This window comes from Paramisgurnus dabryanus, chromosome 6 (assembly GCF_030506205.2).
Source record: "Paramisgurnus dabryanus chromosome 6, PD_genome_1.1, whole genome shotgun sequence".
NCBI classification, from domain to species: Eukaryota; Metazoa; Chordata; class Actinopteri; order Cypriniformes; family Cobitidae; genus Paramisgurnus; species Paramisgurnus dabryanus.
The window spans coordinates 16,758,948-16,871,885 of NC_133342.1; the positions used below are offsets into that span (position 1 = coordinate 16,758,948).

General features: G+C 37.2%; 10 protein-coding genes across 18 annotated transcripts in view; 4 read left to right on the top strand and 6 right to left on the bottom strand.

Moving 5' to 3' along the window:
* Positions 1-1,282: 1,282 nt before the first annotated feature.
* kdsr (3-ketodihydrosphingosine reductase) lies at positions 1,283-17,146 on the bottom strand. Its single transcript, XM_065268312.1, has 10 exons — positions 16,695-17,146; positions 15,944-16,033; positions 9,967-10,023; positions 9,616-9,681; positions 9,378-9,473; positions 9,025-9,216; positions 8,859-8,942; positions 8,544-8,627; positions 8,358-8,459; positions 1,283-3,434 (listed from the first exon to the last, which is right to left on the bottom strand). The coding sequence occupies exons 1-10, from the start codon at positions 16,881-16,883 to the stop codon at positions 3,315-3,317; spliced, it is 1,080 nt and encodes a 359-aa protein (XP_065124384.1). The 5' UTR covers positions 16,884-17,146; the 3' UTR covers positions 1,283-3,314.
* A 1,028-nt stretch (positions 17,147-18,174) lies between these two features.
* Positions 18,175-38,564, bottom strand: vps4b (vacuolar protein sorting 4 homolog B). Of its 2 annotated transcripts, XM_065268349.1 has the most exons (13): positions 38,454-38,564; positions 29,955-30,066; positions 29,747-29,847; positions 25,114-25,225; positions 24,777-24,924; positions 24,111-24,169; positions 23,092-23,211; positions 22,778-22,934; positions 22,224-22,372; positions 21,422-21,503; positions 20,896-21,115; positions 20,668-20,808; positions 18,175-19,504 (listed from the first exon to the last, which is right to left on the bottom strand). In XM_065268349.1, exons 1-13 carry the CDS (start codon positions 38,472-38,474, stop codon positions 19,403-19,405), a joined length of 1,524 nt encoding a protein of 507 aa, XP_065124421.1. In that variant the 5' UTR covers positions 38,475-38,564; the 3' UTR covers positions 18,175-19,402. The 2 variants fall into 2 exon arrangements, with proteins under 2 accessions (XP_065124421.1, XP_065124428.1); XM_065268356.1 differs by lacking the exons at positions 29,747-29,847; positions 29,955-30,066; positions 38,454-38,564 and adding an exon at positions 26,227-26,469.
* Positions 38,565-43,180: 4,616 nt separating this feature from the next.
* On the top strand, positions 43,181-50,436 carry nmur1b (neuromedin U receptor 1b). 2 transcript variants are annotated; one of them, XM_065268372.1, is made up of 3 exons: positions 43,181-43,545; positions 44,870-45,745; positions 48,908-50,436. In XM_065268372.1, exons 2-3 carry the CDS (start codon positions 44,890-44,892, stop codon positions 49,255-49,257), a joined length of 1,206 nt encoding a protein of 401 aa, XP_065124444.1. In that variant the 5' UTR covers positions 43,181-43,545; positions 44,870-44,889; the 3' UTR covers positions 49,258-50,436. The 2 variants fall into 2 exon arrangements, with proteins under 2 accessions (XP_065124444.1, XP_065124438.1); XM_065268366.2 differs by lacking the exon at positions 43,181-43,545 and having other exon boundaries at positions 44,327-45,745.
* A 1,356-nt stretch (positions 50,437-51,792) lies between these two features.
* On the bottom strand, positions 51,793-59,775 carry cpdp (CPD photolyase). Of its 2 annotated transcripts, none has more exons than XM_065268325.2 (10): positions 59,517-59,775; positions 58,535-58,872; positions 58,208-58,353; positions 55,586-55,768; positions 54,097-54,255; positions 53,747-53,945; positions 53,516-53,665; positions 53,290-53,411; positions 52,603-52,762; positions 51,793-52,083 (listed from the first exon to the last, which is right to left on the bottom strand). In XM_065268325.2, the coding sequence occupies exons 1-10, from the start codon at positions 59,609-59,611 to the stop codon at positions 51,911-51,913; spliced, it is 1,725 nt and encodes a 574-aa protein (XP_065124397.1). In that variant the 5' UTR covers positions 59,612-59,775; the 3' UTR covers positions 51,793-51,910. The 2 variants fall into 2 exon arrangements, with proteins under 2 accessions (XP_065124397.1, XP_065124406.1); XM_065268334.2 differs by lacking the exon at positions 59,517-59,775 and adding an exon at positions 59,004-59,437.
* Positions 59,776-60,002: 227 nt separating this feature from the next.
* LOC135749728 (UAP56-interacting factor-like) lies at positions 60,003-70,721 on the top strand. Of its 2 annotated transcripts, none has more exons than XM_065268386.2 (9): positions 60,003-60,206; positions 60,615-60,746; positions 60,852-61,066; positions 61,161-61,297; positions 67,106-67,178; positions 67,946-68,001; positions 68,102-68,176; positions 68,651-68,780; positions 70,127-70,721. In XM_065268386.2, the coding sequence occupies exons 1-9, from the start codon at positions 60,140-60,142 to the stop codon at positions 70,226-70,228; spliced, it is 987 nt and encodes a 328-aa protein (XP_065124458.1). In that variant the 5' UTR covers positions 60,003-60,139; the 3' UTR covers positions 70,229-70,721. The 2 variants fall into 2 exon arrangements, with proteins under 2 accessions (XP_065124458.1, XP_065124452.1); XM_065268380.2 differs by having other exon boundaries at positions 60,005-60,206; positions 60,834-61,066.
* A 2,019-nt stretch (positions 70,722-72,740) lies between these two features.
* LOC135749744 (TSC22 domain family protein 2-like) lies at positions 72,741-89,553 on the bottom strand. Of its 3 annotated transcripts, XM_065268394.2 has the most exons (4): positions 87,374-89,552; positions 78,053-78,127; positions 75,625-75,676; positions 72,741-74,324 (listed from the first exon to the last, which is right to left on the bottom strand). In XM_065268394.2, exons 1-4 carry the CDS (start codon positions 88,987-88,989, stop codon positions 74,004-74,006), a joined length of 2,064 nt encoding a protein of 687 aa, XP_065124466.1. In that variant the 5' UTR covers positions 88,990-89,552; the 3' UTR covers positions 72,741-74,003. The 3 variants fall into 3 exon arrangements, with proteins under 3 accessions (XP_065124466.1, XP_065124472.1, XP_065124478.1); XM_065268400.2 differs by lacking the exon at positions 78,053-78,127; XM_065268406.2 differs by lacking the exons at positions 72,741-74,324; positions 75,625-75,676 and adding an exon at positions 75,684-76,746 and having other exon boundaries at positions 78,000-78,127; positions 87,374-89,553.
* Positions 89,554-91,516: 1,963 nt separating this feature from the next.
* pfn2a (profilin 2a) lies at positions 91,517-96,501 on the top strand. 3 transcript variants are annotated; one of them, XM_065268428.2, is made up of 4 exons: positions 91,517-91,861; positions 92,973-93,165; positions 94,321-94,419; positions 94,645-96,501. In XM_065268428.2, the coding sequence occupies exons 1-3, from the start codon at positions 91,733-91,735 to the stop codon at positions 94,416-94,418; spliced, it is 420 nt and encodes a 139-aa protein (XP_065124500.1). In that variant the 5' UTR covers positions 91,517-91,732; the 3' UTR covers position 94,419; positions 94,645-96,501. The 3 variants fall into 3 exon arrangements, with proteins under 3 accessions (XP_065124500.1, XP_065124494.1, XP_065124488.1); XM_065268422.2 differs by having other exon boundaries at positions 94,321-96,501; XM_065268416.2 differs by lacking the exon at positions 94,321-94,419 and having other exon boundaries at positions 91,520-91,861.
* A 3,900-nt stretch (positions 96,502-100,401) lies between these two features.
* Positions 100,402-105,615, top strand: LOC135747956 (uncharacterized). The gene is made up of 7 exons (XM_073814936.1): positions 100,402-100,767; positions 101,076-101,252; positions 101,331-101,449; positions 101,522-101,681; positions 101,767-101,882; positions 101,958-104,082; positions 104,951-105,615. Exons 1-7 carry the CDS (start codon positions 100,500-100,502, stop codon positions 105,010-105,012), a joined length of 3,027 nt encoding a protein of 1,008 aa, XP_073671037.1. The 5' UTR covers positions 100,402-100,499; the 3' UTR covers positions 105,013-105,615.
* Positions 105,616-105,757: 142 nt separating this feature from the next.
* Positions 105,758-108,083, bottom strand: ahsg2 (alpha-2-HS-glycoprotein 2). Its single transcript, XM_065268434.2, has 7 exons — positions 107,815-108,083; positions 107,539-107,649; positions 107,378-107,462; positions 107,135-107,292; positions 106,951-107,055; positions 106,669-106,737; positions 105,758-106,438 (listed from the first exon to the last, which is right to left on the bottom strand). The coding sequence occupies exons 1-7, from the start codon at positions 108,022-108,024 to the stop codon at positions 106,025-106,027; spliced, it is 1,152 nt and encodes a 383-aa protein (XP_065124506.1). The 5' UTR covers positions 108,025-108,083; the 3' UTR covers positions 105,758-106,024.
* Positions 108,084-109,979: 1,896 nt separating this feature from the next.
* The window catches only part of LOC135747966 (protein crumbs homolog 1-like), a 15,292-nt gene continuing 12,333 nt past the window's right edge, over positions 109,980-112,938 (bottom strand). The window contains exon 8 of the mRNA XM_065266032.1: positions 109,980-110,432. Within this exon, the coding sequence (XP_065122104.1) occupies positions 110,180-110,432 (253 nt within the window). The 3' untranslated portion in view covers positions 109,980-110,179. The remainder of the gene's footprint in view (positions 110,433-112,938) is intronic.

Consider the following 112,938-nt stretch of genomic DNA (forward strand, 5'->3'; position numbering starts at 1 on the left):
AATTAAACCTATTCTGAATTTCACATGGAAGCGTTGGAAAGTATTTTTGGTTAACAAATTTTAAGTATTAATCATTTTACAAAATGTGTTAAATGATTTAATCTTTACCTGCTGTGAAGATGTAAAAATGTTTGATACATGCATGTCCTTTCAAGCACAACAGAATGTGGTCCTCATTCTTTCTTTCGCATTTGAACATTTTTGAAAAGCGCAAGCCCTTTGATCTTTTAGTACCCCTGGCAGTCAACCCCGCTTAAAAAAAGGGACACCAGCTCAAGTCATCATCTATGAATTACTGTATAAAAAATACTACTTCATGTATATGACCCCTGCTGGCAGTCCAGAGCTTTGTGACAGAAAATTGTGTTTGAACACAACTGTGGGCTTTAAAAAAAAATTTATGCATAACGTAGCTTCTACCCCACCAGCTCTGACTACAATATTCAAGGCTAAATTAGGCTTTTGGAGGTGACTATTTGATATCAGAATTTCATATTTCATTCCATGTCTCATCTTATTAAAATATTTTAAAGTATAAACAGGGCTGGAAATGAAGGAACTGAGTCCAGAGAGGAAATTTTAGAAGGGAAAAGTTCACCTGGCACAATCTGAGAGTGATCCTGAACCCTATTACTACCTCCAATACTCTGGAAATGCACATGCATCTAAAAAATGTTTGCCTTTAAAGGAAAACACCACCGTTTTTTAATATTTTACTATGTTTTTACCTCAAGGTAAATTAATACATACCTATCTTTTTTCAATGCATGCACTTTTAATCTTTATGCAGCGCATCTTGAATGTGTTAGCATTAAGTCTAGCCACATTCATTCCTTAGGATCCAAACAAGTTTTATTTTGTGCCACCACTTACTCGTGTAACTACTCATGTAACAGTCTTTAAATAAGGAAAACATGGAAGTGTTTGGTGGCTTCTAAATTTATCCCTGTTTGGAGCCATAGGAATGAATGGGGCTAGGCTAATTGATAACACAGGTACATAGTAATCTCAGAACATAGTAAACTATTGGAAAACTGTGGCGTTTTCCTTTAAATATTACATTAAAGTCTTTATTAACCTCTTCCTTCCAACAATCTTGCTGCTGGAATGGAACAAGTTTTAACAATTTTATCAAATTATTTGTTATTCAGTTCTAGCAATTATGAACCATCCTTAATTTTTTAAGATTATAAAATAAAAATAGTAAAAAAGCCTGCATTCAACATTAGATGTTTGACTCTGTTTGACTGAATTATTTAAAGTTTAAAAAACATCACAAAAAAACTTTCAAAAGTTATTTATTTAATTACGTAAGAAAATAAGACAAAGCAACAACATCCTCTTTCTTTTCCATGGCACACAAGGTGAAATTTATGCTAGTTTGGCAACAAATAGGAAAATAAACTTATAAAACATAGAAGCACAATGTATCCCACACTAACTCATAAACTATTTATATATCATATCTTGGGAATTTTATCTCCACATCAATCAACAAAACAGTAAACTGGAGCGGTAAACAACAACAAAAATATGCAAGTGTCATATGTATCTGAATGAAGTGTGAGCACGGGTTGATTTGCATAGCTTTAAGGAGTTTAAAACAATTGCTCTAGTGTTAGCTTTTTAACAACTAAACAACTGACTACATCCATATTTTGAAAGAGGGCACCGCTCTTAAGTCCAACAAATATCAGCACCTAACTTGCAGCTACTACGTGTTGCCTTAAGCCAATATCAAATGAGAACATCGCCGATTTGACTCATGCATTCTCACTTTCACATATTGGGTCTTCTTGGAAAAAAAAACTAAAATAGCAAACAAAGAACAATCAAATGAGCAAAAACAGCGACTTTTTCATAAGCCAGTTCGGTCAAACGAAAAATATGTAAACCTTACACAATTTATGCCGTAGCTGGATGTGGACATATCCACCCTAATAGCTTTTTAGTGGTCTGCGTTTATATCTTTTAAGGCTTGGAATGGGACTGTAGTGCCTGACTGCATTGGTCAATTATTAGGGTAGACAGAGCAGCATGAAACAAAAACGTTTTTAAATAAAGAGTCCAAGTAAAGTATTAGTTTGCCAAAAATTCTGTCTCTGAGAAAGGCAACTACCACATCGGTGTAAGTTTATCACTAGCTAGTGTGTTGTTAGTAAAGTATGACATTGCACAGGTGGAGCAAGAACAAGGTGTACGTTTGGAAGTTTCTTAACCAGAAACAGTTTATATGCAATCCATTTAAAGTTACTTTACAACATCTACACTGTTTCTGTGTGAACACTTAAATGTACTCTCTGTGCATCTATTCACCTTCAATACTACATATATTGTTATATTCAACACATTTTTGGGGTTGTGGGCATCAAAACACATCCATTGCGCTGTGAATACGATTATTTAGACTGATTCTAGATCAGGTATTTGAATGCAAGCTGCTTGATATTTAGGGTATGGATCTCCTGCTCCACCTGCTGGCTAAACGGTGTTGTGACTCGACCAGCGAGCCACCACCTTAATGGCTTATCCTTATCCATCTTACAGTTCAGTGAACTCTTAAAAGCCCCTGAGGTCACTTAAATGCATGCGTACGACATGTATATATACACACACATACACGCACAATTATAAGGTAAACATTTCCATCAGTATCCCCCACACGGAGCAAATAGGATAAGGCAGAGTGGCAGACTCAGGCTGTTTCTTCCGAAAACACAAAACTACTGTCTTTACCTTAAAAACGATGAAATCTAAAAGCAGGAAGACATACGGTGCTTCACTACGAACATAGAAGAACCTCACAGAACATTTGAAATTAGGGTTTGATGCCCTTGACTGAACAAAATAATGTAAGCATCACATTTATAAAAATAGAATTAAATAGAATAGTACTGAAATATAGTATTGTTACACTTTGATGGTTAGCCTTTTGTGCGTGCAAGAACTGAATGGTATAACCTTTCTAAACATAGGAACTTACTTAAGGAAGTGAGAGTTCAGGCTTTTCAGGCCAATGACTAGATAATTGGAAATGCAAATCCTTTTCAAACAGAAGAGCTTGGTTGAATTTATGCAGCATGCTTTGAACTTTCACTAAAACAGGAATGGTTAAGTCCTGCAAGCCACATATACATGAGCTGGACTTATCATGAAAGATGGACAGTTATTATGCCTCAGTTACAACATGAAAAAACTAGCACAAAAGACAAAAACTTCTGTGTTTTCTCAATGTAGACTGTGTCTGCCAGGCTGAGTGAAGGTGTATGTGGTGAATGTGGTGGTGGATGTGGACAGCTGTGATGATGTTGGTGCTACTCCCTCTTGTCAGATGCTTTAGACTGTTCCCTCTGGATCATGCAGCGGCGGACGATGCTGTCGAAGCTGCCCAGGTAGAAGAGAGCAATGGTGCGAAACAGCCCCATGGTCACGATCTGAACAGGATGAAAGAATATTACCAGTTTAATATTATATAACATGATTACATGTTGTTCCAGTTAAAACTCATTCAGTCCTTTACAAAACAGGCTATCGGGCAATATTTTATGTATTTTAATGATTATTTGTTAAAGGGATAGTTCAGCCAAAAACGATATTAAACCCATGATTTACTCACCCCCAAGCTGTCCAAGTTGCATATGTCCATCGTTTTTCAGACAAACACATTTTCGGATATTTTAGAATTTTTTTTTAGATCTTTCAGTTGATTAAATGCAGGGTTCTAAATTAACTTTTTTGACCACCAGCCAAAGTGGCTGGTAACTTTCTAAAGTTACCAGCCAATCAGCATTTCCACTAGCCAAATTTTTTCCGGTGAAAATAAGAGAAATTATGAGTGCCACTGAATGCAACAATGATTTGTTTTTTTTCTTTCGCGTGCATGAGACAATCCTGACAAAACATGACAACATTTTTGTGATGAAACATAAGATTTCTTCATTTCTCTGTCGATAGACATAAAGCTTTACTGGGGCACATGCCCCCCATTTTTTGCTGACTTTTTTTGAAAGCCTGCTGTGTGCAAGTATACAATGTCCTTTGCTTAACCCACTATTCTACAGTGCAACAGTTACTGTGAAAGATTTATATGTATTTAATAATATTTAAGTATAATCTTCATCATACCTAACATTATTAACATGTTTGGAGGCATACATGGCAGAAAATGTTTGGTAATAATGACAGCAGAGAAATATTTTCTACATTATACAATGATAGCAATGATTAATAACTTATTTTTACAAGAATATTTTAAGAAACCAGTCATTTTATGACTGCTATACTAAATAATCTAAATCACAGTTACTGCTAACTGTTATGCAAGTTAGTGTCCTAGAGTTAAATATTAGTAAACTAAATATTAATTTCATATCTGCAAATACAGAACAGTATAACACATACATCTGTGGATTTTCTCAGCAACAATGCAATCCTATAGACTTGACAAAAGGTTTTCCTGAGATTTTTCCTCTAATGTTTGAGACCTGACAGAGTGAGGATGTAGTTTGTCTTACCTCCCTTAATCTCATCATCTTTCCTTTCTGCTTCCCTTTCCCTGCTTTGCAAAAAAACATTTCTGATGTCCATCTACAGAAGCCAATAATGATCGAGTAAAAATAAGATTAGCATTATGATTTAGAAACTTACTTCTCGTCATGTTTTCATAATTACTCATTCGCGTGGCGTCCCCTTTTGGATGCAGTTGCGCGCGCGGAGGAACGCAAAGACGCGCGTGGACATGGATACATGCATGCACACGTCCGTGCGACTGCTTCGTCGCTTTACAAGCGTAAATTGGTTAACTACATTGCATATAGATCTGTTTTTACCGCTATTTTCTTTGTTAAGGAATACACTAGTTAACTGCTAAAATTTAAACTTGAGATTTACACATGGGCACAAAAGATTTACACTGGATCACCTGCCCCAGTAAAGGGGTGTGGCGACACCGCTGTCTTTTAGTCTATCCTCCCTGCTCTGCCCGTTCGTTCTCCATGGTTTCTCGCGCTGGTTTCGCTGCAAACTGCGCAGCCAATTGGCGTATAAACATCATCACGTATTACGGCACAGTGTTCATGGGAAATGTCCTGCCAGAGGGATAAATGACCGAGAACGAAGCTTTATGTATCTTGCATGCAATGCCTCATGCATCACCGGCCAAACTGGCTAGTAAGTTTTTATTAACACCCGCCAAAATGAATTTTAACCCGCATTTGGCGGGTTGGCGGGTGTTAATTTAGAACCCTGATTAAATGTAATGTTACGGGGTCCAGCCATAGTCCACGACCTTCAAGTCCAAAAAAAGTGTGTCCATCCTTCACAAATTAAATCCAAACGGCTCCAGGATGATAAACAAAGGTCTTCTGAGGGTAATCCGCCCGGTGTTGTTGTAGAAATATCCATATTTAAAATTTTATTAACGTAATTAACTACCTTCCGGTAGCGCCGCCATCTTAGTCTCATCCGCATTCAGGATGGGAGCTTACGCAGCGTACAGAGGTTTCTCTGCTGCTGCTCTGTGCCCCCGCCCTCCGAATTTGTCATACGTCACTAAGAAAAGTGCGTACACTACGCTAATACTCTCTCCTGAGTCTAAGATGGCGGCGCTACCGGAAGGTAGTTAATTACGTTAATAAAATTTTAAATATGGATATTTCTACAACAACACCGCACGGATTACCCTCAGAAGACCTTTGTTTATCATCCTGGAGCCATTTGGATTTAATTTGTGAAGGATGGACGCACTTTTTTTGGACTTGAAGGTCGTGGACTATGGCTGGACCCCGTAACATTACATTGAATCAACTGAAAGATCTAAAACATTTTCTAAAATATCCGAAAATGTGTTTGTCTGAAAAACGATGGACATATGCAACTCGGACAGCTTGGGGGTGAGTAAATCATGGGTTTAATATCGTTTTTGGCCGAACTATCCCTTTAATGTAAACTTATTGTGATTAGCCCCCAATTGTCACAAAGTTTCCACGTGCGTGCATGCAAGCTGCAAGTAAATGTAATTTCAGCAAATGCAGGAGAGGATTTAAGTTGTACTTCATTATGAAACCAAAAACAACTAGAGATTTCTGTTTAAAGAACTGTGGGCTACCAGTCACAAGTATGTGATTGTTACAAGTGCACAACTACGATGTAGGCCTATACAGGAATTCATTGATGCTCCAAGAAACCACACACAATATTTGAACAGGGTTCCCCCAGGTCCTTGAAATCTTTCAAAGTTTGTGAATCTGGGGGAAAAAATTCAAGGGCCTGGGAAGTTTTTGAAAATAAACATTCATAGATACAGGTCAATGAAAGTGCTTGAATCTATTTTATGCAAGAAGTTTTCTGGAAAAAATCCATATTATTCTCGATGTAGTGTAGGATAATATCATAAAAATTCTAGACTTTTTAAGCACACATGCTAAACTGTTTGCTTTAAATGCATATATCTTCTGTATGCGAATGTTGATTCTTACCAAAATGACTTTTTGCATAGTTGTGTTTAACACATGAAAACATCTCTGGTTACGTATGTAACTGTCCCTGAGAAGGGAACGAGACGCTGCGTCTACCCTGCCATACTGCGTCTCTGTAACGCCGTCTTTGGCAATATTTCAGATAGCGATATACTTCCTGGCTCCTGCATCACCCTGTCTTTGTTGTAATGTTAAGCCTCGCCATTGGTTGAATTTGATAGACACATTCAGACGCACTTACCCCTGGAGGCGTCCCCAAAGTGTCACGGCAGTGATGCAGCGCGAGTTCCCTCGAAAGGGAACTGTAACAATGTATCTTAAAGCTGCCGTCGGCAACTCTAGAGGATTGAGCTGATTTCAAAACTACAATTTCATGTCCCTCCCCAACTACCACAGAGCAACCTCCCTTCGAGCTCGTCCTCATCAGTGCGTGTGCACCAGTATTATTGTGAACACATACTTAGATTCCTTACATAAAAATCAGAAATACAATCAATGGTTGATAAAGCACAATTACCAGCTTGAACCCTTTAAAATCTCGTAGATTCCTCCACATTTCAAATTCCGGTCTGATTTTGAACCCAGTTTTAATACGGGCACGGTGGCTTTCTATCTTTGTTTCCTTTTTTTTATTGGTTGTTTTCCAAGCTCTGGTTGTTAACCGAGGAATCGGAAGTTTGTTAGTAAAAGCTCTCTCCGCACTCACGCTACGTTCAATCCAACACAATGTGGAGCGTGCAGGAACTGTGATTAACAGGCAGATTTTACACAGCCCTGCGCTGATTGGACCAAATGAACCGGCAGCGGTGGATTTTTTCAAAACAAATAACAGACTCTAGATGGAGCTTGAACCACAGTTTTTTTTCTTAAACAGTCTAATTTATGTTGTTCTATAGGAGCATAGTGTTCAGTGAATATGATAAAAAAATATGATCAAAAAAGTTCCCGACCGCAGCTTTAAAAGGTAACACGATGTAACCCTGCTCTTACTTGAAATGTGTCCCCACATTTAGTCTTTGAATTTGAGGGTAATGGACCTGGAAAGTCCTTGAAAGGTCCTTGAATTTGAAGTTAACTAAGGGAACCCTGTTTGAAGGTTTATATTCATTTCTAAGCTTGATAATTTGTATAAATTAATATTTTATCTTGCAGAATACTGTATTTAGGCTCATAAATGACTCAGTTTGATACTTCTGATAACATTTAATTGCTTTACTTAATAAACATATGTGAGCTGTGACTACATCTTATGTACTTTAAAGAATTTTGAATAATTTAACTTGTACAATTTCAAGGAGAGTTTAAATTTCAAGTAAAACGGAGAAAAGGCAGTAGGATTAGTCTCACGGGGTCGTTTCACAGATCCTTTCAGTGTTGAGAAAAGGAAAAACTGGGCAAAAAGTCAAGAGGCTCATTAAAATCTTCAAAGGAAAGATCTAAGACCAAGACCACAGACTCAAATAGCCCTGCAAAGGTTGAATGCAAAACATGGCGATGTGTCTAAAATATGAAGTTCAGGCAGGATGATGAAAGGGACATGATGCAATAATCATTTATCAAAAGAGGAGGAGTCATTACATCTTCCAGCATATGAGCATGCATACACAGAATCCACACCATCATTCCCAACCGTACTCTGCATTTTTATTTCTAAAACTATTTAGCTAATATGATCCATACATTTTAGAATGTAATGAATATAAACATCTGCATTTTGCAGATGCTTTTATCCAGATTGACTCACAATCCATTCATGGGACTTAAATCTATAACCTGCTGATAATGCAATGGTCTACAATTGAGCAATTGGAAGTATGTAAAACCACAGAAATATACAGTAGGAGCAAATAAAATTAGGGTGTTTGTGATGGTGGGCTGTACCTGCTGCAGTCCCTCAGTTATGGAGGTGACAGGTGACATTCCACAGGTAAGAGCTGAGAGCATGTAGCCATCAGGACCAATCGAGCTGGTGAAGTTTCCTTGCTGTGATTGGAGAGGAAGCATAGAAACCACATTAGACAGGCAATTGGAAAACTACTCAACTAATCCCAAGTCATTTCCACTTACCACAGCATCCCTAACCACAATTTTCGCCACTTGCTCTGGCTGACAGACTCCTGACGTTTCTGAAATTAACCTGGTCTCCAGAGGCTGCCAATCAGAAAAACAAAAACAGACTAAACACATGCAGTCAATAACTTTAGTGTTTTACTCAGCATTCCTTTGGGCGGGGAAAAACAGCTCTTGTTGCAGCTCTTCATATTTCCTCATTTGATAAGTAGGAAAAAAGCCTCCGTTTTAAAAAAGTGATCTTTTATTCAGTATTCCAAGTAAAATATTTAGCGACTGATTCTATTAAATGCAAAACATGTATTTTCTTACCTTAGTCTTATTCTCCTCTGCCAAACCTGGTGTGTCTGTGTCTGGAGGAAACGCCAGAGTAACATAGATGTTATAGGGCTTCATCTGACAAAGAACAAATAGAAAAAAAAGTTAGATTTTTGTGTGAATTTATTTAAAGTAGTAACTATAGAGAGCTTGCACATACCTCCATCTGCAAGGCCTCAGCCAGTCCACGTAGAGCGAATTTGGACGGCGAGTAGGCTGTGTAGCCAAAGAGGCCGATCTGCCCCGCTTGTGATGACACAAACATGATACGGCCCATCCGCCTTTCCTTCATGGTGGTGATCACTGCGCGCGTGGGGTAAACGCTGCCTAGATAGTTTACCTCCATTAATCTCTGTTAAGCAAAATATATGAAAGGGTCTTATACAAGGCAAAGAAAATTCCCTTTATAAATATATAAACCTTTTAAATTTTTTAGGAAAATATTCCTTACTTAGGAAAATAATGTAATGTATGTTATAATGTATTTACAAATACAGAGTATACTGTTTATACCTTAAAACGGTCCACTTCAACTTCCTCAAACTTTCCAGATATAGCTGTCCCGGCACAGTTCACTAGCATATCCACAGGGCCCAGCTTCTCCTGGGCCTGCAAAATAAATGCAAACACACATCAGCGTAAATCACAAACCATTATACCACACATAATACACTAGTTCATATTTGTAAACAATAAGCAGAATAACTATTAATGTGGAATATGAGTAAAATGATGAATAGGCTAAACATACTTGCTTTATGACACTCTCCACTTCGCTGTAGCCCTTTGACACATCAACAGAAATGCACAGCACCACCTACAAAAGACCGTATCAGTAATATAATAAATAATGGTCTTAAATCTTTAATAGGTTGTTGTGTCATTTACATTAAAGTTATGGATTTTGCAGAAAAAGCAACTTGAGAGTCAAGGTATACATTGTTTTTGGTTGTGTGTACTCATGTTCTTAGTGTTCCTAGCACTTACAACCAATTGAGCTACAGGAAAGCATACCTAAAAAAATCATTACCTTATGTAAAAACACTTAAAACCTACAGACCAAATTATGGTATGCAATCTGAATGTATGTAAAAGTACATACTTGCTTATCGTTGATGGCACATTTCTCCACTTCTTTTTTCGCCTGAACCAGTTTTTGCTGTAAGAGAATATGTACATTTGTGTTTACTGCATGTATAAGGCTTATGGTTTTTAGAGTATGGGCTGCAACAGCTAAACGAAAAGTCGATATTCAATAATGAAAAAATACATTCAACAGACATCATTGTCGATTTTGGTCTGCGAGTTTGGTCTGTGATGTCACTTGCCCACTGTCCCATTGCAACAGCATGTGCTGTGGAGAGGTGTGTCTGTACCACACAGTGCACAGCACACTCCTTGTTTATACCATAGATATGTATACATAGATGTGTCATTTGATCGCTCCATATATGTAGACCATAGACTGTAAAAAAAGATGGACGACGCCTGTTCGCTCTCTTCCATTGGTTTATGCTGGAACTAAACTATCCCACTCTATTGCTGCGAGCCCCCAGCTTTCAACCAGAAAACGGCAAGCCCCACAACCACCAAAGCCAGTGGGCCCAGTTCCCCCTCCTCGCCCTATGAGAGCTCTTCGGTCTCAGACACAACGCCAAGACACACACCCTCCTCCATCTACTGTAGGTGAACCAAAAACAACTGATAATGGCTCTCAGTGATGTGTGTCGAGTTCCTGCTATGAAAATACTAATACTTTTATCAAATGTTTACAAAAGCAGGAACTCAGTGTGCCTATATCTTTCTCTATTTCTGTTTTAGTACATGATAGAAAGTGTAAGGCTAGATCAAATCGTGTGGCAAATCAATCTAATCTGCTGCCTGTGACTTGTCAAACTAAGATCTCTGTTAGGGAAAAAAATTGTACTGTTAAGGTAGCACTTTTAAATATATGTTCACTTAAAAACAAATCACTTCTAGTCAGCGACTAAATAGCCACAAACAACCTGGATTTTATGTTTCTAAATGAAACATGGCTAGAAGAAAGCTACAGTGCAACAGTCCTTAATGAAACAGCCCCTCCTAACTTTACTTTTTTGAGTTTCTGCAGAACTGCTAGGAGAGGTGGAGGTCTAGCTGCTCTTTTTAAAGATGTCTATCAATGTAAGCAAGTGTCATTTGGAAATTACCCGTCTTTTGAACATCTAGGTATTGTGTTGAAAGGTACCCCACGCATTCTACTGATCATTATTTACAGGCCCCCAAAATACTCTCCAGCATTTGTTGAGGACTTTACAGAACTGTTATCAATGATTTCCTCAGAGTTTGACTGTTTTGCTATTGCTGGAGATTTTAACATTCACATAGATAAGCCAGACAGTATTATGGCAAAAGATGTCACAGCTGTTTTAAATACTTTTGATCTGACTCAACATGTACATGGACCCACACACAATCGTGGACACACTCTAGATTTAATTATCAGTAAGGGTGTAAACATTTCATCAATTATTATTAAGGATGTGGCACTGTCTGATCATTTCTGTATTTTCTTTGATATATTAATCTCTCCTACTATTGAAACTAGATCTGTGTCTGTCAAAAAGAGATCCTTAAATGAGAACACCAGTGTGCTATTTATGAAGGCTATATCTTTAACACCAAGCATATCTGCAGACTCTGTTGATTTTCTCCTTGATTCCTTTAATTCGAAAGTTAAGAGTGCAATCGATGATATTGCTCCTGTAAAAGTCATGAAGATGAATGGCAGGCAAAAATCACCTTGGAGAAACTCAACAGCGGTGTGGAATATGAAGAGACAATGCAGAAAAGCTGAGCGCATATGGCGGAAGACAAAACTTGTAGTCCATTATAATATCTATAAAGACAGCCTTCGTGCTTTCAGTGTGGAACTAGGCAAAGCTAGACAGACTTTCTTTTCAAATATTATAAACAAAAACATAAATAACACACGCACTCTTTTTGCTACTATAGAGAGACTAACAACCCCCCCAAGTCACATTCCAAGTGAAATGCTCTCAGACAGCAAATGTAGTGAGTTTGCTAACTTCTTCTCTGAGAAAATCAATAATATCAGAAAGGTGATCAGCACATCCTTGAGCTGCGCCGGGGTCAGACAAATCAGACCACAACATCAGAAAGTAGTTACGATGTCTGACTTCGAAGCAGTTGATGGTAAAATTTTGGAAGAAACAGTACAGCATCTTAAAACATCAACCTGCGCCCTTGACACACTCCCAACATCTTTTTTCAAAAGTGTCTTTAACTGTTTAGAAGCAGATCTCCTAAAAGTGGTAAATTCATCACTTATCTCTGGGACTTTTCCAAAGTCCCTGAAAACTGCAGTTATTAAGCCCCTCCTGAAAAAGAGCAACCTAGATAACACTGTATTGAGCAACTACAGACCAATCTCAAATCTTCCTTTCATAGGCAAGATCATTGAAAAAGTTGTTTTCAATCAGCTGAACAAATTCTTAATTTCTAATGATTACTTTGACATTTTTCAATCTGGTTTTCGACCGCACCACAGTACAGAGACAGCGCTCATAAAGATAATAAATGATATTCGCCTCAATACAGACACAGGCAAACTATCAGTGCTGGTGCTACTCGACCTCAGTGCTGCTTTTGACACTGTCGATCACAACATACTTCTTGACCGGCTGGAAAACTGGGTCGGGCTTTCTGGGATGGTCCTAAAATGGTTCAGGTCATACTTAGAAGGGAGAGGTTATTATGTAAGTATAGGTGGCCATAAATCTGAGTGGACATCCATGACATGCGGAGTCCCGCAAGGCTCAATTCTAGCGCCACTCCTGTTCAACCTGTATATGCTCCCACTAAGCCAAATAATGAGAGAGAATCAAATTGCCTACCACAGTTATGCAGACGACACTCAGATCTACTTAGCTCTATCCCCTAATGACTACAGCCCCATTGACTCCCTGTGCAAATGCATTGATGAAGTTAACAGTTGGATGTGCCAAAACTTTCTTCAGTTAAACAAAGAGAAAACTGAAGTCATTGCGTTTGGAAACAAAGATGAAGTGCTCAAGGTGAATGCATACCTTGACACTAGGGGTCAAACAACTAAAAATCAAGTCAGGAATCTTGGTGTGATTCTGGAGTCTGACCTTAGTTTCAGTAGTCATGTCAAAGCAATAACTAAATCAGCATACTATCATCTCAAAAATATCGCAAGAATTAGATGCTTTGTCTCCAGACAAGACTTGGAGAAACTTGTGCATGCTTTCATCACCAGCAGGGTGGATTATTGTAATGGCCTCCTCACTGGCCTCCCCAAAAAGACCATTAGACAGCTCCATCTCATTCATAACGCTGCTGCCAGGATTCTGAGCAGAACCAGAAAATATGAACATATCACACCAGTCCTCAGGTCTCTACACTGGCTACCAGTTACATTTAGGATTGATTTTAAAGTATTATTAATGGTATATAAATCACTCAGTGGACTAGGACCTCAATACATTGCTGATATGCTCATTGAATATAAACCCATCAGATCACTCAGATCATTAGGATCACATCAGCTAGAAATACCAAGGGTTCACTCAAAGCAAGGAGAGTCAGCTTTTAGCTATTATGCCAGTCGCAGCTGGAACCAGCTTCCAGAAGAGATCAGATGTGCTCCAATAGTAGTCACATTCAAATCCAGACTCAAAACACATCTGTTTAGCTATGCATTTACTGAATGAGCACTATGCTGCGTCCGAACTGATTGCACTATATTATATATGCACTATTTTAATTTTTTTTTCTCTTGATTTTATTCTTAATTTTTAACTGTTTTATACTTTTATTCCTGTTTTATTCTTTTTCACACATTTAAACAGTTTTTATTAAAATCACATTTATTTTCTTTTAATTGATATTTTAAATTCATGTATCTTTGATTTTTGTTTTCTCATTTCTATGTAAAGCACTTTGAATGACCTTTGTGTATGAAATGTGCTATACAAATAAACTTGCCTTGCCTTGCCTTGCCTTGCCTTCCATTGGTGAAAAGTGAAGCCGCCAGTGTCCCCATATGGCGCTGACATCTTGGGTCTTGAGTCTGCGCAGTAGCGATTTCGGGACCAGTCATGCGCAGTAGTGAGCAGGAAGTGAAGCCGCGAAATCAAAACCCCGCCCTCGCTCTCGTAGAATGCGCATATCACACGATATCACAGCTGTCAATCATGACGTGACACCACCGTTTTTATATCATTAAATAACTAACTAAACACAAACTTATTTTAAAAACAAACATTTGAATTTACATCGGTGTGATAAAAACTACAATAAATGACAGAAATCAGGTTCGGAAAAAAGATAATTGAAGTGTAATTAATTTTTTTTGTTGGTCTCAAGTCCCATTGAATAACATGGGGAGGCGGGGTTTATGACCTATACTGGGACCAGTCATTGGGGGGCGATTGAGACGTTTTGGCTTCACTTTTCAGGGCTTGTGCGGCATGCTTGATGTAGACCAGCATTTTACGCGTGTCCAGCATATTAGAGCTGTCCTGATGCAGATGTCAATCACAGCTTTTCAGGATACATTGAGCAGCCTTTGGTTGTAAATCTTAAAACGATTTATATTCCCGAGAAATAGGATTACTTTTCACAGATGAGCATGTGTTGTTTTTGTATATAGACCCTTTAACTTTTGGGCCACAATGATGATGTGGTATGCGTGCGCAGTTTGGCAACGGAAGTATGGCAAGAATCAGAAGTGAAACAAAACAGACAGAGAAAGTTATTTTAAAAAGTTGACTTATCAACTTTTTCAACACAGCTGCCAGATCCGTGTACTATAGTGGAGTGGATAGAAGACGTTAGCAGATGGCCAAATATAAAGTGGCCAGATACCGTTTTAATAAACTTTCTGAGTTGCTAACACGTAAGAACCAACGGTTCTTACATGGGCTGTTAAAAGGTCTATGTATTAACTCAGTATTATGCATTTTTAACAGATTTTTTATTAGCGTCTTTGTGTAGTAAATGCCGCTCCATATAAAAGCAGGTAATGGCAATTTAATACTAATCAGGGAACCGGCTTTACTGACAAGATGCGCATGACAATCACATGCAATTTATCGCGCAGCCTACATTTAACCCGCAGGAAAAACAATCCGTGATTGTCCGGGAAACTGGTTTACATAATGCCTTGGACGTTCCAATATGGCGGATGACTTGCATATAACGGCCCAAATAAAGATGCCAGCCAGTGCATTTCTCATGATTTTCACAAAAGTTTAATGCCTTCCAGAAAATGTTCTTCTTTAAAAGTAAAAACATTCAATATATCAAATGAAAGAACAGACCCTCTGCTTTCAAACAAAAAAAGTGTAATCCTACCTTGATTAGTTCTCTTCTTATCACCTCTCAAATATGGGTAGGTTTCTTGAAAAACACCAAATTTTGAGCAAAAAGCTCAGATAATCCCATTTTTGTGAAGGACTTTTGATAGAGATCAGCTTCAGAATGATCCACAAAACATACACGGAGATCTTACTCTTTCATGTGAGGTGTTTCTCTGGCGAAAAATAGCGGTATTGCGAATTGCCAGAAAAACTCGTCATTGGCAAGGAAGCGTTTTCTCAAAGTTGACGAGTTAACTCGTAGGGGAAAGAGTTAAAGACGCAACTACGTCCATGAAAGAGCACAATGATTGACAGGATGATAGCGGAGACAAAAGGGCAATGTTTGTTAATAAAGGTTTTCTTCTTTAAATGTAAGTGACGGTGTCTTTGTTTGGAGCAGATGCGCCTAATTATATAAACACAGCTCATACTGTTGCAATGGGACGGTGGGCAAGTGATGTCATAATTAGTAATGACGTTTGTTTAACGCTATATTCATTATCAAATATTATCAACTATTCGTTAAGTTGTTCCAGCCCTATTTCAAATGCATCAACAAGAATCTAACATTATCAGAATGTAACAGAATAATATATTATAATTAGTATAATTATAATTGGCATCCAATTACAAATACATTTTTAATATAAAGATTTACTGATACTGAGAAACAGTAACAAAATTGAGACAGACCTCATCTCGTGCCACCAGTGTAATGAAGGCACCTTGTTTGTAGCATTCCATAGCAATACACTTCCCAATCCCACTGCTGCCTCCAGTCACCTAATAATTGACAGAGCATTCACATCTTAATACAATCCATAAATCACACTTCATATTTTACGGATGTAAATAGATGTGCAAACACGTCTGAGAGATAACAACACATTAACAGAACATCTGTCCTGAAATGTCTTTTTTCTGCTCTATTATATACACTTGAAGAGGTGAGTTTAGTAGTAGACCTACAATATGAAAGACTGCAGAAAAAAATCAAGGTGAAAAATCCACACAAGCCAACCAACATACAAAAATTGGGTTCACAGATGTTTACACTGCAAGATGCCAATGAACTTCCACTTGTGCTTCAGTCCTCATACACTGTGTACACTGGAGTGCAATGGTTGGATTATATAAAGGTTGTAATAAATATACTTTAATCATATGTAAAATGTCTTACACTTGTAAACCCACCACTTGTACATAACTGAATATTTTTCAATAAACAATATTGCACCTTAAAATAGAGTAGGTCAGTACCATCAGAAGACAGGCACTGTCTATGTCTATTTTAAATTCTCTTTTACTTCAAATTAAAGGATGTAATGACAATTATACTGAAACTCACGTTAGTCAGCATAGCAGGGCAGGTATCAGCTGCCTCTAATACTATAAGTATGTTGTTTTATACATATATATTTCAAGCAAAGTTATTTGAACTTACCACTACATGGGCCCCGTTGAGTTTGAGTGGTTTTGGACTTATTAACGGAGATATCATGTACAGGAGAAGTACGAATGCCACTATGAAAGCAGCCACTATCAGAAACATAATGAAGGGCAGAAGTAGCCACCAGGAGTTAAATGAAAGCCAGTCTGAGAGCGTGGAGTTGATTAAATCCTCAGAGGACATGGGTCAACCTGATGCTGCTGACGTTAGCTCACAAGCTAAATGTCCAAATACAGTCACTCCCCCTTCTCGCTGACAGGCGAAAACGGGCCTTTAGACGAGCTGTTTGTGGTTTTAAAATATCTGGCAATGTGTTAAAAGCCTGTGCAGGGAAGATAAGAAATAAGGTAAAGTCACACGACTGTCAAAGCTAACTCTTTTCGTCACAACATAAACCAAAACACAGAATCGTGCATCCCTGTGGGACGTTGCGCTTGTAAGGTAAAGTTATGGGAAGTGTAGTCTTTTAAACTTCCGCTTCCGCTACAGAACGTCACTCGTGCGATGAAATAAGACTACAAGTTCCAAAGTTCAATACCGTTTTCGTCATCGTTTGACAGTTATTGAAAACCCATAATAACTGTCATATTGTTAATAAAGATAACAGTTTTAAAGCAGTGAAATTGTACTTTAATGGTGCTTTGATCGATTTTTAAACTTTAACCAAAATTAGCCGCGTTATTGGACCCACCAAGTTTTTTCCCTCCTAGACCGCGCCTTCCATTCATTTCGCAGTAAACCTGATCAAAACAGAACGCAAAAATGATTGACAGGCAAAGAACGTCTCTGGTTGGCTACAAAAGTTAGCTCCTCCCTCGACTCGCTCTTACCTTGTTCTAGAGCTGACACAAGAGACTATTTTTCCAGTGTTCTGGCGATCCTACCACATAGAAAAATGTGGTCCAACTTTGTCCAAGATTATTAGGCAATGATCGTAGGATGATGTGACAGTTGTTATCCATGAGAGTAGTTTTTAGGTAGGAGGGACATAATATTAAAGGGGACAGAGAATGAAAAAACATTTTTACCTCGTCTTCGTTGAATAATGGTAGTCTACCTGCATTCACAAACATACAAAAAGTGCTAGACATGTAAACATCTCAGTCTCATAGAAATTCCTCTTTTAGAAACGCCAGGGCCCAATCTGAAAAACTGATGCTTATTACATCACAGGCATCTAACTGCCCCTCCACTTTAAAATAATTGGCTAAATTTTTTGAGTGGCAGCAAAGTCAGCCAATCAGTAATGAGATTGCAAGTTAAGCCAGTATGGGGGAGCCAAATAGGTTCAAAACAACTTGTTTAAAATCCCCCACCATAATGGAGCTATCTGAGAGAGGTTTTTAGGAAGCTTCTAAGGCATTATAGACCCAAACAAAAAATGTTGTCTACATGTCACCTCACAGAACTCCGTTCAATCATTCTATGTCACCTTTAAATGTAACATTAAATGTAGAAATGAATTTGAGACAGGTTCTTTTTAATTTCAACTTTTATTTACATGTAAAGAATAAAACAAACAAGCTAAACCAAATTTTTCTCAACTGGAAACTGTGTTTAAACAAAACAAACACCTACATTTTTATTATTCTAATAGTACAATGTCTTATAGGTTTTTAAATGGCAAACCAAACACCCTAAGTGCATAGGAGCATACAGTTTGATATAGATAGATGTAAAGTTTTAAATGAAATGTGCAAATATGATCCAATCATTCCCAAACAATCTGCTTATAAAAAATGTAGCAAATCAAAGCGTAGGTATGCAAGCATCTCTGTGTATGAAACTACAGGAAGAGGACCAGACAGACAAAAATTAGGAAAATGCAAAGAAGGCACATTGTGTGCTGAGCTTCAGCAAGTGAATTGACAACAAAGAAGTAAATGCCAAACATTGGCTCCTGAACACGTAATGTAACTCACACTTCTGAGTGAAGGAATGTTACAGCAATCAACAAAGTAATGCTGTAGAAACAAAAACATATATGTAGTATTCCTAGAGTCGTTGTTTTTATAGGGACCCTGGCTATATCTCCACATTCTAGGGATCTCTAAAGTATTTAGGGAAGTGTTGTATCAAACGCCATTACATATGTTCAAAGCATGATGTTCTCAAATGAGAAGCAGCCTGTATATACAGTTATGTAAAATGACAGTTTATATTACACATGTGAACACAGTGGGTACATCCACCTATAAAAAAGGGTCTTCTCTGGAGTCATTCATATATTTTTCCCTACCAAAATAAGCCCATAGATAATCATCAAACATATTTTTTGTATGTAACTACTGTGTCCATTCAAATATTTGTAACTCAGTAAACAAGTAATTTCTTCAATGCTTCGACACTGCAAAAGGAAACTCTTTAAAATGACCAAATGATTTACATAACATCGAGCACAGATTATGACTGATCTCGCCAGACTGATTAATTTAAGATGTATGATGGTCACAAGCCTCAGCAGGTACTGATGTAGCCTCAGAGGCAGAGCAGCTATTAACAAATGACGATAGAATGAAATAATTCAGTTTAGAAGATGGTTTAAAGAGATTTTAAGTGATACACATTTCAGGTTACATCTATCCTTGAGCCCGAGCAGTGGGACTCATTGGTCAGAGGAAGAGTATTTGTTTGAAAGGAAGAAAGGGCCATGAGAAGGTGATGTTACAAGTTTCTTTGGCTTCAGAAGAGACCAGCTAGGTTCAACCCTCCTGTCCAAAGTCCTCGGTGAACTTTTTCAGCTTTTCCAGATCCTGTTCGTTAACGGTGGGCTTTGTGTTGGCAAGGGACCTCAGCATGTCCGACTGCGTGTATGAGCAGGGCAAAATGACAGATTAGTGCTTTTACTATAGTACTATAATAACATAACAAACACTGATATAATGTTATTAGTAATTTTATCAGTGGTGGCTCATGACCGCTCATCCAAGGGGCGCAAAATAAGTGTTTGGAGTGTCGTGAGTTGCTTGGGTTTTCAAAATATGTGTTTGTTGCGTCATGTGAACCATGTGCATCACGTGTTTTGTCAAAATAAGTGCCTGCTGCACACGCATCAAAAAAGTTTATGATAAAAGAGACGCTCTCGTTCACAAAATACACGCAAGACACTCACTTAACAGTAAACTCTGATTACGCATGAGATTATGCGAGTATCTGACAAACGCATGCGTCTCTTTTATCATAAACCCTTTAGACGCGTCTGCAACAGGCACTTATTTTGACAAGACACGTGATGCACATAGGTTCACTCGATGCGCAGAACACATATTTTGAAATAAGGAACCACACACATGACGGGTTACATACATGTTGTGACGAACTTTGCATCGAGCGCCCACAAATAAAGAAGTCACCGGCCGCCACTGAATTTTATGTCAAAGTTCTTACATAACAGTAATTACATAACATTTTAACTAACCATGCTGATAATGCTTTTTTTGGACATTTATGTGACCTCAAATCACATAAATTTTGTGATTTTTTGAGACGCTCACAGTCTATTCGCAAGACACTAAGTAAACACTGAACTCTGATTACACGAGATTAAGCGAGTATCTGGCAAACGCGAGCGTCACTTTTATCATAAACCCTTTAGACGCATGTGCAGCAGGCACTTATTTTGACAATACTCAAGATGCCACACACATATGAAAGGCTAAATACATGTTGTGGCGACCTCGCATCATGCACCCATGAAATAGAAGTGACTGGCCGCCACTGTTTGTCAAATAATTTAAATGCACACGTCATTTGAATGTTATTTTTTGTTAATGCATGCAAGTTGTTCTATCTGCCAAGCAAAATATCTATCACCAAATCATTACAGGTGGAGAAAGTCATACTGTTATATTTTAAAAATCAGATATATTCTGACACATAATAATTTTTTTATAAATGACAAAAAGCATGTACTTAAATGCTCATTGTGTAGAAATATGGTTTACAAGAGAACTGAAAACATATTCACCATAGAAACAATTGGCTCCAAAAGCTTCTCTCCTGGAACCTCCATCCATGTCATCTCTATGGCCTGTGGGTCGCCCGGAGAACAAGGGGTAAGGAGATCATCAATTATAACGTTTGGGTCATGCCTTGACGGTCCTCGTACCTGATGGAAAAATAAAATAGCAGTGATAATTCATTCTGGTGTGTTGTATTTGCTTTATCCACGCATCAAGATAACACAAGGTCTTACCCGTTTAAAGTGAGTGGCGGACTGGACCTTCCTGACAGGCTGCATGAGAGCATCTCTGACTATAACGCTGATGTCAGCACCAGAGTAACCATCTGTCTTTTTGCCCAATGTCATGAAGTCTGATTCTGTAAGACTGTTAGGTGTGGTGCCCAGGTTCAGCTTAAACATAAATCCACGAGCGTGGTCTTCTGGCAGGGGGATGTAGATACGTTTTTCAAACCTAAACACCACAGATATGGATGTGTTACTTAAATGTTTGTAACTTGTACATCTTCCCGGAAACATCCCCAAATGATTCATAATAATTCATGATGTTTTTAGCTTACACGTAAGACACAGAAGTTGAAAAACCTGTTCTTTCTATCTGATTCATGTGTTATTTAACCTAATGCCCAACAGTGCGCACGGTTTGTTGCAAAACACATTGAGCTGTCAATAGAGCGAGCATTTAAGGCATTATATGCAATGGCAATTTAGTCATTAGTCCACAAACTAAGAGACATCTGTGATAGAAACAAATTATTACCTTCTTCTGATAGCAGAGTCCAACGTCCAGGGGATGTTAGTTGCGCCCAACACCAGGATCCCTTCATTGTCATTACCAACACCTAAAAAAGACAATGAGACAATATTAATGGCTCATACAATAAAATTGATTTGAATTAGAACATCATCTTAAAGGACACATTTCACAATGCTTTTAAAAAAAGCCAAATAAATCTTTGGTGTCCCCAGAGTACGTATGAGAAGTTTTAGAACAAAATCTCATATGCATAATTTATTATCGCATGTTAAAATTGCCACTTTGTAGGTGTGAGCAAAACTGTGCCGTTTTTGGGTGTGTACTTTTAAATGCTAATGAGTTGATGTCGCACTAAATGGCAGTGTTGTGGTTGGATAGTGCAGATTAAGGGGCGGTATTATCCCCTTCTGACATCACACGGGGAGCCAAATTTTAATGACCTGTTTTTTCACATGCTTGCAGAGAATGGTTTACCAATATTAAGTTACTGGGTTCTCTTTTTCACATTTTCTAGGTTGATGGAAGCACTGGGGACCCAATAATAGCATTTAAACATGGAAAAGTCCGATTTTTATGATATGTCCCCTTTAAACCAGGTTGCAAAATTTCATCCCAAATTTGAAAGAAAATTATATTTTGCCTCGAGAAAACCACTTTTTAATTGAATTTTAAATATTATCATTAGTAATTCTTAATAAAATATACAAAAAAATATAATCTCCCAAAAAAAACACACACTATCATAATACATACATCTCTCACAATATAAATACTATAATATAATATATATTTAGTTTCACATCACCTTGCATCTGAACTAGAAACTCTGTTTTAATTCTTCGAGCTGCTTCACTTTCATTCTCGCTCCTGGAGCCACAGAGCGAATCGATCTCATCAATGAAGATAATCGAGGGCTTGTGCTCTCGAGCCAAACTAAACAAATTCTTCACCAGCCTGAGGAGATGAATGAACCAGGTTAGAGATTGAAAATGAACTAAATTCCAAAATAAAAAATAGCTCAATAACCCACGGTTAACAATTTAACGCTTTTGAAGTAAACACATTCAAGAGAACAAAAACAAAGTAATTTCCATTTTGAGGTTAGCAATGAAACATTTATGTCTTCTTAAACTGTACCAAAGGCACAGAAACTGCAAAAACTGGTGTTTAGTACCGTAAATAGCATTTTCTTAAAAGAGTGGATCCTTCCAAACCTTCAATACTTCATGTTTTCATTTCCAGATGAACTTTAAATCATATCAATGTGTCTTTTCAGTCCAGAGTCCATATGCTGCACGTGCTTAAATGTATGATCACATGACTGTAAACATACCTACTCCCTAACACCAAGCCACTTACTTTTCACTCTCTCCAAGCCACTTAGAAACCAGGTCTGAGGATGAAATAGAGAAGAATGTGGAATTGTTGGCTTCAGTCGCTACAGCTTTGGCCAGGTAAGATTTGCCTGTGCCTGGAGGTCCGAAGAGAAGAATGCCCCTCCAGGGAGTTCTTTTACCTAAAACAGACAAAAATAGGATCATTATTTAGTAGTGATAAGACAGAGACACTCCAGAACTGAATAAACCAACAGCTCAGAATAAGCTGTGTTATATTTAAGCTCTTACTGTATTTGTTGATAGCATTTTTAAGCATTCCTGAATAAAGCTACTTGCCAGTGAAGAGATGTGGGAATTTGATTGGCAGAATGACGGCTTCTTTTAAAGCCTCTTTGGCTCCCTCTAACCCAGCAACATCATTCCATTTAATATTGGGTTTCTCCATGACAATGGCTCCTGTGAAAAAAGATCCTCTATTAGTTTATTATTACCTGTAATCTGAAAGCAACAAGGATGGGAATCAAGATATGGGGAAATTGTCATTTTGGTTCTGTTAATAATTTGTAAGCATCTAAACTCGTCTGCCGATAATGACAACAGCCTGGACTTAAGTACTCTGATGATTAGTCTGATAATAAAGGTTAAATAAATAAGTTGTATCTTCACTTTACCCATGTCTTCTGTGGTTGCACACAACAACAAACATAGTTGGACAAACAGACTTAAAGGGGCCATTTCACAAGACTTTTTTAAGATGTCAAATAAATCTTTGGTGTCCCCAAAAGACATATGTGAAGTTTTAGCTCAAAATACCATATAAATAGTTTGTTATAACATGTTAAAATTGCCACTTTGTAGGTATGTGCAAAAATGTGCCATTTTGGGTGTGTCCTAAAATGCAAATGAGCAGATGCAGTGCAAACACTGATCACAATGATGGTGGTTTGTTGAAATTGAAACTCGATTTTGCTGTGAATCATTTTCTCTTGTCTCTCCTTTCTGCACTAAATGGCAGTGCTGTGGTTGGATAGTGCAGATTAAGGGGTGGTATTATTATAATAAGAGCTCCTTATGACATCATAAGGAGAGCCAAATTTCAACAACCAATTTTTTCACATGCTTGCAGAGAATGGTTTACCAAAACTAAGTTACTATGTTGTTCTTTTTCCACATTTTCTAGGTTGATAGAAGCACTGGGGACCCAATCTTAGCACTTACACATGGAAAAAGTCAGATTTTCATGCCATGACCCCTTTAAAAATCACATTACTGACTGAAGCAATGTGCCACTGCCAAGCTGGTCAAAATGCTCATACAAAAGAGCCATGTTTAATGGTGGATGGGGGTAAACTAACCTGAGAGTTGGTTCTGAAATTTCTTTTTCTCTGGGTCTCCTTCTTCATCACTCTCATTTCTATGATTAAACAAAATAAAATGTAAACTGTATAACCGTAATTGTTAAAATCTCAAAAGCATAAAGGAAAGTTTTGTTTGCATTGTTAATAACATAGTGTAAGTGGTGAATAAACAGAGCCTTTCTAACACAACAAATAATACGACAATACTGTCAACCGATAGGCTAATATTTGTCATTGTATATTTTATAGATCACCAGAAGTTTTAAATGCATTTTGAATAATTACGATGTTGGAGGCAAACAGTTAACTCAGAAATGTTGTGGACATTTTGGGGTAGTTTCCTAAACAGGGTTTAGATTAAGCCAAGACTAGTCCTTAGTTATATTATAACATTAAGAAGAACTGGTTTCACAGACAAGGCTTAGCTAAAGCCAGGACTAGGCCTTAGGTAAATTAAGGCGTTTAAGCATCTTTTACACATATGCCTTACTGGATGTTACTGGTGTGTATCTTAAGACAAATAAATGGCACGTGTGTATTTTAAGATCTGTCAGTGCAAGGTATTTTTAATGTGTTTTTAATGTATTTTAGTTTTGGACTAGGCTTAGGCCCTGTCTGGGAGGGAAACGACCCCTTTGTGTTTATTTAATCCAGATCACCCACGCTTTATCACTGGACTGGGATTCCTTTACTGGCTTCGATGGGGCCTTTTCTTTTTTCTTCAAATACTCTTTTAATTTCTCTGCCCGGTCCAAATACTCCGCGCATTTGGCCCTGATGCTTTGTTTGGCCTTTTCACCCTGTGCTTCATCTTCATAGGAAAGAAATATAGGGTGAGTGAAGCCATATGTTAGATGCAATTCAAATGCTTGTTTTTTAACACTGTGATGACAACATTGACTACAACATTTAGATAAGATAACTTAAGTCTGCTTTCTGTTTCTAAACATTTTCATCCTGTTGGACAGGCATAAAGAGAAATCTTTTACTGCATACTTACATTTCACAACATGCAAAAAGTACTGAACGGCATGCTGGTATAGACGCAAGGCCTCTTCAAAGTTTTCGGCCTTATCCTCCTGAGCTGCCTTACTGGCGAGGTCTATAGCTTTCTGTGTGGTAGATATAGGCAAACACAACATAGTTATAAACTTAATTTATATACATTTTCATGACATAGTTACTTAGCGGAATTGTAAGGATAGGTGTATGAGAAGATATAACTTTGATACATTAACAAACATACAACAGAAAGGCTTATAAGGAAAAATCCGTCATAGAATAATATGAGTTTAACACCATACCTCTAAAACAAACAATAATGAATATGAATCGTGAATGTTTTGTGTGTGTTGTCATTTGTCTCTATAGTGAATGGTAGCAAACATGACACTAGTTTTGAAATATCTGCCTATTATTGTACTTTTGTCAATAGTGTTTTGATATTTATAAATGTAGCAATATATAACCTATTTCTGTCAAACTCTTTATATGTGGTTTCGTTGTTTGTTTTGACTATCACTGTAACTAATATATTGATCAAATTTATTTATTTGCCATCTATAGCAGAAATGTTTCCTACTGTAAATCATAATGTAATTTCCTATAGCCCACAATGCTAACAGCCACTCCTCTGATGTACAAACTATATTTCGGTCTTTTGATGATATTGTCTTTGTTAACCACAACAACTACTATATTTGATTGTAGAATTTAAAAGCAAGGCAAAGATTTATAAGACAAAAATAAGAATTCATCTTTATACTAGACAATGACCAAAACAAACACCTAGTAAGCTCATCTGATACTAATGTGCTAACGTCAACGTCTTGATTAAACTCGACAAATTTAAGATCGCATTTGAAATCTCATTTACGTCCCGTTAACAACCGACTGCACATCACCAAGGGTTGTTAGTATCTTTACATTATTAGTTGAAGAAAACATTGGAGAGCTAGTGAGGGATGGTCATGTCATCATATCTACTAAAAAAGGGACACTTTTAAATACAATAATATATAAATATTTTGCATATTTGCTGTAATGAAACACATGAACGAATGTTCATTATGTCGGTTTAGCTAATTACGAGATTATATGTTTTACAACTTACCGTCAAGTTGTTGTTGGCAGCCATAGGGGCTGAAAAAAAGAAGGCAGCACGACGTGTTGGAAAAATACGAAGACGGTATTATATTAACAAACTGTCACTAACACGTTCTTCAGAAATGAAAACTGCCAAAAACTAGTGAAATTTCTGTATCTATTTTTAGAGATCGTTGAAAAACAACGGAAAAATAACTTCCGCATTAAAATGTCGAATGTCACTTCCGCCTCAACGCTCACGTGTTACAAAAATGTCATTGCGTCACAGGCGAAAGACACACCTATTTGACGTGCCCTTTACTGCTGCAAGGCTTGAGGGACGATACTGTAACCTACGTAATGAAAGTTAAGGTCATGTGAATTGCAATACTGTAAACACGAACCAATTTTAACACTAGCAAATTTAAGTAGTTTTTGCAAGCAAACCTTATAAAAAACAATACTGGTGTGCTTCTTGAGAAAAAAAACAATAGCACTGATAAATTCAAGATATGTCATTACATGGTATTTTTAAGGTAGCTCAAACATGTTTTTTAGTCTGGGACCAGGATAAACCCAGTCCAGGAAGCCACCATAAGTACCATTAAAACACATTTCATCAAAATTAAGTTAACATAAAAGTGAATTTTAAATAATATTGGCATGTTCCTTGGTGTAGAATTATGAAAAATTCTTCATTTTCTTCATACATTCTCTAAGAAAAATTAATTAAGCAAAACACTATTGTTGAAATAACTTCAAAAAAATATACATTAATTATTAAAATGAAATAGACCTAAATATAATACAATCTTGAACATCTTGTGTACTCAAGTGTCCGGGTTCTCTTTTCAACTCCTCCCATTACAGCAAATTGGTGAAGTCAAGTCAAGGAGCGGCTTATGTCAAACAGACATAAATATTATTGAAATGTTATGGCTTTAGTTTGTTGGTCGATTTTGTCCAATTACATTATTACCTCCAGGAGCATTATAGTGACCAATGAGAATAAAATCACTAAAGCATTCAATCCGGAATATAACATTACAGAAATCAGTAGGATTAAAAAACAATGACCAACTGTTGAACATTAAGGCATGGAGACTTCTTCAGATTACAGATTAATATTGGATTACGCAATAAGCATTAATATAACAGAAATCTATTCATTTACACAGTTAGGCCAATGTGTTTAATATAGCTACTTAAAGTGTCAAATTTTCAGTAAATACTCTAAACTGTACACAATAATATTGTTACTATTCATCATCTTGAAAGATCACCTACACTGTAGACTAGAGTGTTTAGACATGAGTCACAGCCAGTGACATAAACTCTATCCACATTATCCAATTGAATTCAGGTATCATCCAAACCAAATTAACTCCCTATGGATATGGGATTTTTGGAAAGTTTGATTGCCTGTTTTAGGAAAAGTCCAGGCAACATAATATTTAGGTAGGTTTTGTAAACAGTTCACATGCATTTTTTTATTGGGTGGAAGCATTGTGTTTCCATCAAAGATTAGATGTCATCATATGCATGATGCATATGCCACACTTTTGACGGATTGACAGTGGCACACAGATGCGCTAAAAATGCATGAACATGCCAACAACTCGGTACTGGTTGCATTAGATTGTGGGTTCTACTTTGATAACGATTTCAAAGCACAGTAGGTCTAACCATGCTCTCTGTTAAACTAGTTTTTAATGGTCAAGTATAATGCACCTTTTCTTAGTAAAACATTATATGAAGGATTGTGTTTCTCAGTTTAAAGGAAGAAGACATTTGTGTTTGTGGCATGATAATGCCATGTTCCTTTATTGTAACTGAGAACTTCAAGCAGCTCCCTTTTCCACCCCATAATTCTTTATATCAGTTGGCAGTTAAAAACCTAATTTAGGGTGTTTTCACATATAGTTCATTTTAAAAGAACCAAACCCAGTTCACTTAAAGTGAACCAGAAAAGGAACTAGCCGAATATGACCTCAGTCCTTTTGGTGTTCACAATATAGTGGACTCAAAAGAGGACCCAGTTCTTTTTTTTGGTCCTCTTCAGAACTGAAGTGATCCCAGACCCTTTCTTGTTCAAATCACAACTTCATAAGAACTCAGACCCCCCTTTCTGTGCAACAGTTTATTTTGATACAATGTCGAAACGACACTCGAAGTGGACCGGGACCTCATTGATTTCACATCTCAAAAATAAATCGAACCACAAAAGAACCCAAAAGCGAACCGTACTCAGACCACCTCCAGACGTGGTCTGAGTTCGGTTCACTTTTGGATCCGTTTAGGGGGGTCTGAGATCACTTGGTATGTTCACATATACACCCTGAACTGCTTCGAGAGCGTTTGGAGGGCTCAAATAAACTAGGTGTGAAAACACCCATAAACTTTGTTACTTAAACTTTGAATTATTTAACACCAAGACATACGTGTGACCCTGGCTGTGAAATCCAGACTATACTCTCATAATCATGTTTTAAAAAAGTTTGATTTTACTTATTGATTTTACTCAGTCAATATTAAAAATATCATAGTTATATTTTTATAGAATGTTCTTTACATTTTCTAGCATGACTTTATGTACAAAACAGTAAATCACAAAACATGACTTTAGCTGGGTTTTCACAGGCAGGGTCACATATTAATCAACACCTACAAAAAAGATGTTTATCATTCCAAAGTTTACTGTCAAAGAAGCATATGCTATCAGCACAGACAACATCGCCAAGAGGTGATAGACATGTCAGGTTTAGTTGTTACATGAGGTGAAAGGTTTTAGTTTGGAAAAAAGCATCTGCCAAACACACAAATGTTTCTTTTGTTTGCCCTGAATCAAGAAATATCCTCAAAAACCTCAATACAATGTTGTACCACTAAAATCACATTAGTTTGCATTCATAGGTATAAGCAGAATGTCCCATCAATACATCCTGCATCTGATGTTTTGTACTGTGTAAGTCAGAAGATCTGAATATTTTAGATTTTACTGTAATGGGGATGTATGACATCAAGCAAAACATGTGGTACCCATAGAAAAAAGCTGACAAAATTCGCATACAGTTTATGACGTTATCCTACACTTAAGCTTCTCATCAAAAAGTTCCTGTCCAATTAAATGCTCTCTAGATGCTAAAGCATCCTGCCCCAGAACCTCCACCTGAAATTACAAGCACCTGAATAGAGACACTTGTTTAATACACTAAAAAATGGTGATAAATAGCACTAAAAATAGTTCACTGGCTCGTAATCATAGGGGAACCATTTTTTGTGCTAAACATCACCTAGAATCTGTGTAGAACCATATTGTGCTATGTGGAACCATAAGTGGTGCTCTAGTCATGCTTTAGAACGCAATGCCAGTTCTTAAACGGCTGTCCAATCACAGTGGAGGAGGAGCAAAAAGAGAAAAAAGCACTTAATAAAACATTACACATTTGCGAGCATTTATCTTAACCCTCATGTTGTTTGGACATTTCACACAAAATACTTTATATATTAAATAAGAGATTAGTAAAAAATATACTATTAATAATAACCTCTTTCTTATCAAGATAGTCTTGGAGCTCTTCCACTCTGTCAAGATACTGCTTACATTTGTCTCTGATCTTCTGATTGCCTTCTTTACCCTGTGGCTCACCTAAATGGATTTAAACAAATGGTAAAAATGACAAGCAGACAGTGGACAGACAATTGTAAATTACTATAACCTTTCATCCCCATACTTATGCCATAAAATCCACTTACGTTTTACTACATGTAGAAAATACTTCACAGCATGTTTGTAAGACTCAATAGCCTCTTCATAATTTCCAGCTTGGTCCTCCTGTGACGCTTTGCTAGCTACAGCTATAGCTTTCTGTAAAATAAAGCAGTTGCATTTGGGCTTATAATTGTAGACTCAGTTAGATATATTAAAAAGTTAATTATCTAGCAATAGTCTGGGAGAATGTGTGAACTTGTACATAATGATTTAGATTATCACGAGTCTGGGAAGAATTCAGAATATGAGTCTAAAACAGATTTATATTATCAAAAGTCTGGGAAGAATTCAGATTATGACTATTAAACAGATTTAGATTATCACGAGTCTGGGAAGAATTCAGAATATGAGTCTAAAACAAATTAAGATTATCACAAGTCTGGGAAGAATTAAGATTATGACTATAAAACAGATTTAGATTATCACGAGTCTGGGAAGAATTCAGAATATGAGTCTAAAACAGATTTAGATTATCACGAGTCTGGAAAATAATTCTGAATATGAGTCTAAAACAGATTTAGATTATCAAGAGTCTGGGAAGAATTCAGATTATGACTATAAAACAGATTTAGATTATCACGAGTCTGGGAAGAATTCAGAATATGAGTCTAAAACAGATTTAGATTATCAAGAGTCTGGGAAGAATTCAGATTATGACTATAAAACAGATTTAGATAATCAAGAGTCTGGGAAGAATTCAGAATATGAGTCTAAAACAGATTTAGATTATCAAGAGTCTGGGAAGAATTCAGATTATGAGTCTAAAACAGATTTAGATTATCACGAGTCTGGGAAGAATTCAGATTATGACTATAAAACAGATTTAGATTATCAAGAGTCTGGGAAGAATTCAGATTATGACTATAAAACAGATTTAGATTATCAAGAGTCTGGGAAGAATTCAGAAAATGAGTCCAAAACAGATTTAGATTATCAAGAGTCGAAGAATTCAGAATATGAGTCTAAAACAGATTTAGATTATCACGAGTCGAAGAATTCAGAATATGAGTCTAAAACAGATTTAGATCATCACGAGTCTGGAAAATTTTTCTGAATATGAGTCTAAAAAAGATTTAGATTACCAAGAGTCTGTGAAGAAGTCAGATTATGAGTATAAAACAGATTTAGATTATCACACGTCTGGGAAGAATTCAGATTATGACTATAAAACAGATTTAGATTATCAAGAGTCTGGGAAGAATTCAGATTATGAGTCTAAAACAGATTTATATTATCAAAAGTCTGGGAAGAATTCAGATTATGACTATTAAACAGATTTAGATTATCACGAGTCTGGGAAGAATTCAGAATATGAGTCTAAAACAAATTAAGATTATCACAAGTCTGGGAAGAATTAAGATTATGACTATAAAACAGATTTAGATTATCACGAGTCTGGGAAGAATTCAGAATATGAGTCTAAAACAGATTTAGATTATCACGAGTCTGGAAAATAATTCTGAATATGAGTCTAAAACAGATTTAGATTATCAAGAGTCTGGGAAGAATTCAGATTATGACTATAAAACAGATTTAGATTATCACGAGTCTGGGAAGAATTCAGAATATGAGTCTAAAACAGATTTAGATTATCAAGAGTCTGGGAAGAATTCAGATTATGACTATAAAACAGATTTAGATAATCAAGAGTCTGGGAAGAATTCAGAATATGAGTCTAAAACAGATTTAGATTATCAAGAGTCTGGGAAGAATTCAGATTATGAGTCTAAAACAGATTTAGATTATCACGAGTCTGGGAAGAATTCAGATTATGACTATAAAACAGATTTAGATTATCAAGAGTCTGGGAAGAATTTAGAAAATGAGTCCAAAACAGATTTAGATTATCAAGAGTCGAAGAATTCAGAATATGAGTCTAAAACAGATTTAGATTATCACGAGTCGAAGAATTCAGAATATGAGTCTAAAACAGATTTAGATCATCACGAGTCTGGAAAATTTTTCTGAATATGAGTCTAAAAAAGATTTAGATTACCAAGAGTCTGTGAAGAAGTCAGATTATGAGTATAAAACAGATTTAGATTATCACACGTCTGGGAAGAATTCAGATTATGACTATAAAACAGATTTAGATTATCAAGAGTCTGGGAAGAATTCAGATTATGACTATTAAACAGATTTAGATTATCACGAGTCTGGGAAGAATTCAGAATATGACTATAAAACAGATTTAGATTATCAAGAGTCTGGGAAGAATTCAGATTATGACTATAAAACAGATTTAGATTATCAAGAGTCTGGGAAGAATTCAGATTATGACTATTAAACAGATTTAGATTTTCACGAGTCTGGGAAGAATTCAGATTATGACTATTAAACAGATTAAGATTATCACGAGTCTGGGAAGAATTCAGATTATGACTATAAAACAGATTTAGATTATCAAGAGTCTGGGAAGAATTCAGATTATGACTATTAAACAGCTTTAGATCATCACGAGTCTGGGAAGAATTCAGAATATGACTATAAAACAGATTTAGATTATCAAGAGTCTGGGAAGAATTCAGATTATGACTATTAAACAGATTTAGATTATCACGAGTCTGGGAAGAATTCAGAATATGAGTCTTAAACAGATTTAGATTTTCACGAGTCTGGGAAGAATTCAGAATATGACTATAAAACAGATTTAGATTATCACGGGTCTGGGAAGAATTCAGATTATGACTATAAAACAAATTTAGATTATCAAGAGTCTGGGAAGAATTCAGATTATGACTATAAACAGATTTAGATTATCACACTGGAAAATAATTCTGAATATGAGTCTAAAACAGATTTAGATTATCAAGAGTCTGGGAAGAATTCAGATTATGACTATAAAACAGATTTAGATTATCAAGAGTCTGGGAAGAATTCAGATTATGACTATTAAACAGATTTAGATTATCACGAGTCTGGGAAGAATTCAGAATATGAGTCTTAAACAGATTTAGATTTTCACGAGTCTGGGAAGAATTCAGAATATGACTATAAAACAGATTTAGATTATCACGGGTCTGGGAAGAATTCAGATTATGACTATAAAACAAATTTAGATTATCAAGAGTCTGGGAAGAATTCAGATTATGACTATAAACAGATTTAGATTATCACACTGGAAAATAATTCTGAATATGAGTCTAAAACAGATTTAGATTATCAAGAGTCTGGGAAGAATTCAGATTATGACTATAAAACAGATTTAGATTACCACACGTCTGGGAAGAATTCAGAATATGAGTCTAAAACAGATTTAGATTATCAAGAGTATGGGAAGAATTCAGATTATGACTATAAAACAGATTTAGATTACCACACGTCTGGGAAGAATTCAGAATATGAGTCTAAAACAGATTTAGATTATCAAGAGTCTGGGAAGAATTCAGATTATGACTATAAAACAGATTTAGATTATCACGAGTCTGGGAAGAATTCAGAATATGAGTCTAAAACAGATTTAGATTATCACGAGTCTGGGAAGAATTCAGATTATGACTATAAAACAGATTTAGATTATCACGAGTCTGGGAAGAATTCAGATTATGACTATAAAACAGATTTAGATTATCACGAGTCTGGGAAGAATTCAGAATATGAGTCTAAAACAGATTTAGATTATCACGAGTCTGGGAAGAATTCAGATTATGACTATAAAACAGATTTAGATTATCAAGAGTCTGGGAAGAATTCAGAAAATGAGTCCAAAACAGATTTAGATTATCAAGAGTCTGGGAAGAATTCAGATTATGAGTCTAAAACAGATTTAGATTATCACGAGTCGAAGAATTCAGAATATGAGTCTAAAACAGATTTAGATCATCACGAGTCTGGAAAATTTTTCTGAATATGAGTCTAAAAAAGATTTAGATTACCAAGAGTCTGGGAAGAATTCAGATTATGACTATAAAACAGATTTAGATTATCAAGAGTCTGGGAAGAATTCAGATTATGACTATAAAACAGATTTAGATTATCACGGGTCTGGGAAGAATTCAGATTATGACTATAAAACAAATTTAGATTATCAAGAGTCTGGGAAGAATTCAGATTATGACTATAAACAGATTTAGATTATCACACTGGAAAATAATTCTGAATATGAGTCTAAAACAGATTTAGATTATCAAGAGTCTGGGAAGAATTCAGATTATGACTATAAAACAGATTTAGATTATCAAGAGTCTGGGAAGAATTCAGATTATGACTATTAAACAGATTTAGATTATCACGAGTCTGGGAAGAATTCAGAATATGAGTCTAAAACAGATTTAGATTATCACGAGTCTGGGAAGAATTCAGATTATGACTATAAAATAAATTTAGATTATCAAGAGTCTGGGAAGAATTCAGATTATGACTATAAACAGATTTAGATTATCACACTGGAAAATAATTCTGAATATGACTCTAAAACAGATTTAGATTATCAAGAGTCTGGGAAGAATTCAGATTATGACTATAAAACAGATTTAGATTATCACGAGTCTGGGAAGAATTCAGATTATGACTATTAAACAGATTTAGATTATCACGAGTCTGGAAAGAATTCAGAATATGAGTCTAAAACAGATTTAGATTATCAAGAGTCTGGGAAGAATTCAGATTATGACTATTAAACAGATTTAGATTATCACGAGTCTGGGAAGAATTCAGAATATGAGTCTAAAACAGATTTAGATTATCACGAGTCTGGGAAGAATTCAGATTATGACTATAAAATAAATTTAGATTATCAAGAGTCTGGGAAGAATTCAGATTATGACTATAAACAGATTTAGATTATCACACTGGAAAATAATTCTGAATATGACTCTAAAACAGATTTAGATTATCAAGAGTCTGGGAAGAATTCAGATTATGACTATAAAACAGATTTAGATTATCAAGAGTCTGGGAAGAATTCAGATTATGACTATTAAACAGATTTAGATTATCACGAGTCTGGGAAGAATTCAGAATATGAGTCTAAAACAGATTTAGATTTTCACGAGTCTGGGAAGAATTCAGATTATGACTATAAAATAAATTTAGATTATCAAGAGTCTGGGAAGAATTCAGATTATGACTATAAACAGATTTAGATTATCACACTGGAAAATAATTCTGAATATGAGTCTAAAACAGATTTAGATTATCAAGAGTCTGGGAAGAATTCAGATTATGACTATAAAACAGATTTAGATTATCACACTGGAAAATAATTCTGAATATGAGTCTAAAACAGATTTAGATTATCAAGAGTCTGGGAAGAATTCAGATTATGACTATAAAACAGATTTAGATTATCAAGAGTCTGGGAAGAATTCAGATTATGACTATAAAACAGATTTAGATTATCACGGGTCTGGGAAGAATTCAGATTATGACTATAAAACAAATTTAGATTATCAAGAGTCTGGGAAGAATTCAGATTATGACTATAAACAGATTTAGATTATCACACTGGAAAATAATTCTGAATATGAGTCTAAAACAGATTTAGATTATCAAGAGTCTGGGAAGAATTCAGATTATGACTATAAAACAGATTTAGATTATCAAGAGTCTGGGAAGAATTCAGATTATGACTATTAAACAGATTTAGATTATCACGAGTCTGGGAAGAATTCAGAATATGAGTCTAAAACAGATTTAGATTATCACGAGTCTGGGAAGAATTCAGATTATGACTATAAAATAAATTTAGATTATCAAGAGTCTGGGAAGAATTCAGATTATGACTATAAACAGATTTAGATTATCACACTGGAAAATAATTCTGAATATGACTCTAAAACAGATTTAGATTATCAAGAGTCTGGGAAGAATTCAGATTATGACTATAAAACAGATTTAGATTATCACGAGTCTGGGAAGAATTCAGATTATGACTATTAAACAGATTTAGATTATCACGAGTCTGGGAAGAATTCAGAATATGAGTCTAAAACAGATTTAGATTATCAAGAGTCTGGGAAGAATTCAGATTATGACTATTAAACAGATTTAGATTATCACGAGTCTGGGAAGAATTCAGAATATGAGTCTAAAACAGATTTAGATTATCACGAGTCTGGGAAGAATTCAGATTATGACTATAAAATAAATTTAGATTATCAAGAGTCTGGGAAGAATTCAGATTATGACTATAAACAGATTTAGATTATCACACTGGAAAATAATTCTGAATATGACTCTAAAACAGATTTAGATTATCAAGAGTCTGGGAAGAATTCAGATTATGACTATAAAACAGATTTAGATTATCAAGAGTCTGGGAAGAATTCAGATTATGACTATTAAACAGATTTAGATTATCACGAGTCTGGGAAGAATTCAGAATATGAGTCTAAAACAGATTTAGATTTTCACGAGTCTGGGAAGAATTCAGATTATGACTATAAAATAAATTTAGATTATCAAGAGTCTGGGAAGAATTCAGATTATGACTATAAACAGATTTAGATTATCACACTGGAAAATAATTCTGAATATGAGTCTAAAACAGATTTAGATTATCAAGAGTCTGGGAAGAATTCAGATTATGACTATAAAACAGATTAAGATTACCACACGTCTGGGAAGAATTCAGAATATGAGTCTAAAACAGATTTAGATTATCAAGAGTCTGGGAAGAATTCAGATTATGACTATAAAACAGATTTAGATTATCACGAGTCTGGGAAGAATTCAGAATATGAGTCTAAAACAGATTTAGATTATCACGAGTCTGGGAAGAATTCAGATTATGACTATAAAACAGATTTAGATTATCACGAGTCTGGGAAGAATTCAGAATATGAGTCTAAAACAGATTTAGATTATCACGAGTCTGGGAAGAATTCAGATTATGACTATAAAATAAATTTAGATTATCAAGAGTCTGGGAAGAATTCAGATTATGACTATAAACAGATTTAGATTATCACACTGGAAAATAATTCTGAATATGAGTCTAAAACAGATTTAGATTATCAAGAGTCTGGGAAGAATTCAGATTATGACTATAAAACAGATTAAGATTATCACGAGTCTGGGAAGAATTCAGATTATGACTATAAACAGATTTAGATTTTCACACTGGAAAATAATTCTGAATATGAGTCTAAAACAGATTTAGATTATCAAGAGTCTGGGAAGAATTCAGATTATGACTATAAAACAGATTAAGATTACCACACGTCTGGGAAGAATTCAGAATATGAGTCTAAAACAGATTTAGATTATCAATAGTCTGGGAAGAATTCAGATTATGACTATAAACAGATTTAGATTATCACACTGGAAAATAATTCTGAATATGAGTCTAAAACAGATTTAGATTATCACGAGTCTGGGAAGAATTCAGATTATGACTATAAACAGATTTAGATTATCACACTGGAAAATAATTCTGAATATGAGTCTAAAACAGATTTAGATTATCAAGAGTCTGGGAAGAATTCAGATTATGACTATAAAACAGATTAAGATTACCACACGTCTGGGAAGAATTCAGAATATGAGTCTAAAACAGATTTAGATTATCAATAGTCTGGGAAGAATTCAGATTATGACTATAAAACAGATTTAGATTATCACGAGTCTGGGAAGAATTCAGATTATGACTATAAACAGATTTAGATTATCACACTGGAAAATAATTCTGAATATGAGTCTAAAACAGATTTAGATTATCAAGAGTCTGGGAAGAATTCAGATTATGACTATAAAACAGATTAAGATTACCACACGTCTGGGAAGAATTCAGAATATGAGTCTAAAACAGATTTAGATTATCAAGAGTCTGGGAAGAATTCAGATTATGACTATAAAACAGATTTAGATTATCACGAGTCTGGGAAGAATTCAGAATATGAGTCTAAAACAGATTTAGATTATCACGAGTCTGGGAAGAATTCAGATTATGACTATAAAACAGATTTAGATTATCACGAGTCTGGGAAGAATTCAGAATATGAGTCTAAAACAGATTTAGATTATCACGAGTCTGGAAAGATTTCAGAATATGAGTCTTAAACAGAGGCTGGGGGGAATTCTGATTATAATAAGTCTTACATAGATTTAGAGTCTAATATAGATTCATATTTGCATGAGTCTAATCAAAATCTACAAAACAATTTTATATATTTAAAAACATTCGTCCCACTGAAACCATTATTATGTACTCTTGGGAATAATATGGCTGTCTCAAAACACAGATAGCTGTCTACTTTTAAAATATTCACATATCATAGGAAATATAACGTTACTTGTAACTTAGTTAAGCAGATGCTGCCAAGAAGCCCACATGGTTTAGAGAAAATCAAACGTGTCTTACTTTCTGAATTGTTTTTACTTTAAATTTGTTAAAACACAACTCTGCTGACGAATATTGAATCCGGTGATTTTGCGCTGCGCAGTGAATGAATGTGAAACAGACTTTTACAAAAACCCGAACACAGTTCTGTAACTGTAATTCAACCATAGACACTATGACATTACTCAGTTCTTGTGTTTACCTGTAAATTCGTAGGCTCCATATAGCGCTGAATTGGTGTGTTTGAAGTTAATCACTTTTCATTGAGTTTCGTTTACTCTTGACGTTGTCTGTTTTGAGTAACGCCCTCTTGGACTCGTGGATAAGCTTGCTTGACAGTAGGTGTGTGACGTCATGCAGCGTAGCGCAGACCATAATGGAATGACATCAAAGTACCGCGAGAGCACAGCTTTTTCATTTTGTATCGCGGTACTTTGATGTCATATGTTGATAAGTCTGCGCAGCGCCTTAAAAATTCGCGCCCATCTAATGATTATGTTAAGAAACAGCGCCACTTTGTTTTCAGACAGTCTGGGAAAATATTACAATGAATAGTCCAACTACTTTATTTAGATGCTATACTGAATTGTGCTGATGTACACTCCCAATTTATAGATCAATTGATGGTTGTTTACATCTTGCAAATAATAAAAATAATTCTTCTTATTTTGATACAAATGTTTTACTTGTTACAATTCCTACATCAAAAGTAATTGTCATTACTGTAAAATACTATAACGCATCATAAAATAAAGCATCTTAAAGATTAATTCATAAATGTATGAATGTTCTTATTTGCCAGAATTACGTTTTACAAAATAGGCCTATGCCAGTTCTGCTTTATATCTCTATCCACCAAAGTGACCTTAAAAACAAACTCGTAATCTCTGCTTATTTCCAAACTGGTTCAACAGAACATGACATGGCTATGTTACATTTTATCTGGCATTGTATAAGTTGTAGTTTCAGTGTTGCACAAGTGAGGTCATCAGGAATTTGTAGAGCCAAAGAATCTGGGATTGCCAGTCATGTCAATGGGCGTGTGAGCAGATCCTCCTAAAGTCCACAATGAGTCCTTTTGTTATGGTGCCTAATATGCTGGTTCTGTTTTGCTGCATAGCTGTTGTCAAAATCAACTTATTGTGTATATTTTAACAAAAGAAGCCAAGCCACATGCTAATGGAACCCAAAATATAGATAATAGACAAAACGGAAACAATCAGCCCTCTTGTGGTAAACATAAGACACTACAGAAAGGTGGCATTACAGTCTCTTGAAAAAATGTAACACAAATGATTTAAAAGAGGTCAGTTCAATTTTAATTTTCACTTTATGGTGTCAGACTATATTTATATATACATATACATATATACATATAAAGTGAGCCAAATCCTTTTGTACACACAAACACAAAATTATTTTGGCAGTCAACACAATAACATTGTGCTTACGACATTCATTCTCTACTGTCTAAACCGAACTTACTGGAGCATCTGCAATATGAAAGCTCACCATCCACGCCTTTGATTCTGTTGTGTATGGTTCAGATGCATGAGCTCATCTGCATGATTTGGCACCAGAGCCGCAGGGTCTGTCACAAGGTTTATCCTTTATCCATTGCCTGTCCAGCTGTTTGATGTCAGAGGAATCTACAGCTCTCCACAGAATCACGGGCAGAAGGATGAAAAAGTACTTTGATGTTTAAAGCACTTACATATACATTACCAACTTTCTTTGCTTTTACTCAAACATTATGTTTGTTATACACATACTATATCTTGTAAAAGATTTATATACACTTCCATATGATACCTCTTTGCTGCAACTAAAGACAAATGTCTGTTTCTCTTGGGACTCCAGCACTATTAACCCCTTGTATGGGCCTTGTGTTCAAAAATCATCAAGTTCTTGTATTCAATTTGCATTTTGCAAATTACAAATTCATCCACACACACTGACGAATTGGCAAAACATTTTGCTTCGTTTCATGCAGTGTTTTTTTACAGACATTAATTAAGATACACTTAACAATAAACAAATACTGCATTGTTTGATCTATTTAACCCTCAATAATAAAAAGTCCCAAATAGTCATGTCCATCATAGACGCCCATCTTTTCTGTTATTGCACACTTAACATTGTGATGAAAGATTTTACAGTAACATAATTTAATGTTAGAGTCTGGAGCTCAAATAGATTGACTGTGAAGGACAATCTTCCGCTTTACTGCCCATAGAGTACGGACTTGCCGCTAGCAGCTGAAAATCTGCCACATTGTTACTTCAGTTATATCCAGAAACAGCCTTTAATATCATGTAGTTTAGTAGCAGTCTTGGATGCATCTTTTAAGCTAGAAATATCTATTTACAGATGAATTTACGGTCATCTGCGTTTGACAGCTTCATATAAAATGACTCCTTTGAAAAAAATTTATGGGAGTGTATGGTGTTTGTCAAAGTGACCCCATAAATGATTCTGGCTGCAGTAATAAGGAAACAAGCTCCTGTTGGTCGTTCTCTATGTTAATAACATCCCTGTCACATTGGAATTGGGAAGCTGGTCAGGAGTGAGCACACAATGAACAAAGCCAAATGCAGAGATATGATAGACATCCGAAATCAAGCCGTACCACCCAGCTATGTTAATGAAACTTTGCCTTTAGGATGAGTCTTTGAATGTCTTATCAAAATTTTTACTGAAACCCCTTTGGTTTCTTCAACTTGGTAGTTTGCAGATACTTCCTTTTCAACTGGATAGAACTTATATATCAATAATACAATACCAACTGGTCTTTACTCTTTGTAATTGATGGTTTACTGCATAAAGTATTTTAACAAGCAATCAAAGCACAATTTACGACTTGATGTCACTGGCCATGCAGGGCAGGAATATAGTTAAGTCACACTGCTATATTTTTAGATTTTCTGGCAGTTGCGCTCTGAAGATATAAGGTTTTCTTTGATGTACAGTATATTTGTCATTCAACATGCAGTAAAAGTCTCTCTCCTATATGACCTCTCAAAGCATAGTTTCACAATGTTTGTACCGAAGTGGTGGAGGGTTTCCAAAACACATACTCCAAACTTCCTTTTAGGGATATTGAAGACCACAGACCACAAAGAGGCCTCCATTTTGTATTTTGTTAATACTAATATGACATTATTTATTACAGAAAAATATGACTTTCTTTTTCCAGCATCAACAGTTACTGGCAGTGAGAAACACGAAGGAAAAGTGCAATGCAATAAACACTGATAAAAATGTTTTGCTTGGTTTACCTAAAAAACATGATGCATTTATTTGCATGATTTTATTAAGTAGATCGAACAAGACTAGTCTTTGTACAAACTACTTAACCATCATAATATATTGTCAAGACCCTTGTGATGGTACATCGACTTAAAATAGGTTGAATGACATGTCCACCATAGCCTGATGTGGTCTGTATCGCTTTTATTCTTACTTTTAAACTTGGGGTTTCGGGTAGTAACCCAAGCACAAAACAAAAAACTACAAAAATCTGCTTTACGGCATACGTCACTTCCTCCACTTCCTCAAATTCGGACTGAAAGTGCAACTATTTATTTTCCTGATGTTTTTGTCATGGCCGAAGCAGCAACTAAGAAAAAGAAACCCAAGGTTTTGTTGGAGGAGACCTGAAAGAGAAAAACGGGAGAGTGACAGAATAAAAAGAAGGATGAGGATCAATTATATTGGGCCAGCGTTCACGCTGGCGTGAACTAAAGAAGGAGGAAGGGTTTCGACCGATTCTGACTTGGCCCTCATGCTTTTGTCCAAGTAATGTTATATCGCATGCATATATAAGTCCTGTCTGGCGCCCGAACACTATTTTTTTACGTGAATTTTACTGGAGGCTACTTTGAGAGTTTAAAAAGAGACCACCGTTACAATTGGCTTGTAAACGTGAGCTATGTTAAAAAAAAATGAAAATATATTATATGACATGCTTGAAGGCACACTTTGTGACCTAAAGAGTTGTCTTCTTTTCCTTTGCGACAGTGCTGAGGCACTTGTGGCCTCTAGGGGCGCTAGACGTGAAAAATACATGTCTTGCACCCCCTAGTGGCCAAAGAGTTCCATGGTGTGCCTTTAAAGTGCAGAATATACTCTTCAAATGTAGTTCCATACAAAGCATGCTGGGAAATACAGATCCACTGCCCATTTAGTAATATCAACAAAAATCATTCATGTAGTCCGAAAACAAAATAATTGAGTTAAGGTCATTTTTACAAATTTAAGTGGGTCAAGTTGTACTTACTTGTTTCAATTAAGTTATTTGGACAAGGCACAAAATTGAGCATAATTATTTTAAGTGAATTAAACAAGGTTATTGTTTGTTGTGTGGTTGCACCTAGAAAGATTGGCTGGAATTACTTAGATAAATTCCCATTGTCTTGTGTTTTGAACAAATGTTGATTAGATTAAAACTAGATATATTAATGTAAAGATACGAATTTAACTTTTTATTGTTAATATTATTACTGATTGAAACTACATAACATTTACATCCACTCAGATTTATTTTTTTCAGGTTTGGTTTAAATTCTGGGCTTTTCATGATTATGTCTTTTTACATCTAGCAAATTTGTAACATGTGAACGTTTTTGTACAAAGGTCACATTTTCATGCTTCCATTAAAGCACACATGCCTGCTTTGAAGCTGTCTCAAACCATGCTGATATAAGATGGATCATCAGGTTTTGCAAAAACGAGGTCCATGTCAGTTCATGTGCATGTTATGAAAGCAAAATGGAGCTACCAAATAAAGGAAAAGAAAATCTACAGTGACGTTTCAATCCAACTTTTCCTTCAAATTGTTATGCTTATACTATAATAACAACATTTATTTTCATTAGTGCTTTAACAATTTAGACCCCCATTGCATATTTACATGTATGTTCTCATGACTAGGGTGAGTATTCATTAAGATGGCAGGTAAAAGACTGGTAAAAGTTATTACAGTATGCTTGTTTAGTTGAACTATTTCATTCTGACAGTTACAAGTACTTGGAAAACAGAGAGGGGTTGTTTAAAGAGCCTACATCATTTGGAAGGAGGGGGCGAAAGGAGAATAAATGGAGAGAGTCTAGTTAAAAGAAAAACAGCCTGCATGTGTTTCACATTTATCGTGTCTCCTCATTGCATGATAGTGAATGTCAGATTACTCCACAGCACTGCATCTCAACTGATACTGGTGTTTAATCTGATGGGAATGAGGGATATGTGAAGCACAAGCAGAGGACTACAGGACACTTTAACAAGAGTTTTCACAGGTAAGTTAGCATCTTTATTTAATCTCCCCCCTTCCCCTCTCTCTCTGATAATGAAGTGGTCTATAAGGCAATGTATGAGCATGAAAAGAACATTTGCATCCTTAAATTAACCATTATTTTATTATAGCACCCATGCACAGTAAAAATACTTTTAAAATACTTAAGTATTACAGTAGTATAAACTGTGGTTTATTATTGTAATATTAAGTATAGTGGACTAATAAACTCTTATGTATAGATTTTTTACTGGCTATATGATTCAAAAAAGAGATTATTGTGGGTCTATCAAATATAAGGGTTAGTACTACACTGTATCAGTCAAAGCTGTGGAGACATTGGTATTGTTACATTTTGTAACTTTTTATTGTATCTGATGGATGCTGTGGGTTGTTTATATTGTCCTATTGTCTTGTTTTATTTTTTTAATTTTAATCTGGACCTTGAGTCTGTAATAAAAGACTGAATGTATCAACACCTTTAATTTCTACTATGGTAAGTTGCAAGATAAAACACTACAGTATCTAGAAATTGTACTACCGTTGATTGTAATAAATTTTAATATATTTTTATGTGGGTTTACATTTTACTTTTATCTTGGCAAGAAGCTTTTCGAAAAAGTATTGAATAAAATTGTGCTATTAATTGTGCCCAAAGTACACTGAAAATAAAAAACATTTATTTAAAGATTTTCAACTCAATTCAAAATGAAAAGTTTTATGAATTTTTTACTAAAAGTTCTAATTGATAACCAATACAAATGTTTATTTTTACAGGCTTCTTTGCTCATATTTACCAAGGGTGCCAATAATTCTGACCATGAATGTAAATCATGTTTCACATTTTCATATTTTTTAAATAAAAAAAGAGCATTTTTCCACCTACTTTCCATCCAAATCAATAAAAAATTTAAAACACAAGCAGTATATTAATACATTCTAAAAAAATGGGTCAAAAAGGAACAAACCCAGGCCGTTGGGTTAAATCAACTCAGAAAATATTTATATTTGACCCAAAAATGGGTTAAAACAACCAAGCATAGGTTAAATTACAACCCAAACACTTTTTTACTCTGATTTTATGTCATTTATAATATTAAAAAAATCCTAATTATTTTAAAACAGGTTAGTCTTTATATAACATAAGCCACTTGGCTGGGGTATTTTTGGCTGGGGTATTTTAACCCATGCTGGGTACATATTGGACAGAGCACACCCCTGGGTTAAAACTGACCTGATGCTGGGCTATTTTAACCCAAATGCTGGGTCATTGTTGCACAACAACCCCACATTTAATGGTCTGTTTGTCTTTGTCCTGACCTCTGCAGAAATTTCCTCTCGGTCATCAATGATCCAGTTCAACTGCTCATCACCAGATCCCCTGTACATAACAGTGAACACATCATGGTGCCCCGAAGGGACCGAGTGTCTCAGCGCAGAGGACATGGCGGATCTTTGCCTGAGTCGCAGTGCTTATTTGGAGAAGATCCTGGGGTCTTGCCGTTCTCCTTTCTTCCTGCCCATGTGTGTGATCTACCTGCTTATCTTTGTAGTGGGTGTTCTGGGCAACAGCCTGACTTGTACTGTCATCGCCCGGCACCGCATCATGCGCACGACAACAAACTACTACCTGTTCAGTTTGGCGATTTCTGACCTCTTGGTGCTATTGCTGGGTCTTCCATTAGAGCTTTATGAACTCTGGAGCAATTATCCGTTTCTGTTAGGAGCTGCCGGCTGCTACTTCAAGACCTGCCTGTTTGAAACGGTCTGCTTTGCTTCAGTGCTCAACGTGACCGCTCTCAGCGCAGAACGTTACAGAGCAGTAGTGCATCCCCTCCGTGCCAAATACTCAGCGACGAATGCCCATGCCAAGCGTGTCATCATTGCATTATGGGTAGTCTCTCTATTGTGTGCTTTGCCCAATACCAGTCTACATGGCATTGCAATGGTAAAACCCCGTTTTGGACTCACGTTCCCAGAGTCGGCCGTCTGTGCTCTAGTGCGTGACACCTGGATCTACAATTTATTGGTGCAGGTGACGGCACTGCTGTTCTTCGTAGTGCCCATGCTGATGATCAGTGTGCTGTATGTGTTGATCGGCCTGCAGTTGCATCGAGAAAGAGTGTGTTTCGAGTCAACAGCTGGTCTCAGTGAAGACGGATTGCATCAAAGGGCAAGTCATCGCCAAGTCATTAAAATGCTTTGTGAGTTCCAAATGGCTGCTATCCCAGTTGTCAAACATGATGTTGGTACCTGTAGGCCACCATATGAGCATTTTACAGATGCCCTTAATAAAGCAACTTAAAGTTTTTACAATATGTACACTTAAAAAAAATGCTGAGTTGTTTTAACTCGTGGTTGGACAAAGTATGGACAACTCAGCCGTTGGTTTAGTGTTCTCAATCTATGCATTTGGGGTTAAAACAACCCCAAATGTATAGGTTAATTTAAACCCAATGGGTTGACTGTAAACAAAAAAAAAATTTGTTCAACTTAAAAAAAGTAAGTTACCTGGTTACCAGAGTTGATTTGACTTAAAACTATTAGTTGACTGGAAAATGTTGTGTAAAATATATTGTGTCAACTTAGTTGAATAACTCAGGTAACAAGGTAACTTACTTTTTTAAGTTGAACCAATTAATAATTTCTTACAATGTTGAAACAACAGCTTTTTTAACAGGACATCCCACTTTTTTTGAAAATATCCTCATTTTCCAGCTCCCCTAGAGTTAAACATTTGATTCTAACCGTTTTGGAATCCATTCAGCTGATCTCCGCGTCTGGTGCTAGCACTTTTAGCATAGCTTAGCACAATCCATTGAATCCGATTAGACCATTAGCATCGCACTAAAAAATAACAAAAGGGTTTTGATATTTTTGCGAAGGCATAGTGATATTATGCAGTGTCCGAAAATACTCCCCTGCTATTGAATGTAACCAAGGGGACTATTTTCGGGCAGTGCGTAATATCACTACGCCTGCTGCAGCCATGTTACATCAGCAAAGTCCTTGATTATTACGCCAGTTTGAGAGTATAGTTCCTAACCATATCTGCCTAGACAATCGCGGCTTTTAATTTTCCGTCGGTCTTAGTACACGATGTAACTACAGAAGAGTCAAGTTTTAAATATCGAAACTCTTTGGTTATTTTTAGCGCAATGCTAATGGTCTAATCAGATTCAATGGATTATGCTAAGCTATGCTTAAAGTGCTAGTGCCAGACCCGGAGATCAGCTGAATGGATTCCAAAACGGTAAAAATCAAATGTTTAACTCTAGGGGAGCTGGAAAATGAGCATATTTTCAAAAAAAGTGGAATGTCCCTTTAAGTGTATATGTATATCAGATTCCGCAGTAACCCATTTAAAGGGAATCATTTACTGTCATGTCATACCAACCAATTATGCTGTTTGTTTTACACAAAGACATCATTATACTCTTCAGATGCTAAGATTTATCCAAGATTTTATTAAGATGTTTTTGGTTCTCTAAATATATAAATAAAAAAAGAGGCACGCAAGGAATGAGTGTTGAGAATTTCCCCACCTCTCCAAATACGGCACATTCTTCGCCTGTGATTTGCGTAAGCCTATACTTGAACTTCAAGGAGCCTCATGGAACATGTTTCCAATACTCAATCCTGATAAACAGAAAATATCCATCTGTGCTCTATCAGACGCTTGTCATGTTATTGTAAACAAAAGGATATCTGATTTAGTTATAGTATCATTTCATGGCTTCTTGTAATCCATGGTCAGGACTATACTGTGTGGCCAACCTTAGAATCTCAACATATGCTTAAAGAAACACTTTAAATCTAGGTATGTATTCTTCACTTCATAAACACTGTCAGTGGTACAGATGTGTGCCAAGAGTAACAGTTTATGTTTTACTTTAAAACACATTTGCCCCAAAACTATTTGGACGCTTTTGTCACACTAAAGATGTGTGAATCATTGCTTTAGATAACAAAACATCAAACCAGGTGGCATCTCAAAATAAATGGCTTTTAGAACAACTTGGTGTTTTGAGCCATTTTGACAAATAGATTTATCAAATTGGTCCTAGGCGTTCTGTGGAAATTCATTTGTGTATCCTAGCAGAGTAAACACTAGTGTAATTTTATCACATTACAATACAGTATATATTTAGTTTGTTAGCAGTATTTACTACTTCAGTTAGTAGTAAGTTATAGCAATTGCTTAATTGAATTTGATAAATTAAATTGTATCAAACATAAAAAAGTAACTTGTAAGGTCAATTTGATTTAACTTAAAAATTTAAGGCAGCTAAATTTTTTTACAGTATTTACTGTAAAAAGTAAAAGTTGTATCAACTTAAACAAATTACGTTTTTTTTCAACTTTAAGAAAAAATTAAGTTCGAAATGTTTTAATATTTTAGGTGTGACCATTGAAGTAATTGACACTTTTTTAAAAAAATATGCTAATATCCCAGCTCCAGTAAACATTTGATTCTTACCGTTTTGTAATCCATTCAGCTGATCTCCGGGTCTGGCGCCAACACTTTTAGCATAGCTTAGCACAATCCATTGAATCTGATTAGAGCATTAGCATCGCGCTAAAAAATAACCAAAGAGTTTTGATATTTTTCCTATTTAAAAGTTGACCTTTTTGTAGTTACATTGGGTCCTAAGACCGACAGAAAATTAAAAGTTTTCTAGGCAAATATGGCTAAGAACTATACTCTCATTTTGGCGTAATAATCAATGACTTTGCTGATGTACCATGGCTGCAGCAGGCGCAATAATATTACACAGTGCCCGAAAATAGTCCCCTTAGAAACTTTCAATATCAGGGGACTATTTTCGAGCAGTGCGTAAAATATCACTACGCCTGCTGCAACCATGTTACATCAGCAAAGTTCTTGATTATTACGCCAGTTTGAGAGTATAGTTCTTAACCATATCTGCCTAGAAAATCGCAACTGTTAATTTTCCCGTCGTTCTTAGTAGATGATATAACTACAAAAAGGTCAAATTTTAAATAGGAAAAATATCAAAACTCTTTGGTTATTTTTTAGCGCGATGCTAATGGTCTAATTAGATTCAATATATTGTGCTAAGCTATGCTAAAAGTGGTAGTGCCAGACCCGAAGATCAGTTAAATGGATAAGAATCAAATGTTTAACTCTAGGGGAGCTGAAAAATGATTTTCAAAAAAGTGGATTGTCCCTTTAATGTTTCGCTTAAAATGACAAAAATGTTAGTTTCTTAACCTTTTTTTTTTTTTTAGGTATTACCAAACGAAGTAAGTTTTTTAAGTAAAGCAGCTGTCAATTTTTACAGTGTACATCATTTGATATTTTGTTGATCAATGCAAATACATTTTGTTTGCCTGTTTCACAGGCGCATTGGTGATCGTGTTTGGAATCTGCTGGGCACCGTTTCACATTGATCGAGTCATGTGGAGCTACATAGACACCTGGACTGCAGAGCAGCACAGCGTCTATGAGTATGTGCATCTTCTGTCTGGTGTCTTCTTCTACCTGGGCTCAGTGGTCAATCCCATTCTGTATAACCTCATGTCTTCACGCTTCAGAGATATGTTTCGTGAGGTGGTGTGTCAAAAACGCAAACGTCAGCTATCCATAAGTAAGGTCACATTACGTAGTGTTGTTTCTGGCACGCTCTCTGCCTCTCGTTCTTCCTCGCTCTCTGTGAAGTTTCACCCGCGTGGACTGCCACAACCTCACTAAACACTACTGAGAGATTACTTGTAATCGATGCCAAATCACTTGTAGCTGCTTGGTAGTCAGAGCACTTGATATAAATTAATTTAAGTTAACATAAGTTGTAGTGATTAAAACACTTTAATAGTAACATGGGGAGTGTACACTTTATTATAATAAAAAAAAAAGTTTCATATGATAATAAAAGACTTTATGACTCTGAAGGCGTATGCTTGAGCGATCTAAGTTCTTGTATCTGTGCAAACATTGATTATTTTGGTTTTTTTTTAAAAACACTTTGGAAAAGGGAGTCGGGCAGAGTACCAAAACGCACTTGTAGCCAATCAGCAGTAAGGGGCGTGTCTGCTAACATTGTTGCTTGGGTTGTGTGTGGGGCGGGTCTATCAAAAAAAGGTCCAGATTCTACTGGGCTGTGTTTATTTAGGTGATTTCAAATATCAACATTGGCTTTCAGAGATCATGCACCCCGCCTTTAAAATGAATGACTTGGACTAAATAAGAGCCATTAACAGGGTTTCAATACTGTTTTAAAGCAGGATGCAACATGGTTGATAAATTGGTTGAATTTTTTTACAAATTCTAGGCCATTCTTGACTAGACTTAAGATACTTAAATAAAGCAGTTATCATTTATTTTGGATATTCATTACAATTCCTATTTGTATTATCCCACTGTTTAGATAAATTTACTAATTCTAAAATGTGGGAAACAGTATGAGCAAGTGACTTAACTAAACTTCTAAACAGTAAATAAATATGCCTTTGTGAAACATCACATTTTAATGGCTATATGATACTATATTTTTTGTACTTGATTTTTGATGCTGTACTTTGGGGCATAATGATCTAAATAATGTCTATTTTAAGGCGAAGTTCAAAAGTGTTCCTGTAGCTATAGTTAGGTCATGGGTTCAATACCCAGGAAACACACGTTTGTATTAAACATAATGTACTGTAAGTTGCTTTGGATGAAAGCAACTTAATAGTCAAATCTGAACTTTGAAGCACTTAATAGTATCCAATTCCATAAACATTATTTATGTTTTACATGTTTGTTAATTTTTTTATTTAAAAATTTATTTATTTTGTTTTTAAGAAATCTAAGTTTAAAAAAAATCTGTATCTATATTTCTACTATCCCTTATGTTCCAATACAAAGAACAGAAAAGGAAAAACGGTTGCAATTCCAGTTAAAGTATGTACTAAACACGCTTTCTCATTCCTTGTAATGATTTAAATAAATATTTACCTTGTATTCTCTGAGTTTCTTATTGTCATCTTATTGCTTAATAACTGGTCTGGAAAAATGACTTGTCTTAAAATAGTTTGTTTAAACCATTTCATTACATTTAATTTTATGGTTTGTTATTATAAAATAAAACAAAACGGTGTCTGATATAACTGCCTGAATATCATAAGAATAATAAGAATAAATAAACCAAGCATGTAATTGCAATTCCTTCTCAAATCATAGGGGCTGGTAGCCAAAAGTGAATGCAATGCCAAAGCAATATATCTCGTCTCAATACTAAACATTTGTCCGACTAATGTAAATTAGAATGATGCAAGACAAAACATGGCATTTTAGATTCTGTGTTCTGGTTGTTGAAAGTAAAAAGGTTTTGTGTAAATTTGCTATCGTCATTAATCATCTGTCTTGTTTTAATAGAAAAAATATTAAATCTTGTTAATAACATTTTATTCCAAGAAGTAAAAACTATAATATAACGAAGGCGTGTTTATAATATAATGATCTATGCTATTTTGGCTGAACTGGTTGCAAAGTGCTAGTCTCTGTGCTATCTCTGCATTGTAATATATATATGAATTTTTGTGCTTTGCATTTTTTCAGTAACCTTTAACTGTCTCTAAAAAATGAATGAGCTGATTTAGCATCACAGAATCTAAATTGTTTATTTTTAAGTTTCCATTGTTCCTCCTAAAAACTGAAGGTATTCAGATGTGTGTGGCAATATTAGCATTATGAGAAATGAGCCTTACTAAAAAAAGATCCTGGAGGAACTCAGCAACTTTATAATGTACACATCAGCCCTGCTGGAGTTTGAAGAACCAAGAATATATTCTGATATATTTAACATTTCATTGAGTTTTGGCTTGTCTTGTTTGATAAACAGAATACAATTAGATTAAACTGTCTAGTCGCAAAAAATGAAGTCTGTTTACATTTATTACTATTTTTGGTGCTCAAATCCAACTAAAGCACTTTTATAAATGGTTGCTACTTTTTAGAAGCTGATATCTCTTTATAACTTGATTTGAGTAGGGAACCAAGCCAGTTGGGTTAAACAAGACAAAATATCCCTAAAATGTGGTTTATTTTGGTCTCTCATAATTCTTTGTAGTACATTGCATTTATATTAAAGTACAAAATGTCTAGATCTTGCAGTCCCGCAAGTCCTATGTAACAATACACAACGATCAAATGATCTGAGTATATTTAGCACTAAAATAAGTAAACATGTATAAACAAGACGTTAAAACCGGCCTTTTCCTGTGTAGACCATAGTCTGTCAAATAATAAGCGTAATCTCACCAGTGAAAGAAGTCTACCAGAACATTCCCCCTTAAATGTAGTCTTTTTAAACCAGTACAGTAGGAGTTTTTATGCACATTAGATTCAGAAATACATTAGAAATAAACTATGGGGATTTCTTGTGTTTTCTGGAAGTTTCAGTGGCAGCATACTTCTTCTCAAACTGTGCTACATCAAACTTCCTCTTGCAACCAGCATAATTCATGTAACGGATTTTCCCAAAAATGGGTCTCTCTGCCCAACCCTGGTCATGAATGCCACAGATAGACCACATACAACCTGTGAGGAATAATAAAGAAAAATCAACATAATAATCCACAGCAAAAGTCACTACGCATTTACGTTAGGTCGGGCTGGCGCTTTTCAGGACCGGACCTACACGAGAAGTTGTGGTTTAAAAGTGCATATTTTTTATTTTTCTTGTCAAAAATGACAATCGTTTCACTAGATAAGACACTTATTCTTCATTTGGGATCGTTTAGAGTCCTTTGAAACTCTTGTTGAAAAAACTGTTAAGTTTTGAGTTAAGTATTAAGCGTTGGGCTCTATTAAAGTACATTAAAATGAGAAAAATCCTGCAATGTTTTCCTCAAAAAACATAATTTCTTCTCGACTGAACAAAGAAAGACATCAACATTTTGGATGACATGGTGGTGAGTAAATTATCTGGATTTTTGTTTTAAGAAAATTGACTTTTCCTTTAATAAAGCCAATAATCAATAATGAATTATTTGATAAATAGTGTATCATAATAATGTATTTGATCTAATAGAGCAATCAAAACATCACGTTTCTCACCCACAAATCCGTTGGGATCACATCCGTCTAAAGAATAGTGATCATTCAGGTATAAAGCAATAGAGAGGGCTTCTTCGGGGGACGCAGTCCATTCCAGGATCTTCTTTGCCCAGTACATGCGAAGGAACCCATGCATCTTTCCTTCTTGCACCAGCTGTCGCTATACATCAAACAAGCAAACACAATTTCAAGACATTCATTGATTGTTATATTGCACTGAGCAATATTTTCATTACAAAGTACTGTGGAAGTCAAAAAGGTACTTAAGTTAGTGCACTTACATTAAAAATAAATCAAGCCAGAGTTTCACATGGTTTAAAAGGTCAATTGTAAGGCTTATATTTTCTTAAAGAATAACTATTTGGTTTATGACAAAACTGCAAAACTGTCTGTGCTTAATTACCTTATGTGGTCATGACATTTAAATTTAATATAGATATTACTTTATATTACTTTACACAAACAATGCAGACAAATATTGACAGTTTTCTTAAGGTTAAGGTTTTACACTGTGTATTTCATTTTGTAAATGCATTACTGTAAAAGCAATGTTTGCTTTACACATGCAAGTTTAAACTATTGTATGTTGCTACTGACATTATCCAACTAATGCTGACCGTACATTACATCAAATTCAAAATATTCGTTTAGGTTTTTAGACTAATACTGTAGTAATTTTATATCTACCTGTGCTGCATTCCACAGTTGATCATACGTTTTGGCGTTCTCCAGCTGCTCTTTGTTGTAAACGTACTCTCTACGATCTTTGGCATGCTGCTGCAAAGTCTTCTTCGCCCAATCATACGCACCTGTGCAAAAATATAAACAAACATTCAAACAAAATGTATTTTTGAACTAGAGTGTTTTCTTATTTGAAAAAATTACAAAAACGTAAGCTGACAACACCACACACCTGATATGTTGTCGTAGTTGGGATTGTAAAAACAGAAGTTGTCAGCGAGCTCCCGTCGCACGACCAGCTCTTCTGTAAATGAGGCTACTGACTCACTAAAGCCTTTCTCTCGTTTGACCTGCCTCACGACACGCTGAGCGGAGAGCTGACCTTTAGTAAAAAATAAAACAGAAATATCTGTACAACTGTCATTTCACATCATATGTAGTTTGGTTTAGACTGCAGACTGACCTGCGTGGATCCAGGGTGAGAGATTACTGACAGCATCACTGTTGGGATCGTTCCTCTTGGTGGCAAACAGACGCAGTCGCTGATCAATGAAGGACTCAAGCATGGCCATACCACCAGAGGTGCCGGGCTGGGCCCAGTCTACCTCGCCAACACTCCGATCCACTTCAAGAGACGACAGCACCTTCTCCCAGTCTATCGGCTGAAGCACAAAGAAACAACAACATCCAGTAAGAAGATAACAGTGGAAAACATCATTTTTAGGGATTAACAAGTCATGATGCATTTATAAATACTGCTTGGTAACATAAACATCAAATTTGCTGCAATTGTGGGAAAATCCCTAATCGAACCTCTGCTGTATGAGAAGCGGCGTACGGGTGCGTGTCCACAGGTGGGATCTCTGTGAGGAATTCTGAAAGAAGATTGGTGATTTTCCCCCTTATAGTCCTGGCTCCATATTCCAGCTTTCCAGATGCCTCCCAGCATGGTACCACGTTATGTGCATCAACCTTGATGTAAATTTACAATGGTTTAAAATACGTACATACTACACCAATGGTCATTTGTAGGGATGCACCAAAAGAAAAATTCTTGGCTGAAGGCAAATAAAATAAAACAGTCCTTCCAGAAAAACACAGTTTATTTGTGATTGTTGCGGGCAAAAATGCTTGATCTTGCGGCAGGTTTTCTTAAAAAATGCAAAAATATGTGGAATATTTATGCAATTTTATGTGACGAGATTGCGGGAACTTGCAAAAACTGCGGGAACTTGCAAAAACTGCGGGAACTTGCAAAAACTGCGGGAACTTGCAAAAACTGCGGGAACGTGCAAAAACTGCGGGAACGTGCAAAAACTGCGGGAACGTGCAAAAACTGATTTCAGCTTTTGCAGCTTTTAAATGATGTTCACGTCACATAATCACGACACTTCATAACGTTCCCATGGCAACAGGGGACATGGCTGCACTTGTGTGAGGTAAAAGCAACATTGTTCAACTTTCTGCTAAGAAATTTTTGCTACGAACATGTGGGGATTATGAAATTTTTTTGCACATTTTGTGCACGGAAATCTGCAATTTATGCTGCGAAAGTGCGGCGTATTTGAAAAAATGGGTCCCCCATAAATATGCAGACTTTGATTATGCCTTAAATCATGCGATGGCATAATCACGTTTTTCTGGAGGGACTGATAAAAGACTGAATACTGAAAAACCAAACATGTTTTTTTCATTTTCCTAATTATTTTGCCAATTTTCTTACCACTGCATAAGTAAAATAACATTTTTAGAATGTAATTTTTACTACATTTTTTTAACAATAAACTTTTTTCACATTCCAGCAAACATTATCGGGCCTTTTTACTTCTCTAATTGAAAAGCTATCTGATTTGTTCAAACTGTTCAATTTACATTCGACCACATAAAAAGAGTCTTACATAGGTTGCTATTTGATCATGTCATCAAAGACCTTATTGTTCGGTAAAATGTATTCATTTTTTCACTTGATCGGGCCAGAATGAGTTTTGCTATTTTCGGCCGAATAATTTCAATTGCCGAACATTCGGTGCATCCCTAGTCATGTGACATAAAAGCCCTGAGATGTTATTCCTTGATTTTCTCCATAACTTTAAAAATATTAAAGAGATTAGCTTTTTCTTGAATTTTAAAAATAGCCTACTAAGTAGTTTTAAAATAATTAATATTTTCTTTTATGCTTAATTATTAATCTGATAATGGACAGCAGAGAAATGTTAGGGTAGGATGAGTGAGGGTGAAGTTGAATGAGGTGTAAATCAAAGAAAATGCAAAAGCACAAAGCAAAAAATAATTAATGGCACACCTGAATGAAAGGTATATCGGAGGGAAGGTCCTTTTTAACTGCCTCATTCCACTGAAGAGAGATTCTGATTGGGTTAAAGTCAGTCACAACTGCCCCAAAGTTAAATTTTTTCACAAAAGTTGGCAGTGTGTGTCCAGGCTCTCCTGACAGTAGGTGGAACTGAATATCCAGGCCTTTGCATTCCTGTAACAAGGCAGAAAGGTCAGAAGGCCAAGATTTACGCTCTTTAAAATTTTTGGTTGTATGTGTTTGAGACTATACAAAGGTGACAAAAATTAGTTCTTTAAAGAATTTTTGACAGAATGGTTCTTTGGGGAACCAAAAATGTACAATTGTGAAAAACCTTGTGTAACTGTATATAACTTCGAATGGTGTGACGAAAAATATTTTTCTCTTTTCGATTTACAGCAGTGGTCTCCAACATGGTGTCCACACAGTCTGTGAGTTGCCTGCCAATGCACATTCTATTAATAGCCTAATTTTTAAAGCAACACTAAAGACTTATTGCTCTTCGCTCCCCCTGCAGGTTAGAAGCGTAATTGTTCATTACCACTGTCGTAAATACTACAGCATAGCTGGCTCTGATTGGATTGTAGGTCTGCCGTAAAGCAAGTTTTTGTAATTTTTACTCGAACTACAGGACCACTACCCGACGGTTGGAAACTTCTTTAGTGCGGTTTTGGCCGATAGAGGGCTGCAAAGCGAATGTGAAAGTGCCATTCACCCTGTTTTGTGTGGATGAACCACTGAAACTTTTTTGGAAACGTTATTTTAAGGTAAAAAAAACTCTTTGGTGTTGCTTTAAAGAAGACATATCACAAAAATCTGACTTTTCCATGTGTAAATGCTATAATTGGGTCCCCAGTGCTTCTATCAACCTAGAAAATGTGAAAAAGAACAAAAAGAACCGAATAACTTTGTTTTGGTAAACAATTATCCACAAGCATGTGAAAAAATAGGTGTGTTCGACATCGGCTGGATGTAACCGATCGGCGGGATTAGCTGCATGCAGGCAGGGAGGAGCTGAAAACGGAGACGTGAAGTCGGACACGCTGTGGTTCCCATAGTTTGCTGCATTTACGTCAGGCATGGCTAATCACGTGGCGTTTGCTTGCTTTATCAAAGTAAACATGATTTGTAAGATGTAAACAACATAAAAAGTGAATTATACTGTTTTGAATGTCCGTGTATGAGAATGAGTGGAACTGAAGAGGCTTACAGCATCTGTTTTTACAAGAATAAAGTTCAACATAAGCATAAATTATTAAAATACCAAAGTAGTGGGGTGTACGTTTTTTATCCATTTTATTTTGATGAACATGACACAATATAACATTGCGACTATGTGAAAGTGCTTTAACTGTTATAAAAATACAGATTTGTGAGCATTCGTGGAACTGAGGGCATGAAAATAAACAAGAAACACACGTGATTTATTGTCATGCGGTGAATCCGACCAATCGTGAAGCAGCCGTGTCGTCATTACAGCCAGTGCAGCTTTCCTTGGCGAACTGCGGCTGATCTCGAATCGCTCTCGCGGTACGTCAAAGCCATATGACACATGTCACGTGCCTTCAGCGCCAGCTCAATAGGGTTGTGACAATTAATCCGGCAAATGCGCGTTTTCTCAATGAATGAATTTGAATGAATTACGGTGAAATGCCGCCACATTCAAAAGCCAGGGGGTGCTTTCGTGCAGAAACTCCATTTGTGCCACAGAAGAAGTAGCATTACAAACACTATTCCAGGAAATGTCTACAGGAATATTTATATCGCTGTTCTTCAGATTGTTTCAGGTATTTTCATGATAATAAAGAATATTTTGAATGATTGTGTTTGACGAGTGTTGCTTTTTTAAATACTCGTTATAAACGAGTCAAACTCATAGTGATTTTAGAATGATAAGGACTTCCTACTGATCACGGAGCCGTAGTACACGCACAAGCTGTGCATGAAACACTGAATCGGAGCCTTAAGATTCAGAATCGATTTTTAGACAAGTCTTTTCAATGGGAACGCGATGCATCGATGCACATCCCTACAGCTCAAGTAGGACAAAATTACTAACCGTTATGCACTGCTTCAAGTCAGCCGCCGATCGGTCTGCACAGCACCGCATTAAGTCAAACACACCTAACAGGACATTGAAATTTGGCTCCCCTTGTGATGTCATAAGGGGATAATACCGCCCCTTAACCACAGCACTGCCATTTAGTGCAGAGATCAGCTCATTTGCATTTTAAAGGACGGCACATTATTGCACACACCTATAAAGTGCCAATTTTAACATGCTTTAATAAATTATCTATATGATATTTTGAGCTAAAACTAAAAATATACTCTAGAGATGCCAAATATTTATTTGAGATCTTAAAAAAGTCTTGTGAAATGTCCCCTTTAATATTTATTTATTGCATATTTTTATATTAGCTTGGGTTCTTTTATGTATGGTAACATTTTATATAATGATAAAACATCAAGAAGTAAAATAACTTTAAAATCAACAAGTAGAAAAAGTTTTAAGTAGCCTATATCAAAAAATTAGCCCTACAGATTGTTTTATCCATTGTGGTAGCACTTGCTCACAAAAAGGTTGGAGACCCCTGATTTACAGACTTATACCTTTGCCACTTCTCGAAGTCCTTTCAACATAAAGGCGTACTGTCGGTAAGCTGCATCCATATATCGAGAAACCAGACAGAAGCAGATGTGCAGAGGAAGATTTTCATCGAGGGCCAGCTGCTGAGCATATATCAGAGCCCAGTTATCTGAAACACAACAAAATAAATAGTTACATTGATTCATGCATCTGGCATGAATGATCTTACCCAAAGAGACTCGTAATGCATTAAATGTATAAGTTTCATCATCTTTGGATTTTGTGCAATCAGGTAGATATTATTGGAAATGATTATACGCTAAACTGCTTCTTCTTTTGCCTATGATCACCTTGTACTCTTTGATCTCTTGACATCCAGTACAGTACCCCATCAGATTTCTGCTTGATTTTCTGACAGTCAGATAAATATCGGAGTCGCTTCTTATTAAATTCGCATCCCTGAGCTTCTCTGCGGAGCTGAGCCACTTCCCTCTCTAACCAGCCGGACTCTCTCGGCCTCTTCTCCGCTGTGAGTTTCGGTTTCTTTACGTCCTTGCTGGTGGGTGACTCTCTCTTACGCTTGGGTTTGTTAACAGACATGGTGATATTATTTTGAAGTAGTGTGTTTGGGCCTCTGATGGTACCTAGCAACACTCTTCTGCTGTACCTGAAGCAACTGGAAAACAATCTGAAAATATACAGAACGTTTAGAATATATTGAGGAAGCATAATAGCAGCATATCAGATTACATATAAAAACATGGTACTTTACATGTATGAAGGTTAACGTGCATTAGAAAAGTTAGGTAGATGCATTACCTAATATGTAGCATACACCGATTTTCCAAATACTTTCTGCAAAATGCCGTATCCCGGAGATGTTTGTATTGTAATGTTGTGTGGTGCACCACGCACGTGTTGTTGAATTTCAGTGTTTTGTAACCTACTTGCTTATTGGCCAATGACTTACATGGGCGGGACTTGCGAGCCTGCTGTTCCCGGTTCTGGCTAGAGTGAAGACAGCTACGGCCAAATCTCGCGAGATGTTGGGTTTAGGTGTGATTAAAATGAAAAACAGCGATTCTGGTTATAGGATACAGGTACGGCCTAAATCCCGTAAAATGTTGGGTTTGGTATAGGGTTAGGTTTGGGGGTAGGATTAGGAAAAAAACAACGCTCATCCGACGAGATTTTGGCGGTTGCTGTATCTCTTCTAGCCACAACCGCTGCTACCCGATGAATTTTCGTTTCAAAACCTGTCATATAATTTGCTTGTATATTACGTAAAACACAAAAATAGTACAAAATGTACATGTTTAACAGCTAACGCACAGTAAGCGATTTAATCCTTTTGCTAACTTCCGGTAGACTTGACCACTTTGATAGCCGTTTCTAAATCTGAGGGCTGCAGCGTCCGGAGGTCGCATATGCGGGTTAAATACGCCATCAAGCCTGGTTTATTTCAGTTAACTGAGCATTAGGTTCGCAAGTCATAAGCAACAATTAACTATGAACTAAGTATAATAGTGAACTTTGTCTTATTGATATTCTGAAATAAGATTACTGCATGTAGCCTACAAATATGACTTCCGGAGGCTGCAGCCTTCGGATTGAGAAACGAACGATGTAAGGCCACAACACGCTCTCCATCCAAATCTCCACCACTAAAACATTTCTGCAAATCTGTTTAATTTAACTAAAATTTATTGCAAATACAGTTGTGATTTATCTGAATATTTTGTCAGTGATATTTATTAAACAGAAGGGAAGTTTTATGTCTCGTATTTATGAAAAACATCTCCCATAAATCCCAGCGCGACGTGCGTAGTTTCGCGCATGCGCCAATGGTCCAATGAAGGTGGGCGAGATTGCAACGCTCAGTTTGTGCAGCTAAGTTAGATTGTGTAGACAGTCTGTATTTGGGTTTATATATCAAACATAAAACTAACTAAATAATGAGCAAATCTAGTTTTCAGTCGGTCGGCAGTACAGAGGAGCTGGATAAAGTGGACATGTCTTTAGGTAAGGCCAGAAACAAAAGTAGACGAATGTGTTTAACACAGCTGGTTAGCTTTCCGTTATCTTGCACACATTGTTTACGATAACCTGATAAACGATTTAAGCATATCCATACTCGTTAAATATTCTACTGTTATACATTTACCACCATTATTTGTTTAAGCGCGATTTTTATCGCGTTATTATAAGACACTGTGCTAGTTTTATTGTAATTCGCTTAACTTCATGAGTATAGGATGTAATACAGTGATAATAAGTTTCCATTTATATTTGATGGCAATTTTATTGGATGCTTATTTAAATATATTTGTGTAATAATTGTAAAGTTGGTTTGTTGCTTGCTGTTTAGTAAAACAGTGAAATAGTTTGTAATTTAAAGTTGCTTGCCCAAATATATTTTTTACTTTACAGATGACATTATTCGTCTGAATAAGAAGCAGAAACAAATTCAGAACCAGAAGACAAACCCCAGGACCCCAGTTGGGGGTCACTTTAACCAAGGGAAGACAAGTGGGGCAAGAGCTGGAGTGCCATCCAAAAGAGGTCAATATGTGATATTTTCTACTGTTGATTGTTACAGGATTCATTACGCCTTCCACATGCGTTTACATTTTCCCCCATTTTGAAAAGTTGGTGGTGTTGCTGCAGGAGGTGTTACGAATAAACGCTTCGGTTGGAGCCGCAAGTTTCCACCCACAGTGGCAAGGCGTCGTGGGCAGGGAGTCATCACTGGCTTGGCTGCAAGAAAGAACGCTGTTCTGCTAAAAGGTATCAGTCCACTCAATCGACCCGCCCAGATCAGACCTGCTCAGAACCGACCAATGCTGAACCGACAGGTGGCCAACAATTCGTCTTTAAACCAGGTATCAGATCCCATGATGTGTTGGAAACAGTCGGGTCTTCAAAGAAGATTTTGTGGTGGTCATCATTAGGTGTAATTTTTTACACATTTAACAGAGATCTCAGCCGTTTGTCCAGCGGCGTGACTCCCAGCGCCGACAGATGCAGATTCAGAGGAGACCACACAGACAGATGGATTCCCAGAAACACCAGGGCTCCGTTTCACACAGACCCTTTCGGCTTCGCAGGAAATGGTATGGGCTTTATAAAAATGAATAATTAAGTCTAGTTTATTACCAGATCTCTTAGTGTGTCATTGTTTGATTTTAAGTTGGGTAAAAATCATGAAGGCAGATTCAGAGTTGCATCTTGGGGGAGAAAGGGGGAAAGTTTTAACAAAAAGTAATCAGAGTTTATTGAATATATCCTAGTTGCATCTTTCTCAGTGGTCAGTCTAGCTTCAGAACAATTCCAAGCTTATTCCATGCAAATATTGTGGAAAGTTACTGATTCCTGTAACGTCCTTGAAAACCTTGAGATAAAGACATTCCCTTAGACATTCTTTCACTTGTTCAAATTCAAATGTTAGCACACAGCCTAACATTTTTAGAGAAGAAAAATGGCAAAAAAGAAAAAAGTGATTAGTATAGTAAAAGTAAGTAAAATAAATATAAAAAACTAAATAAACAACTTAAAGGGATAGTTCACCCAAAAATGAAAATTCTGTCATAATTTACTTGCTCTCATGTTGTTACAAACCTGTATCTATTTCTTTGTTCTGATGAACACAAAAGGAAGATATTTTGAGAAATGTTTGTAACCAACAATGTTTGTGGACCCCATTGACTTCCATAGTATTCTTTTTTCCTACTATGGAGGTGAATGGGGTCCACAAATGGTTTGCTTACAAACATTTCTCAAAATATCTTCCTTTGTGTTCATCAGAACAAAGAAATTTATACAGGTTTGTAACAACATGAGAGCAAGTAAATTATGACAGAATTTTCATTTTTGGGTGAACTATCCCTTTAAATCAGTCTCAAATAAAATTTGGAGTTTGCCAAAAGGCAATTGTAAAATGACATGGTAGTTATATAAGAACAATACTTTAAACAGTTCTGTAGATTTGTGACATGATTTAAAGGGGAAATTTCACAAGACTTTTTTAAAAACGTAAAATAAATCTTTGTTGTTTCCAGAGTGCGTATGTGAAGTTTTAGCTCACAATAACATATAGATCATTTATTATAACATGTTAAAAGTGGCACTTTGTAGGTGTGAGCAAAAATGTGCTGTTTTTGGGTGTGTTTTTTTACAATGCAAATGAGCTGCTCTCTGCACTAAATGGCAGTGTCATGGTTGTATATTATCCCCTTCTGACATCACAAGGGGAGCCAGATATCAATGACCTCTTTTTTCACATGCTTGTTCTCGGTTTTTCTAGGTTTATAGAAGCACTGGGGACCCATTTATAGCACTTATGGTGCATTCCCACCAGCCCCGGTAGAGGCGGCAAAAATGCGTTATTCGCGCGTAGTTGGAAGCTTGAAAATTTCAGTTCATTCGCGCGTGAAATTCTAGTTATTAGAGACATTCACGCGGAAATTCGCGTCATGGGAGGGGCTTCTGCGACTACGCTGAGATTCCGCCACTCCGCTTGCTTCCTGTAATCACGTCACTACTTCAGCAAGGTCCTGATTGGTAAACGCGACGTGGAATTCGGACGAGGTTCAGATTTTTTTAAGTCAAACTTTTCCCGCGGCAAAGCTCAATTCGCGCTGAAGGTGCAATCCGTACCGTGCCATTCGCGGCGCGCTTACAGCATGTACTGCGCCGCAGGATGCCTAATCGCGTCTTTGCATTGACTTAACATGTAAATCACTCGCGGTTGCCATGTCTGGTGTGAACCCTGCATGAAAGATGAAAAAAGTCAGACTTACTTGATATGTCCCAATTAAAATGATTGTGATTTAATTATTTTTTATTATCTCTGAAATATTGATTTCCCCCATCCCTACTATAAAACTTATTTAGAAATACAAAATTATTAGGGGTCAAGCCCAGAATGGGCGAAGACCCCTATTGTATCCGTTAGTTTTCTTTTTCTTTTTCTTTTTAGGGGTCAAGCCACGAAGTGGCGTAGACACCTATTGTTATTGTTAGTTTTCTTATTATTATTATTATTCTTCCTCTTCCGCCATTGAAGTCAATGGCAGCCCATAGAACCGTACGTAGGAAAGTTGTGAATTTTGGCACACATGTAGAGGACAGTCTAAGAAGTTACTATAGCAACATTGGTGTGTCTGACTCAAACCCTCTAGCGCCACCAACAGTCCAAAAATCCACTTATGTTCATGCTCATAACTTCTGACCCGTGAGTCATAGACACTAAATTCTTGTTTCCTCTGAATCCTTTACTCATGATGATTCAATTGCACACATTGATGTCAATTCTGTCATGCACATCTTTCCGCCATTTTGAATTTCCCGTAAAACCTACTTTTTCGAACTCCTCTTAGAGCGTCCGTCCGATTTGCATGTCCTTTGGTATATAGCATCTAGAGACACCCATGACAAAAAGTTATCAAAAGCTTTTTGATAGACCAATGCGTTCTCGTATACCGTGACAACATGTACGGCGGCGAGCACGCCAAAACAGATGTGAGGCCGTATCTTCGCAAAACTTATGTGTATCGACACGAAACTTGGTATATGTCATTACAGTCATGACCTGAGGGTGCCTGCAACGTTTCGTCACAGCGCCACCTAGTGGTCACGAGATTCGAAAAATGCCTATTTTCGCTTATAACTACTTCAAACTTGTGTCTAAAATCATGAAGGTGGTCTTGTTAGATTCCTTGAGGCATGCCGAGTCAAACGATACCAAACGGTTTTCGGTCGGCCATTTTGGGTGTCGGCCATTTTGAATTTTCTCAGTAAGTTCAGTATTTCACAAACAGAATGGCGTATCGCTACAAAATTTGGCATGGTTCATCAGTGACATGTTCTGAGCGCACCTATAAATCTTAAAGACGGCGCCACCTAGTGGTCAGGATATGTAAAAAATTTTTTTAAAATCTTTATGTCATTTGATTAAATTGCCACTATGACATAAGACTTCACTCTATTGATTCCTTGGCTCATGCTGAGTCCGACTGTACCAAATATGTCTGAGTCAAACCTACTTCCTGTCGGCCATTTTGAATTATATTGAACACCTACTTTTTCGAACTCCTCCTAGAGCGCTTGTGTGATTGGCTTGATTTTTGGTACGCATCATCTAGAGACACTCTAGACAAAAAGTTATCAAAAGGTTTTCGTTAGACTTATCCGTTCTCGTATAACGCATCAAAGAATGCGAGGGCGAGCACGCCAAAATGTGTTTGAGCCTGTATCTTCGCAAAACTTTTGCGTATTAATATGAGACTTGGTATATGTCATAACAGTGATGACCTGAGGGTGCATGCACCATTTCGTCACACTGCCTCCTGCTGGTCACGAGATATAAAAAATGTCTATTTTTGCTTATAACTACTGCAAATTTGAATGTAAAATTATGAGACTGGTCTTGTTAGATTTCGTGAGGCATGGCGAGTCAAACGATACCAAATGTTTTTTGGTCGGCCATTTTGTGTGTCGGCCATTTTGAATTTTTCTTTAAGTTCAAGTATTTCAGAAACGCAATTGCGTATTGTTATGAAACTTGGTATGGTTCATCAGCAACATGTTCTGGGAGGACTTGTAAACTTCCCGGCGCCCCCTAGTGGTCAAGAGATTTGAAGCTATATCTCTGCATCTCTTTATCGTATTAACACCAAATTTGGTGGGTGTCATCACAATCAAGACCTGAGTCACAATTTATTTTTTGGTCAGTGCCCCCTAGTGGTCAAGTCATTTAAGGCTATATCTCTGCATCTCTTTATTGTATTCACACCAAATTTGGTGGGTGTCATCACAATCAAGACCTGAGTCACAATACATTTTTTGGTCAGTGCCCCCTAGTGGTCAAGTCATTTAAGGCTATATCTCCTTATCGCTTTATTGTATTTACACTAAATTTGGTATGTGTCATCACAGTCATGACCTGAGTCACCATCTATTCTTTCAGCACAGTGCCAACTAGTGGTCTCAAGATACAAAAAAATTGCTTTTTTTCATAAAACTAATGCAAACTTAGATGTTAAATCATGACAGTCATCACGTATGAATCATTTTTTGCCATGTTTGGCTTGACCCCGGTATCGCTGCTTGCAGCTATATTTAAATATTATTCTTCTTCCTGTTCCATTGCGGTCTATGGCAGCCCATAGAACCGTACATAGGAAAGTTATGAAATTTGGCACACTGACAGAGGACAGTCCAAATAATATCCCTAGCAATTTTGGAGTCTCTATCTCAAACCCGCTAGCGCCACCAACAGTCCAAAGTTGCACTTACGTTTTTGCTTATAACTTCTGATCCGTAAGTCCTAGAAACGAAATTCTTGTTTCCTCTGATTCCTTGGTTCAAGACGATTCGATTAGACCCTATGACGTTATTTTCCGTCATGAAAATTTTTCCGCCATTTTGAAATATTCGTAAAACCTACTTTTGCGAACTCCTCCTAGAGTTTTTACCCGATTGCCACGAAAATCGGTATGCAGCATCTAGAGACACTCAAGGCAAAAAGTTATTTAAAGAATTTCGATAAACCAATCCGTTCTCGTATAGCGCGTCAACGAATTTTACATAGAGCGCAAAAAAACTGATTTTAGGCTGTATCTTCGCCAAACTTAGGCCTATTGACACGACACTTGGTACTCGAGATGCCAGTCAGGAACTGAGGGTGCATGCACAGTTTCGTTGCAGCGCCACCTAGTGGTCAGACGAATGTTCTATACGCCTATAACTTTGGCTGCGATAAAAGTATTTTCACGGGACTTGATTTTTTGGAGTCCTGAGTAGTCGCCGAGTCCAACGATACCAAACATGCCAGGATTCGCCTTACGGTTAGCCCTGTGCATCAAAATAGCACTTAAAAAACACGCGCGAATAACTCCGCGAGCGTTATTCCGATCGACACGAAAACACCATAGGAAGAATATTGCATTACCTTCTGAACAAAAAGTTCTATTGGCGTTATATTAAAATTTTCATCAGAAATGGCCGAAAAATGCAAAAAACGAAAAATTACATTTAAATTTTGCATTTTTTACACATAAATGGTTATAACTTCGCAACGAAAAGAGATTTTTTCACCAGATTTGATACGCTGTTGTACGACCACAGTCTGAGGCTAAACAAATTTTTTTTTATGTTTGCACCACTAGTTGGCCTTATAATTGAACAAAACCTTTGAAATCAATCCACCCTATGGTCATACAACTGTTTCTTCACTAAATTAAAGTGTATAGTCATAAAACTAGCTAGATGTAACACAGTTATGACCTGAGGTTGCATGCACAATTTTGTCATTGCGCCACCTACTGGTTTTGAGATAGAAATATGGCATTTTTTGCCTAAAACGACTGCAACAACACATCTAAAACCATGAGTCATCATGGATTATTCCTTTCATGGCTTTGACTATAATCACTGGTGGTTGCCAATTCACTCCCTAGCAACCAATGAGAATACCTTATCAACCGTTTTTTGCAAGAGATATATCTCTGCGTCAGAACATCGTAGAGACACGGGGGTGGGCTCTTTTGACTCATTAACACCACTGTAACATTTTGTGAGCTGAGTATTGCCACTGCAAGCACCACTCATTTTTACTTCAGTGTTCTAGATCTCAATGCTCGTCGAAAGAAAGGGAGAGATTTCACTAAATGAGAATACAGCTTTTTTGCTGATAACTGTTATATTGTTTTGTCTGAAATCAAGAGATTTTCCTAGGTTCTTTAAACTGCTCATCCGAAGTCAACTTTACTTTCTGCTGTGCCCTTTTTGGCTTGACCCCGGTGATTGCTGCTTGCAGCTATATTTTTATTTTTTATTGTTTTCATATAAGAATGTTTTTTGGAAAGCTAGGTTTTATTGTTCCTTTTCTGTTGGTTCATCTTATCTCTCTCTTTTTGTAGGAATGTTCCATCTGCTCCACAAACACAGAGGGAAACTCGACAGGCCACCTTCCTTTTCAGAAGAGGGCTTAAGGTAGAATGCCAATGTTCCTAATTTATCAACTTATTGCTTTAAAATCAACATTAAACTGTTTTTAGACCATTATCAATAATGTATAGCAAATTGTATTTTTGTATTCTCAATATAGTGCCGCAGGGATGCCGTATATTTGTAGGCTTACCTGGATGTTAGCAAAATGCTGGTTCCCTCCAAAAAAAGCCCATTCGTTTTTCTATAGACTTTAAGATTATTGCAAAAAATAAGATCTGTGTTTAACAAAATTTATAGACACTTGCACGTTTTGTCCAACAATATAATCTGCACAGATGAATACAATTTTTATGAATTTTTTGTGTGTGAATGCATTTACTTGAAATATAAATCAATAAAAAAAATTGTGTTTATCTGTGAAGATTATCTTGTTGGATAAAACTTGTAAGTGTCAAACTTTTGTTAAACACAGATCTATTTTTTTTATTATTTTTTGCAATAAAATCTATGTAAAATGAATGGGCCTGTTTGGGAGGGAACCAATGTCCCGCTAACTTTTGAGATGGCCTGGGAAAATGCGTCATCCTGGTATTTGCTAAGGTTGTTAAGTGCACATTTACCAAAAATGTCATCCCAAGACATGTGAAATGTCAGGATTTAGTAACCGTACTATGCTCCAAGAAGGTGTTCATTTTACACTTGCATTGACTTGTGATGTATTTTAGCAGTGACCTGCAGTTATTTAGACCGAAGGTTTATTTGTTAATTTTTGTTTATTATACTAATAACACAGTGTTTTGCTTTTAAAGGTTAATGCACAAGTTCAGAAAACCAGGTCGACTTCACCCACACAGAGAACTCACTCGTAAGTAAACACTTTAGCAAAGACCACTTTGACCATTTATTAAAACAAGTTTTTATACTGTTTAATACTTACTTTGTACTCCCTCACCCCTTTCCACCAGGTGGCGCACTTCTACAAACAACAGCGGCATCCTCACAGTGTCCATAGACAACCCTACAGCTAGAACACAACCGGAGTATGTGTTCATTTGCTAAATATGATTTTACGGATGGCACCTACAGACTTAAGATCATGTCCATTTTAGTGTTGTCCTGTTATGGTTATTTAAAATAGTTTCCGCAAATCTAAATATGTATCTTTTACGAAAATCTATATTGTCACATTTTCCTGGAAACAGCTGATGCGTCTCTCTGATCAGCATTTAAGAGGGGAAAAATCTCTCTCTGCTTTTTTCTACTACTGCTTTAGCTTCTGTGATACTCTAGCTTTTGATGTTCCTCATTTGTAAGTTGCTTTGAATGAATAAATGTAAATAAGATAAGCTTGTTACAGAAGATACACACACATTTCGAAACCGCACCCATTTGTTTTCATTTTGTCATTTTAGTTTGACAGGACAGGTTTTACCTTTAGGACTTCTTCCAACATGTTTTTCATGCTGGGGGGTGTTTTGCACGCAGAACTCATCTTATTTTTGTCTCATTTGCAGGCAAGCTCAGTCTTGGTCTCTGCACCCCTCAACCTCAACACGCTTGTCACCTCAATCCAAAGAAGACGCTGAGAGGAGGCCGCCTAAAGGTGTCGCCCTGCAGTTCGACATTAACAGCGTTGGAAAACAGGTAGACCAACTCTCTACCCTCTGGTTAGGGGAGACATTTCTTTGAACTTTATGTTCTTATTGATTACTTGCCAGAAGTCTTAAATCAACTAAACGTCAGTTTACGGTTGTGTTCATCAGGTATTCACACATGGAATATGAAAATTCTCTCATTTTTACACTCATTTCGCCTCAGATGTGCATGACTTCCTTTTTCAGTTGAAAACAAAATAATTTTATATTAATAACCCTTTATTTTATCTTAACATGGCAAAGCTCAAATGAATAGTTTAAAGGCGGGGTACACGATTTTTGAAAAAACGCTTTGGAAAAGGGGAGTCGGGCCGAGTACCAAAACACACTTTTAGCCAATCCGCAGTTAGGGGCGTGTCTACTATCCGACATTGTTGCCTGGGTTGCGTATGTGTGGGGCGGGTCTATCAAAAGAAGGTCCAGATTCTATTGTGGTAGGGGCGTATTTGTTTAGGTGAATTTAAATGTCAACACTGGCTTTCAAAGATCGTGCACCCCAACTTTAATAGAGTGCCGCGGAAATGATGTTTTTTGTAGGCAAAACCCAGAAGCGAGTTAGTGTGTTAGCACTTCTGGTTTTATCGTCCCAATGTCGATGGGTTAACATAAGCCCAAGATGTTTTTACGTTTTATTCTACAACATAAAACACACGTAATACCCCCACTCATGACTTTTTAAAGTGTCTTTAAAAGGGCATTTACAGTTACTAACAAGTTGCTACGTGGGACTACATACTTTTCGGGGACTTTAAACGTCATCATTCATAAATCTAAAAAATGTGACATGAGCAAGAAACATTCGTCCTTAGGGTATCAGGGTATCCATATCAGGGAAATGTTTTTAAATGTATTTTTGTAGGTTTTAAATTTGTTTAATAAAGTTTATTAAAAGAGCTGTCTAAAGCTTGGTGGTGATGTCGTGAAACCGTGGTGTAGCTCGCTTGTAGCCTAAGTTAAGCTTTTCATTTCTAGTAAAAGCACAGAGACAAAATTCATAAAACTTGACATATGAACATGTTCTTGTCGGACAAAACGTTTTGTTAAACACCGGGATTATTTTTTGAGATAACCTAAAAGTCTATGGGGAAATGAAAGGGCTTTTTGGTGAGCGAATCAGTGTCCCACTATCTTCCAGGTTGGCTTTCAAAAGTATGTCATCCCTGTGGCACTCTTCTGAACCAAACCTATGTGTTTGTGATTATTTGAACTTTACCTTTTCGATAAATCACATATTCGTAGCAAGCAAAACAGAGATCCGTATAGAAAGTCTAAAGTGCTTAGAGCAGTTCTATTTAATCCGATTATGACATTAACTGTTCTTCTTTCCGTTTTCAGACCGGAATGACCCTCAACGAGCGCTTCCGCATTCTGAAAGACCAGCGCGTGGCAGCAACGCATCAGACCAGCAAGAGAGGCCGATTCGTCACTGTGGCCTAGAGCTGAACTCTGAGACATTGATCACATGTCCATCTATTCCTGTTCTTGAACGGAGTCGCACCAAACCCACAGAATGAGGCAGCCAAATAAGGACCAGAGCTGAACTAACACTGTTTCAATGCATTGAATTTCCCTGCCTGAAGAGACTGAGAAAGTGGATGTGCAGGTTTTCTGAAAGAGTTGGGGGAAGTGGTTGACATTTTTTTGTGAAAGCTTGCTGTTCTGTTCTCACAAAGCAAGTAAAACTGTTGCATTTCAGTTTGTTTACATTGTGTTGTCTTCTGAACTGCCCTTTATTTGTTGGAGTCCTGTTTTTTTTATTTGCATCACGCAGTTTCAGCTCACAATGAATTTCAAAGTTTCTATGTAGACCTTGTGTTTGTTTTTCTTAAAACCGTTGTATGAAGCACATTGCATTCTTTTGTAGAGCAAAAAAAGACTGTTTTAAAGATGTTTTATAATGTTTCAATTAAATGCAACATTATGCACCAAATGGTTTGTCTTTATTTATGAAAGTAAAGAGTGCTATGTCTAGACAAGTGCTTTCAAAAACAAGATTTCATGATTTTTTTTGTTGGATCTCAATTATTAGAAATTTTCGAACTGCTCTAATTTTATCTTAACATATCAGTGCCATCGTTTTGTCTCAAGATGTAAAGCAGTATTGTAGTTTTCGAAAATATACAAACATAGATACAGGTCATTGAAAGTGCTTGAATCTATTTTATGCAAGAAGTTTTCTGGAAAAAAATCCATATTATTCCTTGTGTAGTGTAGGATATATCATAAAAATTCTAGACTTTTAAGCGCACGTGCTAAACTGTTTGCTTAAATGCTTATATCTTCTGGATGCAAATTTTGATTTATACCAAAATGCTTTTTTGCATAGTTGTGTTTTACGTTTGTAACTGTTGTTCCCTGAGAAGGGAACGAGATGCTGTGTCTCCCTTGCCGTACTTTCTGCATCCCTGTAATTCCGTCTTTGGCAATATTGCAGATAGCGATACACTTCCTGGCTCCCGCGTCACCCTGTCTTTGTCATTAAGTCTCACCATTGGTTGAATTTAATATACACATTCAGACGCACTTACCCCTGGAGGCGTCCCCTGCGCGAGTTCCCTCGAAAGGGAACTATGTATCTTAAAAGGTAACACGATGTAACCTTGCTCTCACTCGAAATGTGTCCCCACATTTAGTCCTTGAATATGATGGTACTGGACCTGGAAAGTCCTTGAAAGGTCATTATATTTAAAGTTAACTAAGGAGTGGGAACCCTGTGTAAGGTATGTTTGCAAAAGCTATTTAAGGGGCAGTTTCCCGGACAGGGATTAGACTAGTCCTAGACTAAAATAAATGTAAGAGCTGTTCAAACTGAAAACAACTTTCACTGACATATCTAAAAATACATCGATGCCCTTTGTTTTGCCTCAAAATGCATGCCAGTAATGTTTTTAGTAAGGCATGTTTGTTAAAAGTAGTTATATTTCCTAATTAAACTAAGGCCTAGTCTTTAGGCTTAAAGGAATAGTTCACCCAAAAATGAAAATTCTGTCATCATTTACTCACCCTCATGTTTTTACAAACCCTTATAAATTTCGTTGTTCTGATGAACACAAAGGAAGATATTTTGAGAAATGTTCATAATCAAACTATTCGTGGACCCCATTTACTTCAATAGTATTCGTTTTTCCTACTATGGAAGTGAATGGGGTCCACGAACGGTTTGATTATGAACATTTCTCAAAATATCTTCCTTTGATGAGGGTGAGTAAATGATGACAGAATTTTCATTTTTGGGTGAACTATCCCTTTAAGAAAATCCCTGTCCGTGAAACCGCCCCTAAATGTCCTAATAAAACTACGGCTTAGTCCTGGATAAATCGAAATACTGTACAGGAAACTGCCCCTTAAAAGTGTAATGTAAATCCATAAATGTTTTTTGTGCTTTCAATTTTGTTTTTTTGTAGTAACAATTACTCATCATTTCCATTAAAATACTGTAATGTGAAAAGAATCCCAGCTTATTTGTGATACGATCCTTATCAAATTTGTTGTACTGCCTTGAATGAATGTATATTAAGAAATAACAGGAATTAAATAAGACTCAAAACATGGATGCATTATAAAAATTACTTTAAAGTTAACATTTTGCTTTTCTTACATTTTCATGTCAATGTTTAAGTTGATCCGATAAGGTTAAATTGGTATGTACAACTTCAAAATGTGTAATACAGGTCTATCGCAATACATTCATGCAAAGCTATTTTTATGCCTAACATTTAATGCGATCAAGTCTAGGTGCAAAACCATAATTGTCAGCAGCCCACGCATCAAGGTAGAGGTGTCTTGTTTCCTGTGCACGAGGAAGTCGATGCCTTAAGTGGTATCATGTAAAACCACTTAAAGTGTGAAAAGAAAAAAAAAGTATGTATAAAGCAAAGATAACAGCATTACAGATGATTTGACGTTCTGTAATGAAATGCAAATATTACACGCCAGAATACTGCACTGGTAATTTGAATATTGCATTTATTTAAATACATTAAAAATTTGCAATGTAACAAAACTATTGGCATATGAAATTCAAACACCATTTTTAAATGAACAAAACATGGCTCACTTCATTTTCTGTGGCTAGTGCATCTTGTACACTAGTTTGTTTTTTTCTCCTTACCGTCATCTCCATATCTCCAGACCCCACTGACACTGTTCACAGACTACTTACAATATGAGTGCCCAATACAAATATGAGGTAAGAAAGTGGTTTGACATTTACAGATGACAGATCATGCAGAACATGCCTAAAAGCAACAAAAGAGTTTTGTTGTGAAGAACATTTAAAAAAAAAAACAATACATAAGAGTGTGCATAACGAAAAATGAATTACACAGCTTTGCATCTTTGGTTACAAAGTAGGTTGAACAATTTCACAGTTTTTTCTTTTTAAATCCCCTTCCCGACCCCAAAAACATAAGACGTCAGGGTAGGGGGTAGGAGAATATGGCAACTGACTTCTTTTTTCCCCCAACATACTAGCAACAGAACTGAAGTTTTCTTCATCAGGGTAGATCAATGAGGATTCAGTTAAGATCTTTTCCCACAAACCTGTACAAACTTAAGCTCTTTTTATACTTTACACATTTATACAAAATGTACATTCAGACCAGGTCTTAACCTCTTCACATTCTTAAACTGCTGAGAAACTTTGCTTTTAGTGTTTGAAGTCTAACCACTGCTACTTTGTTGTTTGTTGCATTGATTTAGATTGTAGACTGCCGCTCAGTTTTATGACCAATTATTGTCAGATTGAGTAATTGAAAAGCTTCCTCTCTATCCCATCAGTTTCTGTGACATTGTTCCTTTCTGAAAATAGCAGCCCTATAATAAATAACAAACAGTACAATTCAACTTGACGGGTGAATCAAAATCATCTTGTGAAGTTTGGTGGCTCTGAAAATAGACTATATCTGTTCTTACATCATGAAAACTGCGATGCTAAAAATACACCTCTTTCATGGCTGGATTTTCTTTATTAAAAAAATAACTCTGTCGTTCTGGATCGGTCTCTTTCCACCTTGTCCGGGGAGACGGGACCATGCGGGACCCGCAAGGCGTGCTTGCATTGTGCCCGAGCAGGAAACACCTCCTCGCGGTCATCTGTCCGCTGACAGCATGCACGCTTGCTGAAGCACACCCCAGGTCGTGAACAAGACACACACCTTCTGCTGTTGTAATAATGATATAAGGATTTGCTGAAGAAGAAGAATGATGCGCTTCAAGCAGAGGTAACGTTGGGTTGCGGTTGTCGTGGTACGGACTCCATTGAATTGTTGACATCCAGCTGAAGGTAAGGCTGAGGTTGGGACAGGGAAGGTGGAGCCTGGGCCGGGTTTGACCCAAGCTGGGAGGGAGCGTTGGTGGGGTTGGAGGTTGTCGGGACGGAGAGCTGGGAAAGTTGGTCGTTGTTGGCTAAAGATTTGAGCACAAGGTTTTCTCGCTCCAGCACAGAGTTTCTCTCATAGAGCTCCTTTATCTGCTCCTTCAACACCTCCACTTCCTCCCGCACAGCGTACATCAAATGGCTTTTTACTAAATCCTGCATGATGATACCAAAACATGAAACACATTTTAAATAATTGAATAAAAGAAGTTTTTACATATGTAATAGTTTAAAGCTGCAATCGGTAACTTTTTATTAAAGGCGCTGTATGTAAGATTGACCCCAAGCGCTAAAATTGGTATTGCAGTCTAAATTCAAAATCAGTGGCGGCCGGTGACTTTTTTTTGAGGGCGCACAATGTAAAGCTTGTTACAATTTGTATTTAAACGCCATAACAGCTTCTAAGGCTATATTCATGGGGAGAATAAAGTGTAATTAAGTAAAGTAAGATTAGAAAAGATGTTTAAAATTAATTCCCTTCTAAAAAATCTTAGAACTATCTTTGAATTGGCTCGTCATTTCAAAATATGTGTTCGGGGCGTCATGTAAACCTATGTGCATCACACGTGATGTCAAAATACGTGTCTGCTGCACACACTTCGAAGGGGTTTATAATACAAGAGATGCTCCTGTTTTGAAATGACGAACAACACACGACACTCAAAACACATATTTTGAATTCGAGCCCCCTGGAAGATAAGTCACCGGCCCACCACTGCTCAAAATATTAGAGATGGTTTATTCTCCTTTCCTCTCTCAGGTTGCCAGACACCTACAGGAGCGCAAATGGCGAAGGAAAGCATAAGTATATCAGCAAAATTTTACATTTGCAATGTTTTTGTTAATTGCAAATTACAAACCCCTGTGGATATTTATACCTCAATCTGCGGTTCATTTTTTAGGTTGCGTCCACAGGTCGCATTTATGGTCCATTGCAGTCTCATTTAAGCAACCGTGATAACTGGCAACCAAGCTGTCGAAATACACTATTGGGTAAATTGCCAGTAGTCTTTAGGAAACCAGCAGGATGACACAGATAAAAACAAAAACAAACGTTTCGCCTCGAACGCAGAACTTCAAAAGTATATAAGTTAACATGTTTTATACATATCTGCGAAAATATTATAGTGTTTAATATGCTGTACAGTCAAAAATCTACATACAGCTCCTTTAAAAATAAATTTTTACCTAACCCCAAGTTAGTAATGGCGAGCTTATAATAATAATGACTTGTTATGACTAAGTTGAGCTGTCTGGTACCCTTGACGTAATTTGTTTTTAACCTACGTAAAGATTGTTATTTAAAACAACCTGCAGTTTATTTTTCAAACAAAGATGGCGCTAGAGATGAAAAATATACAGACTGCAGCTTTAATTTTATGTTGATCCAAAATGACCAATAACTTATAACTCTTTTTTTACATAAATAGCAATATGAAACGAAAGAATAACTCACCATTGCTTGCTCTATTTTGTTGTCAATGGCGACCATGCTCCCCCCAGAGGCACTGTGAATGGAAAAGAGTTTGTAAAACATTTGTTTGCATAAATAAGTCATATGTGCGTTTAGTACACTTTTAAAACCCATACTTTCAAGGACAACACATAATTGCATGATTTTGTCCTCTTTAGCACTGCTGTTAAACTTTAGCGAGTACGCAGCGAAGCAACACACTGTAGACTGTTTATTGCGCACGTCAATCAAACAACAGAAGGCGGCAAATGATGAGAGATTTACCTGGAGCGCGTAAGTGCAGGAATGTACTGCAATGCGCATGACAATTTGCACCCCATGACAGCAAACATCAGAAACACCTTTAACATGCTACAGAAGAGTCGAGTATGCAAAAGTGCAATGCTGTGTAGAGGAGTCTATTTTTCCCACCGTAACGTAACATCTTTTAATAAACATACTCAAGGAACCAGGCAGTGTCTTGTGTATTACAACTGCAAACGCTAGATACACAATGTCCACAAAAGCGTCAAAAGAAAGGCATCCCATTTAAGCATTTTTTTGACCAAATATTATTTCAAGCAGAATCTTTGCCTAGAGAAACAGTATGTTGGGGAACTTGTTCAAATAACAAATCAGATCCAGTCTTTCAACATAGCCACACCACACCAGTGGCTGAAGATAACCTCAAGAGAAGGTATTTAAAAAGGCGCTCCTGAACGTTTGCTGCCCTTTACAACCAAACAAACGAATGATCATTTGTCTTTTCATATTGTATACTCTTCACACAAAAACTAAAAAAAAAAGAGTGTCACAAATCACATTATTTACTAGCCATAAAAACAGCAGTTCAACACTGGCTTCTAGTTAATGAATGATTAATTGTGTTAGTAAACGCAAAGCAAGCCCACATTAAAAAAGTAGTAATATAGTAATAACACTAATATATGTGTATACCCTAGTATAATAATAATATGAAGCGCATTACTCTGAAGAAATCAGCATTTATTAATATCATGTTTATCAACACTGCACTTTTATATTTGCACTAGCGCTTAACACGGTTATGATGAGCATGTCCGAGAGCACCAAGAAAGCATTTAAAGCCATGCTTGGCACATGCACCTAGGCCTGTCACGATAACAAATTTTGCTAGGCGATAAATTGCCTCGGAATTTATCGCGATAGGCGATAACATTGATGCTCCGGGACCATTATAATAATGCAGATACACCTTTTCAAAGATCTATAAACTTTTATTTCTAAACAATAAGTAATACTGGAACTGGAAGACATTTTAAATATCCACAAGAAATGAACAAAATAACAGGATGATTGCGTTTTAGGTGCATATGCATGTTTGTCGTGTTGCCACTTTTAAGTGCTACGTTATTACCACAAATGCGACATAACGGCTCGGTCAGGTTTAGTGGTTCGTTCAGGTTTAGTGGTTCACCTCGGTCATTAGGTTTAAATCCAAAGTACTCCCACACTGCAGCTGTAGCGTTTGGTTTTGAAACTTGGCTGTTTACACTTGGTATCAAGATGTGTTTTTGATCAGATCACAAGTGGACGAGAGAGACATATCACATTTACACCTGGTATTTAAATCCGTCTCTTTTGTCCACTTTCGACCGCTTCTGTGCTGAATACTGTGAGGGGACGGTCCGTGAGACGGTGGGCGAGTCTCTCCGCTGTCATTTGAACGCCAGCGGGAGTAATTATGAGTTTATATGGACGCAAACTAATATTATGTCGGAGTCCGCTGCTTGTTTAGCAAGTATACATGCTGCACAGTGTTTTGTACGTTTATATGTTAGAGCTTTCTCTGAATTTTCAGCGCAATTGATGAAATAAGATCGCGCAACTTTCACACGCTTGCAAAATGAAACTGCGGAGATCACCCGCTTTAGTTTATCAATGAAAGGCTAAAATAGCACTGTTCACCTTGTGTCAGAAAAGTCAGAAAAGACGTAAAACATTGTGATCCGATCGATAAAAACGCATGTTAATGACAAGTGTAAACAGCCTCTAGTAAATCCATCTTTTTCTCCAACTCTCGTCTTAACTAGTGTTTTCTCCTGCTACACTTCTCACGCGGCGCTCATCCTCCTCAGTACTCCTACTGTGATAGGCTACGCCAGGAGTCCCCCCTCCCCACACAGATCATGCGACTGACAAATGACTGACGAGGGTTCACTCCTTGTCACTCGTTGCACGGAGCGGTCATCCAGTCTCTTTGGTAGAGAGAGAGAGAGACAAGGAAAACAAACAAGCATGCAAATGTGAATTATCGCGGCCTAAAAAAATGATCGAGCTCATTTTATTTACCGTGCGATTAATCGATTTATCGTTTATCGCGACAGGCCTACATGCACCACACTTTAAAATGTCACTTGCGTTCACGCCTGGGACTCTCCCAGTACTATACCTATCACAGGTCATCTTTGAATCCTTCAGCCTACTGCCAGACTGGAAGGCTTGAAAGAAAGCTGTGGATGGATTCCTGCACTCCATCAAGTGGAAAAAGAGAAATCAAAGAGTTAGATGAGTAATTGAGAAAACACAGGACAAAGAGACGGAAATAGTAGGGATAATCTCATATAGGCGGTTCAGCAGTAACAACATAAACAAATGGCTTTTGTGGAACACACGTAACTTCCGGTAAACTCCGCTAAGAATCAATTACAACAAAGTCCTTTTATATTTCTGATAAACAACACATAGATTATCTTAGTTCATATTTCATAGCTAAAGCATATAAAATGTTGTGTAAAATGTGTACTATAATGTATACAATGTTAACTACAAACCAGCTGCCAAACCTCCCTTTAAATAATGTTGATTCATGACCGCCCTTTCCCCTTGTCTTTAGGAAACCAAAACATATGTTATTTTTGATGTAGTATTTGTTCCAGAGTTCAATTTAGCCACTAGTCAGACCATTAAACAAACAGAAACCGGAAGTAAAGTTCCGTCCAGCCATGTAACCGTGACAAGACACGTGTGTCCGATGAAACCGTCTACAGACGGGATAATTAGTAAAAATTATTTTGTTATGTGGGGAACTTGTAAGTAATGTAGTAACTTCTGAAGGGCATTAAAGGAAAACACCACACCGCTTAAAAAATCCCGTTTTATTTTGTCCCACCATACTTACTCATGTAACTACTCGTGTAACAGTCTTTAAATAGGGAAAAACATGGAAGTGTTTGGTGGCTTCTAAATTCATCCCTGTTTGGATCCTAAGGAATGAATGGGGCTAGGCTAAATGCTAACACATTCACGACATGCTGTACAAAGATTTGGTGCAAGCATTGAAAAAAGATAGGTATTTATAATTTGTTGAGGTAAGAACCATAGACTGTAAAAAAAAGATGGACGAAGCGACGTCGCCTCCCACCATTGTAATGAATTGAAGCCAAAAATGTCCGACCACGGTCGCCGCCATGTTACGTAATAACGTCAGTTTGGAGCCAAGGCATGCGCAGAAGGAATCGTCCGTGGAGCCAGAGGCGGAGCCGCGGTATCAAACTTTCGCCCAAACGCCCGCGCGACCAATTCAACCACACCAATCATAACGTCACGCCCCGTTTCTATTGCATCAAATTACATGCTAAAATGAAACTTACAACAATAATTAAGACTTGAACATATACAAGCGTGATAAAAACTACTTGAAAGGACCAAAACCATCTTTCGGAAACTTTTATTGGAAGTGTAAATTTTTTTTTCCCATTTGTTTGAATGGAGAGGGCGGGGTTTATGACTTGTACTGCAGCCAGCCACCAGGGGGCGATCAAAGAGCCAGAGGCTTCACTTTTCAAGGCTTATGAGGCACACCCGGAAAGAACATAGTAAAATATTGAAAAACGGTTGTCATTTCCTTTAAATAAAAAGTAAGATCTTTACATTTTTAATAAATAATTTACTTGGATTATACACTCTCAGATAAAGTTAGAAAAATATACAAAAGTTGTCACTGGGGCAATACGTGTTCAAAAAGTTAACTTTTTTACTTAAAAGGTACATATCTATACCAAAATGATACTTATTAGGACCTTTTTAAAAGGTACCGTCACAGTGATAACTTTTGTACCTTTATTTCTGAGAGTGAACATGGTTTATAATGTGGTATTGAACTTCCCAAACATCAGTGAATGTTTGTACCCCTTGTAATCGCAGAATCCCTCCAATGTGCTGTATCTCAACATCATATAGACACTGTTGGAACTAGAAAGATGTTAACAGAATTCTTGAAAAGCATTTTTCCTGGATATTTCTCAAGTCCCAACAGTGGACAAAGAAGGGATTCATAAGCTACTACTTACGTTTTCAAGCATATGCACGTTTTAAACTGTGTAAATTCCTAATTGTGTCTTGATTTTCCACCCTCAATGACAGTTTACTATACAATTATACTTCTAAAATAAGATTTGCTCAATACTCACGACCAGTTTTGGTCGAAACTTTCCTTAAATTTGCTGCAGTAAAGTTTGCGCAAAGTAGGTGACCTCAGACAGATATCAAAGGGCCCCATCTACTACTAGAGGCCAGTCCCTAAAAAGTACAGAATGTACTACTGTATATTGGGGATAGAGGAGCTACAGAAGTTAAACCCTCCTTTCATAAGACCTCTATATAGGAATGGGAGGGGACAGGAGCAGATTTGCAGCATGTGTGAATATCTGGACTCTGAGCAAACAGCTTTTCCTAGAATCCCTGGAACGGGGACTGCTCTCTGGTGGGGGCTGATACCCCAGAACCACACACTTCCAAAGGGCTCTATTCTTCCTTACTATGCATGTAACCTCAGGAGATGCCAGATTATATCTGGATATAATAAACATCTGGTTCATTTTCTGCAGATTCCAAACCTATGTTTAATATCACATATGAGCTATTTGTGCTGCCTAGGGTTGTACCGCTATAAGCCAATGAAAAATGAAATCCCTGTTCCACACGCACATAACAAGCTCCTTTACTCATAAAAATTAGGTAACCAGACAAATATTGGGTTTTTACTCGCTGCACCCGTACACAGTTTATATCTCTGAAATCAGGTGTGTCATAAAAATATGCATAAAGAGATGGTTTGCACAGAAAGGAAGTAGGGATGCACCGACAACCAAAGGGATGAAGGGATGTTCGGCAACCAAAATTATTCGGCCGAAAGTAGCAAAAAACTAATTTTCGGTGTTTAGCCGAACAAGTGAAAGGGCAGAATTAATGTTACTGTTAATGTCAGATAAAGATGTGAAAACATACAGCACAAGTTCATTTATCATTTAAAATCAAGACATCCTGAACACCATGCATGCGTATGAGAAAGACACGGTGGCGATCCAGAGTATTCGTCTGCTGAATGCAGGGCTCAAAATTAACTTTTTTATTTGGTAGCACTGGTGCTCCCAACTTTAAAGAGTTAGGAGCACCAGCAAAAATTTAGGCGCATCCATCCAAAAACTAAAAGGCACCAAAACTACAATGTATATGTTAATAGATTTATTTTATTAAAAATAAAACCCCACCATGGCCAGCATTTAAAATTTGATCTTCTATTTATTTTATTCTATTTTTTGCTGCATAGATTCCAAAATTAATACCCAAATGCTGTTGAAATAGTACAGCAATAATAATTTAACAATTACAGGTAAAATGATTAAGATTACCATAGAAAATCTAGCAAACACGTAAAACACTGATTAATTGGGACATTACAAAAGTGACCCTAATATAGAAGGCTTATATATATATTGGTATTGATAACTGCATTACCAGGATGCTATTACTACTAAATAGACAATGTTTTAAAAAATACTATAAAAACATACCATCAGCATTGTCGTGTTCCACATCAACATGGACCACAAGGATGTTTGTCGGATGTCCATTCACCAGCGCATGCGCACATACACTATCAAACACTCTTTGACAGACAGGTCATTGTCTCCATCAATAATGAACACATTTGTCATGACACTACTTGTGTTTTTGGCACTTTCGCCATGTTTAAGCAAGGTCTGGCGCTTAAAATGTTTTGATTCCGCCACCAACGCCGTTTTAAAGGATTTACAGTAAACACAGTAAGTTACATCAAGCCATTCTCATAGCGGAGCCACTCGTAATCTTTAAGCCTCTCTCTCTGAAAGGTTTAACGTCAAGTCTTATCTTCCGGTGGTGGAGTCGCATTTGAATCCGGATCGTCGTCATTAATTACAGTAGTAACATTGGCTGTATTCGGCTCGTTCTCGTCATGCTCGCGGTTCGTCTTTCACATTTTCGCGCTTCACGTACCAACGTAGCACGGCAACAAGGAATGACTGACGCTCATATTAGCCAATCTGCGGTCTTCATTAAACGTAAGAACTTAATGGTGAAATTTTATTGGTTATGTAACGTTGGAGAGAACACTGAACCTGGAACAGCAGCACCACAATCTAAATCAAGTTGCACCACACAACAAAAGGGGCAGTCGCACAAATGCTCCCAAATATATTTTAAGGTCGCACAGATTAAATTTCGGTCGCATATGCGACCAAAATAGTCGCAATTTCGAGCCCTGGCTGAATGCACAACCACAGAGAACGAGAGACTTAAGCTCTTCATCTCATGTGATAGAACGACGAAGAGCATCAGCAGCAGTATGTAACAAAAACTTCCTAGAGCCAGTAAAGTCCTACAATGACAAACATGCTGGTATTAAACGAGAAATACGTTTATTAACAAAAAAACTCTTTCTCCCTTTGCTCGTGCTTGACAGTGCATTCAGGTGCGCGTCCACTGCTAAACAAAGTGCTATATAAGCGTTGTTACAAGCTTTCTAAGGCAGAGTAATGATGAAGTTATTTGCATTTTGTGCGGAAATAAAAGATCAAATGAATATCCGTTTGACCAAGACATATTTATGTGGTCAAATTTAAAAGGAACAGTTTTAACAAGTCTATCTATAGCTATCTGATCAGAGAAGTTACCAGGTGTTAAAGACCTTATAATGACTGCTGGCATGTAAAAAACATTGTTACGTTATGCGAAATAAAATAGTAAAAAGAACATTCTGAAAATGTAACTTGTGCAATGGCGAGAAAATTGGCAAAATAATTGTTTAAATAATAAATAAATAAAATTCGGTTGTTCAGTATTCGGCCTTCACCTGAGTTTTTTATTTTATTTTTATTTTACTTGGCTTCAGCAAAGAATTTACCTTTCGGTGCATCCCTAAAAGGAAGATAAGGTGTAAGAAGGCAGTACGAGCCGACATAATTTCAACAACATAAAATTTTTAAAGGTAGTACAAAAGTGCGTGTTTACACATAGAGGTGCGGTCACACTAGACTTGCCACCTATTTCTATAGATACACATGCAAACACAAAACTAGAACATAAGCATATGCACATGGTTCGTCTTATGCATGTTGATGTTTATGAATTAAACCATACCTAAAAATAATCTCTACTGTTTTGCATTACTACAAGTTGTAAAAATGTAAACATTTTGAAGAAAATATGTTGCTTCACTATCGCAATGTTAGGAATTTGAGGGTGGTTCTTTCAAAGTAAGTTTATGGGAATGAGTTGCATTACAAAACAATACTACAAATAGTAAAACTAATGTTGGCCAAAACCAATGATTGTGCAACACAGTCTGCAGTGTCACATGAAACTAAAGATAGTTTAATATATTGAATTTCTTATTTAAAACGAAAGATCCTATCCAGTTTTCTTGAAGGGTAAGAAATAATTTAAAGAGAAAAACGGCTTTAATAACAAAAATTAAAGACATTAACACATGGGTCTACATGAGAAATTACATTGTGCAGGCCTAAAATTTCCCCAGAGGATGAATTTAAATAGTTTCTTATAAAGACTTTGACAGCTTGCGTACTTCTATGTCAACAGAAGTCAGAGTTATTACTTAAAACGTAGGTTTTAAGAAAACTTGAAAATAATCACGAAAATATTTGCGGAACACAAAACGGCTTTCATGTATTGTATGAGATCACTGAGAGGCATCAGAGAGACTGCCGAATTGGGTGAGAAGGTACATGCTTTCCCGCACAGGTGTTGAAAGATCGAGGCAAAGTCGCACATATGAATCAATATATCTGACACCTGACGAATGATGATCTGCGCTAACATAAAACTAGCAGAGTGGGTCAAACAATTGTTTTGATCAACAAACAAAACTTAGCTAAAGTCGTACTTCAGTACGTAACTTCACACGTAGGCTAACTTTTACGTTTCATGCTTGTGTTTGGCTGGTTAGTCTTACATATCTGGACATCTGGCAGAAGCAGTTTATGTCAATATGCATTATTTCACACAAAAATGCAAAAACAGAAACAGTTACACATTCTGACCAGCAGATGGGTCGCCATCTGATCTCATGTTTCACAATGAGCTAATTCATCTAACACACATTCAGATTAGAGATGCATAACGATTAATTGCGACTAATCTATAGCAGAATACTAGCCTGGTTAGCCAGACCTACATCAAGATGTAAGGTCTGGCAACTCTTCACACAAACGGCTTAATGCAAGGGGCGGGATATAAGGTTGTCCCTCAAAATGCCTCTGCACGCAATAGGATAGCGCTATGACGGATCAGAGCAACGAAGAAGGTGACGTAGTTACCGTAACCAGTCGGCAAAACTCCAAACACATCTTTCTTGCTTAAAAAGGACTTCAGTAGGGTTTATTTGCTCTTCTCTCAAAGAAAAACATAAGTCTAAGTCCTCCAGAGTCGCGGCCAAAGCCGCTTCAAAAGATAGCTGTTCGCCAGCAGCAGCAGCCATTCTCTGTTTTCAAGTAGGAACCGTTGCAGCTCTGTCGTCATCATGTTAAGCCCGCCCCACAGACGCTACACACGATGTGATTGGCCTGACCAAATTTTGGTTTTTGGAGCTGTTAAGTGTATTGTGAGTGCCTAGACTAAACCCTGGCAGCAAATATATTTTGCGGCCGCTAGGGTGCGTCTAGATTTCTAGGCTAGCAGAATACAAATTTTCGTTTACAATCATATGTGTGTGTGAACGGTGTATAATAAATCTGTATATATAAATATAAACACATGCATGTATATTTTAAGAAAAAAATCTATTAATATATTAAGTATTTACATTTATATAATAAATTAAACATAAATATACAAATGTATATACACATGTAAAGATTTCTTTAATATATACATGCATGTGTGTGCATTTATCTATACAAAGTTATTATACACAGTTCACACACACACACATATATGATATAAACAAAAACTTTTATTCTGCTATAGATTAATCACGATTAATTGTTATGCATCCCTAATTCAGATGTTACCATAGACTGCAAAAAAAGACGGACGCCATGTCTGGGACATCACCTATAGGTTTCTGAAGATCACGGTGCATCACTCGCAGATATCCGAAAACGTGAAGAAACGGGATGTGGGTAAAGCCGAGGTGGCTGGTTGCTGAAACCACGACCCCCTAGCTCGACTCTAGTGAGTGACAGCAGTGGCTGTTCAACGTCACTCAAGTGGCCACGCTCTTAATTATGCAGAAATTTAAGGCTTAATATAAATTAAACTATAATATAATAAAAAATCCACACATCTCACAGTTGTCATGAAGGGCAAATTAGCTATACAGACCAAAAACTATTTTTCTACCAGTCTGTAAACATATTATTTTCTGCTATAAAGTTGGGCATTTTAACATGGAGGTCTACGGGGATTGACTCTCTTTTGGAGCCAGCCTCTAGCGGACAGTCGATGAATTGCAGTTTAAATCACTTCCGTATTGGCTTCATCAGAGAGATCGGTAGGTTGCCCCCCTGAGTTACGCTCATAATGCACAAACTACTTGCAATGCCAAAATATCCCATGTGTCCCAAAAGTATTATTATTATTGTTGTGTATTACTGTTATTGGGTAACCTTGGACCTGGCCTACATTGTGTTCATTTCAGCATGTCACAATCCTAATCTCATTCTCTTCAGTGTAAAAGCAAAAGAAAAATGCTATTACATAAATGGTATTTATTTATTGCCTGATAATTTGTGGAAATGTGTCCTTGTCCATTGTTTTACAGTATTTGTTGAACTGTTTTAAATTCTTAGAATTCTTCATAAGAAACTTATGAATGGAATGAAAATTATCCATCGCTCTTCGTTATCACAAACTTTAAAAACCTCAAAATATTTAATTCACGCTTTAAAAAAAGCATAACAGAACATAGCTAGCATAGCAAATACCAAGTACAGATTAAATTCCTGCAGAACACTAGTACTAGGCTGTAGTACTAATACTAACTTTTAGGTATTAAAAAGTATGGACAAGATAACAAAATAAAAGCTTGTAGGGGAATGAAGATGCATGGCAACCCAAAAACTTCAAGTTGCTAAAAATAAAGGCAGCCTCAAGGAAATCATTCAACATGCAATAACTGCATGTAAGATGGCCAAACACACGTGTGCTTTTATAGATACAGATGGTAAGCAACTTAATGTGTAAACTATGTCTTAAGAGGTATAAAGGGGAAGCTGTTATCTTCGTCATTTAAACAAGTGGTAAAGAAAAAATTGTTTTGAACTGTGCAACCTTATCTTTTGAAGTGAGACATAGGGGAAGGTCTACCATTAACTCTGCGATAGGCCTCCGCTATCAAAGCCTCCCCATCCATATCAGTTACAAAAGGTGTCACCAGTTAGTGACATGCGTCTATACTCCAGGCTCAGCGGCACGTAGGAGGCATCATACTGAAATCCATCCCTTTTAAGACCATTGCTTTTTTTCAAGATGCACCCAAGTTAAAGCCACAGAGTCATTACAAGCACCATTTCCTCTCGAGATTGCCAACTAGTTTATGTATCATGCACAACTTGCAACGCTGGAACTGAAAGCTAAGCATCGAAGAGGAAGCCATGCAGTGACACTTCTCAACTGAAACTGTGTCACCAGAGATACACTGTCACTTTTCAATAAAAAAAAAAGCGTTTTATAGTTACTGTTAATCTGCAGCACTCATGCCGACCGGAAACGAGAAGAAAATTCTTTTAGGTCTTCACACAGACTACCAAACTAGTACAAATTTCCTCTTAAGAAACTACGTATTAAAACAACTTCCTCTAAAATGGTTAGAACGAGCTAAATCAATTACCAACAAATCTTATCGACACTTTAAACAACCATTATTGAGCTTAAAATCAACCATGGGAAAGTGTGAACAAAATCTTAACAACAATATCACAACACACAATAGAAGTGAACAACCAAACATGCAACATCCATTGTGTTATTAAAAAACATCCCCAACATGCATAGCTGAGATTTGTGCTGTGCATTAATGTTAAACACACAGTATGGGACGCATTACTAGAGAGACTAACTGACCATTAGACATATAAGTAGTACTAAATTTATAGCATGATTTTAAATGATTTATTGTGTAATGGTTTCAAAATGAAACCATTGTGGAATTAATAGTAAAAACTAAATCTACAGCAGGGTTCCCACAACTTTTAACCAATTAGGGTTTGGTTTACATTTTGATTGTAATCACAATCAATCAAAGTTATTTATAAAAAAGTCATCAAAAAAGCTGAGCATAACTAAAAATGTATAGATTTACTATAGCATTTCTTCAAACTTATATTATTTCCCATGAGGTTTCCAGGTTTTACATAACCGTGGGAACCTTGCATGAGCGTTCAAGTTCAGGCAAATCACCACAAAATCATTTATAACAGCAATGGTGCCTCACCTGTCATCATCCCCATCAATGGAAATGGGTATACCAAAAAGACTGTTTACAGCTGGGTTGGGCAGCTGCAGGCTTTCTGTGATTGACTGCTTCACCATGTCTTTAGTCTGAACAGCAGGAATCTGTGCAGAAGCATCAGACAACCTCCGGCCTGGGGTGCTCATGCCCACCGCCGTTCCATTGCGAGGCACCTGGGATGGCTGGTTGTGCACAGAGGTATTAAGGTTGGGTATCGTTACCCCAGCAGGAGCGCTTCCTGGCACAGCAGGGGGTACACTTGTTACCGGCACTGTCAATGGTATCGTGGGCACATCATTCTGGGTACTTTGAGGGGCTGTAGGCAAGCCATGCATTACTCCCTGGGCTTGGTATTGCCCCATTGGTTGCTGCTGAATTGAGGGTCCGGATGCCACGGGTGCAGTGTTGCTCATCAGTCCCACGCCAGGATGCTGCACCATGTTTGGCACAGATGACACTGATTGGCTCCCTAATGGAACACCTGTCATTTCTACCCCCAAAACCTGCATTCCTCCATTGACTGGGGTTTGGACAGGCAATGGCCCCTGATTGACAGCTTGCCCAACAGAAAGAACGGCTCCGGGATGGGTCTGAGTGATTGAAATGGGTATTTGCTGCTGACCAGGCTGGCTGGTGGATATCAAAGAAGGCTGGGTTTGAAGGTGATGTCCTATGGGTAGTTGCTGCTGCTGCTGGGGTTGATAAAGCAGCGTGTGCACTTGAGGCAGAGGCATGCTGGGAGATTTCTGAATGTGAGAGCCATCATGAACAGGGGGCTGAAGACTCTGAGGGACAGTCACGTGAGAGCTGCCCTGCACCTGCTGTTGAACAGGCACAGGCACTGACTTATTACTAAAGGACTCTGGAGACCCTGACACAATTTGCTGAGGGCCAACGGTGAAGCTATGTGACTGCTGAGGTTCAGCTGAATACTGTGGACTTGTTAAATGCGAGCCATCATAGTTTGCTTCAGGACCCTGACCGGACATTCCCACCTGAGCCATGACGGAGCTAACCGTAGCTCCGAGTCCACTGTCTCTATCAGCTCCAGGCTCAGTCACATTCGTGTGCCTTATACTATCCGCAGTCCTGTTCATCACAGAGCCGTCCGAATCTTTTTCGTAATACTCTGTGCAGGTCCACCGACCCCTCCTGAAGGGCTCTCCGGTGCCATGGTCAAGTTTAATGACCCTGAAGCGTGAGGTGCAGCTGGCTATAGTAGTCGCGCTGGATGAATTTGTGACTTGTGCCGGTTGAGTTGTACTCACTGTGCCAGCCTGTTGAGCACCGGATGTCTGAACGCTTCCTGCGCTCTTACGATGAACAAATCCCCCGTTAAGCGGGGCAACAGCGGGCAACTGTCCCTCTTGCTCGCCCCCGTTGTTTAGGGTCTCCTCAGATGAGCTCCTGGCAGACACCTCGGTCTCATAGTCAGTCCTGGACATGTCAAATATCTCGGAAGACAATTCCTCAGTCCGGGACTCATCCGGGTCGTCCAGGCTCTCGGTGTCGTCGGTTGCGCTGTTGGCCGCGACTTGAGCCTGAGTCACACTCGTGATCTGAAAACAACTCTTCTTTTTCGCCGGCATTTTAGACATGCTTGCGAGCCGTTTATGACTCCGTAAAGACTTGGTGAACTATCCGTATACTTCACAAAACAGCAGATTAGTAAGGTACCGGACCCAAATTTCACAGTTTCGCCTGATGATTGTACGTCACCCGTCTTCCTCTTCTCTCCTGTTGCATTTTCGAGGCGTCAGCAGCGGACAAAAACAACTGTCCACGAGCCGCGTACAAAAAACGACTTGCCGATTAGTAACGTATCCTCATGTGCTGGTCAACAGAGCTCGGTTGGGGCACAAACAGGCGGTGCGGTGTGTTTTAGGCCCGCAGTCGTAGATTCGGCTGCGTTCACTCCCCCTGCTGCCTCTCACTTCTCTACCTACAAATAAGTATGAAACACATCCTGTAAAGCGCTTTCGGACGCGGGCTGGTATGTCACCACGCTCGGCGATTAAAGAGATTGCTATGCGTTACAGAACTATTTAAAATTTGTTAGAGATTAAAGTTTATGGCTAACTAACTGGCAGACGGAAAAAGAAAATCTAAAAAATTCACCTCTCGACAAGATGGCTATAACAATTGCAATGCATGCTGGGAATCGAGCGCAACAGGCATGGCGCGTAAAGGTTCGTGAATACGAGTCAATACGCTAAGACTAGTGCAGCAACGTATGACGATACAACCTTTCTTTATTTGGCATTCAAGTTCATTGGGTTCGTTTAGTAATAACAGATATGGTAAAATAATAAACTGCAGGGTACAATTTCTACAAGAAAGAACAATTTAAAAAACAATTTTTTATGATATGATATAATTAATGTTTAAAAATTGTTACATTTTAGTAGAGACATTTCGTTCATTTTTTGACATGTAGTATCTGTCACAACTTTAAATTAGAAAGATACATCAATAAATCTGAATAATATATCCAACCTAAAATAAACTGTCATTTATTTTAATCTCAGTATTACTGTTCTTGTGCAAAAGATGCGGTGAGAAGGTACTATTTAAAAGTACGAAAATGTAATTGTGTTGTACATTGTAAATGTTTTTCTTTCTCTTTTAAATGATTATGAGATATTAAGTGGTTGCATTTTTATTATTATTACTTTTTTGACATCAGTTATGAAGCTTGTGAGTGCTATTGCATGCAGCCAAGTAGCTAATAGAAAATAATTTGAGTTCATTTGAATTGGATAAGAAGAAGATAATTAATTTAGCACGTTAGACTTTATTCAAAAAAAGATGTTTGAAAATAAAATCATTCCTAGACGAGCTGGCTTCGTAGAGTTATTTTTTATGTATCATATGCATCTGAATAAATCTGCCATATGTTTCTTTACAGCTATGGTAAGCCGCAGAATATAAAGTCTAACCAGTAGGGGGCGCAATTGCACTCGGGACCTGCCCCGGACTCATGCCTTTCTGTTGTCACCTAATCGCTTTTGAACATTCTAGAATCCTCCATTGAGCATGTTGTTCTTATGTTTCTGTTAGGTTAAAAACTCTATGTTCGAGTTTTCAGTCTATTGTAATGTCAAGTCCGACAAAAATACAGGAAAGTAAACCTACGACCATTAGCCCAAGTATAGGAAAGCAGGAAGTGATTTCATTCAACAGAGAGGAGACACCCCTCTTGTGTGTATTCTTTTAAGAATGATTTTCATTTTCAATGAAAAATTGCTTTTGTGCACCAAACTAATCTCAAATTGACTTTTAAATTTAGGGGAGTGACAGGGTCAAATGATTAGGATAGTGTTCCTTTATCAAATTAGTGAGTTGAGATAATAGAACTATAGTCTTTGGGTGTGACTGTTGTGAATGGCATGTAAATATTCAATTTTTTGTGTCATTGCTTGTCACATGATCAGTCCTGACATCAATAATAAATACACAATGAATGTCAGTGGTGAATCACAGTTACATCATAGGTTACCACAGTAACCAAAAAAGCATGGAACTCAAAACATGATGATCTGCTAAATTTGGCAAAATTGGTTAACCACTTACTTAAAAAAATGTTTTTAATTATTTTAAGAAACTATGAAAGAAAGAGCAAATGACTTAACAATTACAATACCTTATGTATATCTCATATTATTAAATGGTACACTAAACCAAAACCCCATTTTACAACTAGTTTGCAGGTCCTAATTTTAGATTTTAGGGTGTCATTCACTATAGATAAAGGCAATTACAACTTGCTGTTTAATTTAAACCTAAACATGAAATTTAAAATTACTTGTGTGTATTCACATAAACAAAATAATAAAGTTTGTTAACATTAAAATTGAAAACAGAAAATTCACAAAACATCTTGACTGGAATGTCAGATGTACATTTTATTAAACTATTTAATAAAAAATCTAATTATTAAATCTCACCTACACATTGTTATGTCTAAGAAACAGATTTTAAAGGCTCGAAAATACAGAAGCAAAATTTAAACTTGATAAGATCACGCTAGTGGCAGTAAATGTAATCAATATTCGGATCTATTTTGCCTCACCGCCGCATAATAACACGCATAAAGTGCAGTGGTGGTGGTGAGTCGTCCGCGGAATGATATAGCACGGGACTACACCCAGGCGCTGTCTCAGTTCGTCGGCTTTCTTTCCTGCCCGAGCTGAGATTTCATACAAGCCCACGAGCCGGACAACACAGGAGACGCCAAAACCCTCCATCCGTAGAACACTCGTGAGATATATACCATTTGTAGCGTTAAATCCACTCGAGTGGGTGTAGTGTATTCTATATAACCTTTCAAATCACAGAAAAATGTCTTGGCAAAGCTACGTGGATAACCTGATGGCCGATGGCAGCTGCCAGGATGCCGCCATTGTTGGCTACGCGGACGCCAAATACGTTTGGGCATCGTCAGAGGGTGGTACTTTTAGCGGTATAACGGTAAGAATAAAATATTCGCAGTACTTGTATCGTTAGCGCTTCAATGCAGTTAAATTTGGCGGGTGATTTTTGTGTTGTTGCGAGCGGACAGATTGGGGTGTTAGCAAGCTAGTCCGGTTTAGCACGCGTGCACGGGGAGCCGGTCTCGTGTCTAGCCTGAGCTAACCGTTTAAATTATGTGTTGCAACATATTACAATGAACCAGGACATTTTTATTAACGTTTTTATTAATAAAACTGTGCCTATAGGACTTAACCTCGTTTATTTTATTATAGTGTATAAACGTGGAAATTTAAGTGTTTCTGTTGAATGGATCGAGGCCCGGACGAATGCACAGGGCTGTGGCCACGGCCTCATACTTGCTCGACTCGTATCACAATGAACCTCATTATTTCCAAATAATAAAAAAATATATATAGATACGAGTCCCATTAAAACAACCCCTTTACAATTTTGAAGTCTTAAATGGGAAGTGAATAGATCTAGGGGGCGATTCAATCACACGTTTCCTTTTGCATTATTCAGCAATATCGATATCTGCCATGCATAAGCATGTTGCATTTATTGTTGTTTGATGTCATTTAGGCTTCCATATCGTCGAGTACATCAGACGAATTTTTGACTTGTTAACAGAGATCGGACTCGGTCTGATCTGTCTTAAGATAAGCTGCAAGCAGTCTTAGGCCACGAGAGAAGGAAGTTCAGACAGTGGCGCCTGTGCCTCAAGTTTTTCCCTACAGGAACACAAAGATGGCGTCCTGTCGCCTGTGAACACTCCGTCTTTTCCCCTATCTCATTTTTAGCCCTATCAGACAGTTTTGATCTTAGAAATATAATATTGTTGGCCTTGCAAAATAATACAAGGGCTCAGTCTCGCATGTATTTAGAATACAGCACAGCTTTATCAGATGATCTGCACTCATGCAAACCAAACAAATAAAATGAAGTATGTAAAGTATTCATTATTGTCCCATCATATCAAAATGACATTTTATAAATTACGATGTGGTCTTGGAAAGAATATGAGTAATTTACAGATTATGTTTTTGTGTTAGCTGAATGACACCAAGCATTACTGCTGGAAAATAAAATTTCATACTTAATTTTTCAGCCTGATGAAATCGATGTCATTGTTGGCAAAGACCGAGAGGGCTTCTTTACCAATGGGCTGACTCTAGGGAAAAAGAAGTGTTCTGTGATCAGAGACAGCCTTCATGTGGAAGGGGACTGGACAATGGACATCAGGACAAAGAGTCATAATGGAGAGCCGACGTACAATGTTTCCATAGGCAGAGCTGGCAAAGGTAAACGGCATGTGTTTGCAAATAACTACAGCCAAACCGGTATGATCAGTTAAATTTTCAATGGCAATGTGTAATTTAGCCTACAGATATATCATGCACACCCCATACAAGCACTTATTTTATTGATTATTGTCATTCAGTTTATTGTGCGAGAGAACTCGGACAGATTAGCGGTGTAGATTCGACCAGGGCAAGCCTAGGGAATTATTTAAATGCTTGCGTGCTGGAAAGTGCGGTGGAGCATTAATAGGCCATTATTCAAAATTTTTAAATTGGCATAAACATGTTTTTCCCCCAACTAAATTAGACAAATAGATATTGCTAAGATGTGCCCACTCATACAGTCTGCCTTTGTGGTCCTCTTTCTGAATAGAAGGATAAACAGACGTAAAAGGTACAGTTTAAAGCGATGTCATTCCTTTTTCTCTGAAAAACAACCCAAGAGCTGGCTTTTAGCACTTTGCATGTGTAAGGTTTTCTTCATCTAACCGTTTAAAGATTTCCCTTTACCTTCTCACTATTTAAAAGATCTAGAACTGAACTGTCAATCATTCGTTTACACGAACACCCCACCACACCCTATTATCTCTGGTGTAGAGCGTTTAAGATAAATCATCAAGTTGCAAGTCGAGTCATGTAGACACTGATTAGTAGTAATTTCCCAACTGTAATATTTGTTTGCTCCAAACAGCTTGGTAGGTTGAAAGATTTGGCATTTGTATTTTTTTTTGTAATGCACCCTAAGTGTCTGTAGACAAAATTTAAAAACAGATAAAGTTTGTTTAGACAGAAAGTGTTGTAGGTAACTGTGAAACATTATGCTCAAGTTAGTGTTATGTCAATGGGATTTAGGGTGTGTGGGGAGGTGGGGTTGAAGGTCTTTTGGAATGTGGCAGCGTCAAATTCCCCTTCCTATTTCCTTTTTCCTGTACACTAAAATGTGGGAATACACAGGTCAAGCATTGAACTTCGGTCTATTCTGTCAAATACTCTTCACTTTCCTCTGCTTGGTTGCTTTTAATGGTGAAAGGCATGTGCATGCAAACACTTCTTATGGCAATTGTATTTCTTTTTTCTTCTGTTTCATAATTGTTCCCTTTTTTCCTAACCACCACACTTTTCAACTTTCCCCTTTTTCTATTTCTTCTCTTTCAGTCTTGGTTCTTGTAATGGGCAAAGAAGGGGTCCATGGAGGCGGATTGAATAAGAAGGCATACTCAATGGCAAAATACTTGAGGGATTCAGGGTTCTAATGTAATTAAGCTTGTTTAGTTTCACTTGAGGGACAGAAAGAAGAAAGAAGTTTGCTGTTAAGCTTTCTCCTTCAAGCAGTTAAAGTCTTGAAAAAATTTAATAGCAATCAAGGGAAGAATGGTAATATCCTATAATGTCCCCGTGTCATCGGGGGGAAAGACTTTTTTTTTTTTCTTTTCAGTTTTGTTCATTTGTCGTCTTTTTTTCTTTCCTTATGTACTCCAGTATTGGTTTTAGTCATGGGAAAGGAAGGTACCCACGGAGGATCGCTCAACAAGAAAGGATTTGGCATGGCTGAGTACCTGAGGAAAGTTGGATACTAAAGCAGCCCCTTCCCATCCATCCACACAGCAGCTCACTTTAATACACCACAGCACCCAGCCATACACCCACCCCACCCCTCCCACACCCTCATCCCCACCCCTTTTAGTCAACTTGACAACACTACCAGAAAAAGTTAGTAGATGGATAATTTTTTCTCTCCAACTCTGTCCATTTTTTTATGAGGCTTTTTCTTTTGTTTAATGTTCCTTGTTCTTTATTTTGATTACTTTATTGTGCCACAGTAAATCAAGCATGTTGATTTTTAAGGTTTATTCAAAACAGCACTACTGTACATACCATTAAACCTAAAATGAAGAATTTTTAGAAATTGGACAACTCTGAATTTGTATAAATTCAACACTAAATGAAGTCACTGCATTGTCCAATTTTTCCTTAGGCACTGCTTATGAACCAGCTTAAAATAGATTGTTGCCTCTCAAGTGCTTTGTGCCCTTGCTGAGCTTTTATGGTCTTCCTTGTATACAGCATGTCCAGGATGGAAAAAGTGCATGCATATCTTATAGGTCAATATCATAGTTTTCCAAAAACTTAACTACACCACCTTGTCTCAGCTTTGAAAATGAAGTTAACCGGCCACTTTTTATTATTATTTTTTTTGTTTTTTGTTTGTTTTATTTTCAATTTAATCCCAAATTGCATTAGCCCACCTCAGTCCCTGCCCCGTGAACTGCACCACCTACTCCCAACCTTATAGCTTATGTTTGAGTACCTAATATCAAATGCTTTTGCTGTTGTATTTGGATGTGGTCTTGCAAGTCATTGGTCTAATGTTGGAATATTTTGAGTGTGTGGCAGATCAGCATTTACAAGGTTTGGGTTTACTTGTTTCCCAAGAGCCTTTGCATCCCGGACTCTGTACGGACATTCCACCGCTACAATAGCTCAGGCACTTATAATTGTTGTTTGCCAGCTCATGTAGGATGTTTTTCTTTTATTTGTTAGGTTTTTTTGTTTGTTTGTTTGTTTTAGTGAAAGTGCTGCCATCCCAATGTAACACTATGGTTTTGTCCATTTCACTTTGGTTTCTCCAATAGGACCAATTTGTTTGTTGCATCCGATGGGATTAACAGAATTGCTCCAAACTATTGTTGTGAAGGATGACTGCTAGCTTCATCTGTTGCTGACTTTATAACACTAAATTTTCAACACTTCAAGTACACGATGTAACACCAAGTTCATTTATATTAAACACTATTAATGGCTTAACAGTTTGAAATAAAATGTATGTAAACTACCTGAGAATTTCTCTCATGAATGTCTTGAATAGATGAAATGGCAGTCTTATTGTTAACATCAGCCACCTCAAAATTCTTAAACACATTTGACTTTTAATCTGTTTTTCCAAGTATGAAATCATTTGGAAGTCATTGCCTTGTAAACTACTTTATTGCGATGTATCAAATTGTCATAGCACGGTACAAATGCTTCATTAAATAGACAAAAAAAAAGAAACTGAAGTAAACTGTGTACACTAACTTTTCTGGGAAATGGTGGTATTAGTTGGATTAAGACCACTAGTCAAAGTCCGTTGTATTGTGGAAACTTGTTTAAAAAAAAAAAATAAAGCTGTGTATCCTGTGCCATAATGTAGATCTGATCTGTTGCTACTGTGAGATGGATTTTAACTGCTGCCTTGTTGAGAAGTCAATGCTTCAATGGCACCGTTGGGATATTTGGCATAAATTCAAACTCCAGGGCTTGTGGAAAATGTACAGATTAAAGAGAAACATCAAATTATATCCAGTTCTCTCCCTTCTTTCTTATATCTACCAGCTGATATTCAACTTGCGTGGAAAAAAAATACATGCCATGATTTAACCACCTTGTTTACAGACAGATCAAATAAACTTATTCCAACCAGAAAACTATTTGTTTACTTGATTGTCTTTCTAAGCATCTTTATTAATTTCTAGTTAATTCATCAGCGAGGCAGCATAGGATACGGTAGGCAATCTTTGTATTTATGTTTTCTATTTACTGCCCACAATGTAACACTGCAGCCAGAAGAGGTCGCTGTAATCACAAACTTGCAATTATAAGGTGCTTTAGACTGATTTCTGTTGATTGCGGTTAAAACATGCCTATTTATCTAATGAAAAAAGTAAGTATGAAGGATTTAAACATTTATTCACTTAATAATATTTCTATAGTGATTTTCAGAATTTTGCATTACTGCAAAGCAGCTTTACAGTAAATACGTTTCAGGGGTTTTATTCACGAAACATCTTAAAGGGATAGTTCACTTTAAAATGAAAATTCTGTCACCATTTACTCTTCCTCATGTTGTTCTAAACCTGTATGAATTGTTTTTTTCTGATGAACACAAAAGAAGATATTTTGAGAAATGATGGTAAACACACAGCAGTAAGTGACCATAGACTTCTATAGTAGGAAAAAATATTTTGATAAATGGTAAGCACACAGTTGACGGTACCCATTAAATTCTATCATATTTTTTATTCCTACTATGGAAGTCCATGGTCACTTACTGCTGTGTGTTTACCATCATTTCTCAAAATATCTTCTTTTGTGTTCATCAGAAAAAAGACATTCATACGGGTTTAGAACAACATGAGGATGAGTAAATGATGACAGAATTTTAAAGTGAACTATCCCTTTAAAGGGATTCTGTCAGTTTTGTTAACCTCGTGTTGATTTAAACCTGTATGAATTTCTTTTTCCTCATGAACATAAAACATATTATAAATCATGGATGTGCACAGCTGATTTTAACCACTGACATCCATAGTAGGAAAACAAATATTGTGATAAATCATCATACGCACACAGTTAACGGTAACCATTGAATTCCGTCGTATTTGTTTTCCTACTATGGAAGTCAATGGTTACAATCAGCTGTGTGCTTACCATCATTTATCAATAACATAAGTGTTTTATCGCTAAAACTACGTCCTAAATCTGTGAAAAGTTGGGGTAGTTAAGAGTACTCAGAAGTCACTTAAGAACAAATCACAAACGATACTAAACTGGCTTTTGCCTTCTTTTCATGTGGTAAGAGAAAATATTTTGTGAATATGGGCTCACATAAAAAAACTGTTTGTAAAGAGAAAATTAGAGAAAACAGGAAAATACATAGACTGCTATTATATTCGTTAATAAAAAGGCAAGTTTTTCAATTGTGGATATTACTAAAAAGCACATATAATGGACAACGACTATAAAAATAATAAAAAGAAAGGTAAAAATCTGGCCTATCTCCCTGCTCCTACCTCGGACCAGACCATGAATTTACGTGGGAAATACGTCCCCACGTCTCTCTGGCCGTTTCGCAAACGGAAGGTTGCATGATGCATTGCAATGGTAATATATGGTATGTCATACCAGAAAAGGTTTTTAAAAGATTGGGTGGTTTAGACATTTTTTGATATGCAGTTTTGATATAAACAAGGTTCCAATAAAACTCAGGTTTCCATAAACAGGTTTGTTTATCTTGGATGCTCATATATAAACATAACTTCTCCATGGTCTGTTATTTGGAATAACAAGAATATTGTATATAAAACAAATCTTTATTTTATAGAAATTGGTATGATAATAAAAATAATATTGGTGAGGCAGTTAATGGTCACCTCTTTAGTTATTAATTGTAAAATTAGGTCATTGAAATGTGGCTCCCCTTGTGATGTCAGAAGGGTCTCTTATTATAATACCACCCCTTAATCTGCACTATCCAACCACGTCAATGCCATCTAGTGCAGAGGGAGAGAAAATATTTGACAGCAAAAATGTAGTTTCAATTTCAACAAACCATCATTGTGATCAGTGTCTCTATTTCATTAGCTCATTTGCATTTTAAAGGACACACCCAAAACAGCATATTTTTGCTTGCACCTAGAAAGTAACAATTTAAACATATAATAAATTATCTGTGGGGTATTTCTAATTATAACTTTACATATGTACTCTGGGGACACCAAAGGTTTATTTTACATTTTTAAAAAGTCTTGTGAAATGTCCCCTTTAAAGAATAACTAAACCCCTGGTCAGAGCCTGACTCCACCCACTGCAATATTTGAAAAATGCAAGAAAAGTGGGCAGATCCCAACGGAGATAGAGGGGACGAACTAATGCTGCGTTCCAGGCAACCTGTAACCCGTAACTCACGACTTCAAAACCACGACTCACGACTTTGAACTGGGAGTACACCGATCTAGTACGAGTTCACGGGTGGGAAGTCACGGGTTTGACTGCCGTTCCAGAGCACTTTCGTGTAACTCGTGTTTTTAGAAGGTTGTAAAAACACGAGTTACAGGCTGCCTGGAACGCATGGGGTCGTGAGTCGTGGTTTTGAAGTCGTAACTCACGGGTTTAAAAACCTGCCTGGAATGCACCATAAGTGTGTAGTGAGATCGTAACAAGGGCGTGGTGAGCTTGAACCTGCTTACGTCACGAGTTATTTCTTGGACCCAACATCCAATAGAAAAATTCAACTGCAGTAGCCACCGTTCAACCTGAAGAGGGCAGCACTCAGACGTTTTTACACCATATATTGTAGTATTGAAACACTTCATATCCAAATGTCAAAAAACTTACTAAAATCAATGAACAGCACTAATAAAGCATCATTCTTACAGATCATTAACTAAAAAAAGTTGGTTTAGGGTTTAGTTACTCTTTAAAGGCAGGGTGCATGCTCTCTGAAAGCCAATGTTGATATTTGAAATCACCTAAACAAACACGCCCTACCCCAAAAGAATCTGGACCTTCTCTTGATAGATCCGCCCCACACATACGCAAGCAACATATTGGTTAGTAGATACGCCCCTTACTGCTGATTGGCTACAATGTGTTTGGTACCTTGCCTACTCCCTTTTCCAAAGTGTTTTTTTTTTTAAATCATGCACCCCACCTTTAATTTATCCTGTGATACAATAGTCCCCAAATTATTTAGAGATGTGAAGGTTACTCGTATTTTTTTGCAAATTGGAAGTAGAATCCATAAAACATTTATTTTATCAATGTATATTTACTCAAGTCTTTCTGGATTAATGTGGAATACTTGATATTCAAACTCACAAAATAAAAAAATTCGATTAGCTGGTATATTTTTGTATTTAAAAAAATTAACTGTGTGGAGAAAGACTTATTGATCAACTTATTGATTATTTATGGTACATTTAACATACATAAACAATCCCATCAGCATATTATTTAGAGCAGAACTACGAAATAATGTTGAAACTATTACAAATCTTAGAAATAAAAAAGCAAAACGAATGAATAAAATTTTTGAAACCTTTTCTTTTTTTGCTTTATTAAAAAAATATCCTCATGTTTTTATTTACTCTTTTTTGTATTGTACTTTGTATCAATATTTTGAATGTAATAATAATCGTGATATTCTTATTGTTCTTAAATAAAAAGACTGCATCCGTATTCAAGCCTGGTTTATTCAGTTAAATGAGCATTACATTCATATTACAACAATTTAAGCTTAATTATTATAATAGTAAACTTTATAATTTTCTGAAATAAGACAGTCTTGATGACGTATGCAGCCTACAACTGCGACCTCAGAAGGATGCAGCCTTCCGTTTGAGACACGACACCGATTTCTTTCTTTAGGTTGCTTAACAGGTGTCTCAGATTTGCCAGTGGACGTGCACTAATTGTACGCGCACGATCCTTTTTATTTCCAAACCTTGTAATTTGGCGGGTTTTTGCGACACGCTACAGTGGTGTGGCGCGGTGTGTATGCAAAACCGTCTAGTCGAATGGCGTTCCAAGATAACCTGACGTGTATACTTTTTATTTGGCTTAACTTTATTGACGTGAGCAGTTTTCAGACATCTAAAGAACATAAAAGGTTTAATTCAGTGGGCTCTTTTAACAAAAGAGCAATGGAGTCATATGATACAAAATCTACAGCACAAGTTGGGCGTCTTCTCATTTCTCAACCTTCAAATTATAACATTGATGGTGACCTCAACTCTCCCAATCGACCCCACAACTACGAGAACGGATATCATTCAGGTGATGCAGGTAATGGAGGACCTGTGTTATTTATTTAAGCAATACAATTTACCAATGCATAAACTACAGAATTAGAGATGTATTCGTTTTCCTCAGCACTGAAGGTTGTCCTAAGGTTAATGTTTGGTTCCAAGAATGTTGTTTTTCTGTTAAAAAAACATTAATGGATAACCATTAACTTGCCTTAGGATAATTATCTGCTTCAAGGTAGCTGCTCTACAAAAAAAAGAATAATTTTGTATATTTGTTTTGTTTTCCAGTATAAATATCTAAGAATTCTTAAATTGATTGCACTCTTTTTTACGTTCTTATAAAAGGCTGGGTGAATATGCAACCACTTTGGGGGCAGGATTACGGTCTGAATACCCTGCATGTGCCAGCAGTGGATAGGCTACTTGGAATGAGACCAAAGGTTGATTGTACCGGAGATTTGATGAAACTGATAGTTCATGGAAGTGCTGCGTCTTTAGGGTCCAACTTTCTGATTGACCGAGGTCTGCTCCTCAACTAATGTTAAATTATTGGGCCTCAGATTTTGGTTGCTTTGCAAATATTTTTCTTTTCATATCTAGGAGGCATTTCACCGCTTCCTTTGTCACAGTTACCCTCCGAATGTGGCCATACATTGCTAAGAACATGGAGGGACTTTGTTTTCATCATACCATTTAATGGATGTTACGTATCTCAGGAGGTGTGTGCCTTCATTTGAACTGAAATTAAATATAGCACGTTATTTGATATTACCTTACCCTTCTGTCTTTAGAGAGACATGCACATACTTCCGTTACTTTGGTGGGGACTGCCTATAAAAATGTCTTGTTCTTCACCGACCTTGGCACAAAGTACCCCAGCTGTGTCTTGCTACACTAACGGCATGATTGTGAAGCTACCGGGAGACACATCTATGAAGCTGAAGGTCAAAGGTAACGAATGAGTTCAAGTTTGTTCATACAAAATGATATACATCACGCATCAAAAATTGTTTGATGTTCTGCTTTGTACTTTCAGTGATGAATGAATGGCTTTCTTTAATGAAAGCATCAGCCAAATGTGGATACAGCTTGGTGTCGCATCCAGACAGTGTTGCCATTCATGCCCCATATATGCCATGCACTGAGGCAAAGGTGTGTGTGTGCTTCTTTCTTGAATTGTTCATTTTACTCATTATGAATGTACTTATTTTCTGTTTTCAATTACAGGATGGGATGTTCACGCTCAGCATGGCAGCAGAGAGAGCGTTTAATCTATCTTGTCCCGCATTGTCGCTCAGTCTTCCTATGATTGAGTCTGATACTTCAATACCACTTTATCCTGTTTTGCCAACTCTTGCTCCTGCCACCACCGCTAGCAGTACAACTTCTCAGCCAGCAGTCACAACCATGCAACCATATTTTAAGCCCGTACCTCCAAAATACCCTTTTCTAATTTTTCAACCTATTGTCCCACCAACAGTTGTTCCTCAGTATCCTAAAGTTGTTGCTCCTTTGCCTGTTACCCAGTCCCCACAACCACCTCTTCAACCAAAACCTTATGACCCCAAACCACCTCAAATTTGGTACCCATGGTACCCCAAGCCCACTCAGAGTTTACAGCCAAAATACCCAGTAAAACCTGTTCTGCCTCCAACCAAGGCGGACCCCAAACCACCTCAAATTTGGTCCCCGTGGTACCCCAAGCCCACTCAGAGTTTACAGCCAAAATACCCAGTAAAATCTGTTCTGCCTCCAACCAAGGCTCCTAAACCCCCTAAAATTCCCATGGATGACAGATTAAAACCTACAAGTATTCCTCATGTGAAAATCACACCTGTGGTCCCTTTTGGGAAATGGGTGCCCATGTATCCTCCTAGCAAGCCGGTGTATCCAAGAAAACCTGACGTTGTTGATACCCCCTTAGAGGCCTATCAAGTCCCCCACTGGCTTTATCCTCCCCAATTCTGGCCAAAACCTCATGAGCCTCCTCTATCAAAACCCTCTAAACCTGTATTTGCACCACCCATGCCCAGCCCCACAAGAAAGGCAGAACCAGTTAAACTCCATATTCCATTGTATGAACCCTTCCCACGGCCTCATTTAGACATTCCACCTGTTCCTACAAAAGTACCGCAGGTTACTACAGTGTCCCCTCCACATACTAAAGCTGCAAAGCCACCTTCCAAGCATCCTGATTCCCCTGTTAAGGGCCCTCCTAGCATGCACTTTGATTTTGCTCCAGACACTTCCCCCAGCCCTGCACCTTGCAAAATTCATGATAAAGTTGTTCACGACCCTACCCCTCCAAAGGCTCCCAAGGTTCAATTTAATTTATCCTGTGCACATTCTTTTCACTGTCCAACGTGTTGCCCTGGGCCCCCTTCAGTATCCTACCACCATCACAGCCATCACCATTTTGGTCATCCTTTTCCTGCGCCTTATCATGCCTCTCCTAGTCTTACTAAAATTACAGCAGAAATTCAGTCCCCTCTTGTTCAACCTGCCAGTTCAGCCTCTGCCCTATTTCCATTTATTAAGGGCACTAGTTATTATAGCCCATATTTTTCAGAAAGTGTAGTTGTGCCATCAGCAGTGCAAGATTTGGTACCATTTGAGAGTCCGTTCATCAAGTCTACCCATGATACTTCACAGCTTTGGGCAAGACCTACAGTGTATCCTTACGTTTTTAGGACATTGCCAACAGATGCCGCCTCACCTCAGTTTGCAATGAAACCGAAACCTGCATTTGTTCAATCTATCGTATTACCACATGAGCCTACCAAGCCGCTTTCAGGATCTTTACAAAATGCACCAATTGCAGATCCTGTTCAAAGCCTAAAGCCTGTCCTCTACCAGGCTGAGACGCAGCAGTATGTTCCCCCATGGGGACATCATATGCCCATGTTTGTTGCTCCAAACTATGGTGAAACACTTTATCAAAGCAAGCATGAGGTTTCTTCAAAGCCCACAATGCCTCCAGCTTATGACAATGTACCTAAGAATTACTGGTATCAAGCTTCACATGCACTTCCCATGTCTGATGCTCCTGCAGAAATCTCCTTCAAAGAAACATCAAGACGTCTACCGTTAAATAATGAGCGGAATCCACCGCAGCAGTCAACCACACCACCTCAACCCACAACGACTCATGACATTAACTCTCCAAAACAGCTGAATGTTTATCACTCAATGCAGATTCGCAAATCTGTCCCAACGCGCACTCAGCTGTACGACCCTCAAAATGGAAAACCTTCAAATCCTATTTTAAGAGGGACAGGACCCTTTAATAGTTACTGGGTCCCTGTTGTTCAGTCAAAAGCGAAAGCTGTACGCTCTACCCATCAACCACATGGTAAGTTGACTGCTTGGTTTGCTGCAGTGTATAGCAATTCCAGTTTTCGCACCCCTCTTCCAGAATGTGTGCATATACAAAACACCTCATTCTATTCATCAGCTTGTTCACTAGTTCGCATTAACATGTAATCGATAGGGAGTGAGAACGCATATTTGACGTGCTGTCCGAGGAGAGGGCTCCGTGCTCGGAATTTTTGCCCAAACCCAGAGTGCTCCCCCCTCTTTAACTGGAATAAATGAAACTAGAGAGTGAGGTGATTGGGTGGAGGAGGGATGCTGCAAAAAATCTGTCACGGGACCGAGGTGAGGGACTGCGATGTAAAGGCACCTCTTTGCACTGATTGGTTGGATCACATGACCATGCTCCTCCCGAACTTCATTTAATGTGTTAATTATATAGACATCTATAACATTAGGCTTGTTCACTTGATTGCCGTGTGACATTGCAGTACTGCGGGTGTGATTTGCGAGTAGACTACTCTGAATGCTTTCAAAATGCTCTTGCAGTACCGTGCAGCACCACATGAAGTCCAAAAAGAGGACTTGTTATAAGTAGAGGGTTTTTATATAGGGGGACAAGTGGCAGTCATAGCCTAGTGGTTAGACAGTTTGTAACCCAAGAGTTACCAGTTCGAGTCTCACGGCCAACAGGTTGCGACCGTGTTGCTCCCAGGCGCTGTTTGTATTGCTGCCCATTGCTCCGGATGTTTCCGTTTACTACTCACAGTATGGAGGTAAATGCAGAGGTCACTGGGAAATGCGTCACTTTCACATCACATCTAAAAAATTCTTTGAGGGGGTGTGAGGACTGGAATTGAAAAACGTTGATATGGTGCATTGTAACCATTGTGTTTATTCTTTTTAAGGTCTTCCGATGGGTCCACTGCAGTCTATCTTTAGGCACTTGGGAAAACTGAAGCAGCGCTAACAAATAAAAGTTTACAAGTGAAGAGATGTTATTGACCTTTCTTTAACCACTTATACTCTGCAGACCTGCCAGTGGCTCCAAAATCACATCAAATTTTAGTTTTTTTGCAAATAAAACAACTTTTAAGTAGGTAGATTACGCTTTAAAATTCAGGCATGCCCAATTCTTCAAAAATTAATTGGGTAGGTGGTGTAAATGCAATGTGGTTGGAGGGTGGCATTTGAACTTTAACCATAAGAAAATATTAGTAAGTGATTAAGAAGTGCATCATGTAATGTTTGCTTTCATATCCAAAGGCCACACCTGAGTTTTGTTGATCTCCGCTCTGACTTTAACATGTTAATAGCATTGAGATTGATTTTTACAACCAAGAAACTGGGAACCAATATCAATACAAAATCTGTGAAGATATATTGTCTTGAACTTTATGAAGTTAAAATGCAAAACTGATTAAATTCTGTGTGGATTGTCGAAACTATATAAACGCCTTTCTATCGTGTATACATTTTATTACAGTATGTAAGGATATAGAGGTTCTTTTCACAGTGCAGGATATTCAGTGGCCTGAAATTAAATAATGATAGTCATGGATTTTGATTTCATTCAAATGGGTACAAAGTGTATTTTGAATTTCGTGTTAGATAAAATCAGGGTAAATTATTTGATTTGCTTCTCTCTCGCTTACTAGCTCGCATGTGATTTCTGTGTATGTGTGTGTATAGAAAAATCAAGTGGGAATCATTGATGAAAAACATCACTGTGTTTGTCTTGACTTTTAGCCCGGTTTGATCAAGATAAACATTTTATTACATCACAGATAAATAGTTTTAATTTACATGATGTTACTGTTTGACAGATATATTACGGCTATCCTTTCTTATTACATTTACCTGCTTTGATATAAAACATTTACCTCTGACAGACTGCAGTTATAAGTTCAGCATACAGCTCGCTATAACATGGCACAATATTGTTATCTAAATAGCTTGGTTCACTGAAGCTCTTGAGCAGCTCAGAAATGTTTCTTCATCCCTGGACAGACAGGCAGAACGAGCACTGGCGCTGGTGGAATGGGTGGTGTTTGTACACCTGGCGCTGGTGCATCTGGCGCTGGTGCATCTGGTGCTGGTGCATCTGGCGCTGGTGCATCTGGCGCTGGTGCATCTGGCGCTGGTGCATTTGCCTCTGGCACTGCTGCATCTGCAGGTTCTTGGGCAACCTCCCTCTTTACAACAGGTGCTGCCTTTGGCACGACTAACTCTGCTGATTCAGCAGATTCTGCAGAGAGCAGGCCTGTGGCCGCGGGGTCGTGCAGCCGTGTCACCTTGTGATGTTTGTCGGCGTGGACGGCTGGATCATAATGAGGTCCAGAGGTGTGTGCATGTAGAGCTGGTTGGACTGGCACTGTGGCGTTGGCTGCTTGGGTCTGTCATGAATAAAGGAATATATTTAACGTAAGTGACCCAGTTATAAGTAGGACTCACTCAAGAGTGAGATGTGTAATTTCTTAACAACATTGCAATTAGTTTATTGTAGAGTTATGTTTGCAATTCTGTTTTATGCCTTTAGTGCCACAGAAAGCTTTATTTTTGTGAACAATATAGGATTATAGTTTAAAAAGTCACTGAAAATATATATTAAAATGTATTTATTTACTGCATCGAAGATTTTGCAGGCCACTTGGTTGAGATTGGCAGAACCTTCAGCCTGACAGAAGCCATGGATCTAAAAGTGATGAGAAATTTGAATCAGACACTGCCAACACTCGGTTCACTTTAAAAGATTACAAAAATGTAACTGTAAACAATAAGAACAGAAGCATGCATTACGAAACGGTAACAGGGTTCATTTAGGTAACATGTTGACTTTGGACACAAACAAACCCCACAAACATTAACACAACAACCAAAGTAATATCACTATTTTAATGATGCTTACAGCAGTGGCGTGATTCTGGGGGATGCAAACATCTTCATCATGACTTGTACAGTTTGTGGCAATAATGGCGTATTCTGCAAAGTATCTGTTCCCTCCCGAAACAACCTGCACAGATACATATTTGGTTAGAGCCTCATATGATCTTAAAAATGCTAAAGATCTTTTTATGTCTGATATAGTTTACCTGGGATGCTATTCTTCCGATTTCAAAAAGTGAGAATTTTGTGTTTAAAGTGTGATTTTTATTAAAGTCATCTAAGGAGGCTCTGATGAGCTGGACACCATCTGTATCATTTAAAGCAATAAGCTGGCGACAGCCGAGGCATATGTCTTCAAAAGACTCTAGAAAACAAAAGGCAGATTGATGTCTTTTTCTGACTGTGAACAAACGAAAACATGTTTTTACAATGCATTTCTGTTCTCCTACCTAATTCAGTTTTGCACTTGAATGACACAACAGCCAGGCCTTGAGTTGTATTTGAGAGGGCAAAATCACAATCTGCCTCAACTGCCTGGAAGTAGATGACAATTAAAGTTTATATTCGATTAATTACATAATAAAAGTAATGCTGGTTTAATTGACCTCACCGTTTGACGCTTCTGTCTGACTGGGCATTGGCTCACTGGTGTCGGATCTAAGACGTGGCACGTAGTTTCCAGAAAGTCCAACTCCAAGCGATAAATGTCTGGTTTACCGGGCTACAAAGACACATTTATATCTGACATATTTCAAGTGTAGATATATTGTAAAAGAACCGTTTGAAATACAAATCAACAGTTAAATTCACATAGCACGTTTCACAAGTATTACTAAAGATGATAAAAGTATAAAATGATGCACACAAAATGTTGACATTGTCTTACCGTGGAAACGATCTTAATTTTGTCAATTTGATTCAGAGCATATTTGTAACCGTGAGTGTGCTGAGCATTGAGGAATTTCTCTGCCACCAGAGCCGCTGCTTCAGCCTCTGGGGCATCACAGGGAGGTAAGCTGATGGTGGGCATCACCACTTGCGCCCATGTCCCCATTACCAGGAGCCCGAGAACAGCGAGTGTAGCCCAGAGCTTCATGCTGCAAAGCAAAAACCTGAACTCCTAACGTGAATATGCAGACAAAAAGTGACTACGTTTGATTTGTTGTGTGTATATATACCTTGCACTTTGTACACAATGTAAATGTGGACATTCGGATTTCTCTTACGCAAACGACACCAGTGAACCATCTTTGAATGCCAAAGTAAATGAAACTGCTCAAATCGAGTGGGTGTTCCTCTGAAATTTAGCTTGGGGAAGCAAGGGTGATTTTAGACTTTGATCATGTCCTTAGTGGGTAAGTCAGCTATATGGAGCTTGATTGAAATCGCTCAGTTTTACTGCTATTCAGATTTTGCACTTTTTTAATGAATTTATGCCATTTTAATCACTCAAATAAATAAGCTGGAGAAGTAGTTTTTTTATGTTTTTATCGTAAAAGCAACTTCTAGTGAGAAAACTGTTTTCTGGTCCTTATCAAAAACCCAATACTGAAAAGCAAACATACCTTAATGTAAACTTGTTTTTCTAAAGTGACTCTTTGGCCTTAGCATTGCAGACACCGCAGAAACAATTACTGTACTTTGGGTGTGCAATGTAATTATGCAAATTATGTTATTTTATGATCAATATTTATTTTTCCCTTTATTTTAATTTTTTATTAAATAGCTATCTTTTTTAGATTGCTATTCTTAGATGCTATTCTGAGATGTAAAATAAAATGCATTGCTGGCTAGAGAAGTTTGTAATTTAATTTGGTAAAATATACAATTTTTTTATAATTTTATCTATTTTTAGCTATTTACAAGTGCAAAATGCAATATATATATATATATATATATATATATATATATATATATATATATATATATATATATATATATATATATATATATATATATATATATATATATATACTATATTATCAACATGCTATTTATAGTAGGTGAAAATAAGTTTTATTTAATAACTAAAATGATAAAATTGCAATAAATAGATATAAATAGTACTTAGATGCTATCTATATTGGCAGATATTTGCACCAGTGGAAAGTGGTGACTTCTCTTCCGAAGGGCTCATCATTTCAAAATATGTGTTTGTTGCGTCATGTTAACCATGTGCATCATGCGTCTTGTCAAAATAAGTACCTGCTGCACACGCGTCTAAACGGTTTATAATAAAATAGGCATTCATGTTCACAAAGGCACAAACTCAACACTAAACTCTGATTAACATGATTCTGGCAAACGCGAGCGTCACTTTTATCATAAACCCTTTAGACGCGTCTGCAGCAGGCTTGTATTCTGACAAGATATGTGATGCACATGGTTCACAAGACACGGCAAACACATATTTTGAAATGAAGAACCATACACATGATGGGGTAAATACATGTTGTGACAAGCTTCGCATCGTGCGCCCTCGAAAAAGAAAAAGTCACCGCCTGCCACTGATTTGCACCTTAGTATTTTTGTACATGAAAAGGATGCAATGAGTGTAAAATAATTATATTTATAAAAATTATTAAATAGATCCTGCATTATTGGGAGAATAAAACCCTCCCAACACCGAGCCCTAACCCTACCCAATAAATGCTTTTATTCTTAATAAACACTCATTGTGGACTTTATTTCCACTCTTTAAACATTTTCTTAATTTTTATAAAAAATAAATGTCATTTTATTAAGATATGCGATCGGGAGAGGTTGAGGTCGGCAAATGGCAGATTCGAACCAGTGATATCGCGTAAAATAGCATTTACACTCAGAAATAGACACTCAGAATAATATATACCTTGAATCCATTGTAAATCATCTACTAAATGCATACACATAAATATAAAAATATTTTAATAAATTTAGATTCACCCGCTGACAAACAACATTAAATGATGGACAAATATAAATATCTCAATATCAGCACTATAAACACATGGGCGTCACACTATGATTAACTTAAATCTTTTAAAAATAGACATAAGAAAAAAAGGCTTTTTTGTTATTAGATGCAGAAAATTGTTGACCTAAATGGGTTTTCAATGTACAGTTTTGCAATTATTACATTTGCTCCTCCTTACTCCTGGTTATGCAATTATGAACATCTAATAAAACCCCTACAGATATTCAAATTGTGTCCATTCAGCATACATTATGATGTCTTCCTATGTTTCTGAGAAGAAGCTCGGATTTTATCTCTAGTCATCATTGAACGCGTTCCATTCGATCTCTGGATCATCATCTAAACGCAGTATGAGGTAAGACAACAGCTGGAAGATATTCTGCCACAGGAGCAGGAACACATAGATGTAGAAGTCACTGACGTCAATCTGACAGTGGTCACCTGCGAAGCTCATCTCACACAAGCACTGAAACCTGTTGATCAGATTACGGCAGAAGCCTCCGTTCAGGCACGGGTCAGACGCGCATTCATCCAGATCCAACTCACACCTGTTAAAAAACAAGCAGCATTTCAGATAGACATACGGACTCAAGGAAAACCCTATATGGCAATGGATCAATTCTTCATTTTGGGGTGGTTGCAAAACATCCTACAGGCTGTGGATGAACAAATTCAGACTTTTTTAAAGAAAATGCAATTGTCTGTGTTGAACCTGACACAATGATTCCACATGCTAAACAAAATACTGGGTTGTTTCGGTAAAATATGGACAAACCCAACTAAAATGTCCATAGTTTCATTTAAATATTGTGATATGCATTTGCAAGAGTGCTTCAAAACAATTGCAAAATGTCCAATGACCAAAATCCCAAGCATGCACTATGTTTCGTGTTTGGCACATATACGTTCATCAAATACTTTGTTTTAAATCTGCTTAAGGTCATTCAGAAATAACGGTTTGTTAGCAGAATCCATAAAAGTTTGATAAAAAAAGCTAATTTACAAGAAAACATATCAGATGTACTTAGAGGGTTTTTCTCTTCATATGAATGCTCTGTATATTTTTGTTTAATAATGTATCCTGTTTGCTTATCTACATAAAGTACTCTGCAAGACAGTATAAGGGGGAAGAGAAAGAGTCTTCAGAGAAAAACAAGTGGGAGAAATCATAATGCTCCATATGGTGACTGACTATAGGAATGCGGGTACTGTTTACAGTTTAAAGAGCCATTCAGTTGCTGAATGAACTGATTTGCCTTAAAGGGACTTTGGCCAGACTTTTTTTGGAATCAACTGTACATTTTGGTTGTGAACCCTGCTTGCATCACATTTGCCATCATATATTTAAAGCACTTCAAATCACTTATGGGGCTTTACGTTTCAAACAGGATGTTGTCTTAGAGCGTATTTGCCTATGCAGACAGCAAGGAAGCTGCACAGCTTTTGAAACAAAGCTTCTGTTTAAAATCCTCTGTTAGTTTTGTTTTACTCAACATAAGTATGAATTTCCCTTTTTGGCAATCGTTTATGATTACATCATATTTGAAGCAATTCCAGGTAAGTTATTCATGTTCACTGTGGTATCAAACTGAACTGTGTCCGTCTACCTTGGAGGACAAGCTTTTGAATAGAGGGTGTGTGGGTAAAATGAGCAAAATTATGGAATTGCTAACATAACTTTTTATTAAATTATCTGAACATTTCATTATGACAACTTATATCATGCATCTCATTTTAATAATGACATAAAAGCAGATCTTACAGTGTTTACTGTAAATATGTAGGGTTGTGCCTGAACGAGTTCATTGAACGAAAGTTCATGAACTCGTTCATATTTTGGGCGAACGTGAACTGAACGTACTGTATAACTGCCTGATGAACGTACTGTGAACCAGTGTTGGGGGTAACGCATTACAAGTAACGCGCATTACGTAATAATATTACTTTTCTGCAGTATCGAGTAAAGTAATGCATTACTTTATAAATGTACACATTAATATGTGAGTTACATTTTTAAAAAAGTAATGCCAGTTACATTTACAGTTTAATTAATTCATTTTAAAAATAAAATAATGTAGTGAATTAAACTGAACATATTAACGTAGAATTACGCACTCTGTGCGCCTATGCAGGAACGTTTGAGTAATTTTTGAGCTTGACATTTTTGCCGTCATAAAAACACCTGCAAGGCCTGAAAGAGATAAAGCCTCAGCCAAGTAAGAAAAAGTAACGCACATGTAACTTAAAAGTAACGTAAGCATTACTTTCCATGAAAAGTACTAAGTAACATAATTAGTTACTTTATTTGGGGAGGAACTTAATATTGTAATGCATTCCTTTTAAAAGTAACTTTCCCCAACACTGCTGTGAACTCGTTCATTCTGGGGCTTGTGAACAGCACGCTCTCCCAGTTTAACGTCGTTCAATAGGGTGCCAGATTTTGATAGAGTCTACCGGTGAAAACCTGGCTAAAACACACTGTAAACAGGCCTTAAAGGGAAACCAGGCAAGTCTGCATAATATTTCTCTACGAGCTCCCCCTGGTGTCTGAAAGTAAATGCTTTCAAACACACTGTCGTAAAAACGAACTGTTGTCCCTCCCCCCTCGGAACCAAGTTTATCAGCTTATTTCCAATCCAGTTATGTTTCCCTTCCGTCGATCAAGGGTTTTCGATGCTTCTCTCGCGGCTCTGCCATTTGCAACAATCGCTAGCCGTGTTTAGCTCGCCTGCCTCTGTGTTGTTTGCCGTAAAGTGATCCTGCTTCTCGCGATATCTGAGACTTTGCGAGACTGAAGGACACCGGGTCGGATACAGTGAACTTGCAAGTGGGGTATTCTTCCTACAGACGGTAGGGGTGGGCGAGAGAGAGTCTTCATTCGTCTGGTAATGAGTCATTTAACCATATACCGACTTACGAAGATGATTTATTAACATAAAAATGCTGCCTTGTGTCCCTTTAATTTCCCGGAAAATACACCCAATCTGGCAACACCGCCACTAGTCAGTGTTTTGCGGCTGCATGCGTCATCAAAACAACACCGACTCTGGATGC

Coding starts and splice junctions, on each gene's coding strand:
- LOC135749728 (XM_065268380.2), top strand. CDS start 60,140: ATGAGCAAATCTAGTTTTCAGTCGGTCGGCAGTACAGAGGAGCTGGAT. Junction 61,067..61,160: donor ACAATTCGTCTTTAAACCAG/GTATCAGATCCC, acceptor CACATTTAACAG/AGATCTCAGCCGTTTGTCCA. Junction 68,781..70,126: donor TTAACAGCGTTGGAAAACAG/GTAGACCAACTC, acceptor TTCCGTTTTCAG/ACCGGAATGACCCTCAACGA.
- pfn2a (XM_065268422.2), top strand. CDS start 91,733: ATGTCTTGGCAAAGCTACGTGGATAACCTGATGGCCGATGGCAGCTGC. Junction 91,862..92,972: donor GTACTTTTAGCGGTATAACG/GTAAGAATAAAA, acceptor TTAATTTTTCAG/CCTGATGAAATCGATGTCAT. Junction 93,166..94,320: donor CATAGGCAGAGCTGGCAAAG/GTAAACGGCATG, acceptor CTTCTCTTTCAG/TCTTGGTTCTTGTAATGGGC.
- vps4b (XM_065268349.1), bottom strand. CDS start 38,474: ATGGAGCCTACGAATTTACAG. Junction 29,848..29,954: donor TTTTCTACATGTAGTAAAAC/GTAAGTGGATTT, acceptor AAATCCATTTAG/GTGAGCCACAGGGTAAAGAA. Junction 24,170..24,776: donor TCCCAGTCCAGTGATAAAGC/GTGGGTGATCTG, acceptor GTTTAATCATAG/AAATGAGAGTGATGAAGAAG.
- LOC135749744 (XM_065268394.2), bottom strand. CDS start 88,989: ATGTCTAAAATGCCGGCGAAAAAGAAGAGTTGTTTTCAGATCACGAGT. Junction 78,128..87,373: donor ATTGATGGGGATGATGACAG/GTGAGGCACCAT, acceptor GATGGAGTGCAG/GAATCCATCCACAGCTTTCT. Junction 75,677..78,052: donor TCAAAGATGACCTGTGATAG/GTATAGTACTGG, acceptor TTCCATTCACAG/TGCCTCTGGGGGGAGCATGG.
- ahsg2 (XM_065268434.2), bottom strand. CDS start 108,024: ATGAAGCTCTGGGCTACACTCGCTGTTCTCGGGCTCCTGGTAATGGGG. Junction 107,650..107,814: donor AAATTAAGATCGTTTCCACG/GTAAGACAATGT, acceptor GTGTCTTTGTAG/CCCGGTAAACCAGACATTTA. Junction 107,056..107,134: donor TCGGAAGAATAGCATCCCAG/GTAAACTATATC, acceptor GTATCTGTGCAG/GTTGTTTCGGGAGGGAACAG.
- cpdp (XM_065268325.2), bottom strand. CDS start 59,611: ATGCGACCTCCGGACGCTGCAGCCCTCAGATTTAGAAACGGCTATCAA. Junction 53,946..54,096: donor CCGCTTCTCATACAGCAGAG/GTTCGATTAGGG, acceptor TTTGTGCTTCAG/CCGATAGACTGGGAGAAGGT. Junction 52,763..53,289: donor AACTGTGGAATGCAGCACAG/GTAGATATAAAA, acceptor TTTGATGTATAG/CGACAGCTGGTGCAAGAAGG.
- nmur1b (XM_065268366.2), top strand. CDS start 44,779: ATGCTGGGCTATTTTAACCCAAATGCTGGGTCATTGTTGCACAACAAC. Junction 45,746..48,907: donor CCAAGTCATTAAAATGCTTT/GTGAGTTCCAAA, acceptor CCTGTTTCACAG/GCGCATTGGTGATCGTGTTT.
- LOC135747956 (XM_073814936.1), top strand. CDS start 100,500: ATGGCGTTCCAAGATAACCTGACGTGTATACTTTTTATTTGGCTTAAC. Junction 100,768..101,075: donor ATATCATTCAGGTGATGCAG/GTAATGGAGGAC, acceptor TTCTTATAAAAG/GCTGGGTGAATATGCAACCA. Junction 101,883..101,957: donor TGCCATGCACTGAGGCAAAG/GTGTGTGTGTGC, acceptor TTTCAATTACAG/GATGGGATGTTCACGCTCAG.
- kdsr (XM_065268312.1), bottom strand. CDS start 16,883: ATGTCCTCTGAGGATTTAATCAACTCCACGCTCTCAGACTGGCTTTCA. Junction 9,682..9,966: donor GTGCCATCAACGATAAGCAA/GTATGTACTTTT, acceptor GGTCTTTTGTAG/GTGGTGCTGTGCATTTCTGT. Junction 8,943..9,024: donor CTGAGGCCTTGCAGATGGAG/GTATGTGCAAGC, acceptor GTTCTTTGTCAG/ATGAAGCCCTATAACATCTA.